This window comes from Eschscholzia californica, unplaced genomic scaffold (assembly GCF_041429995.1).
Source record: "Eschscholzia californica isolate CP2 unplaced genomic scaffold, dmEscCali1.0.p SCAF_1, whole genome shotgun sequence".
Classification (NCBI taxonomy): Eukaryota; Viridiplantae; Streptophyta; class Magnoliopsida; order Ranunculales; family Papaveraceae; genus Eschscholzia; species Eschscholzia californica.
In genome coordinates this window covers 5253315-5374150 of record NW_028238198.1, presented here as the reverse complement: position 1 = coordinate 5374150, position 120836 = coordinate 5253315, and the positions used below count along the sequence as shown (strand labels likewise).

Sequence of the window (120836 nt, the reverse complement as noted above, 5' to 3'; positions counted from 1 at the left end):
AATCTTCTGCAGTGTTAGTGATGTTGTCCTTTTTGATATTTTTGAATTTCACTGTTTTACACATTTTGTTAGATTTTTTTTTGCACTAGTTAGTGATATTATGCTTTTGTATTAGTGAAGTCCAAGTACATGCCATAACCCTTAATTGGAGTGGTAAGAGGTATAGTCTTCCACCTTAGAGGTCAAGGGTTTGAGGCACGCTGAACAATAAAAGTCCAAGTACATTATTATTTGGTGACACCAGTTATGATCACTCTAATTATTTTCATGACCTGTTTTACATAATATTTTGTTATATTATTCTGGCACATACCCAAACTCAATTGATCTGGCACAGTCTTAATTGACATTTTCTTCTAGTTATCTCGTATTTATAGCAGAGTTTCAACCAAGAACTTAGACTTTGATTTTAGCTTTAGACTTGAGTGGTAACATGTCTGTATCTCCAACGAAATATCAGAGTTCTAATCTTAGTATTAAAAAAAATATCTTTTGAACAAGCTTAGTTTGAGAAAATTATATGTTTTTTTTTATATATAATAAACTAATGTATGCACGTATTCAAGTCTATGTTTGTTAATAAATACGATCAAACATATAGTCAGCATTGATCAATAATTTGGTAGGGCATTAAATGCACGGGTGAAGAGACTCTCTTTGTAGTGTGGTGGTTAAGGTTGCTACATCATATATACTTGGCCAAAGAAATCATTAACTCATTTGATATTTAAATACTACTGTTTCCTGACATTATTATAGTCCAATATTGACATTAAGGGCACCAACTAAGTCCATGCAGTTCGCCGAATTATCATCTATAGAGATAAAGAGATTGAGATTTAGGGTTTAAGATTGCTATATAGATCTCTAGAGAGAGATAGACTGAACATGAACATGGCTTGGTTTGTGTGTTGATCTTTCACTCGATTTGGCCCTTGATTTCAGTTCTATTGTGCATGCATCGAATATGTGCATTAACTTTATTAAAAGTAATTGTTATTGACTTTGAATAGGTACGTGTTTCCAAATTAGCCAATCCTTAAATTCTTATGTTCCACTAGAAATATAGAATAAGTGGATATGAACTATCCGATCGATAAGTAAGTTACATGGAGCGGATGAATGATTCTTAAGTTACTTAAACTCTTTGTGTGAAACGATGATATTATTCGAAGAATTTCGCATATTGTTGATCGACACCTTAATTTGGTGTGATGATGTTATTAAACAAGAGGTGGAATGTGGATGGGACACTGATTAATTAGTAACAAGGATAAAATATTTGTCATGTTGTTAATCCTCGTAAAATTAGTCCTCGATCAATTCAGGTCGAACTCTTATCCACTCTCAAACCATATGATTATAGCCAATATGATCTGCATGACAACAAGAATAACCCCAATACAAGTTTGTGCTATTGGATTCATATAGGCCATCTAAAGTACGTAGTTGTAACTTCAGAGCAAGATAAATACTATAGCTAGGTCAAATGTTCATTCGATGTTGATTTTTTTTTCTTCCTTTTTCATGCATAAGTATGTGTATATGTATTCCTTAGGTGGAGATTATGTATGTAGAAAGGGATCCGTCTCTATCCATCCCGATACTCACATATATATGATATCTAATACTTAGTCAATTCCTATAATTTATAACTTACAACAACGCAGGCGAACATGTACAGTTGGTTAGCTGCATTTCTAATGTAAAAATGATATGATGAACATAAGACCTTAGTATTAAAAAGAAAATGAAAAATCAATATGAATCGTCGAGTACTCAAAGGACACGTGTCATTCTATATATGTATAAATATATGTCGACACATTGATATCAATTAATGAGATTATATTAATTCGGTTATGGGCTTGAATTCTTTCGTATCAAGTTGAGGAATATTTAATCAAACACTTGTCTTTACTTCAACACTTGATTTATGGTGGATCAAACTATATGTATGCCATTAATGAAGACCAAGAGAACAGTTCATGTCAATCAACAGAGAAGCTTTCATTAACCACCAACATTCAATGATCAAAGTCTAAAGCAAGTGTTTGATATAAATATATTGGCATTATTCAATTAAATAAATAATTTAATATATGAGTGGATTTTCTCTTGAAGAGTTATGGATGATTCCAATACCAAAAGATACTTGTGGAGAATCATTATGACGACCTTTATGTTTTTAGCATCTCCAACAGGAGACTCAGTGATCTCTAAAACTTAGTGTGACAGAGTATTTTTAGAGTTTTTGTCAAAATTTTATGAAAACTCTACCGACCTCTGTGATGACATGGATGTAGTTATGTTAAAGATCTTTAAGAGGACACACTAATTTAGAGTGTCCTCTTGAAGATATCTAATTGTAATATTCAGTAAACTTTAGATGTAAACCAATTAATACGAAACTCACTTCCATAAATAATCTTGTTTAATGTTGAAATAGCATAGGTGACGAATAAACTTTTTTAGATAAACTGACAAGCAGTAAATAGAAGATCTTTATTTTGCGACCCACAATAAAAATATCTCGATTGAGGTTTGACACACTGGAGATGCTATTAGTCGAGGACAAAAAAGAATTGTTACACAAGTCTTTGAGAGATCACATGCATGGGACCAATGCTGATTTGATTCGTGTATGAAAACATGGTAACACGTCTTTGTATTTTTAAGACAACATCTAAAGAATTCTCATTACTCATGCAAGGTAAAACATATCAAGACCACATATTTTGCATGATAATAGAAGTTCCAACACTTAGATTCAAAAAAAAAAAGTTCCAACACTTGCAATTCTACAAACTAATGGGTCTCTTGTACAATGGATTGCATCCCCCTTTTGAGCTTCTAAGGTCTTATAACTCTTGGTAGAATTTAAGGATATTTATGTGATCTTTAAAGATTCATTTGTCGTGTTTATTCAATTATGTTGTATCGTACTAATGTGTCTTCATGATATACGTATTATGTCATTCAATGAATATAATAATGTTGGGTGGTCTTGAACCTCTCTTACCCCCAAAAGCTAGTTCAAGAGGTAAGACTTCTCCAACACTTATTAACACACCTCCTTCCTGTCCCTTCCACAACCAATGTGGGATTAACCTAACAAATAACTCTTTAAGTCCTTTGTTTTGAAGAAAAAGAAATGAAATTGTAACTTCTCCCACAGAAATATAATGGATAAGTAGACCTAGCTAACTACTAGAAGAAGAAGAACAACAAGAAAAAGGAGAAAAGTAGAGTTGGACTTTGGCTTTGATAAACTAATGAAAGGAACTCAAAATGACCCTTCAATGCATATAGGGAGGGTATGACTTTGTAATCATAATTACGTTTACATTAATTGTTCATAAAGATGCATGAGATCAGCATATCCTTTCATTAACTTTGATTTTGTTTGCCTTTAATTCAATCTCTTTAATTTCTATGCGTATCTAATCTATTCCCTTATTATTGGCAGCTGCTTTAATTACTCCATTAATGCTAACAAGAATGATAATTGTTGACATGTGTACTTAATTACCTATTTAAGAAACAACCAGATGATATCGAAACTGAAATGTTAAGTCACTCACAACTTTTTACTTTTACCTAAGAATTATTGGAAAGAAATGTATATGACTTGACATATATTCAAGGGGGTGCCTGAAAATTTATTTTAAGCTGGTATTCAATTTCTTGCTAGATATACATATGCAAAGGGCATATCAATCGTAAAACTCAACATGCCGTGAGGAGTGCAATTTTTTTAAGTTGTTATTGAACATCTTTCATATTTAAGTTCTAGAAAGAAAGTTTACACTATTGATTAGTTTAGTTTGTAAAAGTGTATAACCCTAATTGTTTTAGTCTTTTAGCTAGTTTTTCACATTACTATTGTCAACATTAGTAAATTTGACACTAGCTAGTTCAGTAAGTATTGTTCTCCTATTAAAACAACTACATAACACTAAACTGTTGTAAGAGCAAGTCCGAGGGGAATGAGGCTCTTAATTCAAATTAAGGGCCCAACCCCCCCGGTCTGTACCCTTGGACGAACAGTCAGTCCTTATTAGGGGCCGGCTGAACCTCCCAATAGACCGTTGGGGGATGTGATCCCACCGTTAGATACATCCAACGGTGATCCAGCAGTGGAATTTTTTATTTTTTATTTTATTTTTGAAAGACAAAATAAAAATAACTCATTAACTTAAAAACTTAAAATTCATTAAGTTTTGAAGTTTTTAACTTAAAAATTCATTACATTTTTTTCAAAAACAAAAACAAAATAAATAAAATTAACTCATTAATTAAAAAACTTAAAAAACTTAAACTTAAAATAATCCAAAATTAAGGGCCGCGACCAACTAGTCTTGGAGTTGATTTTGAGGGGTTGAGCTAAAGCCCTTAAATTTGAATGAAAAAATGAAATTAAGGGTCCGGGACCGGCTAGCCTTGGACTTGCTCTAAGCTTAATTTAGTCATAGAAACAAAAATTGTTGGAATCTTGCCATTTCAGACCTGATAAGTTTTTAGAACCAATTAGTAAAGCGGCCAAGGTCAAATTAAGTTTACAAGGAATGCTTCTTTCTTCTGGAAAGGAAAGTAGATTTTTACTCATGAGTTCGTCTATCATCTCTAGAATTAACACATATTTCGATTAGCTGAGAAAATCTGAACCATCTATATAACTGATATCAACTCTCTCCTAAACTTTTAGTACAAGTAACAAGTACTTTTGAGTTTCCGTGTTTGTAGATCAAGGGCCAAACTCTAATAAACTTTAGAATCAATGTCATAATTGCCATAAATTTATTTTGGTCCTTTACTCTATCAAATATTTAAACAAATGAGAAATATGTAGGTAATATCTTTTGCCTCGAAAACCACGACAATATTAAGTGAAGCTAATCATTTAATTACCAATGGTTTATGGAGGATTGAGTAACTAAGCTATCATTAATTTGAAATAGCTTAATTAGGTTGACAAATTTCATTAAATTGAGGGCATATGGTTAGATGCAAAACAACATATTTGAATTTTTCCCGGAAGGAAGCATGCAGAGGGACCACTAGCTTATATTAATTCAACAAGATTAATATGTGTTTAATTACATTTTGAGTTGTTATCAAGTTCATAATGAAAATAAAAATAAAAATAAGAAATCAAACATTTTTAGTAATTAACATTAATACCAACTTATAAATGGGACCATCTCGATTATTTTGAAAATTTTCATGCAATTAAAGCAAGAATTTCTTCAAAAATTAGATCACGATCTACATATGTCAAAACTAAACACCTGGCCATGATAACAGAAAACAATGCAGGTTTCTTCGGTATGAATATTATTTGTCCACCAGATATCAACTTAACCGATTCTATAACATATTATCAGTACAATAATCTTTGTGGGAAGTATTAAAAGCCAATCCAACATCCAATGAGGGGAAGATTGATCTAGTAGCCCCTAATCCTTTTTATCAAGCAATGAGGCCTTAAAGTTTCTATTAGCAATAATGTTTTCTATACATAGCTAGGTTTATACTATTGAGTTGTTTTCAGTGAGATTTCATTTTCTATTGTAATAAATTGATGAGTTTACTATTGTGACTAGAAACTCAGAGAATTTATTGTTGATTTGAAATAAAGGGCACGAGGTAGTAAGACTTGAGAGGAACAAGGGCTATAAATGAGACACGCGTTTAAGTGATTAAACAATGAAGTAATTAATGTGTGCTTTAATTAAGTTGGATTTAGAGGCAAGATTAGGGGAGGGAATATATGGTAGTAGACCTAATTAAGAGGCAAGCTGTAGTAGGAGAAATGGATGTTGTAGCTAGCTAGTACCACATGAGATGATTAATGAATGAATTAATTACTCTTAATTAACAAATGATTTTTGTGTTTTTTTAATGTTTAGATTGTGAATTATAAGAAGACCCTATAAGAATGACAAGGTGGAGGAGAGAGAGAGAGAGAGAGAGAGAGAGAGAGAGAGAGAGAGAGAGAGAGAGAGAGAGAGAGAGAGAGAGAGTCTACTTCTCTAGCTTATGCGGCTTAAGTTATGTTTTAGTTAATTAAAATTCACACGAGTGACTAAAGTGACAGACACGTGAGAGAGTTGCAGACAAGTGAAGGGGTTAATTCCGAAATAGTCCCTAAATTGGACTAACTTACCACTTTGACCCCCCCAGATCGTTGAACATGCTCTTTTACCCCCTTTAGCAAAAAGGTCTCTAAAGTAGAAAATTACGCGTTACTATCCAATAAGCCCCTAACATGTGACCAATTCGCCCATTTAATCTCCAAAATTGTCCAGCATTCTCATTTAAAGCCCCATTCTCAAATTTTCCTTCCCGAGTTTGCCTTTTTTTTTAATACTTCATGTCTCTCTCTTCTCAATCTTCATCGTTTTTTCCTTATTTACTCCCTCTCAATCTTAATATTCTCCTTTAGTATGTTCTTATTCTCTTTAACTTCAACCAAAAAGGAGGAATCATTTCGAGTTTGAAATAAAGATGATCCATATCATTCCTCCTTTCCTTGATAGACTTAGACGTTTTAAGTTGGAAATTTTTGTCAAAACTCCCTATAAATTTTTTGAACTGGTGAAAAATGATCTGTCAATTTTTTTAGTCTTCAGCTCTCTGAGTACTTTTTAATTTGCAACGCCTTACGCCAACTTTGCAGCACTTTTTGCAACAACTTTGCAAAGAATATTAGATTTTTAACAAAACAAAATACAAATATTTAGATTTTCAACAAAAAAATTCAAATTTTGTGTTTTTAACAAAAAAAAATATTACTTATTTTTTTAACTAAAAATTTTTTAAAATGGAGTTTTTGGCCCAACTTTCTATTTTAATTTTTGGATTTTATAATTTCCTTCTTCTTACTTATTTAGAATTTGATATATACTCCAACGCACGACATAGATTTCTAACTTAACCTTTTGCTGTGAAATGACAAAAATTACCCTTGAGTTAAAGTTGGCTTCACAATTATTAATTGGTAGAAAGTTAAAAGGGATCATTCTATTTCAATCGTCATTCGTGCGATATGTTCTAATTAACGAATATTTTGACAAATATACAACAATTTAATGCTGGATATAATTTTTATTATATGGGATTTTGATATATAATAGATATGTATACAAATTCTTCAACACATAATTCACTTAAAAATCTTCACCTACATATATATATATATATATATATATATATATATAAATGACATAACATGCACCAACCAATTCTGTTCCATTCCTTCATATTGTACTTCCACACTTCAAAGTACATCCTCTTCGCCCCCCTCACTAACATAGGGTGAAGCTTCGTACAATATATAACTTAGAAAAGCAAATGAACTTCTAAATGAAAGAGTTTATGTAAAATAATATTCATGCATGCTAAACCATTAATACTTCATATTCTTAGATCAGAGACGTTCCAATTTTGTAGATCAGAAATGTTATATTCAAAAATTATAAGAATATATCTTAACGTATATAATATAATCCACCCATGTTATGTTTTTTGTTCAACTTGTGTCCAGTTATATAAAACCGTTGTAACATTCGCGTAAACAGTAACATTTCAAGAGGATAACTGCAAAAACTAGTGATAGTAATTTTTTTGAAAATTGTTATTAATAACATTGTTATTAATAACATTGTCAACTAATATTCCACAATAATTAAACGAATTGTCAGACACATTAATTTGGTCCTAACTGATAACTGATCTCATAATAGGCCCAAGTCAATCACATATAAACTCCCTTAGATGTAATTAACCACTAAACCTCATTATTAACGTTAAAGAGAGGACCACCAAACTTGATCAGTGAAGTATAAACTAAATGAGTATCTACCCAGTCATTAATTACTAACCGTATCTCCTTTAATAATTCTCCTCGTAATTAAGATCCATATTTACTTTCCATTTCTAATTTATTTATGGAGAATGATCTTAATAATTTTCGGATCCAGGTTCAAATTAATCGGATTGTTGTCTCAAACAATAAAATAAACATCAAATGTTATACTTAAGTCCTGGATGGATCAAAAATTTCTAACTTAGTGAGTGTACATTATATAGCAATTTTTTTTCAAACACAAAAATTAACAAACTTCTTATATTTCTTCTCTTAATCATTTTAGTATATCAAAGATTACAAACGCAATTGACCTCTAGCTCGCATAATTGACTCATTGTCAATTTCACTATAAGCTTTTTTTTCAATAAAGACTACTAAATTAGCATTGAACCACGAATCACTCATCTTGGTTCTGAAGTATGTCTTGACTAATTTCATAGTTGAAAAAGCTCTTTAGCGGAAGCAGTTGCAATCGAGAAAGTCGTATATGCAACATAGTTATTCTGATAAACTTAATGAAGTATGTCTTGACTAACTTCATAGCTAAAACCATTTGCTAAAGCCATTTGGTCAGGGACTGTTTGCCATAACTAAAACTCGTTTGCTACGGATTTTTATTTATTTGTGAGGAATCTGAGCCGTAACATAAGCTCTTCAATGTTGTAGTGGCTACTAATCTTTTTGGGACGATCTAGGGTCCGTCCTTGCCCAAGTCATGATTACATTTGAGGAAACGAAAATCCAGATTATATTTAAACGGAGATTTGGTCAAAACTCCTTACAATTTTTTTGTTTTCGTGAAAAATGATAAGCCAAAGTTTTTAGTTTTCAACTCCCTGTGTACTTTATTAATTTGTAACAACTTGCGACAACTTTGAAACACCTTGCGATAGCTTTGCAATACCTGACGATAACTTTTCAACATCTTCCAACGACTTTATAACAACGACAACTTTTCCACAACTTTGCAACATCGTTGTAAAAAGATATTGAGTTTTTAACCAAACAAAATATAAATTATAAATATTTAAGATTTTTAACCACAAAAATTTTGTATATATAACTTGAAAAGTGTAAGTTGTGTAACTTGTCTTTTGAACTTAAAAATAATGAAAACTAGATTTTTGACCCAATTTAAGTGAGTTCAAGTACCCTCAAATATTAATGTTTGAGCTAGTGTTTTTTTTTGTTGAGAGGAGCTAGTCATTGGATGACATACCATAAATTTTAAGTTTTTACCAATGCATAGTAAAGAACTCCAATGTTAGTCCCCATTCCCGACTAAAATATGGGTAGGTTGGCTAGGTGGAGCCGAGTTCATTAAATCGTTGTTATGATATTCAACCTTCAACTTACAATGACTTTTTCAACAAAAAAAAAAAGAACACTTAAAATGACTTTAAAAAATGTTTAACAAAAAAAAATAATAATTAAAATGACTTGAAAATAGAATTCATCTCAATTTTAAATTTAAGGTGCCAAAGAACATATGAAACTTTGGTAATCATGATTAATTTATTGCGGGTGAATATGGCCCAGAATTATAATTCTAAATTTCTTTGATCGGAAATGTTTGTACATTTTTTCTGCGATAATTCTAACATAAGTTTCTTGTTTTAATTATTGCATTGTATTTATAGATAATAACAAGTTTTCTTTTTCTGTGTTTTAGTTTATGTTATAATGTAATGTAACCGGTACAAAGAACAAAATCTTTGAGATCAAATTTTTTATGATATCATTTGAAAATTTATTTGATAATTCAATCAAGAAAATAAAAGAGAAAAAGGAAAAGAAAATGAAAAACAACAACAAGGAAGGAACAAAAGGAATCTGGACACATAAGAGCAGTAATACACACGTCGAGCCAAGATGTATCTGCAGCACGTGCTTGTATTTGTTTATGTATATTCTTTGGGAATGTTCCATAGAATATTCCATTCACAATACTCTAATAATCTTATTAAGCTATATTTTAAGGTTAATTCTAGTTTTGCCCGTAATTTATGATTAGTTTGAAATTTGCCCCTCAATCTAACAAATGCAACCAACACCTTATTTCTTTTAGTCAAGTATTACCGTTGATTTTTTTTTCATTTATCACCCTTTATTTCCAAAAATGAGTCTCTATCTTTTTCTTCACTCCTTCCACCACCACTATCTCTCGACCTCCCTATTGTTTTCCTTTACTCTCTATAATTCTCTCTGTATCTTTCTCTCAAAGAAAAACTGCTTGAGGTTTTAGGTAGAAGTGGCAAAGGGTTCCCTTGATAGACAGAAAAAGAGAGATGGTGGTGGTGCAGCTGGTGGTTGTGGTATTGGAAGGAGATGAAAAAAGAGAGATGAAAATAATATACTGTTTCAGGTGAAGATCACTTGTAGACTGTAGTAGGGGTGAAGCAGGTCCGGGTGGATCGTTTTTTTGACATATTTGAACGCGTATGTAATATAATGCTCCGATTTTTATATGTAACAAAATCTGACCAAAAATCCGTACAGAATATAATAGGCCAACAAACCACCCGTTTAGAAACCGGTCTATCAGTCTGGTTTTTCGATTTAAACTAATTTAAGTTTTATTGAACCAAATATTAACGATAAAAAGATTATTTTGAGGTTAATATTGGACGCAGACGATCAAATGAATACGATCCAACAATGGTAGTAACCTGTGTTAATTAATATTCTGCTTCACTCAATAATGCAGCGAAACAAGAATGAGAACAAGAGCAATGAATTTCAATAAAAAAAAATAATAACTATATCATTTGAACTAACATTATGTACAATAATCGTTTGAACTAGCATTACTTCCTGATTAATAGGTAATTCAATTATCTATATAATAAAACAGAAGGGAAAACGCTGATTAATAGGGCAATTCTTTTGAACTAGCATTACTTCCTGATTAATAGGCCAATTCGATTGTCTAGAAGCCCTTCCTAAAATTTGAAATATAGTCCTTAAAAATAAAATAATCTATTTAAAAAAACCGTGTCTTTAGAAAAAAAATAACCGTGTCCTTAGAAAAAACAACTAATTTAAGAAAAAAGGAAACAAAAAATGGAAAACGTTGACTGAGCCGTACTTCCTTTCTTAGTAAAGGATATTGTCTAGAGGCCCTTCCCAAAATTTGAAATATAGTCCTTCTTAGAAATAAAGTAACTTATTTAAAGAAAAAAATAACTGTGTCTTTAGAAAACAAATAACCGTGCCTTAGAAAAAAACTAATTTAAGAAAAAACGAAAAAAAAAAATATTTCAAAGGTTAAAAAAGAAATTAAAATCTCTCTCAACAAAATAATAACTAATTTAAGGAAAAGAAAACAAAAATAATGCCAAAAAATTAGAATATCCAGAATATACCAATAATAAACATGGAAAGTCGGGCCACATGTTTGGGAAGAGCTTAAAACGATACTATGGGGCGACTCTAAAAGCACTGGGTTAATATTTCGTCACAATTTGATTGATACAATTGTCCGTGTTCTGGGACACGGGATATACCCTAGTAAGATATAATACTTAATTATCCATTAATATTTTACCATTATATGTATGGATAATACATATAACATTTAATTTGGTCCGACTTGGGGCTCACTGGCTTGTCAGAAAAGTCACCGAATTGGCCCTAAAGACCAATTCAAACAAAAAGGATCTTTCGGTCTTCGCGGTCTTTAGTTTCACCCCTAGTTTGTAGACGGTCGACCGATCTTCGGTTGCCGACTGATTTTCGACCGCAAAAAGATACAAATGTGGAAGAAAAGTAATTTTGAGAAAATGTAAAAATAAAAAAGAAATCAACTCCTAAAGTTGGCTTACGAATTAATTTCCTGCAATCTATTTTAGAACATCGGACAAATATGGGAGCTAAACTTTCCATTTGTAGAGATTTGTTGTTTGGACTCCCTTTCCTATAATTGACACACTGTTTGGACTTCATTTTTCCAGTGTTAATTTTTGGAATCCCTAGGAATCATCCGGTAATATTCAGTATCTAAAATTATAGTTAAGAAATTCTCATTCACCCTTACATAATTAACATTGCAGTTTGGACCTCTTAGTTTATTTAACTCATGGATAAGATTGCTGCCACGTGTACGAAGATGGGGGTCAAACTTTTCGGTCCATATGACTGTTAGGTGACCGTTTGTAACATCTAGGGCCAACTTCTTGTTCTATTTGACTCGTCTTCTTCCTCCATTTGACAACACACACCACACGACCCTAGCTAATATCCAGATTCAAGAGGATGGCTAATCATCAAACTGAAGATTGTGTATCAAGTATGACTGATATGCTTGAGTTAGGATGCCAACAAATCATGTCGTAAATGTCAATTAGGGTTTAGATGTCACGACATGGGTAGCATTTCATGAACTTCTATTCAGGGAATAAGGGGTCCAAACAACAAATCAATTACAGAAAAGAAGTCCAAACAACAAGTCTCCTTATCACTGTAGTAGAGGGTAACATAGTATTTTTCCCTGTCATGTGTTTTTGAACCGTTATATTGAACATTTTTTTTGAAAAGAGAATCCAAAGTGCAATACTGAAAAGAAGAGGTTCAAACAACAAATCAATTATAGGAAAGGAGGTCCAAACAGAAGATATGCCTTTCATTTGTCACAAATTAGGGTCAATTTGGAATCAACCCTATATATTATGCCGAGAACATAGCTTGCTCTCCAATCTTTATCTCTTTTACTAGTACACCCATATTTACCGTACTAATGTGAATGCTATTCACCCATAGTTAAATTAAGGTAGTTAACTATATTCGTTGCAAGTTTAGGTGTAATTTGTTTTATTTTTCTTGTTAAATTCAAGTTTGCAGTTTAATTGGATATACAGATATTCTCGAGTCAGATATCCTCGAGTCAGATATCGGTTATATTTTTCATTTTGACATTTTTCACTGATATAACTAACATTCCAAATTGTTGGAAGGTCCACTCCACTCGGCTTAGCCGAGTGGATTAGGTCCATGTTAGGATATAGGATTCCAAGTACGATTAGGTTTCCTAGTACAATCAAGATTGTTGTATTTAGATAAACATGTTAGATAGACATCATAAGAGTTTCATATTCCATAAAATCCTCCATTGTAAACCTATATAAAGGGATCCATACATGATGTAAAAGACAAGTTGTAGTGTTAATAAACAAAGGTATTTACCTCTCTCTCTCTCTCTCTCTCTCTCTCTCTCTCTCTCTCTCTCTCTCTCTCTCTCTCTCTCTCACGATCAACGCCTCACCATCATCATCTCTCGGTTTTTCACCCGAGTTGCTCTCACGATTAACTCTCGGTCATACCCGAGAGCTCCATCTATCTGTCTCGGTTTCACCCGAGACCTTCACCCATCACTCTCGGTTATACCCGAGAGCTTCATCCTTCACTCTCGGTTATACCCGAGAGCTTCATCAACCACTCTCGGTTTCACCCGAGAGTTACTACTCTCCCTCTCGGCTTCATCGAGACTAATTTCCATTCATCTCCCTCGACTTCATTCGAGTAGGTTATTCCGAGGATTTTACCTCTTCACACAAATGATAAAACTCCATTTGAACCAGTGTCTGAAATGTTGTAAAATGACTATTGTGTTTGTCACCACAACCGGACTTGAAAGGCATTTTAGATAAGTATGAATGTAGTCAGAGATCCAAACAGTAACTAAAAATTAGACACACCACATTAGCCATTAGTAAAGGTCAAATAGAAGCTAAGTTAGTTCCCTATATAGTAATAAAAGCATGGTACGATTCATGAAAAAACTAATTGGGATGTCAAGTATAGCATTCATACGTGTCGCATTGTTACTAAAGACACTCCCTTTCTGCATGAACTCACCCACAAAATTAAGTTGTGGTGGAGCTTCTTTGAAAAGTTCTTGATCATGAAACCAAGGCTACGCCAACAACCTTTGACTGGAGCGGTAGGAGGTTTATTCATTCTTCCACTTATATAGATCAAGGACTCGAGGCACACCGACAATTCAAAAGAAAAAAGAAAGATAACTAGTCAAATAGGTGCCTTTAGAATTTCCTTGTTAATAATTAGTGTGAACTCAGATATAATGAGGTCACCAATAGACGGAGCTCGAATTAGTTATTAACCCAAATAGGCCCAAGAGAAGCTCTGTCCATGAGCCCAAACACAAGGACTAGGAAAATCTACCAACCCTATAACCCCTGGTCAATTAACTGAAGTTATCTTAACGTAGAATTCCTGAATGAACTTGGGGTGGCCTTAGAAAAATATTGAAAGGGAAAGAGTTCGAAGATGAATGTGTTCTCATGCAATAGTCAGATGTTCTTGATAGTATCGAGCTCCTTATGCGACTTCATAAAAAGCAATCAAAGACGAGATCCAAGAGAAGTGTTACTTGGTACGAAAAATCGGACCAATTACATGCCGAAAGATTATGTGACCGACATCCATTGGGCATGCCATTTATTTTCTACAAAGCCTGACGTATGGGAACTGGCCACATCACCTTCCTGTCTCTCGTCAGTCCAGTTCTTTTTGGCATAAATGCAATTAATTTCAGGTTAATTAGGGGTATTAACTGTGTAAGCATCCAACTCAAATCTAGTTGACAATGAGCATAGAAGATATATTAACAGAAGATGAATCCAATATGTTATAGGATAAAAACATAGAAAAAGATTCAACTGTAATCAAGTAAATGTCTAGAAATCAAGCAGTCAAACACAACAAGAAATTGAGCACACAAAATCATATCGAACCTCTAGGTAATATGACGAGTTCTAGTATCAACTAAATAGCATTTAATCCTTAATAATAATAATCGAAAACTATAGTAAGATCATAAGTCTTATATGTATTAATATATGATGATTAGAGCTGCAAGGAATTGCCAGGAAGAGTAGATTCTTGAAGGTTAGGCTGAGTGGGCTGAAGACGATAAGGATGAAGTTGAAGATGAGTATTTGAAGTAGGAGATAAGGCCTGAAGTAGATTACTATACTGCCTGCTACTACTGCTACTTCCGACTCCGAGGAATTGATGATCGAATTGATCACCACCACCACCTGGTACTTGGTGATGGGTGGCGGCTGATCCATAGATATCCATATCCAGTGCAACATCAAGGAGTGCATTTGGTGCTTGTTCTTCTACTCCTCCACCTCCTCCTCCTCCTAGTGGTAAGAAGCCCTTATTATCTAACAGTGCTTGTTGTTGGTGGTGGTGCTGTTGTTCCATTGCTTTTTGTTGCTCAGCAATCTAATCAATTTCAATTAAGTTAATTAATTATGCATTAATGTATTCACATATATCAAATTTTCACATGCATAAATGACCAAGTCTATTTAGTAGCTAATTCCTTATACAATCTAGAAATTCATCATTAGCCTCAAGACCCAATTTTTCGCTGGTCTGAGTTAAAAAGACAAGTTAATATTTTTTTGAGATTTGGGTTTCTTCTGCAAGCCGTCCATACTTTGTACATATTATGTACAGACTTTGTGTAGAACGTACAAGTTTCGATCGATGAAAAACCTAGGGAGCTTTTACCAATCATTCCTTTATTGATACTTGCATGAATTACTAGATTAAGATAAAATTTATAAGCCACATTATCTAATCCATAAGTACTTACACAGTGATTTAAGAAGTTGTTTTCTTGCTCTAGCATTTTCTCCTGCCAAGAACAAGTGCAACTATTAGTAGCTAGTTAGTGCTAACCTCAACTTGCATAAAAGATGTATAGAAACATATATATATATATATATATATATATATATAGAGAGAGAGAGAGAGAGAGAGAGAGAGAGAGAGAGAGTAGCAAGCAAGTACCTTTCGGCGTAGGTTGTCCAATTGTTGTTGCATGAGCTCATTCTGTAGAAAGTTGTAGTTTTAATCAAAATTTCTATTACAATCCTAATCTCCACAAATGTGTATTTAAATTATCTAAATTTCTATTACAATCCTAATCTCCAAGTTAGACCAATAATATGTTATTAGCCATTTTATGCATTGCTACACAATAGTCCAAACAGGAGGCCACAGGACTTCTATCACATATAGGCCTTTACTTCGAGTAGTTGCCAATTAGTTCATAATTATTATATACGTATTTAATTTTTGGTTGTACTGCGTTTTCAACTGCTAATCAGTTATTTAGTTTGGAGTTGGACGTTTACAAATTTAACAGAGTTTCGTCTTTAGGTAATAGGCCCAACTACCAAACAATACTCCATACCACATATAACAATGGGAAGTCTCCTAACTAACAATGTCATCTAGCTAGGGTTTTCTACTATCATTGCCAATTAGGTGATTTTATTAATAAATGTCAAATATGTATTGTCAATTTGAAGTTGTGGATGGATGCTAACTCCAATTTAAGTCGAAGTTAAGATTATGTACATATATAGACACACATTACCTTTCGAGCCCGAACCTTGCTAACAGAATGTTCAAGTTGTTCTTCAAGCTGATGCAAATCGCTATAAGGTATGCCATTTAAATCGCTGCCAGTGAAATGACGCATGCTCGCCTCTAACCTATCGGTCTCGTTCTTCATCCTTGACATCTCATTGAATATTTGCTGCACTCAAAACATTTTACAATATACATTTTCAATTAATTAACATATGAATTATATATATATATATATATATATATATATATATATATATATGTTGAATACTAATTTACATAAACCCATTAGATTCTCATGAAGTATGTCTTATAATGTTCTCAATATTATCTTTACTTAGTTACTTATACGTAATCCATCGTATAATTAGATTAATAATACCTGATTATTGAACTCTTGTATATGATTCCCTGAAACCCTCTCATATCGTTCAATGATTTGCCGCATACTGCAGCACAAATTTAGTTTCCGAAAAAATAAGTTAAAAGTTCTCTCATTATATATATATCTCATGTCATAAATAAGTTTAGATCTTTCGAAAATTTAAGTGAAATTTTATGAAGTGATAGAACAATTAAAGATCATCACGCTCTCAAATTCATTACATAAAACAAATCGATCAACATTGTACTATTTAGGGATTAGAGTTCAATGATGAAGAAAAAAATGGATAACTCATTTGTTAAAAATAATATTTAAGCAAAGATGAAGTAATTTATTATATATAATGAATAATTAAGAAATGTAACTAATGAAAAATAGGGTCAAAGTTCAGACTGGACCAATCAGAATAACATCATAAATCAGTAATGATTAAATTAAGAAGCAATTTTTGTTCTTTTAAAAAACAACATAATCAATTATCCCATACTCATGGAGAGATCTCTACATAATGTTTGACTTGTTTAGTACAAGAAATGTCAGCTAGGGTTTGAAGAATATATGAAAAAAAAAAACTAGCAAGATCATGGGATCTGGAGAAAGAAATAAAATAGTTAATATATGTAAAGTTTAAAAGAAAAAAAAGAAAAAATAAAAAAAGTAAAGGAAGTTGTTAGGGTTTGAAGGGAAGAACCTTGAAGAAGGGCTGACATATTCAAACTTCTTGCCAGTTTCAGAGAAGACAATAAGCCCAAGTTGGGCATCACAAAGAATAGCAAGCTCATTAGCCTTCTTAAGCAAACCGGATCGACGTTTTGAGAACGTAACTTGCCTGTTTGTCGAGTTTTCGATTTTTTTGATCTCTATCTTACCTCTACCCATGATGATATAATATACCAATCAAACAGTTACTTCAATTTTGGACTTCACTTTGTCTTTCTTCTTCTTTAGGGAAAACCCTAGCTATAATTACATAAAAAGAGAAGATAACAAGTAAGAAATTTTTCTTAATATATTTATTTATCCTTGTTGAATGATTTCATCATCTACCCAAAATAAAACTGATAGATCAAAATATATAAAAGTCTACTGAAACTGAAATAAGTAAAAAAATAAATTTATGAGTAAAATTAACTATAGGTATAGCTAGAACTAGTAGAGATAATTAAGCACAAACATGGAGGTTATTATTTGAGGAATGAAAGTTAATTTAGTTCAAGTAGTTAAACAAGGATAATATTTGTATTAATAGATAGAAAGAACTGTTATCAAAAATAGAAAAAAAAAAACAAACATATATATATATCATCATCAATGGTGGGTGATGAAATTTAGAAGGATAAAATGAGAGGAAAACATTGATGATGAATTTATCAAAGCTAGCTTGTGTATGGGTGTTTGCATTTAGGGTTTACTTACTAAGATAGATTAAAGCTTTCTTTCTTCCTTCTTTTTCTTGATTCTTTGGTTGCTTAGTGCTTTGGTTCCATCATGGTGATGGAGTAGTAAGATGATAGTGGTTTTCTGAAATGAGGAGTGTTTGCTGTGAACACTACTTCCTATTTAATTCAACAAAAACCCCATTTTTAATTGTTTATTTCCCAATTTACCCCTACCCTTTTAGTAAAACTAGCAAAACAGAATCAAAGTCATACATCATGGTTACCTTCATCACTTGACACTTTTTTTTTGTTGAGAGGCATCACTACTTGACACTTTAGTCCTTTACAAATATGTCAAACAATACATTACAAAATGACTTGTAATGCCTTTCGGATCATGATTATATCAAATGGTACTGATACAGACCGATGATATATTCAAAACACTTCTATGAGGCAATCTTAAATGAACAACGAGAAACAACCCAAGACAGGCAATGAAGACTAAACATCTTTTTATTACAAAATTAACCTTAGACTGGTCATCAACCGACTAACTAATACTTTTATACTTTATTTACAACTATAAATTACATGAGATAGTTTAGGAGGCGGTAAACTATAGGCCTCAAAATCGAACCCCTGCTTCTTGGTTTTAGAGAAAGCGCATAATTGTTGAGCTAAAGGGTAATGTGTGCCACTCATACATTAGTAATATAGTCCATAATCGATATATTTCATCACATATTGGGAGGAGATTGATAATCAAAAACTGCAGTGGCATGTTAGGTAAATCGAAAGGGAATCAAGGCTGATTTTAGAACAGGTCAAGTAGAGCCATGAAGCAAAGCTTTTCCTTGTTCTTACCAATTAGAGTAGGGCAGTAGGCACAGCAAATCAGAAGAAAACAGTGGGATTCCTTAAAATGGAGTGAGAAAATAGGAGGAAGGGAAGGGGAAGGTGGCCAAAACCCTATTTTTCAATTTCTATGAAAACGACCCAATTAATTAATTTGCTGTTTATGGTATTGGTTTAATGTTTTAGTCATAAGGAATTATACCACTGAAAGCAATGCAGAAACTACTGGATGCCAGAGATCAATTTTAAAGACTTATTCTCTCTCTGTCTCTCTCTAGAAATGTTAAGTGTCTTTGTGTCAACATCCTACTAGCAAGTAGCAAGAAAAACCTAATCTCATTTTGGTCTTTTGTGTAATAGGGTTTTAGTTGAAACCCTAAATTTATTAAAACATTAAGAAAGATTCATCATTAATTAGGTTAAACTACACAAATGATGTTAGACGTCGAGGTAATCTTTCTTAGATTTTCGCTAGCTCGATGTGTTACAATGCTCTCAAATCCAACTGATTTTATACAATAGTTAAGGAAGGACTTCCTCAAAGCTGCAAGCTACTTGTAGTTATTCTTTCGAGCCTTTGAATACTAGAAATTTATCAAATTCTATGTCGAGATAATGTTTCAAGTTACTTTTGGAAGTTTGACTGAATCTGAACCGTTCTTTTTATAGCCCGTTCATTTCTTAACGGCCAAGATCAGCTCAAACTTTCAAAGGGAATTTGCTACATCATTTAGGTATAAAATTCAAATTTCTTTGTAAACCTAGCAATAAAATAATCCTGTATGATCCAAAAGTGGGACAAAGGGAGAGAATGACAGTTTAGTGTCATATTACTTGTGTGTTTGTACGTAATTTGGTTGTTTGAGACGGCCCTGCTGTGTGAGGAGGCCTAGTGAGGTATCACTTGTTGCACCCCCTTAAACACTAATACACTACCATCAAATATATACATAGCAATACACAACTAGCACTTGTTTTCTTGCTTTTTGTCTATGTGTTTTCTTCTTCTCCTTTTTCCGGTTTTTTGTATTTGGGTGACACCTTGTCCCTCTTTTTGATGATCAATATATTTCCATTTCCGAAAAAAAAATATAAACGTAGCAATTAAGTATTGTATTGATTGGGGTAATGAGCCAATGGCTCTTAGTGGAGATGGTCATCCGATGTCGATTTGATTCTTTCGACTCTCTTTTTTGATATCTTCTACATAAAATTTATACTAAAATATTATCGGGTAAGTCATCTTTTTCCTAATGTTACATCATGACTCATTTCCACACTTTAATTTCAAACCTAATTGCATTCTATAGTATCTTGAAATAACAAGACACAAAGGTTGTTTTGCCCTAAATCCTTTATATACCTTGCAATTGCATTACTCACGTTTAGTAAATTTTATAAAACAGAAAAAAGAAAGGTTATCAGAGGATTGAGAAAAGAAGAAGGGATTTTAGTTAGGGTTAGAGTGGTCCCCTGGTTATTTGATGTCCAAATCCTCATTGCCTGATGGATCAAAACTTATTCAAAAATCATCATGATTAAAACCTGCAGGGACCAGTTTTAAGCAGTATATACATGTAATCTGCATTTGCATGTGCCCTGCTTGTTTAACCTGCCCCCTTCATCTCTTAGGTATAATACATACCACTAACTTAATTCGTGTCCGTCTTGGTTAAAAAATGTCCGTAGTCATTTTTAGATCTGGCATCTCTGCTAACCGATAAGCATATTTATATAGAATATGCGTCGATTTGTAAAATTTTACTTGGGCAATCCAGTGTCCTTGCCAAATTATAAATCATTTTTGGCAAATTAAATTGGCCTAGGTAGTTTTTGACAAATTTTCATATACAACAAGTGGTCACAATATTGCATAACACTTTGTGCATCGGCCCAACTGGGACGACCACAAATCCACCTCAGAACATCGTGATGAAAGCAAATTCTAAAATTGCCGTATAAGACAGAAACAACAAAAAGAAGGCGAGGAAGTTTTAAATCAATTAAGTAGAAGAAGGCATTCCTATTTGCATTTTAATTTTAAGGATTAAGTTTGTGGTGTCCAACTTGAGTTTTTTTTTTTTTTTTTTTTTTTTGTTGAACAACTTGAGTTTTTTTTTTTTTCCTTCATCAAAAAAAAAAAACTTGAGCTTTTTTTTTTTTGATGAAGGGTTGAACAACTTGAGTTGATTGTGAATAAAAGAAAGGGTTATTTCCCTAATGGCCCCCTACTTTGTGACCAGCTTCCCGCCTGGCCCCCTACTTTACGAAAAATACCCATATGGCCCTCTTCCGTTATAACACCGTCACTCTCTCTCCTCCATCATGTTTTCTCTCTCTGCCAAGTCATGCCACATCATCTGATACGCCACCTCATCACCTTTCCCGGCGAGAGTCGCCGGCCGGCTAATTTCCGGCCGGCGACTTCAAACATAAAAAAAAAAAAAAAAAAATTTCTCTTCCTCTCTCTCTCTCTCTAAAAAAAATTTTTTTTTTTTTTTTTTCTTTCTTCTCTCTCTCTAGAACTGAGTTCTAGAGAGAGAGAGGGGACCTTCAACAGATCTGTTGAAGGTCCGGTCGACCTTCAACAGATCTGTTGAAGGTCAGGTCGGCCTTCAACAGATCTGTTGAAGGTCGACCGGACCTTCAACAGAGTTGTTGAAGGTCCGGTCGGGACCTTCAACAGTCTGTTGAAGGTCCCTCCTCTCTCTCTCTAGAACTGAGTTCTAGAGAGAGAGAGAAGAAAGAAAAAAAAAAAAAAAAAAAAAAAATTTTTTAGAGAGAGAGAGGAAGAGATATTTTTTTTTTTTTTTTTTTGAAGTCGCCGGCCGGAAATTAGCCGGCCGGCGACTCTTGCCGGAGAAGGTGATGAGGTGGCGTATCAGATGATGTGGCATGACTTGGCAGAGAGAGAAAACATGATGGAGGAGAGAGAGTGACGGTGTTATAACGGAAGGGGGCCATATGGGTATTTTTCGTAAAGTAGGGGGCCAGGCGGGAAGCTGGTCACAAAGTAGGGGGCCATTAGGGAAATAACCCTAAAAGAAAATTTTGACTCTAAGTCGTGTTTCCTTGGTCAAGGGTCTTCTCTTTGTCTACGCGGGACTTTTCTGAAATTATCTTAAACTCATGAATAAAGAGATAATGGTTACTTCTCTTACAAGTATACATGCCCACTTTAGACTTGCTTATATACAAGTGTCTTATGGGAAGTGCTACAATTACAAAGGATTTGACAAAAGAAGTTACCTAGTTGATGTGGCAGTTGTGATATTTATCTCTCAACGGTCCCGATTTAGTCAAAGTTTGAAATCACAACCGCCACATCAGCTAGGTAACTTCTTTTGTCAAAATCCTTTGTGATTTTAGCATTTCCCATTTTTTTTATTCTCATACGACAACAACACAAACCCTAATTTTGTAGTAGATTGTAGGAAAAAAGAAGTGACACCACAACATTTCATCAGAGTTTTAATTGTTATTAGTATTTGTACTAATAGAGCTATGATCTTCAACTAAAATCAAATAATTCTATCATATAGCTAAGCACCAAAATAAGTTTATAGATGGAATTTGAAATATAAAATCATCCGAAACTTTATATACACTTTACTACCTATTGCACTCAAATTTTCACTTCATTTTTACTTGATAATGTCAAGTTTTATTCTCACACATATTTCTTACTGTATCACCCTATCTTCTCTGTTGTCCTCTATCTCCTTCTCTTTTCCACACTTTCTTCCCGCGTCACCGCTTCGGAACCTAATTATCCAACTAGACGTGGTGATAGGTGTGGTAGCGATAGCGCAGATCGAAGGGATTAGAAGTTACTAGCAAGTGCCTTTAAAATTTTACATACGGAAGTTGTCAAGGCCCACAATGTTTACTATAGGCTCTCCCCACTACCAAATTTTGTAAAGGGGCGTCTATAGCAACAACAAGTTTAGCACTTTCATTAACTTTGGGGTTCGGCCTATTATAAGAAACTCCGATTATGAAAAACAAGATTCCATAACAAAGTTTATTGACGTAATTCTCCTCGGAATATTAGACTATATTGAATAAAGGACATTCTTCGTTTTAATCACACTATGGAATTCGTTTTGCAACTATTTATCGACTCTCGTCCGTAGTGAGATTTTGCCCAAACGAGTTGGATATTCTGATACCCATTATTTAGCAATTTAAGGTGTTGTTTACTTGTTTATCAGTTTAATAACAGTAAAATAAGATTTTGGATTGCTTTTTTTTTGTCCTAAATTCGGGTGATAATTACATAACCCGAAACAAAAAGAAAAGCCAAAAACAACTTCTAGAAATAATTTGTGGAGTATTATTTGTGGTGAAGATTTCTAGTGGCCTTACTGACCCACTAAAAATCAGGTCGTTGGACTTCTTGGTTGGTTAGGTTAGTTAGGCGGTTATGGTTTGGCCGCCTTCATATTTCAAATTTGACTCTTACCAGTTTTTCAAATTCAAAATTCTACAACTAAATTTGAATTTGAACATTTTAGGTAAGAGAAGATAATTACCCTTATCCAATCTAGGGGTTGAAAAGCAAAAACAATATATCCAAGACTATTAGGCCATGTTTGGCGCGCGGGAATCACATTCCCGTAACGTGATCCCTGTGTATCAGATTATTGTAGTTTGATGTTTGGTTTGACCAGGAATGTGAATTTGATTCCTGACATGTTCCTAATTAGGTGTTTGGTTCGTATAGGAATCGTTATGTAAATATTTGTAAAAGTTCACTTTTACCCTTACTTAAACTACATAAAATACATATAAATTTTTTTTGCATAAAATATACACATCAACTTTTTATATATTAAAATCAACATTATTTTTTCAAATTCGTTGATATAAAATAATAACACGATACATTAAAGGGTTAGAATTTAAAGTAATAAATAAATAAATGTTTTAATAAAAATTTATCTAAAATAAAACTTTGTTCATAAACCTAAATAGAAATTTATCTAAAATTAAATTTTGTTCATAAACATAAATAGTACTTATTAATACCAGATCCTACAAAAAAATAAAATTGGCAATTCAATATTTTGTTAAGGATATATTTGTCAATAAATATTAATATATGTGATTCCGGGGAATGGGAATCACAAACCCACCTCCCCCTTGGGTTTGCTATTACCCTTTTTTGTGGGAATCACATTCCCGAGCCCACACCATTATGATCTGGAATGTGATTCCCGGAAATCACATTCCATTCCCACGCCATTCCCGCGTGTCAAACATGGCCTTAAAACATCTCCGATCTGGGGCGAATAGGGCTGGAATTCAAACCTCACGTCCAACCTCAGTCGGCCCTTAATTAAGGGTTGGTTAAACGCTCCAACATACCGTTGAGGAGGTCCCCAACGGTCATGTTGGGGCAATCCATAGCCGTTGGATTTTATCCAACTCTAGGATCTTATCCTTTTCTTTTACTATAATTTTTTTAAGAAAAATTAATTAGTTTAAATTTTTTTGTGAACTCTAACAAAAAATCATACATTAATAATTAAAATACATCCCACTAACGCGTCGGTCTACGATAATTTACCTTAAAAAAATGTTATTTCGAAAATTGTTCACACACCTTTTTCGCTGACGCAGCGGAAAAATTGATAAAAGAATTAGAACTTCGTCTAAAACTTATAGAACCTAAAAAAAGCCTTAGATCTTCGTCTACAGACTTATGGAACCGAAATTAATAAGATTTACTACTAAAATACCAAACTTTATTGATAAACTTGAGTTGAATTGAATGCATAAACAACTCCTGGATCCCCCTTTATATAGACTTAGGGTTTCCTTAACCTAATCAAACTCAAATAACAATTTCTAATAAATAAAATACTACTTTCCTAAACGTAATCAAATTCTAATAACAACTTCTAAATAAATAAAATACTAGAATCTAAAAGCTAAAAGGTTTCCTAAAAATATAAAACTGTTAAAAATAATAATTCTCTACGAACAAAAATATTATACTACTAAAATAACTAGATTTTAAGATATCTAATATACTTGGAATATCTCATGAAAATCTCCCTGCATCAGTCTCCTCCACTTCAAAGAAACTCGCCTCGAGTTTACTGATTGATTGGAAGGTTGTCTTGAATGGTACACCCATGAGAAAACTTTGTCGTGAATTGTGCATGGGAATCACCAAACTATCAGATTGGACGGGAGACTTTATTAAGTCACAAAAAAATTTCTGACTATAATTGTGATGTGATTCATACTCCCTTTTCACTCCAAATATAAACTTGTATAGATCATGAGTATAGTGATTGAAAATTACGAACTTCGATGAAGACTTTCTAATAAAATTACTTATCAATCCATGTGAAACAATTTGAGATTCGCAAAATTCTGAGAACGGATCTTCGTATAAAGGAACTTCAATTGGACTAATGTCTGACTTCTGAAGTTTTTCACCTTCCTTTGATTCAACTTCTTGAACAACATCCTTTGTCTCAATTTCCTGAACAACGCCCGTTGTCTCAATTTCCTGAACAACTTCCTTTGAATCAATTGGTTGAACCACTTCCTTTAACTCAATTTCCTGAATAATTTCTTCAGAAATAAATTCCTTACCGTGTAAATTGATATCAGGAGACTTATTTGTGAACACAATAATGTTAGATTTTGATTTGTGAGTAATATTACTTGAATTTTCTATGCTCACAATTTGTGGTGGTTCAACATTCTCTAAGGGAGTTGTTTTTACCTTTTTAATGTTTAAGTGAGGTTGTTCTTCCCTCCGAAATCCAAACTTCCTATATTCCCGTTCCTGAGCTTCAATTTTTAGGGCTAAGTTGTACGCCTCCTGAATTGTCCATATTGTAGCTATCCCCACTTTTTCTCGCAAACTAAATTTTAATCCGCTTAAAAATCGATTTGCTACAACATCTTCATATTCTATAATGTTCTCCATATTGTTTCTTTGAGCCAATTTTGAAAACTTCTCATAGTACTCACTCACTGAACGCAACCCTTGTCTACAGTTTTGGTATATCCTTAACAAGTGTTGTTGATAATCAGGAGGTAAGAACCACTCCTTCAAGTTCTCTTTCATAGACGGTCAACTCTGAATTGGAGCCCTTCCTTGTCTCTTCCTTAGAAGTTGTAATTGATCCCACCAATCTGCAGCACTCCCTCTAAGTCTATAAACAATGATTTTAACTATTTGCTCATTGAGAATAGTAGCACACTTATTAGTGACATGTCGTTCGACCTTATCTAGCCAATCGAAAAACTCTTCAATAGTTGAATACCCATCGAAAATTGGTATTACTTCGTTGATCTTATACTCATTATACTCTCTACGTGGGTACACTTGAACTGAAAAACTATTACCATGATAGTAATTCTCCATATTGAGTGATTGATAACAAAATAGAGAATACTAATAATAATCTGATTCTTCTTTCTTTTCTTTTCTTTTTTTTTTTTTTTTTTAAACCAACTTTAGATGCATCTTTGGCAAATCCATCGATGTGTTCTAAAGTGATCTTCGCGTAGATGATATCGAACCAGACAAATTCTCGCTCTTGATGCCAACTGACGTAGCGGAAAACTAATAAAAGAGTCTTAGATCTTCGTCTAAAGACTATGGAACCGAAATTAATAAGATTTACTACTAAAATACCAAACTTTATTGATAAACTTGAGTTGAATTGAATGCATAAACAACTCCTAGATCCCCCTTTATATAGACTTAGGGTTTCCTTAACCTAATCAAACTCAAATAACAATTTCTAATAAATAAAATACTACTTTCCTAAACGTAATCAAATTCTAATAACAACTTCTAAATAAATAAAATACTAGAATCTAAAAGCTAAAAGGTTTCCTAAAAATATAAAACTGTTAAAAATAATAATTCTCTACGAACAAAAATATTATACTACTAAAATAACTAGATTTTAAGATATCCAATATACTTGGAATATCTTATGAAAATCTCCCTGCATCATTCGCACACCCACATAAAACCACACACGCGTTTCCCACATGCACAAATTTTAGGCCTAAAGAGAGGCTGAGATTGGAGCTGAATTTTTAGGACTGAACTGAGGCTGAAAAATTTGGGTGAAAAGGTAATTTTTAGGGTCTAAGACAGGCTGAGGTTCGACTTGCTCTTAAATTGTCATAGGTTGTATAGGCTGAGTGTCTCAAGAAGTAGATGTGATTGTCTTGCATCGGTCAGAAGAAGAATGGGCGTCATGGCTTTTTAGTAGATGTGATTGTCTTACATGCAATTGTATAATAACCTGTCTAAAAATTTTATCCACATAAATAAATATACCGTGTGTCGCACTTTAAACTTTTAATTACCCTTCAATCTATGTGTTTAGAGTCTCTTATCTAGACGATAATGTATTTACAAAAATTCTAAGACTACATGTTAAGAGCATTTCCAATGCGAAATTCAAAAAAATCTTCATTTATCATATGTGTCGAGTTCTAATTGAGATTCTCCTTTTTTAGGTGGCAAAAATAGAAAGCAAAATAGAGTGTTGCATTGGAGAGAGCTTTTAAGAAAAAATTCTAAAAATCATATGTGGCACTTAGAGTTTCTAAGATTGAGTGCAACACTCAAATTGAAAAACTCAAAGTGCCACTTTAGATTTTTTGAGTTTTTTGTATAAAATTATCTCCAATGCAACACTTAGTTTGGATCTCAAAATGATTTGCATCATTTAATGTTGAGATATCTCAAGAAGATATTCAATATTGGAGGTTTCTTTTTAGGATCTCAATTGACCACTCAATATTAATAGTAAATCTACCCACCTAGGAAATGACACTTAAGTTACTTTTAAGTTTTTAGAGTGTTGCATTGCCAGATGTCTTTTGAATTGAGTATCTCAATATTGACATCTAGGAAAGAGAAAACTCAGTTTTGCATTGGAGATGCTCTAAGTCTTTGAAGTTGGAGTGGGCAACCAGGGGCGGAACTATAGCTAGCCAGAGGGGGCCATGGCCCCCTCAACCTAGCTTTAGTGGTCTTCACTCTCAATTATAATCTTGATTTCAAATATATGTTAATTAAAATAAAACATAAGAAATAATAAGTAAAGCCTTCTAGGCCTTTTGGTAGCAGTGCGGGTTTACCACGCAAGTGACAAGGGTTTGACCCATCTAGAAACATAAAATTTTGTGGTTTATTTAGCATTTTAACATGTATTTTTCTCTTACGAATTTAGAAAACACTCAATTTTTTAATTAAAAATCTCATTTAATATTAGATATTTTAATCTTCTTTCTGAGTTTGAGAAATATAGAATTCATTCAAATGGATTGGACAAAAAAAAAACTACGAGTATTTTAGCAAAAGTTTTGTCTCAAGAACCTCTATTTAGAAGACGATCTCAAGTGATGAAAATAAAATAAACCAAAACCGTAATTTTCAATCAATTGTACTATCTTATATCACATGATATACAAAAACCATTTCTTATAAGTAGAGTATAAGTATAAAGTGTAAATAAATTGTCAAACAAAGACAATAGATATCGTATTTGTGACGCCCCGTGTTCCGAATCACGGTTTGCCCGGCAGTTTATAAAAGAAACTCGGTCTAATACTAACTCAAACCAGTTTCAAATATAAACCCAAGCCAAAACTCTCATCACGGGTTACAAATCAAGAACAAACACAGCGAAAAATCAAATATAGTTTAAACCTTTTGAAAATATGCTCGGAAAATATGTAACCCAAAATAGTTTTCATAAAGAGAAAAACAACTTGAATTCATGTTTATGAATAGTTCACAGAAGAGACTGAATTTGGACAGAGTCTCCTCTATAAATTGAACATATCAAACCTGAAAAACCTGTCAAACATTCATACATATCTCACAAACTTCTAAATAACAATAGCATCAAATAAAAAGTGATAATGTGCATACTATTTACATGTGTACAATCGCAAACAAGTGAGAGAACTATCCTAACTATTCTAGATGATACATATATAATATTAACGTTGTGATTATGTTGAAAATATAATAGAAATTATAATCTTACATAATGTGAGCCGTCGAAGTAAACTATGTCACTCCGGGTCACCAATACCTGCAACTGAACAACAACAAATAGGAATGAGATAACCCGAAGGTCAGCTCAGTAGGATACCTAGACATCCTACCCGCACCACACACATCAAAATTTTAATACATTAATAGTTATAAGTGTTACATATATACAGATATATATACAGAGATATCAATACGCACACGAAGCAAAGCAATATAGCAAGATAATTCTTCTAACTTACCAAGATCACGACTGAATACGCCCTCAGTCGGGGTCACCTACTATTCGACTAGGAAGAACCGTTCGGCCTTTGTTAGTGCGTAGGCAGGCGGCGCCTTATCGAACGTTTGACTACTGCAGTGTACACATGGATCCACGTAATACCCCGGTAAGAGCTTCCGTAACTCTCCCTTCGTCATCATCGCCCATCTTGCTGGCTTGTGATCTCAATACGCATCGAATAGTAAATCTCACCCAAACAATGATACTCTTAGAATATGTCATGACTTACCCAGACGACTATAAGAGCATCGTCGTGTAGCAGAGCCATATACCCACGGCGATACAATTATCTCATCTTGAGGCGCGTCCTATCTCCGGCCAGATCTGACGCTTCCTCGCAAGGTAACTCATTGACCATTCGAAGAATACCCAAACATATGCATGAACCTATAATAGTATTAAATGATCTGATAGACTCCCAAAGCTACAAGAACAGAGCCCTCCTAAAGGTCCCATCAACCAAAAGGAGAAGAGCGTTCTCATGTCTCAAGGTAGGTAAACCCTGTTTAAAGCCAAGCTTTTACAAGTGTCCAGTTTCAGGGAATTAGTATTTTCTTATTAAGAAAACTCGGGTAAACACCCTCTTTCATTTCGGTGAAAACATTGTAAGTATCATTCACAACAGAATTCAAACCACACACACCAGTGGTTTAGCAGAATAAATAAACAAGCATGGCATTGGGTCAGTCCCCTAATCACTCCAAGGGTCGGAATACCCCAACTCCCATCCTCTCCGGACCCCAATCCGGGTAAACTAGAATGGTCGTTACCAAACGGCTGGCCACGCACCGAGTGTAACCCTTGACATAATTCATGGCTAATCCATAACATAAAGTAAACAAGGGGACCAACCAATGCCCGTGGTAAAACAACCATTACACGTAACACAGATCAAGCGATTCCGCCTCCATGTTATACACGCAGCTCAAGCGATTCCGCCACCACGTGTTTACATTTCACACAAAACGATCACACAGATCAAGCGATTCCGCCTCCATGTGATTATTTTTCAGAAAAACCAATTTGTTTTGAAAAGAGAAACATCCATAACATAGAGTACACCACATACATACATATCATACCATATCATATCATAAATTGAACTAGAGAACTATAAAAAGAAGAAAATGACTATATATATAATTGTGAAACGGGGAATACCCGTGCTCCAAGTAAGATTCATAGGATCCTACCTTTTTTTGCGCTTCCAATGATGCTCCTGACTAAGCTTCACTTCTCCTCGAGCTCCCTATTGCAGTTCATTAGTCCTACTGAAATATGAAAAGACAAAACGGTCATTTGACAGTTACATAACTGTCAAGAGTCCTCTTGCAGAGCAAGAATGCATAAAATGAATGAAACTATGCTAGGAATGTCCTATTGGCGCTACACAATTCACTGAGACGTCTCATCAAATAACTGAAATGAATATAAACCAACCAACTTCCCACAAACTCTATTTTAAATTTCCGAGTCTTTATAAGCTGACAATATATATAATGAACCCAATACTATGAATCTAGAACTGTCAAATCATAAAATGAACCCAATATTACGAATCCATAACTCAAATTTCATTTATGTGAAATACGAAAAAGTTCGGGTGTCCATCTCTATTCCAATTCATTCCCAAAACTAGCCCAAATACGAAATTCGAACCGTAAAATAATTCGGCAGCAACCCGTCTATATATAGACACCCCAAAATAGTCCATAATATTCTAAACATGTTTCTGAACACAAACCATTCGAAGAAATATAACTATAACTATCCCAAATAGCTCTAAATTACGAACCCAAGAGATATTAGACCCAACTATACAGTTATCGAAATAACTATCGTAAACCCACCAAAAACGGACGAAATTGAAAATTCTAAACCGCTAAATATGTAGAACAAGTCGAATAGGATTACCTAAAACAAATTTCATTGAATTCCGACCACCAGACACGAAGAAATTGACGGAAGAAAATCAAACATCAAACCCTGAAGCACCTCACGGCCAAAATCCATTGTCCCTCCGTCTCTATTAATCTCCCAAATGAAATCCCAACAGAGACTAGTATGTGTTAAGTGTGTATGGTGAGTGGGGTCCATATCCAAAATAATTTAAAATTCCATTAGCTAGCCGTGGGACACGTTGTAATGGCATGCAGGATACACATGAGCTTGTTTAGTTTCATTTGGACAACAATGGTGCCACGTGTCAATATATAAGGAACCTTATGACATAATTTACGTTATAGTCCCTAGTCCTTATATAACACATTAACGAGTCCCGCCACATTTATATTGTTACTAATTCAACCCCCACGAGTTACTTTATGATCCCCAATTTAGCCTTTTCCTTTCTTTTTCATCCCACAAGCAACCATGAAGAAACTATATGGTCCCGCTAAGTTCGATACCAAAGAAAATTGTCGAATACGACTCGATAGTCAAACCATGTCCGATGATTTCGTGTGACCAGTCAAAATTCATAATTTTTCGAGAACTATTGGATGAGCTGCCCGAATAAACTAAAATAAGTATCCAAAACAAAATCCAAGATAAACCACTACCCTGCTTGACGCTCTAACTCGTCCGATTCTCCCGACTCGAAGGTCAGGGCACTACAGTATTACTTTGGCCCCCCATAGTCATTAATCCTGGATCCGTCCCTATGGGCAAAGGTTAGTTACCGATCATTTTGGGTCAGTCCGAAAAACGAAACCAATCCACGGTGGTTTAGATAAATCATTAACCACATCCAAACCGATCAAACCGTCAATTAATGTCGTTCGGCCTGGTCCAATTTGACTCGATTGATTTTGCTCGGTAGATCTATCAAACTCAGTTAACCAAATAAAACATGAGAAAAAGTAAAATCCAATTAAACAAGAAGAATATAGTTCAGTCGATTCAGTTTGTGCGGTTTTCTAAATCCAAATCTAAACCAAAGCAAATTAGAATCAGTTGATCGATTATCAATCAAACTAAATCAATTATTATTCGATTCCGTCTAAAAAAACATTTGGTTTGATTGGACTTTATCAGTTTTGTCTAAGGTTGCTATACCTTACTTGGAATATTATACTTTCATTAGGACTGTGCAACTGTGTGTTTGAGGAATTCAGACATTGATAGAGGTAGGAGCGTTGATCACATAGGCTGAGGCGCTGAGCATTATCCTTTCCTTGAAGGTTAAACACGGAAGCACGTGGCTCATGTGATGAAAGGTGTACAATACAAAAGGACCTACCAAGAATTGATATTTGGTCATGTCTAAAGATTTCTTGCCCTGAAATCAACGTAATCTATCTTAATATAGGTGGGCCCAACTTGAACACTTTTCTTTGCCATGACACGTGTTATTTCTAAGGTAGTTGATCGTTATTTTATTCGTTGTGAAAACCTTTTCTTTGATTAGATATCACTCTTTCTCTTTCTCTTTTCCATTGGTTTCAAAATGCCTTTAGACCTAGGATTCCTCAACAAAATATAGGTGGTTCAAATAGTTTAGCTAAACCATATTGGCTCTTAAGAAAACCACATGGTTTTTTTTAGATCTCATCTTAAATTTAAGAATTTATGATCTTTAGAAAATCATAACAATTTCAATTTTGATAGCAAAATATATGTTTATCACGTTCTTTTGATGTATTTGTGATAATTGATGTAAAGTAATGAGTTTTGACAAAGTTACGTAATAAATAAAAATTCTTCGGTGCTAATTAGTTTTTGATCTTATATATTTTTCTTGATAATGTTACTCTGTTTTGTTCTAGTACCGGATTCTTCTTTATCTCTCTACCAAAAGATAAAAGAGAACCGAATTTTACATTTACCACTATCTGAACCTGTTCTCTTGAAAAGATAGTCGGAAGTACATAAAATGCAACTAAGTAAAGAAATCATTAAAAAAAATTATAAATCTAAAAAGGTGTTTAAAGTTAGGTAAACGGGTAAAAGAAATCTCCTTCCCAATCTCATTATCCAACATCAAAACTAAATTTTTTTACTAGAGTGTAATCATATCTAAGAGCATCTCCAATGGGACACTTTAACAAACACTCTAAAAGTCCAATGGGACACTTTAAATGTCAATATAGAGACACTCTAATTTTTGTTGGTCTCCAATGGAGATCTCTGAAGTGTCTATACTTAATACACATGTCCTTCTTCAATTCAATAGATTAAAAGTAGTTGAAAAACAAGATTTTCTATTGGTTGAAATTTAAAAGTAACACTTAGAGAGTCTCAAGTAGACACTCTCATATTAGAGTTTCTCTCTCTAGACACTTTATAATAAATGTGTCCACCTCATATTAGAGTGTCTAATAAAGTGTTCCATTGGAGATGATTTTTTAACAAAAACTCCAAAAAGTCTATGTGACACTCTAAGTGTTAGAGATTGAGTGTCCCATTCGAGATGCTCTAAGTCTTTCTAAATAGTGACACAAGATCTCCTCCCTCTTTAATTTTTTATTCTTAAAAATGATCTCCTCCCTCCAACTTTCACCACTTATGGAGTGAGAATGTGGGATGTTATTATCAACACCATACTCTGTGCCTTTCAACAACAAAAAAAACACCATACTCTGTGCATTTCTCTTTCTTCTAGTTAATTAAATTGGTAAAGTTTTTCATTACTAATTACTAAACATGTTTATTCTAGTGTTCACTATTGACATGTTATAGGCTGCAATTCTCAAATATTGCAAAGCTAGAATTTAACACATCCTAGCTCAGTTAGTTGGGTGTCCTCTAATAATCAAAAGGTCAGGAGTTTTTTTTTTGAGACAAAATAACATCTATTGATTAAGATTTAAACCATGTCCAGTGATGTTACAATGAGAGATAGTGCAGTTAGGAAGACAAAAGTTAGTACAAGATCCATCTTTCTTAGAATTTACAGCAGATTATGAGTTTTGTCGTTAAACTTTCTATTTACATAACAAAAAGACATACTATCAAAAGAAGCCTTCATCCTCCCGACTTCATTGAGGGTATGCTTTGATGTCCAATGACTAGAGTTTTTCCTATGATTCAAAAAGTTGCATACATTTGTCGAATCTCCTTCTAGAATGACTCGCCTAAAGCGATACTCTTCTGCCCATTTAACTCCATAGAGGCCTGCTTTCCCCTCTCCCTCATCTACTGATCTGCTGGTGGAGAGAAGATTTTGCGATGTAGTTACCTGTATAGTCATGCTCAAAAATCAAAAGGTCAAGAGTTGGATCTTCGTCGTCAATAGTTTGTTCCCTTTAATTATCCCATATAATTAAATAAGATAGTCTCATAGAGTCTTTCTATAGCATTTAAGGGGAAAAATGACAATATTAAGACAATGTTCATATCTATTTACATGTTGTATTCTCATGCTTCTTGTTCCTAGAGTCTTTGTGGAAAATGTAGAATCTAACGATAAGACTATTTGTGTCAGTTATGTGCCACTAATACTATGTTTTTTTTCAAATTGCATCTAGCCTGGAAGTAAATTTGGACAATTTTGTTTGAAACTTCAAAAGCGCTGCCAATTTGTGTTATTTGCGCCTCATTCGTTCATCTGACTGCGGTAAATTTACTTCAACCACCTCATTTGCTAGGGCCAAATTCGATAGACTCAAGTGAAATTTGGTAACTATAATCAATTCACGTCCACCGATTTCAATTCTCTTTGAGCTGAAGAAGAAGAAACTAAAAAAAAAAACTATTTCTTTGAAATCAATAGACTCGAGCTGAAAAAGAAACTAAAAAAAAATTTCTTTGGAATCAGTAGACTCGAGCTAATTTTGTGAACTAAATCGATTCAAGTCCAGTGATTTAAAGTAAAAAATGAGAGTGCTTGCATTTAGGAAAATGTGATTTAATATTTTTCTTGAAAATTGAAGGGCGATATTTGTTACTTATTTTTCAACCACGATGCTCTACCCAATCCTTATTTTGTCCGAAAGAGAAAAAGAGAGTTTCCATTCATCCCTCCATTTTGGTCTCTCCCCCAGCCCTTGTTGATGTGGTAACATATCACTTGAGTGTGGAGCAATTAGAGAGAGAATTGTGAGAACATATACTCTAGTGATATGTTGCCACATCGGCGAAGGGCTGTGGGAGGGACCAAATGAAGGGATAAATAGAATTTTTCAAGAGAAAAATAAAGGCTGGTGTCACAGGGAAATAAAAAAAAAATTGGGGGTGTAAAGTCTGGGTTGAAACAAAAGTAATTTTTAACTTTTTGTTTCCTCCAAACACCCAAACACGTGTATTTTTCAGCTTCTTCCCTCTTCTTCCTTTCAACTACCACCATCAGCTCCGATGACCTCCACCACAATTCCAGCAACACCTCCACCATATCTGGCGACACATATTCTTCTCTCGTTTTCCCTCTTTTTTCTTTTTTCTTTCTTACTTTCTTTCTTTCTCTCTCTCTATCACCGACGAAGTGGCTCTTTCGTCGGAGCTGAGATCTGGTTACCTCTAATTACAGACGAATCTGGTTTCAAAACCAGACGAGCTCCGACGAAGTGACTTCTCCCCTTCGTCGGAGCTAGAGAAGAGATTCGTCGGAGCTGAGATCTGGTTACCTCTAATTACAGACGAATCTGGTTTCAAAACCAGACGAGCTCCGACGAAGTAACTTCTCCCCTTCGTCGGAGCTAGAGAAGAGAGAGAAAAACAAGAGGGAGAAGAGAGAGAGAAAAACAAGAGGGAGAAGAGAGAGAGAGAAAAATGAGAAGATGAGATTACGGCGAGTTTCGCCCGCCGACATCTATACCGGTGACAATAGAGGGTGTGTTTGGGGGGAGATTTTTAGTTTTACACCCTTTGACATTTTATTCCGTGGAAATTCATTTTCCCTTATACTTTTCTTTATTGGTTGTGGTTTCACTTTGAGATAAAACCGGTCCTGATCGAGGGAGGGATAAATCTCAGTTTGTTTCTCTAGTTTATTTTTTTTATCGAACCAAAACTAACTCCTTCCTTGTTTTAGCCGTTGAGATGAGAAGACCAGTTACGGCTGTTGCTTAACGCCACGTCCTCTCTCTCTCTCTCTCTCTCTCTAGATTTAAAACACACGCAAAATTTATCTCTTCTGGTAACACTTATACTTATATCTCTTTCTCTCTCTAATCTCTCTCTCTCACTATCTGTCGGTCCTAGCTAGTACTACTTCTTAAGAAGAAGAAAAAAAGACGATGTCGTCAGAGAGTCAGATTTCCGTCATGGATTCCGGCATAAACTCCGTTAGAACTCCAGCTATTGTTCAACAAATAATGGAACTTATCAAATCTCATGACCCTAATTCTAAATTACAAGCAGCTAAGGAAATCAGACGGCTCTCAAAAACTTCACAGAAATTTCGTCGGCAGTTTTCCGGTGCTATTGAATCTCTTGTCTCTATGCTCAGATCTAACTCTCTTGAATTTGTTGAATCTTCATTACTTGCTCTTCTCAATCTCGCTGTCAAAGATGAGAAGTAAGATTTTCTTATCTTTTTGTTTTATCAATTCTTCATTTCTAGGGTTTAATCTGATTTTGATTAAGTTTTTTTTTTGGGTGATTTGATTTGTTAGGTCATCATTTTAAGAAAAGATTAGAACTTTATGTTTCATTGGATGCTTTTATTAGTCTTGAAAATATGAGATTGTTCTTTAGTTTAGATATTTTACTTACTCTTCTTTTTTTCTTTCTTTCTTTTCCAACTTTTGCTTTTCTCACTTTATTTAATTTTTGTTCTTCCTTTTCTTTTTCTTTGATTTGTTCTGTCAAATACTTAGTAGTTTGGTGTAACTTGGAAATTGATCCCCTTTTCTCTTAATTTTTTCAGTTGAGATATTTTTGGATTATAGTAGAAGAAACAACACATTAACTAAATTAAACAAAAGGGAAAAACAGGGGATTCAGTTTTAGATTTCAATTTTTACCTAATTTGGTAGAAAACTCCATATTCTGATTTAAATGATCAAATCCCCTTTTCTTTAGAGTTCATTAATTATTGATATTTCCCATTTATATTGGGAGAGGTTACAACTAATTATCCTTTGTCTGATTGTTAGATTGTGCTCCTAGTGATCTAATTTTGGGTTTTATACTAACAATAGATTAGTGAGATTGTAATCTGATTGTGCTACCCTAAATTTCAAATTGTAGTCTGATTTGCTTTTTCTGTTTTTTGTGATGGTTTCTTTTCTCCAACTTTATTTATTGTTTACGACTTATACTCGTCTAGTTTTAGCCTTTCTGATATACTACTAATTATGGGGGATATCAGAGTCCTGGTTGAATTTGTTCATAAGATTTTGCAGTGTCTGTATTAACTATCTCATTGCAAGTTCGAGTAATATACGTTTCGTACAGATAAACAAAGTTTAGAATTTTAGTTCTGATAACGACTAATATAATCGTAATTCTGCAGTCTAGTTACTTCGTCTTGGGTAAGATTCTAGTTGAGTTAATATCATTGAAGCTTGGTCGGTAGGGCGATTTTCTATGCTATTCCTATTTTTTATGTTTCCAAGATGTTTATTGCCATTTACTTACAATCTTACATAGTATATTAGTGAAACTTCGTGAAAATTCCGTTTGTTAAATCCTATGCTTGATTGATGACTAGAACGAATTCTTCAAGATTAGTCTCTATCTAATCGGTTCTTTTCTTTGTTCTACAGGAATAAGGTCAAGATTGTAGATGCAGGTGCCCTTGAACCACTCATCAATTTTCTCTGGTCTGACAATTCTAATCTTCGAGAATATGCAACCGCAGCTTTACTCACTTTGTCTGCTTCGGCCATTAACAAGCCGACGATCAGTTCATCTGGTGCCATCCCACTCCTTGTAGAAATTCTTAGAGACGGAACACCACAAGCCAAAGTCGATGCAGTTATGACTCTATACAATCTATCTACACGAATTGAAAATCTCTCTATCATTCTCTCAGCAAAAGCCATCCCCCCACTGGTTAATTTGCTCAAAAGTTGCAAAAAATCATCAAAAACAGCTGAGAAGTGCAGTGCTTTAATAGAATCTTTATTGGACTTTGAAGAAGGAAGAATTGCATTGACAACAGAAGAGGGCGGAATACTTGCAGTAGTTGAAATCTTAGAGAGTGGATCTCTTCAAAGTCGTGAACACGCAGTTTCCGCTCTTTTGAAAATGTGTGAGAGTGACCGAGATCGATATAGGGAACCAATACTTCAAGAAGGAGTAATTCCTGGTCTACTTGAGTTGACTGTTCAAGGAACACCGAAATCTCAAGCGAAAGCACGTACCCTTTTGCAACTACTAAGAGATTCTCCTTACCCAAGATCGGAACTTGAACCAGACACTCTTGAGAATATAGTCTGTAATATAGTGTCTCAGATAGACGGTGAAGATAGAGGAGAAAAGGCGAGAAAGATGCTAGCAGAGATGGTTCAAGTAAGCATGGAACAAAGCTTGAGACATTTACAGCAAAGGGCTTTGGTATGTACACCAACTGAAGTTATATCTCTCACTAAATGAATATCGGAACTTTCGTCGAAGTGAAATGATTGGTTGTTTGTTTGTCAGAAAGCCGAGGATCAATTTTCAAGTGAAGAAATAAGGTTAGCCAAGAAGGAATGCTAGTCCAGGCCGTGACCGGTGTCTAGTGACTGGTGAGTTGTTTATATTTAGATGCTCTTTCTTAATGTTGTGAAAACAATGGTTTCTTAGTTCTTTTTATGTTGTGTAAAATAAACAAGATGTATGTATCAACTAATATTTTACATAAAAAAAAGTGTCGTCCTTATTACTTTCTCTCTCAAAATCTCAGTCTCAAACTCATGGAAATAACATTACTATCTTTGTATAGCTTAGGTCGACGCTTGGAAACAACAGTTCTTCTGATGTAACACCAACCACATATTTAGATACCGTCTAGGCCTTCTCTATCTAGTTCCACATGGTACAAGGATTTCTATTGCCATAGACATTAGGCTTGCCCTAAACCAACTTAGGCTTGTACAACTGACTAGCCCAAGCAGTAAGCTTACCCGAAACCCCCCTAGCTAATTTGTAAGTGCGATGCCTAATTATGAAAGTCCTTTCTAAGCAAGATCAGAGTAAGGCATAGATTTATTGTATGTCCTATATAAAGATTTCCTTCGACCGACGTGTCTAATGAGTTTACTTGGTTTTCCATTTGGCTTTAAGGAAAGCAATAAAAATTTGGTAAAACAGGTGGTTGGATATGAGACTTGTTCATCTACTTTTAAGTTAAATTGACAAAACTAATTGTTATTTAAATCAATTAAAACATGAATGACTTTTATATATTGAAGGAGATCACTTTTGGAACCTTATGAAAGAATGATATTTTCCATAAACAACTCAAAGAATAGGAGAGATTGGCCCTACTTTGTTTGTTTAGGTGGGTGATACATCAAACAAGACTATGAGTCATGTTTTAAGTGATCGAAGCACTCTCATGACGAATAGATAGTCTAACGAAGAAGTCTTCAAGTAGCAGACTAAGAGGGCCGTGTTCCGAGATTTTCTTTTTGAGAACTCGAACAAATAAATATCCATAACTGCAGCATTATCAAAATTTCACCAAATATTTCATAACTACAAAGTTTTCAAAATTTCCCACACAGAAAGGATTTATATGTATAATCTAAAATACTTAAAGATATAATCTATCATATCAATTGGTTAGTACTTAGTAGCTCAAGAGAAGAAGAGAAAAGAAAAACATATCCACATTTTAATTAGTTTGGTGAAGCTTTATGCCTAGACTTGCAAAAATTGTTGAAGCAAACTTTCGACTCACATAAGGCGAAGAGAGCACTTCTCATTTGATCGATAAGTATTCTACCGATTATTATTATTGCGAACAGAGATACTTTTTAAGACAGAAGCACTTCTCGAAAGACTCTTCACAAAGGAGCTACTCTTCGTTATCTCCCGGAGAGGTTTATCAGTAAATCGAATTAAGTTATAAACTGCAGCTCCACATATGGCACCGGCAATAGGTCCGACTACATATACCCAAAGTCCTTTATAATTATTCATTACTATTGCAGGACCGATACTTCTTGCAGGATTCATTGATGCTCCTGAAATTGGCCTGTGATTGAAAAACATTTCATTATTATAAAGTTGCTGGATTTTATGTGCATTCTCTAAAATTAGGTTTGACGTTGTTGGTGCAATTTACCCGGCAACAAGGACATTTAGTAGTATAGTTGATCCGATAGCGAGTCCTGCTAACTCTCCTATCTGTGAAAGAAAATATACAAATTAACCAGATGTTGGTAAAATGATAGCGATAGTACTATGACAAGATAGAAAATGGGTTTTTTACCGCTCTATTGTCAGTAGCAACACCAGAAACAACGAACATGAGAAGAAAGGTGATAATGAACTCGATTACTAGAGATCGAAGATTTGGCCCAACTGGAGTCGTTCCGAAGAAATCATCTGCCTCTACGCCCATTACTAAGCATATAGTCCCACTCGCAAGAATTGATCCTAATAATTGTGCAATTATATAAGGAACTACCTGCATCCGTTCTTTATCGATGAAAACATCTTCAAAGTTGAATCGAAATTACGAAGAAAGTAAAATTATGTACCTCTAACCACGGAAAACGTCTGAAAATAGCGAAAGTAATAGTAACGGCTGGATTAAAATGCGCACCGGAAATATGACCAACTGAGTAAACCATAACCATAACAATCAAACCCCATGTAATACAGACTCCAGGAAACGAAACCAATCCATATATCTTATTTACAGCAACCGATCCACACCCAGCAAATATCACAAAATATGTACCAACCACCTCTGCTATTATCTACATGATTTAAATTTATCAACATTAAAAAAACGTGACTAAATTCAACATTAATATTATACCGCACGTGGTTAAATTAGAAAGTTATCATTACCTTTTGAGTGATCTTGACAAATTCAGGGGAGGTACAACAACGAACAGCACGAGGACTTCCAGTCATGCCATCACCTCTTCCCTCTTCCATTTTCTGTTCCATATTAATTCAAATATCTCTCTCTCTCTCTCTCTCTCTCTCTCTCTCTCTCTCTCTCTCTCTCTCTCTCTCTCTCTCTCTCTCTCTCTCTCTCTCTCTCTCTCTCTCTCTCTCTCTCTCTCTATCGATAAATTAGTTATGAGACTTTTGTTTCTCTCTATAATATTAATGGGAAGAAGACTTGATAATGGTTTAGGATAATTATAAATGATTAGTGATTTAATTGTGGTTATCTAGAATTTTATCTGTTTAGAGAATCTAATAATAATAAAATTTTGTTTATTTTGAATGGTGGTTATTGTTTGTCACCTTAATTTTTGCCAAGTGTCACCCGCTATATGGTTTTACAGTTTTCTCTAACTCGAGCTTAATATGGGTTAACGAAACCTATGCTAATATTGTGGTGGGGGGTGTAGAATACCCACGACAAAAGGGGTCAGTGGATTCGGATTCAGTTACTAACAATTTTGGCCGGCTAAAACGTCCAACTTGGTTGGGCCAGGTACAGGCGTGGTTAAATGCTAGACCATACCCGGTTAATCCAATCCAGTCCAAACATGTGGCATTAATGCCCTTGTACTGTTTCCTCTGTCCCCAGAGAAAATTGTAGTTGTAAATTGGATGGAAATTGTAAACCACAATGCCCCAACATTGATCCCACAATCTCATGAGTTAATAATAATCGTTAGTGCAAATACGTACCTTTATGTATGTAGTAATGCATCTATGGTAGTATAAATAATAGTAACTGGTAAAGTAGTTCTTATGACACTCAAATTATATGATTAAAATAGTTAACTATAATTATGAACATATTCCATCTTTTGATATATCGAAAAGTTCTGTGAATGTAGTCATTTTGTTATTCAAAAAAGAAGTAAATGAATGAAATGTAGAAATGTTATTTGTGTAGGGTACATAAATGTTAAATGTTGTTATTAAAAAAAGAAATAGATGAACTAAATGTACAAATGTTATTTGCATATGGTAAAAAAGGATTTGATTTATGAGTAAGAAGTTAGATTTTGAAGTTCTTTTGCATTGGTTGCTTATAAAGTTATAATCTCTTAGAAAATTCAAATTATTCTCTCAAAATAGTCTATGTTATGGCTCAATCTACCGCCGAATTTTGCTATGGGCCCACAAAAGGAAGAAGACCATAAGAGAATAGTCTCATAAGAGAAATGATAACTTCTTAACCAAGAAAATAAGGTAAAAGTCTTCTCTACCAATCGCCAATTGTTTTCTAATTAGATGACCGCAAATTACATGGTATCAGTGTTAGGGGCACACGTGATAGATTTCAAAGCCACATGCACGTGCTTCATGTACTCGAAAAAATATGCTACACTCGACAAACGTCACATATAAAACGGGAGTGCTACATGTATAAAGTCCTTGACAAAATTCTTGACTTAATGACTTAATGTCCGTTTTATTGGTTGGGGACATTTGAAATGTCCCCGAATGTTCGTGTTATTGGTTGGGACATTTGAAATGTCTCCCAATGTCCGTGTTATTAGTTGGAGATATTTCAAATGTCCCAAAATGTCTGTATTATTGGTTGAGGACATTTTTTGGAGACATTTGGAGACAATTTAGTGTAAATTTGTAGAGCTTTTGGAGGAAATATGTTTCCCAAAATATGGAAGACTTGAGGACACTTGAGGACATTTCAATAAGGAAAATAATTAAAATAATAAAAATTATTAAATTAGATTAAATATTATATAATAAATAATATTTAAAAATATTAAGTATTATACTACTCTATTATAGTATAATGATATTATCATCATATTATTATATTGTACTGTTATTATATTATTGTAATATTATCTTATTTATTACGTATATCACTATATTATATTACTATTAGATTATTATAATATTATCTTATTATTATATTACTATATTATTATATTATTATATTATATTATTATAATATTTTCTTATCATTATATTATATTATATTATTATATTAATATATTATTCTACTATATAAAATAAATGTTTATCAATTATCCATCAATGTCCTCAGATATCCATAGATGTCCACAAATGTCGAAAAAAATATATTTTTAAAATATGAGTACAAATATATTATTTCATATGGTTAGACAATAATGATAATATTAAAATAATAAATGTCCACCAATTATCCATCAATGTCCTCAGATTTCCATAAATGTCCACAAAAGTCGAAAAATATATTTTTGAAATATGTGTACAAATATATTATTTTATATGGTTAGACAATAAAGATAATATTAAAATAATAAATATCTATCAATTGTCCTTCAATAATAAGATAATAATAATAATAATAATATGCACTACACAAATCTGTCCATTGATTCAATATATTGAAATTTTCCCAAATCACTTTGTCCATAAACCAAATGTCTTGAAATGTCTCCTAGACATTATGTCTATGAATCAAATGTCTTGAAATGTCCATAGAGACATTTTGTCTATGACTCAAATGTTTTGAAGTGTCCATAAAGACATTTTGTCTACAGACGAATGTCTTGAAATATCTTAAAATGTCTACGGAACATTTGTCCCTGAGTGTCCCCCAATGTCATGAGAACATACCTTCTCTCTCTCTAGATCTGTTCTAGAGATCTAGAGAGAGAAAAGGAAAAAAAAATTTAGAGAGAGAGAGAGAGGAGAGAGAAAATTTTAAAAAAAAGTTTTTTTTTTTTAATGTTTGAAGGTCGTCGGTCGGAAAATTGGCCGGCCACCGACTTTCGCCGGAGAAGATGATGATGTGTCGAGAAGATGAAGTGGCAGAGAGAACAAATGAGATGGAGGAGAACTTTAAAAAAAATGTATTCCGTATTCCCCATAAAAATTTATTCCCGGAGAATTTTCAACAAAATCTGGATTCCCTCGAGAAATTATTCCCCGGAAAATTTTATTTACTCCCCAAAGCCGCGGCCATAACCTTTCTTTTCACACTTGCCAATTTGACCTCATACCAAAGAAGAGAGCCAACTGATGAAGAGATAGATAACTATATATTTGTTTAAATTATTTCTTTTGTCTCAAGTTCTCACCAGATCCCCCCTTCGAATCAACTCCTTTTCCATTTGGATAGAAAAACCCTAGAGAAACCTTGAATCGCCAAGTCAAAATTTTGGAGAATATTCACTAAAATCCTAGTCAAAGAGTTAACATCTGCAACTTAATCATTCATCAATCTCTCTCAAATTCTCAATTAAGTGATTGAACTCTTTCGTTTGGGATTTCGGTTGAATCTAGGGTTTCTTTTGGAGAAATTTCGTTCTAAGATGGGTGATCCATTGGAAAGACTTGGTTCTGGAGCTGTAGAAGGAATGGAATCATCAATGAAAGAGGAATTATCTATGGAAATTGATCCTCCGTTTAAAGAAAACGCAGCAACTGCTGAAGATTGGAGAAACGCATTGAGTAGAGTCGTTCCTGCTGTAGTTGTACTAAGAACAACTGCTTGTAAATCATTTGATACTGAATCGGCCGGAGCGAGTTATGCTACTGGATTTGTTGTCGACAAGAAACGGGGAATTATACTTACTAATCGTCATGTCGTGAAACCTGGTAATTTAATTTATTATTTCTTCATAAAGATTCGATTTTTAGTACTACTTTTTTTCCCTGTTAATTTTGATATTTCTTCTTTTTTTTTTTTTCGTTTTTAGGGCCTGTTGTTGCTGAAGCTATGTTTGTGAATCGAGAAGAAATTCCAATTTTTCCTATATACAGAGATCCAGTAAGCTTCTTCTTTACTTGGTTTTCTGAATTTTGTCTATAGATGAGTATCAAACTATTCTTACTAGTTTTTATAGCAAAAAGAAACTTGATTGAAGTTACTTTACAATTAGAAAATTCTCTTATTTGATAGTTAACTATTAAGTTGAAAATTCTCTTATTTGATAGTTAACTATTAAGTTGAAAATTCTCTTATTTGGTAGTTTGATTTCTAGTCTTGCATATTTCTAGCAGCGAAAATGCAGTGCGGTGAGGCTAACACAAATAACTTTCTTTTAGGTCCATGATTTTGGTTTCTTCCGTTACGATCCTAGTGCAGTGCAGTTTCTAAGCTATGAGGAGATTCCTCTGGCCCCTGAAGCAGCTTGTGTTGGACTAGAAATCAGGGTTGTGGGTAATGATAGTGGTGAAAAGGTATTTACGCAAGAAACTATTTTTTATTTGTTTTTCTCTTGAGGTTTCTATGTTATGCTGCCCTCTTAACAATTTAACATAAAAAAAAGAAAAATCAAATGATGATGTCTCACATCTGTAGAACACTATAATCAAATGATGAGTAAAATGTAAATTTTTGTTGCACGATTTTCATTGATTAACATGGCTAATACAGGTTTCGATTTTAGCTGGGACTCTAGCTCGCTTGGATAGAGATGCGCCTCACTATAAAAAGTACGTGTCCTCGCCTCTTTTTTTTTTAAATAACAAAAATATTTAAGATTGTGGCTTAGTTGCTAGGTTGCCTTCTGATTATTCATTTTAGTTGTAAAAAACTTGTCCACAAATTCCAACAAAATGTCCTATTATGTTTTATTATACAGATGTTGGTATTGGATCAACTTGGTAGTGAATGAATTCGTAATGCATGACCTATATATTGTATAAAATAGCTTTCATATTTTTGCATGCACGATTCTTTGTAGATGGTTGAGGTTTGTACATGTAGCCTATGTTAGATCATAAGGCCGCGTTGCGAATATTTAGGCCGAGTTTGACACTCGTAGGGCGTAGGATTTCAAGATCTATCAGTTCATTGTATGTCTTCTTGTTCTTTTTTCATGCAATATAGGGGCCTGTACTCTGGGTATGATACTTCATTACTAAATAGAGTATGTAAGTAAAAGCAGGCTTCATCTCTTCCTTTCTTCTCATTCTTGTGATCACTGTTAACTCTTTTCTTCTCGTGTACCTAAGTTGGTCGGTATAGCTGTTCTCAAAGATAAATATTTGTGGGCCTGTGGCACACAGTCACAGCTATAATACTTGTCGATACATATTAGTTTGCGGAGTGAGTTTTTCTTACCTCTATTTGGTTGCGTACTTTAAGATGGTATTACATCATCTGTTAATGATTCACATAAGCATATCGCATATCTTTGGGGTTTCGTACCTGTGGCAACTTTGATTTAATATTTTAATATTATCATGTTTTTGATTATTGTCCTGTTTTGTGCAGGGATGGTTACAATGATTTCAATACATTTTACATGCAAGTAAGTGGTTTTATATTAAGAATTTAGGACCTCCTCTGATGAATCAATGTACATTTGCGGAGTTAATTGTTAGTGGTTTTCTTGCCGAGTAATTGAACATTAGTGCTGCATTATCTATTATGAATCAGAGCACTTGATCTCGATTCTCGAATCCATCCTTTCAATTTGTTAGCCCAGAAATTCTAGACTGTACTAGGCTCATTTACCAACTTCAATGCAACTTGTAGAGATGGATATATTTGAATTCTTCCTACATTCTCGTATGAAAGTTCATGCAGTTATTACTAAAATTTGTTCAAAGTTTTACTCTGCAAGAAATTAGTTTATAGTTTTATACAATTCCGGTAAAAGTGGACCTTCAGTAGCAGTTACTTTCATGTTCCAAAGGAATTTTCTGGTTCTGTTTGAACTTAAAACTGCACTAGTTATGTTGTATTGTGATTAAATTTAAATGACCGAAACTAATTTTGTTGCTAATTGACAACCCCTTCTTTGTTGTCTTTTCCCTTTGTAGGCTGCATCTGGGACTAAAGGGGGCTCAAGTGGTTCCCCAGTAATAGATTGGCAAGGAAGAGCGGTGGCCTTGAATGCAGGGAGCAAATCCTCAAGTGCTTCAGCATTTTTTCTTCCTCTGGAAAGAGTGGGTGGTCGCTCTCTTGTTTGCACTATATTTCGTTTGATAATAGATGGAATGTAGATGTCTATAATTGTACAGAGTTGTTAGGATCACATGTGGATAATCTTGCTTAAGCTTAATTAGATTTCTATTGGATGGTTGGGGTGAAAGGAAACGAGGTCGTATATAATTTATGTTATCACAATGGTACTCCAATATATCTGTGTAGTCAAACTCAAACTCCGCCGAGTTACTCGGTGATCGGCTCGGCTCATGGGCTGGGCGAGTAATGCGGCTAAGATCGGCCTGACTCGGCCGAGCTTAGCCGAGTCCCGAGTCACCCACTGACTCGGCAAGTCAGCGGGTGACTTGGTTTTTGTTTATTTTTTCTGGACAGCTTCTATTTTCTTGTTTCAAGAACATGGTGTTTCGAAAATTTGAAATATTATGTCCTAATGTTATGCAAACAAGACTCAAAATAAGAATGGAAATCTTCTTATAAATTATAATACAAGATCAAAACAAGTTAATTTGTGTAATAACTTAAATAAAAAAGCGTAGGCATTCAATTGTTCAGGTTACTTAGTTTAGCTTATTTCTTGTTAGTTGACTTGATTTTTTGGCACATTATTTTTTGATAATTAATACTTAATCAATTTATTTACTTTAGAATCATTTCTTGATAGTTATTTTTTTGCAATTTTAGGATTTAATTTGAGGCATAATAGTAATTATATATTGTATATACATGAAAATATGATATATATATATATCATTATATATATGTAAGATGCAGAAGTATTTATACGCGGCCCGACTCCTTCATACACTTGACTTGGCCGAATTACTTGGCCTGGCTCTTTCCGTGGGCCGTGGCTGATCCCCGAACTAAAACTGCGTAGCGATATATCACTCGTTAAGCCTCTAGTTTGCAGTTTCTTTTGAGAGTGCTCATTTTCTCTGGGTTTGTGATTGGAAGATGGAAAGAGTAAGTTAAACAAGCATTTGTTCGAGTAATCGAGCAACTAATAGGTAGTCAACAAAGAGGAGGTATCATATAGGGAGGCATTAATGCATTATAGAGGACACATTAAGATGCCAAATATTCTCTCATGACAAACAAATAACACTAACCTACACTTGTATTATGGTATTAGCCTCTTAGCATTGACTCCGTCTACACCAAAAATTTCACAATATTATGTGGAAGTGCCAAGTATGGACTGAATTATTTGACTGTCTGAGACTGACAAAGAAAAATACTAATCCTGATCTTCTACTGTTGACAGGTTGTGAGGGCGTTAAGTTTTCTTCAGAGAAGTAAAGACTTATCTGGAAATAAGTGGGTGGCTGTAGAAATTCCTCGTGGTACGCTTCAGGTTTGTTGGTTTTTGTTCTCAGAGCTGTTATGAAATACCACATTCTTCAATCTGGTTTAATATAATTGAAAGAGTGAAACGATGTTATACATTCTTGCTAGTTGCTGCATAAGTTTAATCATTTCATTATTCCTGAAGACAGCTTGATTGATTATTTAGGCATAACAACACTTAGAACAGGTTAACTACTTCTGGTTTATCTTATAACAACACTTCTGTAACAACATTACGTTAGGAGGAGACAAGATATCATTTAAAGAATGAACCTAGAAAGCAGAAGCGTATCTCTTTTGAGAATTATTAGCTCAACCATGGATAGGCAAAATGAAAGGGTAATCTTGGCATGCGATAGTATTTAAAATTTAGAATGTTCTATTGTATAAAGGAGTGAGTGTAAAAGACATTGAGAAGAAGATTATTCTGTCTTTATCTCATTCATGGAGAACAGATCAAATCTTGAATCATTTTAAATCTCTATTTCTAGGGTCACAGCCAATCCTAAAGATCACTTAAAACTTGCAAAGGTAAACATAATTCTAATCAAGTGGATATCAACACAGTCATAGAAGAGAGAATGTGAATTATTTCTTTTCCGCAAAATATGGAACTGTACCTACTCTTCTTCTATTGAAGCCCATGTTCTTTATGGAGTTACGTCTCTGCTTCTCTTTGTCTATACACTGAACCTTTATAGAGAACATGTACATAAGCTTATCTTCAGCTGATATTCACAAGAAAAGGAAATGGGTAAGGGCAACAGAACAACAGATACTAAGTAGCGATGGCTTAAATATGCGCGTGCCACATGCCTCATTTATGCAATTTTCAGACAATCTGCACTCTGCTCCCCCGAAAGCAATATATTTTGAGATATTTATGGTGCATTGTATGTTCCTGTATGTCTCTTATGTAATTCAGCATTCATTTTTGTCATTGGCCTTATCTACATTGTAGGCTACATTTGTTCACAAGGGATTTGATGAGACACGTAGACTTGGACTCAAAAGTGAAACTGAGGAGGTAGCTGTTTTCTTTCCTATCTTTATCGATCAACTAATTTTGTCTTCTGTGATTTTGTCTAATTGTACAATACTAGAAAAAGATACAGATAATAAAACCCGCGTAGATGCGTTTTTTCCCTTCTTTTGGGATCATCTTGGGGTAGTTTGATTTCTGTAGGTAATTACATGTAAAAGAGATATAAATAATAACCTTACTTCTTTATGCTTGGTTCGTCAGATGGTAAGGCATGCATCAGATGTTGGTGAGACTGGAATGCTTGTACTTGATTCTGTGGTAAGTACTCCGCAATCTACTTTTATTTCTAATATTTAAAATAAAATTTGGTTTTACTTGTATAATTTTATTATTGCAGGTCCCAAGTGGCCCGGCTCATAAACAGTTGGAGCCTGGTGATGTTCTAGTCCGAGTGAATGGAGAGGTAGGAATTAGATTTCATATATAATCAAATTTTCATTCATATATAATGAAGTTTGTCACTTGTTAGTCATTTGTTTTCAGAACTTTCATGAGCCAAAACTAGTAAATTATATTGTAGAAGGTTCGGTTTACAAAAACTGAAATGACACCTGGACAAGAAGGGTCACCTTCATGTTGCTACTTGATCCAGTATACGAGACATTATTCTGACTTTGATAAACTAAAGTACTTTGATCTTCAAAGGATTGTTAGATAAGCATATACCATGATATTTATGACACTAAAAGTGCAGATTTTGTTTGTTCTCGAAGATCAACGACTATATTCTGACATTTCATGACATTTATTCTATGACTAATCTTGTAAGTTCAGATGCGCATGTTATGTTCCATTTAAAAAATGTGCAGTTTCTGTCAGAATTAGAACCTCTTGTGATTTATTAGCAACATCGACCATCTTAGCAAGATCTATTAATTTGCTAAATATTAGTTGGTCTCAGAATTATTAGTTATTTAATTTAGTGACATTTCAGTGCAGGTCATTACCCAATTTTTGAAACTGGAGACTTTACTCGATGATAGCGTGGACCAGAAAGTGGAATTGCAGATCGAAAGAGGGGGCACTTCTCTGACTGTGAAGCTAATGGTAATATTATGTAAAAGATTTCTGATTGTTTAGTTAAGCTGGACAAATGATTTGTTTGCAATTGGAAATACCTACGTCATTGAAGGCATGAATTCCAGCACAGATGCTGATCCTGTAAAGTTTTCCAGTAATATATTCTTGAGAAACTTGTAAATCTATCGGACTATCAGTTCATTTAACATTTGAACTCTAACACTTCATGTATTTCTTTGCAACGTTCTGCTTAACGTCGAATTGAATATTTATCCATCTTAAAATTTATCCACCATAATTTGAATTCAATTAATGTTGCAAAGTTCAGTTCGAAATTATTTATCTTATTTGCTTCAATTTATTGAAATTTATTTACTTAGATTACTTTAAGCACACACTTTGACTAGCCCATCAGGCACTAAGAGAGTAAGAAGGTCATGCCTCTTTAAGTTTTATAATCCGGAATGTACCTGGAAATGTTTCCGCGCCATATGCTTGCGGTACTCCAGATTTCTAAACCTGTAAGCTGATTTCCAGTCCGGCGTAGCTAATAGAGTCCACTATCTTGCTCTTTTGCTTAGTGTGATAGTCAATTTGATAAATTTCTAACGTGGATGATCTATAGGTTCAAGATTTGCATTCTATAACACCAAGTTTCTTCTTGGAAGTAAGTGGAGCAGTTATCCAGCCTCTTTCATATCAACAGGCGAGTTCATTTTTATTCTTTTTTTTGTTGAAAAGAGTTCATTTTTATTCTATACATCAGTTCATTTTTCTGCTTATTTATGTTGTACTTGAAATATAAGGTTGCATAATCTCAATATCTCAACCATCATTTATTTTCTAGTCGATTAACCCAATTGTGAAGATCTTAAGTTGCACTACATCCATAATTCTTTTGGGAGATGGCAGATCTTCGGGTAACTAAACTAAGAAACTATACAGCCGACTAGCTTAAGCTTTATTTTTGGTCATTTATTATGGTACAACTTTAATAAGTAGTCTGGCTTTTATCTGCGTGTCTGACACCTTTATAATGAGTGTATCAATTCATATATTGGAACTATAAAATTAAGTGCAATAAGTAGTAACTGAAGATAGATTTGGATAACCTCGTGTAATCTATTTTTACTTTACTCTTCTAATAATTTCTTCCCAAAGAGAGGTGTGTAAAGTCAGAAATTCAGATGTCCTAATATGTTGTCCGATACGAAAGTTTTGTAATTTTTACGCGTGTAAAGCCTAGAGTTTCATGCATACTGCGTGAGTGTGGAAATTGAAAATTTTTAAATAGGAAGGGACAAATTATATATGTCTCCGCTAGTGGTTAAAGGATGTATGCAGGTTGGATGGTGAACAGCAAAGCTCACCCGCATGTGTTTCTAGACTAGAATGGTGATCTTATCGTTCTTTCAAAAGATTCCAGTCCACATTAAGTCTTGCGTGTACACCGTTTCCTTGATAGATGAAATTAAACATTTAAACAAAAGCATCCATTTTTCTGTTCTGCAAATTTATGTAATTAATATTGTCCCAAGTTGTTTCTCGAAAAGACCGGCACATACATATTCCCAGCTTTCTAGTATTACAATCTAGCTTCTCATTGTTATATTATAATCTAGTTTACTTTAGCTGTATACATTGCACTACAAGTTTAGTAGTTACTGGTGTCATTGACCAGTTTGAAACTACAGTTAGCTACAAGTCACAGATATGTTCTTTTCTGCCTTACTGAATGTAGCAAATATGTCTTTTTTTAAAAATACCTAATTACTCCATTTTCTTGTTCATACAGGCTAGAAATTTCCGATTCAAATGTGGTCTAGTATATGTAACTGATCCTGGGTAAGCACATTCTGCTTTATTTGTTGCAGTTATAAAATGTTTTGTGTCCTTCCCTTCAACTATACTAGTAACTAGTAAGTTGCTGGATTTAACGACTAATAAATTACCAACAAATGTTCTTATTGCTTCTAGTTCTACCACTTCCAATGGCTGAATTTTTGAAATATAAATTGCAGATACATGCTTTCTAGAGCGGCTGTTCCTCGCCATGCCATAATAAAGAAGTTTGCTGGGAAAGAGATAACAAAGCTGGATGACCTGATACTGGTGCTATCTGAGCTATCTAGGGGTGCTCGAGTGCCTTTAGAATATATAAGCTACTTGGATCGCCATCGAAGCAAGGTACGTATTGGTATATTTGATAAATGATTGGATATTTATCACGACATTTCAGTTCATGCAGGCTCAATTAAAATTTGATTGAGACTTCATACATTGTCAGGCAACATTTGTCCTTCGTATAAAGATATATCGCAGTTTTCCTATGTGCACCTTTAGCTTTATGTGTTTATATGATTACATGGAAAACGGAAGGTTCATTTTCCACGGCGAGATAGTTATAATGAACATGACTGTTTTCTATATTATTGAAAATTAATTTTCCTTGCACAAGTTTTACTTTTTGGACTTCGTCCGACATTTGGATTCCGTGTTTCTGTTCTCGTTCACATGTAAACATTAGCTACTTACCTCTACAAGTATGAAACTGTAAGTTAAATAATTTTATCTTATTTCATGAGATACCTATTCTTTCCATTAGAAGTAGACCTCTGCAAATATAGAGACTAACTTGGTAATCTTTGATGTTAGCGAACATTAACAATCCAATTTGTGGTGTTCCCTTGGCAAATATGTAGACTAACTTCTAGTGAGTCAAAGTGATTTTGAAAAAATGGTGCAGTTATTGTAGACATGTATAAAAATACAAATATTCAAACCCCAGTTAGTCAAATTCATGTGGGCTATCAACTGGTTTATTAACAACACTTAGATAAACACCAACCAGATCCGAATGTCTGCAAATTCAGAAGTTACTGAGTGGAGCCCATCTGCCCATGTATGCTTTATTTTGTGCTAAGTGACTAATCATCTAACTATATCTTCCTTGATTGTTGTGATAGACTACTCTTCTCTTTGCTTGTGATGAGCAGAATTTTCCATGTTTCTTAATCTGACATTTTCCCATTTTTTCAGTCTGTCTTGGTTACTGTCGACCGGCATGAGTGGTATGCCCCTCCTCAGATTTATACCCGCGATGATAGTAGTGGTTTGTGGACATCAAGACCTGCATTTGCGCCTGGATCAAAATTCTTATCTTCGAGCTTACATTCTGGCGGAAATGACCCATCGTCTGATGCTAATATGTTAACTATAAGTGAAGTTGGTGAGCCTGATCCTATGGTTCAGGATGAAAACAAAGATGGCTTTTCCAGAATGCAGTCAAGTGGTGAACATGTTTCAGATGAATTTCAGTTTCTGGAAGAATCTAATGTTGGCAGCAAGAAGCGGCGATTGGAGGATGATGTATCTAGTGATGACTTAGTCTTATCTGATCGCAGCATAAATGAACCTGTGGAAGAAACGCGGACAGACATAAGAGCCATAGAAGATACTGGGCATGCAGATGATCGAGGAGCTGCAACAGCTAATGCTTCAGTTGCTGAACGAGTAATAGAGCCTACTCTTGTCATGTTTGAAGTAAGACTCATTTCATTATCTTAAATGCTGGCTTGTTGTTTTTGAATCTTCCATGCTTTTGTCGAAAACTGCTTCAAAGTGCTATTGCTAGCATAGGATAATTATTTTTTGCTAGCAATTTTTAATCTATATGTTACGAAATTGTCATTTGTTTTTTATGCTTTCTTTTCTCTTTTGATTGGGAAGGCGGTTTATAACATAACTCGGTGACGAGCAAAGCTTCCTCTGTGTAAGATATAGGTGTTTCAAGCCTGACACTTTATGTAGAGATTTTTCTCGGTAGTTAAGACAAGAATTCTGTGGTAAATGCAAGTCTTAAACTAAAAGTCACGGCGTTCTCCACAACGGAACATCATTAATATGTCATCAAGTTTGGCTCGTGACAATTCCACCACCAAAAAATTGTCTGTGTAAATGAAAGAACTTGAGAAGTATTCCCGCAATTTGTGGAAGTCTCTAATTATTTCCACACTAGCCTAATTTCCAAAAAACTATGTTTCTTCAAACGAGACTACAATTTATACCGAAATCAAAATTCAATACCTTGTTTCTATCTTATATCTTCTAGAACCCTTTGTAAAGTTTACAATATATTACAACTACGCAATTAATATTTTGAATATAGTATGTCTTTGGTTCAGCTTATAAAATTGCACATATGTAGATTGATGATTGAACTTGCAGGTCCATGTTCCTCCATCGTGTATGGTTGATGGTGTGCACTCGCAACACTTTTTTGGGACTGGTGTTATTGTGTATCATTCTCGAAGCATGGGTCTGGTTGCTGTTGACAAAAATACCGTTGCGGTATCTGTTTCTGATATCATGTTGTCTTTTGCTGCATTCCCCATGGAAATACCCGGCGAGGTAAATTAACACAAAAAATTTGGAATACTGGTTTGTGAATCTAAAAACACCACATAGACTTAAGAATCAGTTTTCTTGGCATTTGCAGGTTGTATTTCTCCACCCAGTTCATAACTATGCTCTGATTGCATATGATCCTGCCGCTTTAGGAGCCGCAGGCGCTTCAGTTGTTCGTGCGGCTGAACTTCTACCTGGTAATGTAGACTCCCGACGCTACATATGTTGTTTCGAATTATATAGCGATCTATTCGCTTAAAACATACCTCTATCTGAGTTATGTGCTTTTTCCCCATTGTGGAGACAGAACCTGCTCTGCATCGAGGTGATTCCGTCTATCTTGTGGGTTTGAGTAGAAGTCTTCAGGCAACATCAAGGAAATCAACAGTTACCAATCCTTGTGCTGCTGTGAACATCGGCTCAGCTGACTGCCCACGATATAGAGCAATCAATATGGAAGTCATTGAGCTCGATACTGGTACTTAAACTTCTTCCTCTCTCCATTGATCCTAGATGTAGATTTCATGCATCTGAGTAATTCAAATTCCTTCTTTAGATTTTGGTAGTTCATTCTCGGGGGTGTTAACCGATGAACGTGGAAGGGTTCAAGCAATTTGGGGAAGCTTTTCTACTCAGGTATATCCTATTTGATTTATTTTTATACCTAACGTTCTTATCGTTTAAACCTCATTTCTTAATGGAAACATGCTAAGTGCAGATACGATACGGCGGTAGCTCATCCGAAGATCACCAATTTGTTCGAGGAATCCCTATTTATGCAATTAGCGAAGTCCTTGACAAGATCATCGCTGGTGACAAGGGACCACTTTTACAAATAAATGGCATCAAAAGGCCGATGCCTTTTATTAGGATTTTGGAGGCTGAACTTTATCCGACCTTACTTTCCAAAGCAAGGAGTTTCGGATTGAGTGACAATTGGGTCCATGTAAGGTTCTCTATCTTTTTTTCCTTTCGCCCAGTCCTCCATTACACAAGCCAAATAGACATCATCCTTGCATGCCGAATTATTGTTGAGACGTACCCTTCCTACTTCTCTTTTCTCCTTTTTTACCATCCAGTCCTTTTTTTACTTGTATTTTAAATCATCTGAAACTATTTAATACCCATACTTTCTCCCACTTGCGAGTTTGTCTAGCCAAAACTAGAGGACAACTATTTGGCTTAACACGAAGTATTCTTTCACACCACAAGTTATTTATCCTAACCTTCCTGGTTCAACTTTGCTGTTTTATTATTGACTTCACACAGTCCTGTAAAATGGTTGGTTCGACTTTGTTAAATGGATGGTGTTTGTCAAAACATCAACCTGTACTCTTAGTTAAATTGATTTCCTCTGTTAACTTGATAATACTAAATCGTGAAGCATATGCTACTTTTTTAACCAGGTGATTCAATGACATTACCGTCTTATTAGTTCCAGAGCTGGGCAATCCTGATTTAAATTGCTTTTAAATAATTATTAGTTTACTTGTTATTGTTGTGTCTCTTCCCGTCTTTAATCCTGTCTGGTGACCACTTAATAGGCACTTGTGAAGAAAGATCCAGTAAGACGTCAAGTTTTACGTGTAAAAGGTTGTTTGGCTGGATCAAAAGTTGAGCATCAATTAGAACAAGCTGACATGGTTCTTGCAATAAATAAAGAACCCATTACATGTTTCCGAGACGTAGAAAAGGCTTGCCAAGCATTGGATAAATCTGAAGATGGTGATGGTACACTCAGTATGACCATTTTTCGACAGGTGAGCTGCAACAGGTTTTTTTGTTCTTTTCTTACCTTTGTTGCATAAAAGCTTCTTTCCTTCTGATTTTGTTAGTACTGGTACACAGAGAATGAGGCAAACACATCTAAAAGAATTATTCATGAATTTGTGTTTATAATCTGGCAGGGACAAGAAATGGAAGTTGTTGTTGGAACAGATGTTAGAGACGGGAATGGCACTGCAAGAATGGTGAATTGGTGTGGATGTATTATTCAGGATCCGCACCCAGCTGTGCGAGCACTTGGTTTCCTTCCTGAAGAAGGGCATGGGGTGTATGTAGCAAGGTGAGAATTATCCTGCCTTCTTGCTGTTAGATTACTAAATCAACATATAATTCTTGTCAATTAAAATATTGCTTCTGGAATCCGGTGCTTTGGAATCTTTGATCTAAAATCTTTGGCGCATTGCAATTCGATGGAACTGCCACCCACAGGTCCCTCTTGGTTAGTTCAAATTTTAGATCACCAATTGGGAGGATGATAAATATTTTTCACTTCAAAAATTTATCTCAGATACAAAGTTCTCTTACCAAAAGTTAATAATCGTTTGTTTGTTTGTCCGTTCTTTGATAACTATTACCAGGGCCAATAGGCCATCCTACTCATCCCTCCCAACTCGATCCGTCTTAATATGATTATAATAGTTTGTGATGTGAAAAAGAGACTCGAATATTTTCTCCCATCATAATCTTGACATATATAATTTTGTCTATCCATTTTTCAGATGGTGTCATGGGAGTCCAGCCCATAGATATGGTCTCTACGCTCTCCAGTGGATAGTCGAAGTCAATGGGAAACTCACCCCTGATCTGGAGACCTTTGTCGAAGTAGCAAAGGTATTATTTAGTTTACATTCCAATTTTGATATCACATATCATACCGAATCAAACATAGTTATGTTCTTAATTTTAAAAACTATAGTAGTCATTAAGTATCATCTACTTGTACTAGTGCTTAACAATTATAGGTGTTCAATTTATCTTAAACTCTTAACATCATAAGTTCAGTAGAATCCTTTAAAATAATACCCTGTTAGGAATTTCGTTTGTATTGAGAATCTGATAATGTTCTTGACGAATCAATAGGGGTTGGAGCACGGGGAGTTTGTTCGTGTAAGAATAGTACACTTGAATGGGAAGCCGAAAGTGCTAACTCTCAAGCAGGATCTACACTACTGGCCCACATGGGAGCTGAAATTCAACCCCGAGACAGCAACTTGGCGCCGTGGAACTATCAAGGCTCTGAAAGGAACTACCATGAATTAACTATAGACTTGCAGATAAGTGACATAGAACTGTTTTCTCTGTGGCCATAGTTTCAGAAATAGCCTGGGCAGTAGCAGCAGTAATCCAAGTTTGAAGGTGAATTATTACGCTGAAAATTCATAAAACAAAGGTCAACAAGATCTAGAGAAAATCATAGTTCATTCTTTCTGTCTTAGAAAACTTTAGTACATGATATATGATAATTGAATAAGTTTTGTGCAACTTTATAAATATAAAATAGAGAAAAAGATAATGGTCTTATTTGAAAAAGGGGATAACTTTCAAGAAATCTAGTCAAGTATTTCTATTTGTTAATCAAGTTTCAAGTTTTTTTAGGAGTGGAAAAAAAACAAAGGCTAGAGCTTGGATCTAGACCTCTTAGTGGACAAGAAAAGGCACTTGAGAGATAATGTGTAAACATAACTTTTTTTTGTTGAAGGGTGTAAACATAACTTTACTACTTCACAAACTTATCTAGTATCTAAGAGCATCTCCAATTCTTTGCAAGTCATAGTTGTCAAATGTGAAATAAAATTGTATTTCCTAAGTGACAAAATAGAGATACTCTTAACTTTTATTTTTGTATCCTGTGGAGTTCTCTAAAAATATTACACTTTTTAATGCACATTTCACTTGTGAATTCAATAGGAAAAAAGTAGTTAAAAACGAAGTTTTCCATTGGCTACAATTTTAGAGACTAGGAGAGTTTCAAGAAGACACTCTAATTATAGTGTCTTTCTTAGTCAGTAATATTAAGGAAGCACTATTGTTTGTTCTGGTGACACGTAAAATGCGAAACAATTAAAGAAAGGGTTAATTTCGTTTTGGCCCTCAAGTGTTGACCAACTCACCGTTTTGGCCTACAATTGTGTCCGGCAGTTCTGGCAGTTCGTTTTAGCTCCAATTTTCTGTTTGGCTCTCAAATATTTTTTTTAAATCTCCTACTTCTACCCTCATGGCAATTCTGTAATTTAATTCATTTGTTTTTCTCTTTGTCCATCTGACCGCTTTCTCTCTCCACCTCACCTTCTTCCACATCATAGTTCGTCGGAGAGGGTCACCAACCGATGGCTTTTTTCGACGAACTTTAATTTTTTTTCATCTTCTTCTCCAACTTCCTTTCTCTTACGATCTTCGTCTCCCTCTTCCTTCCATATCTCTTCTCTTCCATCTTTCTCTCACTCACTCCAACTCGGACATTTCAGATTTTTCTCCAACAAAGTGTGTATGTGACCGTTTTGATAGTCGAGCAAATCGGGTATCGGTCGGTCGGGTGCCAGTCACTAATGAACAAATAAAAAAATTCTTATTCGAAATAAAACTGTTTAATCGCTAAATACAACTTTCTAAACTCTCACTTTACAATTTTAAAAAGTAAATGAATACAAAATATCATTGAGATTTCTCATGGATTACGATCGATTCTATTCTTCTCCTTATGAATTACGATCTTTGTATTGTGGATTCTAGGGTTACTGATGGGATATTGAGATTTTAGAGAAGAGATAGACTAGAGAAGTAAAGAGGCGATAACAAGGCTAAGAGAAGTAATTTTTAAAGTTATACTATATTTTTACTCTTGAAATCTAACGGTTGTAGCTAACCCTACATATCTAAAGGCTTAAAATCAAGAGTTAATTCCTATATGGCCCCCTACTTTGTGACCAGCTTCCTTTATGGCCCCCTTTTCTTCGTAAATTCAAATATGGCCCCCTATTTTCAAGTAAATGTCCTAATTGTCCTTCCTATTTATAATTTTTCAAAATAAAATTAAATACATTCCACCTCATTTCCACCTCACCTCTATCTTCACCTCACATGTCTCTCCACCTCACCTCTCTCTCTCTCCACCTTTCTTTCTCTCTCTCCACCTTTCTTTCTCTCTCTCTCTCCACTTCTCTTTCTCTCTCTCCACCTTTCTTTCTCTGTCTCTCTCTTTCAAGCTCTCCCACTTCGTCTTCCCCGGCAAGGTCGCCGGCCGGAAAATTTTCCGGCCGGCGACCTTAAAAAAAAAAAAAACTCTCATCTCTCTCTCTCTCTCAAAAGATTCCGGCGAAGGGGTTACCCTTCGCCGGAATCTGTTGAACCAGACCGGTCTGGTTCAACAGATCTGAAGGTCTGTTCCGAGCAGAACCTTTGAAGGTCTACTCGGAACAGACCTTCAAGGGTCTGTTCGAGCAGACCCTTCGAAGGTCTGTTCGAGCAGACATTCAGATTTGTTCTGTTGAACCAGACCGGTCTGGTTCAACAGATTCCGGCGAAGGGTAACCCCTTCGCCGGAATCTTTTGAGAGAGAGAGAGATGATTTTTTTTTTTTTTTTTTTTTAAGGTCGCCGGCGGAAAATTTTCCGGCCGACGACCTTGCCGGGGAAGACGAAGTGGGAGAGGTTGAAAGAGAGAGACAAAGAAAGAAAGGTGGAGAGAGAGAGAAAGAAAAGTGGAGAGAGAGAGAAAGAAAGTTGGAGAGAGAGAAAGAAAGGTGGAGAGAGAGAAAAAGAAAGGAGGAGAGAGAGAGGTGAGGTGGAGAGACATGTGAGGTGGAGATAGAGGTGAGGTGGAAATGAAGTGGAATGTATTTAATTTTATTTTGAAAAATTATAAATAGGAAGGACAATTAGGACATTTACTTGAAAATAGGGGGCCATATTTGAATTTACGAAAAAAAGGGGGCCATAAAGGAAGCTGGTCACAAAGTAGGGGGCCATATAGGAATTAACTCTAAAATCAATCATATATAAGGCGGGTATAACGGGTAGTTTAAACGGATGGGTTCGATCGGGTGGACTATAGCGAGCGGACTCGGTCGGATCGCCGGGTAAGGAGGACCTATGCTCGCTTTCGTCCGCTTAAGCTCTTTCTGTCGGGCAGGTACAGACCGATTCAGACATCAGATGGTCACGAACCCTTCAGATCCGGACGGGTTTCAGGCCAAAATCCCACCCGTACTTGTGAGTAGGGCTGGGAAAACGGCCCGGAAACCCGCGATCCGGCCCGTTCGGCCCGATCCGTGAGAGACCGATGACCGAAGCAGCCCCGAGCCGGGCTAGCCCGGCCCGATATAGCGGGCTAATAGGGCCGGGCTCGGACAGGTTCTCAATTCCGAGTCCCGGCCCGTTAAGCCCGTCCGAGTCCCGGCCCGTTAAGCCCGTCCGAGTCCCGGCCCGATGCATAGCCCGACGACCAAGCCCGACGACCGAGCCCGACGACCGAAGCCCGAAATATAGCCCGACAGTGTACCCGTGTAATCCGCGTGTCATTTTCAATCCAACGGCTGAGATAGGGCGCCCCTTCAAATCACATCTCAGCCGTTGGATTAAAACGACCACCCTATAAAAGCACCACAGCCGAACCCTAAGTCTCCTCTCTCCCTCTCCGCCTCTCTCTCCCTCTCCGCCTCTCTCTCTCTCCTACCACCAGTAGAAACCTTTGACCTGTAACCCTAAAACCGAAAATGGATCTCTTCTCTCCGCCTCTCTCTCTCTACCAGTAACCCCAAAGCCAAAGAAAACCTAAAGCTTCTATACCGAAAACCTAAAGCTTCATCTAAACCGGGTTAGTATCTACAAAGCTTCAACGAAAACCAGTAACCCTAAAGCCAACGAAACATTAAAGTTTTACCTTCATCATCCAACCGATAGGATCGACAAAAATGGTTAGTATCTTCTCTATACCTTTAGTCTTCTACTGTTTCTAATGATGCATGCGATGTGGGTTTCGAGTTGGACTTTGGAGAAACCGAGAAATGGATCTACTTCTGAGTTCGGACTTGTGATGATGTTCGGTTAAGGTATACGCTGATGATCATTAAGATCAGATGAAGCGGTTAAGCCTTGAACTCATCTTAGATAGGTTTTTTGTTTTTATTTTCTGTTATGATCTTGTAATCTTGTTATTTGTTTTTGATTTGTGAAAATTTATAGTATATTGTTATTAGATCTTAGATAGTTAGTTTAATCTTATAATGTTAACAGATCTGTTTGATCAGACAGATCAGAGTTCTAAACCTTTGATCTGTCTGATCAAATAGATCGATTAGGGTCTGTTGTTAATGTAATTTTTTTTTTTTTTTTTTGTGATTGATGAAAGACGATGTAAGATGTACCATGTACAGACACAAAAAATAGTGGATTTTTTTTTTTTTTTTGTTCTGAAACAGAACACTCATTTGATTAAATATATCAAACTCAAATGAGTGTTCTGTTTCAGAACCGTTAGATCTCTTTGATACAAGATGATAGATCATAGTTCATAGATAATTATCTTAATTTTAGTTCTGAAACAGAACACAAACAATGAGTTTGATCTGTTTAATCAGACAGATCTGAGTCGTCTGACTATCGATCTGTCTGATTAAACAGATCCGAGTGTTCTGTTTTAGAACCATTAAGTAATTAATAATATTTGTAGATTTCTTCTTTTAGAACCATTAGATCTCTTTTTTTATACAACTTAGTAAGACTAGAATCTAGATCATAGATTAAAGTAGTTTTTTTTCAAACAACTTAGTCAGACATCACAGATCTGAGCCAACATGATGATCTTGCCTTCATTTCTTCTTTTTTTAAAACTATTCTCCTTTTCTTCTTTTCTTCTTTTTTCTAAAACTATTCTCTTTTTTTTTTTTTTTTTTATTTTTGTTAAACTACTACTCTTCTCTGTTTTTTAAAAACAATTGTTCTCTCTGTTTTTAAAAAACAAATCTTCTCTCTATTTTTAAAAAACAAATCTTCTCTATGTTTTTCTTATAAAAGAGTAGTTACAAAAAACAATTCTTTTCTATAAAACAATTCTTCTCTCTGTTTTTAAAAAACAATTCTTCTCTCTGTTTTTAAAAAACAAATCTTCTCTCTGTTTTTTTATAAAACAATTCTTCTCTCTGTTTTTTTATAAAAGAGTTGTTACAAAAAACAATCTTTTTACAAAACAACTCTTTTTTATAAAACAATTCCTCTCTCAGTTTTTACAAAACAATTCTTTTTTATGACAACTCTTTCATGTTAAAGTACTATTCTCTTCTCTTCTCTCTTTTTCTTTCTTCTAAGTTCTTAAACTTGTCTATTTCTGACTTCTATATTTCTTACCTTCTCTGTAGGACTCAAGATTTCAGACTGGATCACTTGTCATTCCAGTTTTGGATACGTTGTTCAAACACTTAGAAGGACCGAATTGATGAAGAACTTATATGGTTCTCCCAATTGTGGACACTTCTTTGTTGTTAGAACACCGTAACCAAAATGGGTGGTTCAAGGAAGCTGGTTAGAAATTGAATGTCCGAACGAATATTGATGTTCCTACAAACCGATGATGAATTTCGTTATCTTAGATCTCTCATGAACTCAGCTTAGTAGAATGACTTTCTATGTTGGCTGTGGTTCTACTTAGGTTGATTTGACGGAGAGTCAGAGTGGTGCTCATGGAGAAATATCTCCTGCTGGTACTGCTGATCCTCCTGTTCCTGGTGTGTCTGCTCCTGCTGGTTCTGCCGCAGGCGAAGTAGATGTGCTGACTGGAACGTCAACCTGTTCGAGAGGCAGATCTTCTAAGGTTTGGGACTTTTATTCCTTTCATGATACTCCTGATCCTAAAAATGGAGGCAAGATCATTAAAATGGCCAAATGTAACTTTTGTGGCATTTCTCGTAACTCGAAATCTTCTAACGGGACAACACATTTCAAGAGGCACACATTTAAGTGTGCTAAAGCACTAAAAATCGACTTGACTCAATCAAAGTTGGTACAGGATCCAAACAGTGGAAATATGGGTTCATTTCAGTTTAGTCAAGCGAGAGCTCGCAAAAACACGATCAAGCTTTTAATCCTTCGCGAGTTGCCGATGCAATTTGTGGAGGATCCCTTCTTTCAATTTTATATTACTGATTCCTTCCATCCTGGGTTCAAGTCATTTTCTAGGAGCACTGTTAGAAATGATATCCTTAAATACTTTAAGGAAGAAAAAGATGCACTTAGAAATGTTTTACTTAGTGCTCCTGGTCGAATTGCTCTTACTTCTGATATCTGGTCTTCGAACCAGAGGCTTAGTTACATGTGCATAACAGCGCATTACATTGATGAAATTTGGTGTGTCCAAAAGAGAATCATCTCTTACATTCTGTTGGACAAGTCTCATACTGGGGAACACATTGCCAATGTTTTGTATGATAAGCTAACTAATGATTGGATGATATCTGGCAAAGTGTTTTCCTTGTCAATGGATAATGCTAGTGCAAATACTGTGTCTGTTTCTCGTTTAATTGAGTTAATGCCTCATTTACCATTGAGAGGCGAATTATTTCACGTTCGATGTTGCTGTCATATCTTGAACTTGGTTGTTCAGGATGGTTTTAAAGTTCCTCAGTTTAAAGAAATGCTTACACGGTTGAAAGGTTGTCTTGAATATATCTCTGCATCGGAGACTCGAAATGCACAATTTCGAGCACATTGTGAATCAAAGAACTATTCTCCTAAAAAATTGCAGTTGGATGTAAAACATCGTTGGAATTCAACCTATCTTATGTTGAGAAGTGCCCTTCCGTTTAAGGATTCGATTGACTCTTTCTTATCTGATCGATCTCCGCCTTTTGTCTTATCGAGTAGTGATTGGCAGCACGCCAATTTGTTGTACAAGTTTTTGAAGCCTTTTTATGAGGCAACCAACTTCTTTTCTGGTGTTGATTATGTGACTTCTAACTCCGTCTTGGAGTATTTGGTTGATATTGGGATGGTATTTTTAGATAATCGACATGATCCTATGTTTGCGGGCATTATTCATTTCATGGAAGCTAAATTTTGCAAGTATTGTGGTGAAACTCCCGTATTGTTTGGTGTTGCATGTATTTTAGATCCAAGGATCAAAATGAAAGTTCATATGCTCTTAACCGAACTTCAGAATTGTTTCGATACTTCGGCTCATGTTATCAAGTGTTCTACCGAGCAATCTGCCACCATGATCGGCAAGTTACGTGAATTATTTAAAGAGTATACGGCTGATTTGAGTGTGCCTACATCCGTTTCTTCGTCGTCTACTGTTGATCAACCTCAGAGTGAGCTCGATGGACCGTCTAGGCGTGGTGCTTTTTGGAGAAGTATTAAGAGAGTCCGAAAGGACCCAATAGCTACCGCTTCCGAAGAAATATCTAGATATGAGTCTGAGCCAGATCCTGCGGTCGATAATATTGAAAAGTTTGATGTTTTGGGTTGGTGGAGTGAGAACGAGAAGAGGTATCCGATTTTGTCCCGAATAGCACGTGATGTTCTTGCTGTCCCGGTTTCGACTGTTGCTTCCGAGTCGGCTTTCTCTTTAGGTAAAAGAATTTTGGGGGACTATCGGAGTAGCCTAACTCCGGAAATGTTGGAGTGTTGTGTTTGTCTTAAGGATTGGTGGAAGCATGAGCTTAATGTTACTTTGAAGGAGTTTGATCCGTTGAACGACGGGTTTCCCGAACCAACTCCTAGCATTTCTCAAGTTTGATTGCTAGATTAATGAACGAAGGAGAGAAATGTAACTTTTTGTTTATATTTTGGACTTTTTGTTATTAAAATGTTGGAGGGAGGGAAATGTACTTCTTTGTTATTAAAATGGGAGATTATGTAATTTTGTTTATGATATAATTTTATAATATATAATGGTTGGTATTTTAATTAATTATTGTTTTTTTATTAAATTATTATTTTATTATTAAATTATTGTTTATTTTATTTTTTTATTAATTCAATAAACCCGAGCCCGCCCGACCCGAGCCCGTTGAAACCCGTTCGGGTAGTCGGGCTCGGACGGGCCACGGACACTTCAAGTGTTTGATACGCCCGGCCCGATCCGCCCGGCTCACTACCTCGGGCTCGGCTTATCCGAGCCCGATCCGCCCGAGCCCGCCACTTGGTAGCCCGAGCCCGACCGAGCCCGCCCGATTCCCACCCCTACTTGTGAGCCAATAAATATTTCATTAAACCCTTAGAACACAAAACCATCAAATTGTAATATAACGTTAAATTAACGGAAGTACCGAAGTAGTAACACGCAGAAGGAGGATAAGATTAGTGATAGATTTAGGAGTAAAGTTAACAATGATGGATGTCTACTCTACTCTTCTCGAAAATGAAAAGAAAGACAAAAGGAAGGAGACAATAACAGATTTAGCCTTTTAAGCGACTCATTTGGTTTTATTATATTATTAGTACTTAGTAGTAAACTTTTTTCAACAAAAAAAACTTAGTAGTAAACTTTCAGCAGCTAACCAAAAAGATAAAATCTTCTCAAAAGCAGCAGCAGCAGCAGCAGCATTTCATCATATACTCCCTTCTTCTCTTATTAATCACTTTCTTTAACTCACACGCATCTTCTCTCTCTAAAATCCATTTGATCTGTGCTAGTATTACACAAACACAATTTCTCTCTCTCTCTCTCTAACTCTTGATCTGTTAGAGGGTTTCACATTTAACAGATCAAGACGAACTCGTTTTAGGTTTTAGATCAAGATACTAATTCTCTGGTGCTTGATCTTCTCGGGACTTCAATTAACTTCTTGGAGTTCGTCGTCTTATCCATGGAATATTGGAAATGGAGATTTTAGTACTACTAGTAGTATTAGCTGACTCGATTGGACCAATTTATGATGTGTGAGTCATTGAAATTCTTCTATCCAAGACATTTTACTGGTACTATACTTTTCTTCTCTCCCAAATCTTATCTTGTTCCGATTTGTCTTCTTTGACTTTGTTCTGGTTATGGACTCGACCTTGTTAATTTGCATAATTTAGGTTAACTTATCTCTCACTACTCATGAGTTAAATGAGAATTTTTTTTAACCTTATTTGTTTGATTTTGTTTTAGATCATAACTTTGAATTATTAATGGACCGTTTTTTGGATCTCTATTTTTGGTAAAAAAGATTAGTCAATGTCTGAATTAGCGGAAATTAGTGAATCCTAAGATTTCATACAAGGCTTTTGATAAGGGTTTAATTGGAGGAAGAATTCTGAATGGTCTTGATATAAAATTCACAATCTTTTTAAGTTTAGAATTATAGTATTCAAATAATTAAAAGATCTAGATCTCTAAGTTTAAATTTCTTAACTTTCATCTAAATGTAGTTGTTTTTTTGAATGAAGTTGTGTTTATATTGGATCAGTACCAAATTCGAAGTAGAAATCTTGATCTACTAAACTCTGTTTACAGGTACTACTGGATTGTGATGCTTAATTGACTATCATGGCTGGACAAATTGAAGAACCACCTTCGTTTGAGGTCCGCTTTTTTTTTTTTAGTGATGGTTTCATTAGCACTAACTTCATAATTCTGCGTTTGCTTCTTAGTTTTTCTATATGTTTGATGTCGGCATTGTTGTTGTGATTTATCAAATTCGTTATCTAGGCGTTCGATTCTAATACTTTTTGCTGTAATTGGCAGTCAAGTTCTTTACACTCAGGTTCAATATCTTTTGGAAGGTTTGAAACTGAATCATTGTCATGGGAAAAAAGGTCAGCTTTCTCACACAATAGGTATCTTGAAGAGGTTGAGAAATACTCGACACCAGGTTCAGTAACTCAGAAGAAAGCTTACTTTGAAGCTCATTTTAAGAAGAAGGCTCTTCTACGCCAGCCTAGTGAGTGCCAAAGTGGGGTAGAATATCAAACAAGTGATGAAATTTTAGACCATCTCAATTACATGGAAGAGTTTGAGCATTCTAATGAAGGGGCTCATTTTGGTCACTACGATGAAAGCCCAGATGATTCAGATGATCATGTAGAATACAATGTGGTGGGGTGGGAAAGAGAGAACGAGGAAATTTCAGCTGATCATGGACAATACAATGCGGTGGGATCTAAAAATGAAGGAGGAGAAATATCAACCGATCATGTAGAATACGATATGGTGGGGTGGGAAAGCCAGAATGGGGAAATTCCGGCTGATCATGGACAATACAATGCGGTGGGATCTAAAAGTGAAGGCGGAGAAATTTCACCCAATCATGGAGAATACGATGTCGTGGGGCATGAAAAAGAGGGCGACGAAATTTCACTAGATTATGGAGGACACGAGGTGGCGGGGCATGAAAATGAGGGCGAGGAAATTTCACCAGATCATGGAGAATACGAGGTGGTAGGGCATGAAAATGAGGGCGAGGATATTTTGCCTGAATTTCAGATGGCATCCACCATCGATGATGCTGGTGCAGTGAGTCATAGTGATTCTGAACACCTTGAGCCTTGTGAATTGGATCAAAATCAAGTTGTACATAAAACACAGTTCTCTGTTAAGGATGAACCTGAAGTAGAAGTAAAAGATCTGCTTGCTCATGAAACAATAAATATTGATGAATTGCCTCGAAGTAGTGATCAGACACCAGAGTCTCTCACAAGTGAAAAGGACAATGGACCTTCAATGAGAGAAGATGAAAATTGTTCTAAGGTGCGATTCTTTTTTACACAAAATTTCTTTTTTCTTGTTTCTTGTGTTTCCTCTTTGTCCAAGACAATAGAGCATACAGCAGGAGAGAGATGTATCGGCTTGTACCATTTTAGCAAATATCAGTCATTCAGTTGTAGTCTGGAACCTTCACTTAGTGGGGTTCTTTTCCATTGGGGCTATCTGGTTTACTAGTATTTTGATTTTCAATTTATCTGGATTATTGGTAAAGGCTAGAGAAGAAGAAATAAAAACCGCTCAACACGAGTTGAGGACTCAGCTAACAGTTGCTGATGGAGAGACAAGGACTGCAAATGAAACATCCAAGGATTCTTCAAATGTTACAAGGAGAATGGCAACAGAAAGTCCAGTAAGAACTAAACCAAAGAAACTATCACGACGTAAGGCTCCAGTAATTGCATCCCATCATCCAAAAACGATGAAACAAGAGGTAAAGAATTAACTATTATCATGCAGTTGTTGAATGAAACAACTAAATTCAGTGCTGTGGTTTTATTAAGAAATGGTGCTTTATGTAAGCGTTGGATGGAACTATAAATGTGGGGATATTGTTTCGAACTTTCAATAAAGTAAGCAGATAAAGTGCTATATAAGTGAATATAGAAATACCAAACTGTGATAAGATTCATCGTTGTATTTGCAAGTTAGATAAGCTACTGATTCCTAAATGATTGTTTCATTAGAGTTTTCTGACTTTTAGGCTAAATGAAAAGTTAGATGTCATTGATTGAAGTGTATTTCTTACCTGATTTTTGATTGGTCAATTGATTAGGATTGCGAAAATTTGAGGGCAAAACAGAGTCAAGAGAACAAAAGGTGAAAATTTCTTCTTTCCAATTGAATTTTATATAATATCAAATGTCCCCTGGTTAGTAAGTTAACAGTGTTCTTATTGATTGTAACAGCAGGAAAGATCAAAGCACAGACAATGCAGGGAATATACCTCAATCCTCTGTTCCTGATAAGAGTGAAACGAGATCACGCCGAATTACTAATAGGTTTATAAGAAACATATTTTTGAGTTACGTTATTTATATCCCCAAATATGTTCTTACATAATATGAAAAATGCAGGCCTAAACAGAACTTGAATTCAACTAAGCAAGACATCAAGCTTAACGTTCCAATTTTCAGAAGCGATGAGAGAGCAGAAAGGAGAAGACAGGTAAACTTTCATCTCTGATTATTTGTATCCAAAAGTGCCTTTGCGGGGCATTTGTAGAAAGGTCTTATACATTACTCCAATTATTTGATTCAGTTCTATATGAAGCTGGAAGAAAAAATGCATGCCAAAGAAGCTGAGATGAATCAGCTCCAAGCAAAAATGCAGGTATTTGTGGATCACACAGAAATCTTATCTGATTTCTGGTTCTAGTTTTTCCTTATTCTGTAGTCTACATATGCAATGATTTAGTGCTTAAACGAACACAAAAGGCCTTGCTCTTCTGTTCAAATCCATTGCAGTCATATTTTAGCTTTTAATCAACTAAAATCCTTTCAATCTTCTTTTATCCTGAATCATTGCCTTTTTTTTCCTGGTTGGTATTTTTCGTCAGTCTTTCGGAGATTATGTTTTCGGTGTGAAACACTGAAATGTGTGGGGAAGTGGGTTTCAAGATCAGGGTTGAAATTGTTGTCATCATAAATACTCTTTTTTAGCTTTTCCTGGTTCGAATTGTGCCATCCCAAAGCCTGATTGTGGTTTCCAATTCCATTTTTGGTCTAGTACATTTGTGGAGACAATAATCACATAGTTTTATATATCTGCAGGAAGAGACAGAAGCGGAAATGAAACAACTTAGGAGAAGCCTCAACTTTAAAGCAACACCAATGCCTTCTTTCTACCACCCACGAGGTTCAGATGACAAAAAGGTACATAAACATACCCAACTATTTAGTGACCATGAAAGTTAAAATGAAAATAAAAAAATACGATCCTTTCGACTACCGTGACACTTGGGTTAAGTTAATGAAACATTGAATATGATAAAAACAAAGTTGAAACCCGTCGAAGCAACAATTTTCCTACAAGGAATTTGGATCTGTTAACTCCCCAAGAGAGGACTAATTCTTACCTTCTTATCTCTAATAACGTCTTCTAGTAATTCCACGGCACGTCATACTTCAAAAGCTAATGACACATTATGGTAAGCTAAAAATAACTAATAATTTGGGTTTTCTGTTTCTTATATCCTCAGGCTTTATCGACTCATGCAAAGTCAACTAAATCAAGAAGCAAGTCTACAAGTCCAGGAAGCCGAGCAGCAACCAGATCATCAACAGCTACAAAATCAGGACAAAAACAAGACATCCATGTCACTGAATCCATGAGATCACTTCCTCATTTGCAGAAAGTAGAACAGGTAAAGTGTAGTTCAGAAACTGATATCAGCTCTCAGAATCTACCCGCCCACAAAACCCGAACTACACCAGCTGCAAAAAGAACAGAGTCAACAACAGGGAAGAAAGGGAAAGAAAAGATGAAGGATTGTAATGTACAGAAACAACGAGGATCTGAGAGTAGTAGTAAATTAAAGAAAGGAGAGAGAATCGATGGAAAACAACTATCAACAGCAGCGAGAAACAGTAGCAGCGAGATTATGAGGAAAATGAAGGGCATATCTATTAGCGGGAATTCAAGAATCGATCGTCTCTCAGTCGATGTTGCCTCGTAAGTAAATCCTCCAACCTCCACATTTCATTTTCTTTAGCAAATTAGCATCGTATTCCATTTCCATGTATCATAGAAGTAGTTGGAATATAAAATAAACAATGGTTAGTCAAGGGTATACCTAAACTAAGTCTCCCTTCACCATTCCTTTACTCCTCTTAGATGGTCTTTGTAGATCCGTAGTTAGTCATTAATATTATGTAGGTTAAGGAGGCAATGTACGATATTGTAACAGCAATAATCCTCGTTTATTTGTCTGTTTGTCAGACAATTGAGTTCTAATTCTACATTTTCAATTGTTCTTTTCACTCTGTCATTTCCGGAAACCATCTTATGATCTTTTTCCCAACTTTTGTAATAAGTCAAGTGTTACTCAGAGATCAACCTTTTTCGCATATTAAGAAAATCCGAAGAAATTTCACATAGTAAACCCCATTATTTCGAATAAGGAAAGAAGTAATACAATTTACTCTTTCCAGCCAACCCATTTCAAAATTCTAACTTACCCCTGGTTAGAGCTTGACCTAAAAAGGTCTCTGTTTGAACCGGACCAAGCTTGGCCTGATTAAGCTTTTCTTTTTTTGTTGCAAGGCCTGATTAAGCTTTACACTAGCAAGCCCTAATTTGGAATGAGATTATTGGATTATTAGAGGAATTTTAAGGAAACAAAATAAAAGTCCATTTATAGATTGACCCTTTATTCAATTCAAGAGAAATACTAACAAAAAATATTACTCCACTAGTTTATTTGGCCAATAGGCAATAAGTGAAGAAAAATCTCAAAATCAAAACCTAATAATGCTTTCTTGTTCCTATACTTCCGGACCAAGTTTTGCCCTAGAGAGAGAGTCACATTTGTTGTGTATCAACAGCTGATAAGATCTTCACAATTACAAGTTCTTCTTAGTTATTGAAATCTGAGACCTCTAGACATAGCCATTAATATAAGTGCAGCTTGAGCTTCTTCTTCCCCTCCTTCAATTTTACTCTGTAATTCCATCATAACTTTCTCATTATCTTCTTCTTCTCCTTTCTCATTTTCTCTCTCTAGATCTTCTTCTGTTTCTCTCTCATCTTTCAATGGTGGTACTGCATTGTTATTATTACCATTGTTTGTACTTCTTTTTAGTAAATCATATTCTCTTTTCCTCTTCTTTCTGTATCTGATCCCACATGCATTACAAAGTGTCTGGAAAAAAAAGGGGAAATTTTTAATAAGAAGTCAGGAATTGACTTAATGAAATAAAAGAAGAACAAGAAACTTAAAGTGAACAAGAAGAATAAAAAAAAGGAAAACAAAAAGTTCAGACCTTTGGACCAGAAGGGCCACTTCTCCATAAAGGGGTTTTGGAAGCTTTGCATTCAATGCAACTCCTTGAAGCCACCACCATTGTTTGATCTTCATCTTCATCATCATCATCATCAGTATCATGATCACGATCAGAATCATGATCAAGATCAAGATCATCTTGATTAGTATTCTCTGTTGCTTTTGTGGGTGTGGGTGGTCTCTTGATTCTGACAATTTGTTCTGTTTTTTCTTCTTCTTCTTGTTGTACTGTTGTTTGGAGTTGAATTGTTCTAGGTCTTTTTCCATCCATCTTTATCCTTAGTTTCAATGGGTAATGATGATCATGATCATGCATGTATTCCTGTGGTTGTTGTTGATGATCTTGATCGTGTATTTGATGATGAATCCGACGATGATAATGATGAGGTACCCAACCTGGGGCATTAGTTGTCATCTTTGATGTTGAAAGCATCGATGATCTTTACTGTTTTCAAGCAATCAATAAGTTTTTTTCTATAGACAAAAGAGAGAGAGAGAGAGAATGACTACCGAAACAGCAATAGATACTCAAGAGAGAGAGAGAAATAAGTGATTAAAAAGTGAATAGTGAAAATCTTTCTCTCTCTCTTGAGAGAATATAGGGTTAGCTTCGACCCCTTCATATACGTTTCTTGAGGAACAAGCTGTTCCTATTTTGTTTAATTGGGGCGCGTTTGGTGTACTCGAAAATTAGGGGAGAAAATAAGATTATCCCACAAAAACTTTTTTCTACTCGTGTAACAAAACATATTATACCTTATTATAAATTAGTAACTAATACTTATTAGGGATTTAAAACTAGGATATTTAGGGATTTAAAACTACTGAATAGATAATTTTTGCAGGAATTCAAATCTACCATAGTTCAAAAATTGAATTTTTCACTCCTTGATTTGGTTATTTGAGTTTGGTCGGACCGACCAACCGAACTCACTCACTCAGTCGAGTCAATTGAACCGGATCAAGCAAAGTCGGTTGACGGTTTGATCGATGCAGCTTTGGTTGATGAAATAGCTGAATCTTCATTGATTGGTTTGGCTTCGACCTTACTTTAAATGGTGGACAATTGACCACTGCTCATCACTAAAAGGAGCGAGATAGTGTAGCGCGAGGAGAAAAATAAAATAAATAGATGGATAAATAAAGAACTACAATTATAAAAATGCCACGGAAAAATTTGGTACATTCGACAAAAATTGGAGGCTAAGAATAATTGTCAAGCACAGTTAAACACGAAAACGAACAATTGGTCACATATAGGGGGCCAAAATCAGACTAAACTTCAAAATTTATCGTTTTTCAATCCAATTGATTTGCCAACTTTAAATTAACAAAATGTACTTTATTTATCGACTATAAGAATTTTATACTTTTAAACATACAATATAACTACGCTATATGACATTATTACATAAAGAAGATGAAATAAGCCCATAAAGGACCACTTAAGAACATAAAAAAGACCACGATAACTATGAAAACATACCTTACAAGATATCTTTTTTCATCAAAAAATAGATATAAAGAATGGCTTTTGAATCGGGAAGTTTTGCATCTATCTTTTTCACACAAATCAGTGCAAATTATGTGCAAGTCTAGTGTAAGTTTTGCATAGATCATCTTTTTTCACACAAATCAGTGCAAATTATGTGCAAATCTAGTGTAATATGCGTGAACTTGTATAAAATTTTATTTATACAAAATTTATCCTTGCAAATCAAAATGTTATCTTGCTCTCCAGTTACACCTCCTATTATATTCTCTATGGGTTAACTTTGAAATTATAAAAAAGTTTCAAGACCGAAGTGAACACATATATTTATAAGAAATGGTTAATGATCGGTCAGATGGTCAAATAAATTGTAACTCGAGGATGGAGATGTTAGCATGACTTTGTAAACACGTGAAACCATATGTAAGAAGTTGAAGTCTGCAAGTACTGTTCGAGAAAAAGATTTTGACTAGTATTTTACCAAAGTTCATAGAAATTTGGAGGAGAGAGAAAGAGAAGCATGGGAGAGAAATGTGGCAGACAGAGACCCCGGAATTTAAAGCCGCCGGTCAATCTCGTCGTTTTCTACTTTTTACGGACAAAAAGGTCTTCTGATTATCAACTAAAACTCATTATTTATATGAACTAAAAAAAATGTTTAGTTCAGCCAGTAAATAATTAAGGATTAAAGTAAGATGCTTAAGTTACTAATTAAGAAGTATTAAGAAAAATGTGGGAATTTTTCAGTAATCTTGTCTGCCTCAAATCTCAGACAGACTCCCCCCCCCCATCCCTAAAAGTTTTCAATTATTGAATTAAATTGTCTTTTTGTTTTACCCACTTCAATTTGATGGATTATTTCTTTTTAACTTCTTGATTAGGTTCTTGGATTAATCGAACAAAGACGATGTATTTAGCCTCACTAGTAAAGCATTTTAGTGTTTGGATTTTAAAACTAAAATCAGAGTTCTTTCAATTAAAGAAATAAAACTTATTTTGTATGGCATTGGATTCTTTTTCAACAATCAACAGTCAGGGTCTTCCTCTTCCTTTTCTCCACTTCGATAAAGAAGAAGAACAAAAGAGCAATTGAGGTACTAGAAAGAAAATGAAGGAGTGAACTAACCGCGAAAAACAGTCAGGCCCATCTATTCTTACATCTATTTTAGTTATTGTCTAATATACATTGAACAAACCTCGATGATAAACTACTTATATACGTTTCAACAACAAAAAGCAAATACTTATACACAGATTCAATCCCACGACTTCATGGGCTTAAGAGGGAGTGCCCGACCACTGCATCAAAGGGTGGTGAACCAAGAGAAGGTTGTCTCCACCAATTTAGCAAGAGAAAATGTCATATACACTTACCATTTTTACCTGCCACACTCACATCTCTTATGACTTCAAGAAAAGTACCTTAGACGTAAGTGTATATAACAAAAATGGGGAGTGCATTTAAAATTTCCCATTTAGCAAAATGGTGTCTAATTAAAATGAACTTGCCTATAAAGTATATATACTAAATGGGTCAGGCTCAGACGTGCAGCCAATAAGACGAAGGCCCAGAAGTATGAGAGCCCAAGAATAGGGCAACCACACAGCAATTAAGCACAAAAAAAGATGAATTGGCTTCGCCCGGGTTCGAACCGGAGACCTTCAGTGTGTTAGACTGACGTGATAACCAACTACACCACGAAACCTCTTCGTTACATTTTGCCAACTATATATTATTTATAACTACCCATCTACCATTAATTCTCTTAATTAGGTTTATTCGAAAATTGAAGCCTTGACCATGATAGGTTCACAAATATTTGTAATAACTCCTAATCTCATAAGAAGCGTTTCAACAAAAAAAAAGAAAAAAATCTCATAAGAAGCAGAGAATTTGATGAAGGTAACATGATATTTCAAATAGTAATAAGAAAAGTTATTTTTATCTAATTTTATATATTTATTATCATTATTATTAACCCATAAACACATTATTATCATTGTTAATTTATTGGATTAGTTTCTTACATACCACTAAAAACAAAAAAAAGATGAACACATTACATAATTGGTAGTAATACATATGATTAATTAAGTAGTGGAGATGGAAATGGACGGCTGAGATTGATTGATGAATAATTAATCAGATGGGGATGGCATTAGAGACTTTGGGATAAACAACAGATGAAGGGTGAGACATAATCCGACGCCCCTTCATGTGCCGGAAACAATACACCACTGCCCCTACCGGCCATTCCACCACCGCTGCCGCCGCAAAAGCCAAGAACCCCAGGGTCGGTCCCACCACCCTGCACCTACATGGGTTCTTCCCAGTCCCACATTCCACACATATTGGTATTCCAACTCCTGCTGTCATTGTTGCTCTTACAAATCTGGGTCTTAGAGAGAGTGAGAGAAACTGGTAGTATATTGAGATGAGTAGAGGGTATGCTGAAATTGATACTGATGACTGAATTGGTTCATATATCACTGTTGGAAGTAGTTGCTTCTATTTATAAGAAGTTGTTTCTGTTATTTTATGTTATCACGACAAATATTAGAGGGACACGTGGAACCAGAAGGGATGCGTGGTATACACATGTCGAGCTAGCAGTAGCTAATAGTGACACGTAACTTTGTCAATATTATTTTAAGTGTATACTATGCAGCTTAGGCTCAGTTCAAGGATACTCTTAAATAAAAAAAATGATGGGCCGGTAAGTTTCTCGGAGAGATGATGTGGCTGGACTAGATTTAGAGAGAGAAAGTTATCTCTCTAATAAATCTGGACCGACTACATCATCTAATCGGAATTCAACCGGAAGACTGACCGGACATACAAATATACAATCACCCCTTGATTAAAGTAGACTATGTTCTAATGTTAATGTTGGTTTTCATGGCGAGGAAGTTAAACTTAATAGTCATCATCCACTAATGAGGAATGTTATGGGAAATTGGAGGCAAAAGACTGAGAGTGAGCAGTATGCACGGTTTGAGAAGATACATTATAAGAACGAAATATGCTTATAATTGTCATGATTTACATATGCAAACCGATATTTTTAAATTCCTGCTTATGACATAATTGACATTACAATGATCTGACTTATTATAAAGATAACAACCGATTGAATTGGATGACCTATGTGAGCAAACACGACGAGGGTGAATTTTTGTGTTAGTTTACAAGTATAGGCATTAGGATTGATACAAGTGAGCAATAACAATGACCTGATGGTCCATGAACGGCTTAAATTTAAAGCCAAAGATTAAGACTTGTTCATGAAGTAGGTGGGTATTTCCTTATCTACCCATTATTCCATGCTAAGTGGTGCCTAAAGTTTAATGATAAATAGTAAAACTTTAAATTAAGAAAAACACTTTTCTTCATAACACATATAAATATGAATATTAGTGTTTGGAGGTTGAATTACAACTTAAAGAAAATAAAGCATGTACATATATGTGTGAAATATGAAATTAGCATGGTTATAAGAACTGATGTAACTCGCTAACTACCAACCTTGAAAATGAGATACCCTTTAACTCCACTCATGCATGACTAAAAAAATCTCTATTCATTTTTACAGCTATTACTCGGTTCTACTTTTATCTGAAGTTAGATCGATCAGCAAACCTAACCCTATAAAAAAAAAAGGAAGAAAGAGTCATTACAGTGACGCTTTGCTAGTACGTGAGAACTATAACAATTTCTAATATGATGTGTAGGTAGTAGTTGATTTAGTCAAATGATGTAAGAAAATAGTAGTGTTCCATTTCCATAATTGCACATGTAAATTAACATAGAAGGATGGTATAGTGGGTCTTCCTTAGTCCATACCGTACCCATTTAGGCAATATGATTAGGTGAAGAAATTAAATAACCCACTAACACTCTATGCCTCATTTGGACACTACAATAGTTTAAGAAATGCAATTACTTCCTAGTCTCTTTCTTCTATGCAATAATTCTACTTTGTTTGTGACATAAAATGAGATAATAAATAGGACCCTCTCTTATCAATGTTCTCCAATATGAACATTTCATGCTTAATCACCCCCCATATTGATTGGATTATTTGCTTCTCTCTCTCTCTTTCATACACACAATGGTCATAAAATTGAAGCATACAATTTATGTCCTTTTGATCATTGCAGCTATGGAATTCTCACTAAGGGTTCAAGCAAAGACGACAATAAAGGACCAAACAACTTATAGTTGGCCGCCGCCCATGCCCGAAGGTGGCGTATGCCCGTATCCTTGTCTTCCACCGCCGACAACCACGGTTGATTGCCCACCACCTCCACCACCACCACCACCATCCAGTCCAGGATATTACCCACCACCAGACGGTTATTACAACCCACCTGGTTATTTCCCTTATTACCCACCTCCACCTTATAGATATTACTATGGTGCTCCTCCTCCTCCTAACCCAATTTTACCTTATTTTCCCTTTTATTTCAAATCTCCTCCTCCCCCACCAGGTTTTTCTTCTTCAACACCTCTCAAGGTTTCACTTTTTTCTTTTATTTTCTTGGTTTTTAATATCATTGTGTAAATTTTGGTGAATTTAGTAATAATTTGATTAGTTAAGTTTTTATATGTTCAATTCCCTAAAGAGATTATTCCACTTTCTAATGTGGAGTATTTTTGTATAATTACCACGTATAAATATGGGAGAACATGTGTGGAAAATAGGAGAGAATTGTTTATGGATAATTTAGAGTAGAGTGATATCCTCGTTAAAATTGAGTTGCTAGTCTCGTAAATGATAGTTTTTTTTTTTGTTGAGTATCGTAAATGATAGTTAAAACTAGAGAAACTGTTAATTGAAGTCTTTAGAGAACAAATATTAATAGTGTGACTTGAGTTAGTTAAAACAAACTTGGTGAACTCCTCGAATTCCCTAAAATTACATTTCTTCAAAAAAAAAAAAAATGTGTACCAAATTAAATAAATATTTTTGGAGTCATTTTCAAGTAATTAGTTTGATTATCTTTGTCAACTACTCTAGACCTCCGCCAGTTGGAAGTCTTCGTCTAAATGCTCCATAATCGCCATGGAACGACAAGCACCTAAAAGCACGATAAAGTACTTTTTACCCGGAAAAGAGTTATTGCAATTTTTTTGTGTGAGCAACTAGAAATTAATTTTCTATGAGAATAGAAAATCCTAGATCAGCCACTGCTTTAACTGATACTAAGAACCATCAGTTCATTTCAATATTGTTATCATTATAGTAATGTTCAGCTTAGTTATGACTACGATAATTTCCACAAGCAGGACGACCATGAGTTTGGTGAAGGTCATACCCATAACGGGCATAACCTAACAACAACCTTCAATGGGTCATGTTTTTGGAGTAGGACCTGTAGGAGAATCCGAGAAGGACAAGACTCATAATCATATCCTACTGGGTCTAATCCAAAATTAAAAGCAGAGCTGTAATGTTTCGGATAATCAGGAGGGTAATAAGGGTTAACGTTGTTGGGTTTTCCTCCTAGTGGGGAAACCTAGTTGGGTTTGGATTAGGAAACCAAACCCGGACCCGAGTCGAGTTTCTTTGGGTCGGTTACTTATGACGGTGGAATTAGGATTAAGGGGGAGTCTATAAATACTACCTTAACCTAATTTAGATGTGTGTGTGAAGCACCAAAGGGGAGAACACAATTAGAAACGCACAAGAGAAGAAGGGAGAGAAGGAGGTTGCCGAGAAGAGCGGGGCAGAACTTTTTCAGCACGCGCAGTCTTCGTTGTTCGGAAAATCCGACGGTGAGTTCTTATCCGATTGAGTTGAAATTTGGCAGAACTGTTCTTGACATAGTCATCTAGTATTTGTACGGAGGGATCGTTGATTGGTCGCCGGAATCCTAGTGAATTTAGGGTCGTTTTGGGCTGCAGATTTCTGGACTGTTTTGTTCTTTCTTGTGAGGGTTTCTCCGTGTTTCTTCGTGTTTGAGATTGATTCTTTTGGGAAGGGTCTGAGTCTCGGGTGGACGTAGTCTGTAACTACTTTGCTTATCATAGTTGATTTGGTTGGACTACGAGTCCCGTGGTTTTTACTTCTCACGTTGAGGAGGTTTTCCACGTTAAAAATCGTTGTCTTATTTACTTTCAGTTCTTTGTTTATTGCTCCCACATATTCTTCTATATTATCCTCGTAACTAACACAAAGGGAAAAACTCTTGTTTCCGCTGCGCCTAAGTGCCCGTTTTTCCCAACAAGTGGCATCAGAGCTCCAGGTTAGAGAGTTCTTTGGATTTTGATAACTTTGGTTATTGGTTTGGTTGTGTTAGTGATGGAAAATATGGGTAGAATGATAAGTTTGAATGGTGCTAATTATCATCTATGGAAGGGTAAGATGGAAGACTTGCTCTTTGTGAAGGAACTTCACGTTCCGGTGTTTCAGGAGAAGAAACCCGATGAGAAAACTGATGATCAGTGGAAATTGTTACATCGACAAGTTTGTGGTTTGATGAGGCAATGGGTGGATGATAATGTGTTGCATCATATTGAGAATGAGACTAATGCTCGTTCGTTGTGGTTGAAGCTGGAGCAGTTATTTGCTCGAAAGACAGGAAACAATAAGATGTATATGATAAAAAAATTGCTTGAGTTGAGATATCAGGAGGGAACTCCGATGGCGGATCACTTGAATACATTCCAGGGGTTACTCAATAAACTATCTGATATGGGAATAAACTTTGATGAGGAAATTCATAGTTTATGGCTTCTTGGTACATTACCAGATTCTTGGGAGGTGTTCAGGATGTCTCTTTGTAACTCTACTTCCGAAGGAGTTATATCAATAGACTTAGTGAAGAACAGTGTTTTGAATGAGGAAACTAGAAGGCAGACAAATCCTAATTTTTCGCATTCAGATTTGTTGGTTACTGAGTCGAGGGGGAGAAGTTCAAATAGAGAGTCCACGAAGAACAAGAGCAGGAGCAAATCTAACAAATTTGCGAATGTGGAGTGTCATTATTGTCATAAGAAAGGGCACTTAAAGAAGAATTGCTGGTTGTTGCAGAAAGAGAGTAAGCAAGGAAAGGAGCAAGAAGATAGTAAAGAGAGAGTGACTGTTACTGAAGATGAGTTTCTTATTCTTTGTGAGAGTGATGTCATTAATGTTGCTTCCAAGGAAGGGATAGCAGGGCTGGTTGTTCAGGAAGAAACAACAGGGCTGGCTGATTACAGGATTGGTAGGGATAGCAAGGCTGGATGTTTCCAGGGCTGTCAAGATGAAGCAGGGCTAGTTGTTCAGGACTGTCGAGGAAAAGCGGAGCTGGCTGTTTCCAGGGCTGTCAAGGGGACAACAGGGCTGGCTGTTTCTCCCACCTAGTCGGAGGGGGAGTTTGTTGGGTTTTCCTCCTAGTGGGGAAACCTAGTTGGGTTTGGATTAGGAAACCAAACCCGGACCCGAGTCGAGTTTCTTTTGGTCGGTTACTTATGACGGTGGAATTAGGATTAAGGGGGAGTCTATAAATACTACCTTAACCTAATTTAGATGTGTGTGTGAAGCACCAAAGGGGAGAACACAATTAGAAACGCACAAGAGAAGAAGGGAGAGAAGGAGGTTGCCGAGAAGAGCGGGGCAGAACTTTTTCAGCACGCGCAGTCTTCGTTGTTCGGAAAATCCGACGGTGAGTTCTTCTCCGATTGAGTTGAAATTTGGCAGAACTGTTCTTGACATAGTCATCTAGTATTTGTACGGAGGGATCGTTGATTGGTCGCCGGAATCCTAGTGAATTTAGGGTCGTTTTGGGCTGCAGATTTCTGGACTGTTTTGTTCTTTCTTGTGAGGGTTTCTCCGTGTTTCTTCGTGTTTGAGATTGATTCTTTTGGGAAGGGTCTGAGTCTCGGGTGGACGTAGTCTGTAACTACTTTGCTTATCATAGTTGATTTGGTTGGACTACGAGTCCCGTGGTTTTTACTTCTCACGTTGAGGAGGTTTTCCACGTTAAAAATCGTTGTCTTATTTACTTTCAGTTCTTTGTTTATTGCTCCCACATATTCTTCTATATTATCCTCGTAACTAACACAAAGGGAAAAACTCTTGTTTCCGCTGCGCCTAAGTGCCCGTTTTTCCCAACAAGTGGCATCAGAGCTCCAGGTTAGAGAGTTCTTTGGATTTTGATAACTTTGGTTATTGGTTTGGTTGTGTTAGTGATGGAAAATATGGGTAGAATGATAAGTTTGAATGGTGCTAATTATCATCTATGGAAGGGTAAGATGGAAGACTTGCTCTTTGTGAAGGAACTTCACGTTCCGGTGTTTCAGGAGAAGAAACCCGATGAGAAAACTGATGATCAGTGGAAATTGTTACATCGACAAGTTTGTGGTTTGATGAGGCAATGGGTGGATGATAATGTGTTGCATCATATTGAGAATGAGACTAATGCTCGTTCGTTGTGGTTGAAGCTGGAGCAGTTATTTGCTCGAAAGACAGGAAACAATAAGATGTATATGATAAAAAAATTGCTTGAGTTGAGATATCAGGAGGGAACTCCGATGGCGGATCACTTGAATACATTCCAGGGGTTACTCAATAAACTATCTGATATGGGAATAAACTTTGATGAGGAAATTCATAGTTTATGGCTTCTTGGTACATTACCAGATTCTTGGGAGGTGTTCAGGATGTCTCTTTGTAACTCTACTTCCGAAGGAGTTATATCAATAGACTTAGTGAAGAACAGTGTTTTGAATGAGGAAACTAGAAGGCAGACAAATCCTAATTTTTCGCATTCAGATTTGTTGGTTACTGAGTCGAGGGGGAGAAGTTCAAATAGAGAGTCCACGAAGAACAAGAGCAGGAGCAAATCTAACAAATTTGCGAATGTGGAGTGTCATTATTGTCATAAGAAAGGGCACTTAAAGAAGAATTGCTGGTTGTTGCAGAAAGAGAGTAAGCAAGGAAAGGAGCAAGAAGATAGTAAAGAGAGAGTGACTGTTACTGAAGATGAGTTTCTTATTCTTTGTGAGAGTGATGTCATTAATGTTGCTTCCAAGGAAGGGATAGCAGGGCTGGTTGTTCAGGAAGAAACAACAGGGCTGGCTGATTACAGGATTGGTAGGGATAGCAAGGCTGGATGTTTCCAGGGCTGTCAAGATGAAGCAGGGCTAGTTGTTCAGGACTGTCGAGGAAAAGCGGAGCTGGCTGTTTCCAGGGCTGTCAAGGGGACAACAGGGCTGGCTGTTTCTCCCACCTAGTCGGAGGGGGAGTTTGTTGGGTTTTCCTCCTAGTGGGGAAACCTAGTTGGGTTTGGATTAGGAAACCAAACCCGGACCCGAGTCGAGTTTCTTTTGGTCGGTTACTTATGACGGTGGAATTAGGATTAAGGGGGAGTCTATAAATACTACCTTAACCTAATTTAGATGTGTGTGTGAAGCACCAAAGGGGAGAACACAATTAGAAACGCACAAGAGAAGAAGGGAGAGAAGGAGGTTGCCGAGAAGAGCGGGGCAGAACTTTTTCAGCACGCGCAGTCTTCGTTGTTCGGAAAATCCGACGGTGAGTTCTTCTCCGATTGAGTTGAAATTTGGCAGAACTGTTCTTGACATAGTCATCTAGTATTTGTACGGAGGGATCGTTGATTGGTCGCCGGAATCCTAGTGAATTTAGGGTCGTTTTGGGCTGCAGATTTCTGGACTGTTTTGTTCTTTCTTGTGAGGGTTTCTCCGTGTTTCTTCGTGTTTGAGATTGATTCTTTTGGGAAGGGTCTGAGTCTCGGGTGGACGTAGTCTGTAACTACTTTGCTTATCATAGTTGATTTGGTTGGACTACGAGTCCCGTGGTTTTTACTTCTCACGTTGAGGAGGTTTTCCACGTTAAAAATCGTTGTCTTATTTACTTTCAGTTCTTTGTTTATTGCTCCCACATATTCTTCTATATTATCCTCGTAACTAACACAAAGGGAAAAACTCTTGTTTCCGCTGCGCCTAAGTGCCCGTTTTTCCCAACAAACGTATGGCCTCTTATATTGGTTTCTTGTTTGTGGTGGTTGTTTATGTTGTTGTAACATTTATTTATCTACCCTGTCCTAATACAATCTTGGAACAAAAATGATTGGAAATTTTTGTGTACACTTCCTCGGATACCTCATTGCAGAGGTGACTAATAAGAGAACGGGTATTTTAATCTTTTTTATAGTCCCAAAGATACTATGAAATATCCTTTGTCTATTAGAGGGAGTACACTAGAGAGTGGTTATAGCGGACTTATATAATAAACTCAATAATCATTATCAACCCGTGTGCTGATTTTGTTTTGGCCGTGATGATGGTTTAAGACTTCTCTGAAAACTTGTCAATCTAGTTCGACGTAAACTCTTCTACATTAATGTTAGGCTGGAGTGGTAACGAAGCTATTTATATTGCGAACACGATAAAGAATGTAAAAATGAAATGTTTATGTTAGCTATGAAAAGTTGAGATATTGAAACATTGTTGGGCAAAGAACGATTATGGTCCAAAAACAAGGTATTGTATAATACCTCTTTTAGTTTTGTTTTTCTCCCTGTTGTGCTCATACCAAACTCGAGGCCATGGCATGTTGGGAGCACTGGAAAGCATCTCAACCAACTGGGCTACAAGAGACAAGGTGACCTCAACTAATATTCCCCACAATATATGTTGGAATCGGATCAGATTTTGGATCGGTTAAAGTCGTCAAACTCAGAAACAAAGCACGCCATTGCGTTCGTCTCGTCGAGCTCTTAAGTTTAGACTCAAGAATCACTCAAATCCGATTCCGGATGAATGAGATATTCAAGTTTAAAGTTTGATCGATTTTTGGTTGATTTAGGGACTAAATCGCAATAATGAAAAGTTGGTTTGGGGGCTATTTACGCAAAGAGGACACGTCCAGATCAGACGGCCCAAATCCCAGCCGACACGTCTGTTGCTAAAGAAGTGACCCGTCACTTTACTTTCCAGCAGATGCGTCCCTAAAACCCAACAGAAGTGTCCCTTATGAATGCATCTATTCGAAACCTATTTATAGGACCCAAATCAACTCCAAATTCCAATCCGTTTTTTCCAGAGTGTCAAGCATTGTTAGAAGATCATATTAGAGTATCTAAGAGAAATATTTAGCAGACTTTTCAAGGAGTTTCATTAGCAAGAAGTTTGGTCCATTTGCATAAGTCAGAGGTTAGTATACTTTCAAGTTCGACTGCTTTCTGATTCGAAGTACCATTGAATCGAAAGGTTAATCGTTGTATCCTGGGAGACAAACGCGGGTAACTGTTTGGTACTATACAGGGTGTCAATTGTCTTAAGGAAAGAGGAATACCTCGCCTCGATTAAAAAATTATTCTTCTTCTAATCCTCCGATGTTCTTTTTCTTTTTAGTCTATCTGATTTCTTAATCAAAGACACTCTGATTTTCCAAATCATAAGTGTGTTGATTTTTTAAAGTAATAAATCAGTAAACACAGAAGGATACAATTCCTCTTTCCGATCTTAAATCGATAGTGAGATTCGACTACGAATCATCTGTTCTGGATAACAGACATTATCGGTTAGAAATACGAAAGATATTGAGTTGTTTTATTCCTTAGTTTTTCTCCATTAATTTGGAAAGAAAGTGTTTTTGATTAATTTACAAATAAAATCAAAGTAGTAACCAGTTTCACCAGTGATTCGGTTATAGACTCGCTGAGTCAACTCGTTGAATCGGTACACCGAAACCAACAATATATATATTGATTGTGATTTTCCTATGGTAATGTGTATTTTCATGAAAAACATTACATCCCTTTTGGCTAAATTTGACTCTCATTTAGGAATTATAATTGAGTTTTTTTTCAATATGGTTTTATAAGAGATAAATAAATGTTAAAATTAAGAGTGAGCATCCATTGATAGACGAACAATTTTGGCTCATAAGGAGCTGACTCGATCAAGGTTTCATATGTTAAAGTTCGATCCAATCTGGTTTGGCTCGGTTCAGTGATGAAACTTTAAATCATTCGCAAGGTAAGAAGAATGTTAACTAATAAACATTTCATTTTTTGAAGTAAGGTTTAAGCAGTTTCAAAATGATCAAGCAAGAGAAAAACCAAATTGATGGACTCATTGCGATGAGAAAGCATTTGGTATTAGTTAGTTACGTTTGGTTCGACTATTCAGCCCCTTTTGCTCGCCCATATAAAAAATCATTAATACATAAGTTATATATAAATAAAATAGTTATGCAAATCTATTTTAAAAAGGAAAATGTCTCTATATCAAATACTTATCTCCCTTCGAATCCGACTAGAGTACCTGTTTGGACAGAATTTAGAGATAGAAAGTGTGTTTTTTTTCCTAAATCTTGACAGCCCACGTACTCTGCCTGAAATAGATGTCGGGAATAGCATCAGCCATCATGGCGAAATCAACCTTACATTATGTGGAAATGAAAGAGAGAAAATCCATGATAGGTTGCTAATGGATTTGAAACTTCTACTTTGAGGGAATGAGAAGAAGTTTGCCTGTTCTTCGTGAACGGATCAATCTCCATCTTTGTTTGACAAGAAACCAACTTTCAGTCTCCTCTCAAAATTTGAAAAATAAACATGTTAACTAAATCTTGGCTTAAATAAGATTGAGAACCTTTGGGGAAGGACAAAAGTTGTACTAAATAATTGCCTAAGAATGCATTCTATAGTACATAGGCTGTTTCAAGGAGAGATGGGAAAGAGTTAAAGTTGAGAACAATTTTGTTTGAGAAATAGAACTATGAAAACTTGGGATTATCTCATCAAAAAAAAAAAAAAAAAAACTTGTGATGTTTATTCTTAGTCAAGCTCATGCTAAATCATAAATAATGTTGGTTTGCCTTGGTCCTTAACTTGTCTTGTTTTGTTTCAAGATTATTATTCAATTTATAACCTGAATGCGAAATTGACACATCTTTTCTATAAAAAAAAAAGTAGAGGTACTTTATATTAACTTTTTAGTTGTTTCTTGTCCTTCCTCATTCACACCAAACCCTAAACCCGTGGCACGTTGACAACACTTAAAGTTCTCAACCAACTGAGCTGCAAGAGGCATGTGAAACGTACGTGTTTTGTTAACGTATTTTAAGTTATTCTGATTGTCCTATCATAGTGTACACTTTCATGAATTAATTTGTTTTTAACCAAAACTAAATTACAATTTGGAAAAGCAATGTCTTAAAACCTGGTTTGCTGAAGAAACAAATGAATACAAAAATCTTTTATATAATCAAAATATGCGGTAATAAATTTAGACTCCAAATCTTTTTAAAAGGTGTTTTTATTTTTCTCATTGTCTATATCTATTTCGTATTCTTTGTGTGAATTTGAGTTGCTTGGTTGATTCAAATGCAAACCTAATATCGTCCAAATCAACAATTTAGATAAGTTATATACCACGAGTCTATAAAAAACAAACATGATGAATTTAACGAGATACTGGCTTTCAAATAGCTACTAGTTTCAAGTCTAATTTAGAAAAAAAAAAGTAAAGACCAGTTTCTTTTTTTTCGTAAAAGAACAAATAAACACTACCCAAAACACAATATCAACCTTACAGTAACATTGAATACATAGTAGCTAGACTATACCTAAAGAATACATGTGCAAAATTAAAGATAGAAAATACTTAATTTTGCTAAAAAAAAATTGTTGTGTAAATAATAATATACCAAACTAATCTATGAGAATATTAAAAGTAAACTGTCTATTGCAATAATAATATAGATTTTAGCTTCACCTGAATAAAAATCTTAGATCCTTCCGCTGTTTAATTGATAGCGAGAATCATCAGCTCATCCAGTATTGTAATCATTGAAGTAATATGCAAGTCCGATTAGGCTAGGATAATTTCCATCAGTAGGACGATCATGAGTTTCGGGAAGGTAGTACCCATAACCGGCATCATAATAACCACCTTCAATAGGCCTTGTTTTTGGAGTTTTAAGATCAGCAGGAGAAGGACAAGACTCGTAACTGTAATGTTTAGGATTATCAGGAGGGTAATAAGGGTTAACATATGGACTCTGATATTGGTTTCTTGTTTGTGGTGCTTCTTGTTGTTGTTGTTGTTGTGTTAGAGAGTCTACTCCACTCGGCTAAACCGAGTGGATTAGTCCATAGTTAGGAAAAGGATTCCTAGTATTATTAGGAATCCTAATGCTATTAGGATTGTTGTATTAGATAAAGTTTAGTGAGTTTTATATTTCTAAAACTTCTTCAATGTAAACCTATATAAAGAGATCCATGCATAATGTAATAAACAAGTTGTAGTGTAATAAAGCAATGTATTTACCTATCTCTCTATCTCTCTCACACAACAACAACAACAAGCTCACCATCATCATCTTCTTCTTCTTCTTCTCGGTACAACCGAGTATCTCAATCACTACCACTCGGTTATAACCGAGTAGTGTCATCATCATCCCTCGGTCATAACCGAGAGTCTCAAGCTGCTAACCTCGGTTACAACCGAGAGCCACTCATCATCTCCCTCGGGTTCAACCGAGAGGTATCCAAGCTGCTCATCCCTCTCGGCTTTCACCCGATCATCTCCTCTATAACTCAACTCAATTCGAGTTATATACATAAAAGGTATTTATCGTTTCACATGGTATAAGAGCCTTCAATTTTTTTTTCTCTTGAATCATGACTACTCCCGAAGTCTCCGAAACTTCTCAAATTCATGCAACCACTAATAGTGGACCGTTTGAGGTTCATCACTCGGATTCTCCCACTACTATCATCATCACACCGCTTTTAACCGGTGATAACTATTCCTCATGGTCACGAGGAATGTCAAAAGCCTTACGAGCTAAAGGCAAACTCGGTTTTGTTGATGGAAGTATCGATAAACCTACCGATCCTAACGAACTAGAACAATGGGGACGATGTAACGACCTTGTTTCTAGTTGGCTTATTAATTCGGTTGATCCACCTCTTCGATCATCAATATTATATGATGAGACGGCTTATGATATATGGCATAATCTCTATGACCGTTTTCATCAACGGAATGCTCCAAAGATTTTCCAACTCAAGAGAGCAATTTCTTGTCTTAAACAAGACAATTTCGATGTTTCCACATACTTTACCAAACTCAAGGCTCTTCAAGATGAACTCAACTCTTTGCTAATTACCGAGCCTTGTACATGTGGTCATGGTAGATCCTTGGTTGAACGAACAAATCAAGATAGAGCTATGGAGTTTCTCCAAGGTCTTAATGACCGATTCTCCTCAATTCGGAGTCAAATTTTGTTGATTGAACCATTCCCTTCTATTCTTCGAATTCATTCTCTTATTAAACAAGAAGAGGTTCAACAAAACATTGTTTCTCCTATGAATATAGATAACAATGCTGCTGCCCTAGCCGTTGGTTCCAATGAATATAATCAAAATCGGTCCTATGGTTCCGATAAACAAAGACCAAAACGACAACGACCGTTTTGTGATCATTGTAAACTCCATGGCCATGATATTTCCACATGCTACAAACTCCATGGTTACCCACCAAACTACGGTCAACGTGGAAGACCACGTTCTCGGCAAGATCCGGCCACCAACTCGGTCACACATCAAACCGATGTGGGGGTGCCTACAGCAACATCCCTTACTCCGGAGCAATATCAATCGGTTTTGGCTTTGTTAGATCAACACAAACAGCCCACAACCTCTATCCGTCTCAACAAGGATCCACTTGTTAACCTCACCGGTAAGTATACTCCTTCTTCTCACCCTCCTTGGGTTATTGATTCCGGTGCCGCTAAACATATATGTTCGGTTTTATCCCGTTTTTCTTCCTATTCTCTTGCTCCTCCGGATTTATTTGTTAGATTACCCGATGGATCAAGAGTTAAAGTCCACCATATTGGTTCGGTTTATTTTTCCAATAATTTTTATTTAAAAGATGTGCTTCATATTCCATCTTTTCAATTTAATCTCATATCTATATCTCAAATTTCTAAATCTCTTCGTTGTACCGTCTTATTTGACAATGACTTATGTCTTTTTCAGGACCGAACAACGAAGATGGAGATTGGGCATGGTAGTCTTCATGACGACCTTTATTTTCTTCGCACGGAGCGTCAAATTTTTTCCGTTTCCAATTTAGTCCAAGATAAATCTAGTCATGAGTCTTTTTCTTTATGGCATTGCCGTTTAGGCCATCCATCTTTTTCTCGTTTTCAATTTTTTAATTCAAGACTTCCATGTATGAATTTTAAATTCTTATCTAATAAAGTGCCGTGCGATGTTTGTCCACTTTCTAAGCAATGTCGATTGCCTTTTCCTACTAGCACTACTTCTTCCACTCATATATTTGAGTTAGTTCATGCCGATATATGGGGTCCTTTTCCGGTTCCCTCCACCTCCGGGTGTCGTTATTTTTTGACCCTTGTTGACGATTTTTCTCGTTGTACTTGGATATTTCTCCTAAATTCTAAATCGGATTCTACCGTACAAATTAGGAATTTCTCAAATTATGTTCACACACAATTTGAGTGTGGAATAAAAACAATTAGATCGGACAATGGTTCCGAGTTCATAAATCATTCTCTACAAAGTTGGTTTCTTGAAAAGGGGATTATCCATCAACGAAGTTGTACTTATACCCCCCAACAAAACGGTGTTGTAGAACGAAAACATCGCCATATTCTTGAGGTCGCTAGATCTTTACGACTTCAAGCTCATCTTCCTCTTTCTTTTTGGGGAGAATGCGTTCTAACCGCCGTCTATCTCATTAATAAACTACCCACACCAATCCTTGATGGGAAATCCCCTCATGAAATTCTCATGGGTACTCCTCCGAATCTTTCACACTTACGTGTATTCGGATGCCTTTGCTATGCCCGTATCCCTTTGGTCAAGACCAAGATGGATGCCCGGTCTTCCGCCGGCATCTTTCTCGGCTATCCAAGTGGACAAAAGGGTTACCGTATCTACGACATATCTACTCAACGTATTTTCATCTCAAGAGACGTTACGTTCTTCGAGAACCATTTTCCGATGGCTTCTCCATCTCCGGCACAAGCTCCTCACGTCGACCCGTCTCCATCCCTCTCTATAGATGATGACGGCACTTTTGATTTTCCGGTTACTGCCGAGCCTTCCACCGATTCACCGGTAGACAGCAGCAGGTTCACTGAAGAACCCACTGTCCCTGTCGTCCCGGTTGTGGATACAGCTTCGGGGGTGCCTGCAGACACCCCTGCTGCTATACCTTCGGGGGTGCCGACAGAAGTTCCTGCTTCCCCTACGGGGGTGCCGACAGATCTTTCTGACGAGCTCCCTGGTTCAGGGGTGCCGACAGAACATTCTGACGGACAACCCACTTCAGGGGTGCCGACAGAAACCCCTATTCACAATCCCGGCCCGGTCACCTCTCTTTCACCGACCGTGACCGGTGATCTCACTTCCGGCGCTCCCGCCGTTGACACCGGCAGACCGGTTCGGTCTCGTCAACCACCTAGTCACCTCAAAGACTATGTTTGCTCCAACACCACTACCGTCAAGTACCCACTTGAAAACTATTTTTCTATCAATTCTTTTTCGACATCTCATCAACAATTTCTTTCCTCGGTCCTATCCTCGACCGAACCCACTTCCTTCACCCAAGCAATGAAATCTTCTCATTGGAAAGAAGCCATGGCTAAGGAAATTTCGGCCTTGGAAGAAAACAAAACATGGACACTCACCAACTTACCACCCGGCAAGAAGCCTATTGGTTGTAAGTGGGTGTATAAAATAAAGTTCAAGCCCGATGGCTCCATAGAACGCTATAAAGCTCGCTTAGTGGCTAAAGGCTATACTCAAATAGAGGGCTTGGACTACAATGATACCTTTGCCCCGGTTGCTAAACTAGTAACCGTTCGAGTACTTCTCTCTCTCGCCGCCATTAAAGGCTGGTCTCTCCATCAATTGGACGTTAATAATGCTTTTCTCCAAGGCGATCTCCATGAGGAGGTTTACATGAAACTTCCCCCCGGATTTTCATCTAAGGGGGAGTCTAAAGTATGCCGCCTCCATAAATCTCTTTATGGTCTCAAACAGGCTTCCCGTCAGTGGTTTTCAAAATTTTCCTCCGTTCTAATTGAACGTGGCTTCTCTCAATCTAAGAGTGATTATTCACTTTTCACTTTTCGTTCCCCCTCCACTCAGATTTATGTTCTAGTCTATGTGGATGATATCATTATCACAGGAAATAATGATCATGCTATTTCCAAGTTAAAATCATTCTTAAATAATGCCTTCTCCCTAAAAGATTTAGGACGTCTCCAGTACTTCCTTGGTATTGAAGTTTCTCGTTCGTCACAAGGCATTTTTCTATGTCAAAGAAAATATGCACTTGATATTTTAAAAGATTCTGGACTAACCGCTGCACGTCCCTCTGAGTTCCCTATGGAACAGAAACTTCGCCTTAGTCCCACTGACGGTACACCATTGTCGGATCCGTCAGTTTACCGTCGCCTAATTGGCCGGCTTCTCTACTTAACAGTTACACGGCCAGATATCGCTTTTGCTGTGAATAACCTTAGTCAGTTCATGCAAACACCTAGTCAGGTACACCTAGACGCCGCCCATCGCGTACTACGATACTTGAAAGGTACCCTTGATAAAGGAGTATTTTTATCCGCAAACAGCTCTCTACATATCACAGGTTACTGTGACTCAGATTGGGCTGGTTGTCCTTCGACCCGTAGATCGACTACAGGATATTTTACAATGTTGGGATCTAGCCCACTTTCATGGAAATCAAAGAAGCAACCCACCGTTGCCAAGTCTTCGGCAGAAGCAGAATATCGAGCTTTAGCCATCCTCACATGCGAATTACAATGGCTCAAGTATTTATTACTTGACTTTGGAATTGATCACTCGGATCCGATGACAGTTTATTGCGACAACAAAGCCGCTCTCCACATTGCTGATAATCCAGTATTTCACGAACGTACCAAACACATTGAGATAGATTGCCACATCGTTCGTGAGAAGATCAAAGATAACGTCATTGCCACGCGCTTTACAAGTTCAGATTCTCAGCTTGCAGATATATTCACCAAACCACTCGGGGCAGAACCGTTCAAGAACATTATTGGCAAGTTAGGCGTTACTTCCATTTCCGCTCTAACTTGAGGGGGAGTGTTAGAGAGTCTACTCCACTCGGCTAAACCGAGTGGATTAGTCCATAGTTAGGAAAAGGATTCCTAGTATTATTAGGAATCCTAATGCTATTAGGATTGTTGTATTAGATAAAGTTTAGTGAGTTTTATATTTCTAAAACTTCTTCAATGTAAACCTATATAAAGAGATCCATGCATAATGTAATAAACAAGTTGTAGTGTAATAAAGCAAGGTATTTACCTATCTCTCTATCTCTCTCACACAACAACAACAACAAGCTCACCATCATCATCTTCTTCTTCTTCTTCTCGGTACAACCGAGTATCTCAATCACTACCACTCGGTTATAACCGAGTAGTGTCATCATCATCCCTCGGTCATAACCGAGAGTCTCAAGCTGCTAACCTCGGTTACAACCGAGAGCCACTCATCATCTCCCTCGGGTTCAACCGAGAGGTATCCAAGCTGCTCATCCCTCTCGGCTTTCACCCGATCATCTCCTCTATAACTCAACTCAATTCGAGTTATATACATAAAAGGTATTTATCGTTTCACATGTTGTTCTTCTTCTTCTTGTGGTTGTTCTCGATTAGGACTATTACTTCCTTCGCTTATATATCTTATGATCTCTCTCTTGTATTCTTCTTGTGGTTGTTCTCGATTAGGACTATTACTTCCTTCGCTTATATATCTTATGATCTCTCTCTTGTATTCTTCTTGTGGTTGTTCAATTTGGTCGCTATTTACTTCTTTTATGTTTTCTTCCATAAATACTTCTTTTGTGTTCTTTCCTGTCAAACAACAAACTAAAGAAAAGTTGAAATAAATGTGATTTTCTAATTAAGTTGTACAAAAAAGAAACTCTAGAAATAAGAAATCTTACACATGTCTTCCTTCACCCAGTGGCCCTTTATTTCTCTTAGGAATTCGACAATGTAAATATAAGAAGTTGGGTTAGGTTTAAGTTATATATAACTACATAATAACTATATTAAGAGAAAGTAAATTTTATTTTGGAAATAGAGGTATACTTTGTTGGCAGGAAATCTTACAACACAAAGTTGAGAAGGAACTATTAAATTCAGTTTGGTAACAATATTATGTAATTTTGCTAAATTTGAGAAACCTAAATCCAAAACATTCCTATCTATAACCATGGTATTGCTGGAAAGGTTATGGTCCAAAAAGAAGGTATTTTATAATACCTATTCTTGTTTTCTTCTTCTTTTTCTTCTCGTGTGTACCTAGCCTCGAACCCAAGATGTTGGGAGCACTAATGAAGCATCTCAACCAACCGGGCTACAAGAGGCTAGGTGGCTTACCCTACCATTTTCCAGTATATATCTATATATTTGGGACTTTGGGACACCTATAATAGTGTATATTTTCATGAATTAGTTCCTTTTTAACTAAACTTAAGTCTGATTTAGGAATTATATATGACTTTTTTTTTTCTTCTTAAATATGGTGTTTTAAACGGATAAATAAAGGTTAAAACTGAGGATGATTGCTCGCTGAACATTTTTGGTTCATAAGGAGCCGACCAGTTTAAGGTTTCATATGGTAAATTCTAATACAGTTTGGTTTCGTTCAATTAAGTTGAAATCGACGTGATGCACACAATGATTTCAACAAATCGCTTTTTTCACGTTTATTTCAAGAGAGATCTACATTACATAACATATAATTCTAAATTACGTAAAAGATTTCATTTTGTGATGAAACTTTAAATCAATCACATAAGAAGATTGTAAAGTAATAAACATTTCATTTCTTAAGGTGCAGTTTGATCAGTTTCAAAATGCTCAAGCTGAAATAAGACCGGTGATGGATTCGATTTCATTAGGATGAGAAAGCATTTTGTTTTGAGCAGTAATGCTTGGTTCGACTATTTCAAAAACCCTTTTTGGCTCACCCATATCGAAAAAGTCATTAGCAGATAAGTTACATATAAATAAAACATATAATCAAATACAAATCTATTTAAAAAAAAACGTCTTTATGTCAGACACGTTTTCCGATCCAATCTCGCGTGGAATACGTGTCCCGACAGAATTTAGAAAGAAAAAATATTTCAATTTCTCTCTAAATCTTGACAGAACACGTCCTCTTGCTGAAATAAATGTCAGGCATAACATCATGGCGAAAACAACCTTACATTAATACGTGCCCGCTGCTAAATATAATGAAAGGAAAAAGAACATGTGAAAAGTGAAAGAGATAAAAACCTTGATGGTTGCCCATTAATGAATGTGCTTCTTCTACTTTAGGGAATGAGAAGAAGTCTATATTATTCTTCTTCAACCGATCAATTTCCATCTTTGTTTGACAAGAAACCAACTCTTGGTCTTCTCAAAAGATCAAAAAAATATTAATAATTGATGAAGGGTCTCCTTGTTACGTAGGAAATGATAAGATGTGAATATAAATTTTTTCTGATAGAAAAAAATCAATTTTTTTCTGATAGAGTAATAATAAATATTTTCTCATATCAAATTAAGCTTTAAAATGTTTGATATGGTTGTAGAAAGTTCAAAAATACCTTTAGAAAGTAATATAAATTCCTTCAACAAAAAAAAGGTAATACAATTGGACCTTTTTGAGTGTGTACTTTTGGGTTTTTTGGGTCATCCAACCCCAAAAATGGGTGTCCACCATCTTCTATCCCTAAACTATGAAAACCAGATCTTCTCTGAACCAATCAGAGATTTGATGCTCTTAGAGCATAAATTGAGAAAGCATAGGTCTCTAGGGGAGAAAGAATGTGATACAACGTAAATTACATCATCTGGTGAAGAGAGAAATAACCTAGAACCACAACATTCAGACAACATAACAGCAAAAAAGTCGACTTGTGGTTGATGAATCTGATACAAAAAGAAGAAGAAAACCCACCAAAATTGAATTAAAAATATTTGTATAGATTTTGGATATGATCACTTTATCAACCGGTATGTGTTCGTTATCTTTATTAGGGGTTCTATTCAGATCAATTACTACTGTGATTTCTGTAATTTAATCTGTTAACTTATATTATGCTTCCACAGTGATTCTAAGGTTTATTCAATCGAACAACCATGTCTTTCCGACCGAACACCAGAACTAAGAAGAAGAAGACATGGTTGAGATCTAAATGAATAATAGAGAAAAAAATCGATTCGTTTTATGGAATAGTAAGTAAGAAATCAATTTCCCCATCTAAAAGGTGGTATACATTTTTGGACTATTTTCACACATTTTTACTACGAAATTGGTTTTCACAACCAAAGTGGCCAACAAATAGTGGAAAATCAATTTTCTTACGACAACAGATTTTTATCATTTAGTCTGAACCACCCGTAATCTTGTCTTATTCATTGTTGAGATCATACTAAGTCATGGTTGTTGGCTTTCTCACTCACTTGTCTGGTTTTATTTCAAGATTAAAACTGAATTTATAATCTGAACGTGTAATTAACGTATTGTTTTATATAAAAAGTAGGTATTTTATAATACCTTCAAGTTATTTTTTATCGTTCCCCTTGTACCAAGCCTTGAACTTGTGACATATTGGTGCACTTAAAGATCTCACGCAACTCAACTACAAGAGGCATGTGAATTTCACGTATAAGTTTCTTAACGTATTCTAAGTTAAGAAACAACCAGCAACCCTTGGTTGGAGTGTTAAAAGGTATAGTCTTCCACTTCAGAGGTCAAGAGTTCAAGTCACTAAACATTAAAAAAATATATTCTAAGTTGTTTTGGTTGTTTTATCATAACGTACATTTTCATTTACTATTAATTTGCATTTAACTAAACAAAATTATAATTCGGGAAACAGATATGTGTTAAAATATAATTTGCTACAAAGATAAATGTATGCAAAAATCTTTATACAATTAAAATGTTTTTAGATAAATTTGGGGAATTTGGCCAAAACTCCCTAAGAAATTATGTTTTTGGTTAAAAAGGATTTATCAAAGTTTTTTAGGCTTCACCTCCCTGATGGCAATTATGTAATTTTCAATTTCAGTAAAAAGACCAACCTAACCCTAGTCTAAGAAAATACCTTGCAAACACCTTGCACTTGCAAACACTTTGCACTGCCTTGCAAACACCTTGCAAAGCCTTGCAAACACCTTGCAGAGCCTTGCAAACACCTTGCATGGTTTTTGCAAACACCTTGGATAGCCTTGCAAACAAATTGCAGAGCCTTGCGAACACCTTGCAGAGCCTTGCAAAAACTTTGCAGAGCCTTGCGAACACCTTGCAGGACTTTTGCAAATACCTTGCACAACCTTGCAGAGCCTTGCAAAGCTTTGCAAATACCTTGCAGAGCCTTGCAAACACCTTGCAGAGCCTTGCAAAGCCTTGCAAACACCTTGCAGAGCCTTGCAAACACCTTGCAATGCCATGCAAATGGTTGCAAATTAGTTTTGAATTGATTTAACATGAAATTTGTTACAAATTATTATATTTTGTCTAATAGAATGTTGTATCGAAAAACTAGCTAAAACCCCTACAAATTCATTATAGTCATTTTATAAGCTCTAGCACCATCATTTTACTTTTCTTCGAAAAACTTCCAAAGCTTTCATGAAATTCTCAATTTGAACATAAATACCAATCATGATTGTCCAAGAAAAAAATATTTCTCACAAGAATTTCATCTAACAACTTTATAGCTATTTCAACCAACCTACGTCTTGTATAACCAACTAACGTTGCATTCCAAGCAACAACATCTCTTTCAAGCATTTTATCAAACACATTGCTTGCATCAACTATACTTTCACAACTTTCATATAAATCCAACAAATAAGTTTGAACATAAACATCAAAACTAACAAATTGTTATCCATCATTCATAACTCAATGAAAATAAAGCAATGAAGAAGTTGGATTATACCTTGAAACACTATCAAATTCTCCTTTCATTGAAAGTATATAAAACTTTCTCTCTCTAGAATTTAGAACCAAAAACTAAATCAAACCCCTTAAAAGCCTCTTCAAACAACAAGCAAATAGATTAAATCACCAAAACCTAAAAACATTAACCTATCTTATAGCCAAAATCAATTCAAACCCCAGAAATTTTAATCGGCGTCGACAATCCAACTCAGTTCGTTCATGAGAAAAACTCAAGTTCTTGATTTATTAGTTAGATTATTACTAGGTATTTCTAATTGAATGAAGGGTATTTTTGACTCTTAAAAAGTTGGTGCCTTTAAAAATGTCCTTGAAGCCTATTTTTATAACTTACTTGGGGCCTAGCTAGTTAAAAAGATGGGTTGTCTTTTTAACAAAAAAATACAAGAAATTGGGCCTCCTGCCCAATTTCCTGTTGTATGAATCTGGGTTACCTGGTCGATTCAACTTGGTCCAATATCAACTCAAATTAGCAATGTAGGTGAGTTAGATATCGCGAGTCTTTCTACCATGGTAAGAAAGAATTATTAGGTTAAGTTTGGAAACAATATATAAAGCTTGGGATGTTTCTAATTTTCCATGATTCTTCCCTCAAGGAAGACTTTCTAGTTGATGATCCGCCCTACAAGCTCCTCATTGCTTTTCGTTCTGGATATATGGTTCTGAGTTATTCTATTGTATCTGTTATCTATATCTTGTAGCATATAATAGTAATTGATTCTAATGTTTTGAATCTGATTTCAGGGCTATGAGGTGTAGCCATTAATGAGCATGGACATGTTTGAGTTTGATTCTCTGTTTGAGACTTTGAGGTTATGGATCACCTCTCTGAATTCTGATCCTGGTGAAGTGACAAACTTATTAATGAGCCTTTCTGTATGCATGTGTTTTTAATATCGTAGATTACCAACAGAAATTCGGATTCCTATTGCAGTTGTTCGACTAATAAAAAACGTTTATTTCACATTGGAAATGTTTCTTGGGTTTTTTAGTTGTTTGTAAGTAATCCTACTAATGGAAGGAATAAAAAATCCCAAGCCTCCTTTGATATCGAAATCTTCAATTGATGTATGCACATAGGAAATATATAGTCCTTAAAACAAAACGTGGACGGCAGGATTCGAACCTGCGCGGGCAAAGCCCACATGATTTCTAGTCATGCCCGATAACCACTCCGGCACGTCCACTTGGATATAATTTTTGTATATTCTGTAATAATAAAGAATCCTCGTTTTGCCTGTCGAAAGAGAGCCAAGAAGGGAGAGTGACGGGGAGGGAAATAAGCACGGGCGTATTCAAGATTAATATTTTAATTTAGCTAAGAAACAAATATTTATAATAGTTATTTTTTATTTAGTAGAACAAACTTTTGCACTTTATAATTTGTTCTCTATTTGAACAATCAGTTTACTAAGTGAGACATTCATGATTCATAATTTTACATAAAATATTAGATAAAACTATGAGTTTTTTTAAGTGATGGGGGAAAAAGGTCGCGATAACAACTGAAAATTTGGTGATGATACGAATCAAATCATTAGTTCAATTCACACCCCTCTATATAATACCGCCGGAAAGAAAAACTCTTTGAACCCAAAACATCGACAAAACATAGGCCCTTTCAAGGAGAGATAGGAAAGAGTTAAAAATTTTAACAATTTTGTTTGAAATGTACAAATATAGATACTTCGTTATTCCTATTCCTTGTTGATCTCATGCTAACTCATAATTATTGGTTTGGACCTCACTCACCAGTTTGGTTTTATTTCAAGAGTATGATTGCCTTTATTATCTTAATGTTAAATTCACACTTTTTTTTTCTATAAAAAGGAGGTATTTTAGAATACCTCTTAGTTTGATTTTGTCGGCCGGAGAAATACCAAGTCTCGAATCCGTGACATATTGGGAGCACTTAAATATGTCACCCAACTGAGCTACAAGAGGCTGGTGAATTTCACGTTCGTATTTCTTGACGTGTTTTAAATTGTTCAGATTGTCCTGTCATAGTGAAGATTTTCATTTACTAAAACAGAATTATGCTGGGAAATAGAAATGTGTTTAAATTTGATTTGCTAAAAAGATAAATGAATGCAAAAATCTTTTATACAATTAAATTTTGTGTAAATAAATTTGGACTCAAAATCTATTTAAAGTGGTGTTTTTTATTTTTCTCATTGCCTATGTCTATTTTGTCTGATTATTCTGAATTTGAGTTGCCTGGTTAATTCAAATAGACCTAATATCAAACCCAAATCAACAATTTAGATGAGTTATATACAGGGTTGGGATTTTTGTCCCTTGCCCAGATCTGCCAACAGACGTCTGTCCGCGAAGGTTCGTGGGCACTCGGTAACCGGTTCGAACCCCACCGTTGGAGAAGGGGGAAGTGGACGGACGCGGGTCTGGTGTCCACCTGACCGAAAGACTGTCCATGAGTTCGGAAGTTAACCCGTCTGGTTGTTCACTAAGATTAAATTGGTAAGCCCGTTCATATAACTACCGGTCTGACCGAATACATTTTGTACCTCAGATTAACTAGTGTTTAATATGAACCATTAGATTAACTAGGGTCAGCATATTAATCAGGTCTTGGAATTTCTAACTCTAAACTTTTTATTTCTTCTCCTATAATAAACTGGAGCTCTCTCCGTCTTTCGTATCCTCCTTAGTTCTCCGGTTATTAAATCCTAATCAATAATCCCTAATGACCTAACTTGAATCAAATCGAAGACTGATTATGTAGTTCTTTTGTTCTCGTCAATTGATTTTCTGAAGATCTCTTCTTCGAAGATCTTCGCGGACTCCTCTCTTCGAGATCTTGACTCTTTCATCTTTGACGAGATCAATTTCAAGATTTGGCTTCCAAAATTGAAAGAATTCGAACCCATCCCACCCTATTTAGTAACAAGTTTAGCTTACGACTTCTCCAGAAAAAATACGAAAAAAAACTAAAATTAGAAAAGTACGTACCTCGATGATCAATTTCTCTTCAATGCTTCCAAGATTTGGCTTCCAAGATTGAAAAAAAAGACACCCCACTATTTCCTGGTGAAAGTTTCTCATACCCATAATCATCTGTATCATTTCCTTTCTTTCCAATACAAAGATCCATAATCTTCTAAGTTGCCTCAACTGTTGGGTGGTAAGGAAGATTATAGATTTATATAACTTGAAAGTTATTTGCTTGCTAGGTAATTTGATTTTTTTTAGATTTTTCTGACTTGTTTTTTACTTGATTAAACACATTACAAAACACCTCTTTTTATAGTAGAGGATTTAGCCATCTAGCAAACCCTAGAGACTTCCACATTGGAACTTACAAGACAATCAATACATAGTCTAAGCTTATCTTATAGTCTAATCTTATCTCTAGTTAAACTTTGCTAGACTCGTCTACCTTAAAGACTACCACAACCTATTAACTTTCATCTAGAATTTTCTAATACATATGACAATTACAAATTACATCTTTTTTAATACGCCTTCTTAATTTGTAATTTGCATGTAGTTCTTGAATTTGAAATTTTTTTCCGTTGTAATAGCTTTTGTGAAGATGTCGGCCCATTGCTCATTGGTATTGACAAATTGAAGTTGAATTTCTTCTTGTTGTACCAAATTGCGAATGAAATGATGACGAAGTTCAATATGCATCGTGCGGTTGTGAAAAACCAGGTTTTTTGTCATTGCTATTGCGGACATATTATCACAAGAGATAGTTATCGGACCTTGTTCCTTTTGAAATAAATCTTCTAAAATTCTCCTAATCCATACGACTTCACATGATGCATAGGTAGCGGCAATATACTCCGCCTCCGCTGATGATAAAGCAATAGTCTTTTGCTTTTTTGATGCCAAGCAATAACTTTAGATCCCAACTTAAAAACACATCCGGACGTACTTTTCCTATCATCAAGAGAACCAACCCAATCACTGTCAGTAAAACCAACTAATTTATTTTCATCTTCAGTCACATATTTAATTTCATGATTTTTTATTCCTTAACAGCATAAAATACGCTTGGCAGCGGCATAGTGAATTTTACTTGGCTCACTCATAAATCTAGAGATGAGACTGACGAGATAAACAATATCTGGCCTTGTATTTGTTAGATAAATAAGAGACCCAACCAGACTTCGTTAAATTTTTGGATCGACCTTAGGTGCTCCATCATTTAATTGTAAATTTTCATTTACACCAATAGGTGTAGCAACAGGCTTGCAATTTGACCTTTGAAATCTTTTCAATAAGTCTTCAACATATTTCTCTTAGGAAATAAAGATTTCTCCTTTTGATTGACGAACTTGAATTCCGAGAAAATATTTCATGAGACCCAAATCTGTCATCTCATATTCCTTCATCATGGATTTCTTGAATTCTTCAACCATCCTTAGATTTGTGTTTGTAAAATTATTTCCTTCTTTCTTCACATATAAAGATGGTTCACATTTGCGTTTCTGAAAAATACTTTGTTGAAAGTATCCGTCAATTTTACTATTCCATGCTCGGGGGGCTTGTTTTAAGCCATATAAGGCTTTTCTAAGCTTGTGTACTTTATTTTCTTCTCCTTTTACTGTGTATCCTTCAGGTTGCTCGACATAAACTTCTTCTTCCAATTCTCCATTTAAAAAAGCTGATTTGACATCAAGTTGAAAAACTTGTAAATTTTTTTGAGCAGCTGATGCAAGAACAATTCTGATCGTCTCCATTCTTTAATTGTACCGGAGCAAAAGTTTCATTAAAGTCGATACCGGGTTGTTGAGAATAACCCTTTGCAACTAGGCGAGCCTTATGCTTTTTAATTGATCCATCTTCATCTAATTTGGTCTTGTAGATCCAGTTTAATCCAACATCTTTTTTCTTTTGGAGGTTCTATAAGTTCCCAAGTTTGATTTTTTTTCAATCGTTGCGAATTCTTCATTCATGGCATCCTACTTCATCTTTTTCAGCTTCTTTAAAATTTTGTGGTTCATAAGTGAAGAAAGAAAATCCACATGATTCGTAGATATCATTTAGAGACGTGTCTTTCTTGGAGGTGATTCGGAATCTGAAGAATCTTCATCAAAATTTGGAGAATTTTCAAATCCTCCACTTTCAGAAATTTGTGGCATCTCAGATAAATTTGATGAAGGAGAACTTTGATCTTCTTGTCAATCACTAATTTGGAAAAATTCAGATTTATTTTCAATTTGAGAAGAACTTTCTTCCCATTCCCATGATTTCATTTCATCAAAAATAACATCTCGGGAAATTACCTATTTATTAGAGATGGGATCAAGAAGACGTTAACCTGTGGATTCATTACTATAACCAATGAAGATGAATTTCTCACCCTTCTCATCAAATTTTTCGTTTCTCAATGGAATATGAGAATATGCAAAACACCCAATTTTTTTTTAAAGAATATACTTGAGGCATTTTCCTATGCCAAGCTTCAAATGGAGTAATATTTTGAACTGCCTTTGTTGGAGACCGATTTACTAAGAATACCGATGATTTACTGCCTCAGCCCACAGATTGTTTGGAAGCCCTTTTCCCTTCAACATGCTCCTCGCCATTTCTGCAATTGCCCAATTCTTTCTTTCCGCCACACTATTTTGTTGTGGGCTATAACGAACTGTGATCTCTCTTTTAACTCCTTTTTCTTTGCAATAATTCATGAAGAGTTTATAAATAAATTCCCCGCCTCGATCAGTTCTGAGAGTCTTTAATTTTTTACCACTTTGTCTTTTTACAAGGGCCAAAAATTCTAGAAAAAAACCAAATACTTTTGATTTTTGCTCAAGAAAATAAATCCACATCTTCCGAGTATAATCATTAACAAATAAGAGAAAATATCTCTTACTACTAAGTGAAGGTGTTTTAGTCAGTCCAAAATTATCGGCATGTACCAATTCAAGTGGTGCACGTGCTCTTAAAGAGACTTTTAGAAAAGGAAGCCTATGCATTTTTCCGTAAATACACCCTTCACAAATTTCACCATTTTTTGAGATGTAAGGAGGACGAACAACCATATGTTTATCTTTTAATAATTTCAACCCTCTATGATTCCGATGACCATATCTCAAATGCCAAATATAAGCCATATCAACTTCACTTTTGAATGAAACATTCTCACATTTTGACATGATAAGATAGAAAACATTATTTGAGGTCATTTGGACAGTAGCTACAATAAGATTAGTTCTTTAATCAACAATGTCACATTCTCCGTTGTCAAAATAGAGAGAGTAATTTTTCCTCATGAATTGCCCAACACTTAAGAGATTTTGTGTTATACCGGGAACATAAAGAACATCATGAATAAATTTATCAACTTTATTTGTAGCTACTGCAATCATACCTTTTCCTCGGGCAGGTTTTAATTTTTCATCACCAAGCTTTACTTGAGTAGAAACATTTTTCTCAAGTTCTACAAATAATTCTCTATTTCCTGTCATATGATGGCTGCATCCGCTATCCAAATACCAAATATCCAATGGGGGTGTTTCAACATTCATGCAAGAAAATAATTGTGCTTCTTGTTTTTCTTTAGTAAAACTAGCTTCACTTTTTCTTTTTTGAAACCAACAATCTATTTGAGAATGACTGAGAATTTTGCATTTGGTGCATTTAGACCGGCATTCCTTAGTTTCATGACCAACTTTTTTGCAACAGAAACAATAAGGAGCGGAATTGCCTTGAGAATTTTTTGTGTTGACGAACTTCCCTCGATTGTTATTTTCCTTGAGATTGGAAAGAACCTTGTCCTTCTTGATGTTTTTCAAAAGAATTTCTTTTTTGAAAAAATTTACTTCATTTTCTTTGTTGTTTGAACACTTTGTTTTCTGAAATATTAATTTTTGACTGAAATGCTTGCTCCGCCGGACTACTTTGATATCTATTGATTCTACTTTCATGAGATTCAAGAGAACTAATTAGTTCATAAAAAGAGAGAGAAGACAAATCTTTGGATTCTTCAATTGTGGCTACAACATGATCGAATTTTTGAAGTAGACTTCGAAGAATTTTTTGGACGATTTTTTTGTCGTCGATAGTATCTCCAAGACTTCTAATTTTGTTAATAAGTTCAGTAACACTAGATGAAAAAAGTTGAATATTTTCACTCTCCATTCCTAAATTGTCAAATTCTTTCCACAATGATTGAAGCTTAATAACAATAACTTTTTCGGAACCTTAAAATTCCTTTTTCAAAATATCCCATGCAATTTTAGCTTTAGTTGCATCCATAATCTATGAAAGATCAATTTACTAACCCCTTGTTAGATGTATTGCAATGCTTTCAGTTGAGCTATTGTTTTGCTATTATTTTGCCTTCTTCTTCATAAACTTCATCAACTAATTCCCATAACTTTTGTGATATGTAAATTGTCCTCATTTGAATGCTCCAATAATCATAGTGTTCTCTATAAAAAATTGGTATGGAATTAAGTGAAAGATTGAAGGTGGAATTTGAAGTAGATGTTGACATTTCATTATGAGATTGAACTAGATAAAGGGGATAATTGGCTCTAGATACCAAATTTGTTGGGTGCTAAGGAAGATTATAGATTTATATAACTTGAGAAAGTTATTTGATTGCTAGATAACTTGATTTTTTTTCTGATTTTTCTAACTTCTTTTTTGCTTGATTAAAACATTACGAAACACCTCTAGTTATAGTAGATGATTTAGCCCATCTAGCAAAGCCCAGAGACTTCCACATTGTAACTTACAAGACAATCAATACATAGTCTAAGCTTATCTCATAGTCTAACCTTATTTCTAGTCAAACTTCTCTAGACTCATCTACCTTGAAGACTACCACAATCTATTAACTTTCATCTAGAATTTTCTAATACATTTAACAATTACAAATTACATCTCTTTTAACATCAACCCCGTCTAATTTACTCTCTTCAACTAATATTTCTAATTGAGCTTTTGGTAACCTAACCCTAATTCTCATACTTGATGACTTGTTTTCTTCTTGTTCATCGTGAATGAAATTTAATGTCGATTTAGTAGAGGATGCTGACAATCTCTCTCTGTAGACAATTTCTGACACTATTTATTCTTCTTTGAAGTTGAAATAATGGAAATGTGTTAGTTGTATAAATAGCTCGTCTATAGGAATATTAAAAGTGATTGTCTATTGCACACTAAAATTAATGTGAAAAATACTTTGATTAGAAACAAAATTTCCCTAAACAATTGTTCTAGATTTTAGCCTCACATGAATAAAACTCATAGATCTGCCACGACTCATAATTGATAGTGAAAAATTATCAGTTCATTTCCGTATTGTAATCACTATAGTAATGTTCAGGCCGATTACGGCTAGGATAATTTCCATTGGCACGCCAACCATGAGTTTCGCGAAGGTAGCACCCATAATCGGCATCATAATAACCACCTTCAATGGGCCATTTTTTTGGAGTAGGTCTAGCAGGAGAAGGACAAGACTTAGAACCATATTCTACTGGACCTAATCCAAAGTTAACCCCAGAGCTGTAATGTTTAGGATGATCAGGAGGGTAATAAGGGTTAACATGTGGAATCTGATTTGGGTTCCTTGTTTGTGGTGCTTGTTGTTGTTGTTTTTTATTTGAATTTGTCAACGGGTTTAAAGGGCCCGACCCCGAACAAAAAAACAACTAAGAATAAGAAGGTAACAAAAGAATCGTAAGGAAAAACATCACCAACAAAAAACCTTAAGTATACCGCATTCTAATTACACCCCTTTTATCATCTCTCACTATTTTCTGCAGCTCGGGAGGAAGATCATGCGCCGTATATTCTGACATTCCCTCATGTGTCCTCAGTTTCGACAGATAGTCCGCCGCCTGGTTTATTTCTCGAAACACATGCTTGATTGAACAAGTCTCAAACTGATTCCATATACTCCTAATCTCATTTACCAAGCGTGTAACTTGCCAAGGCGGCTGCTTAGTATTGTTAGTAAGAATGTCCACTGTAATTTGGGAATCCGTGGCAATTCCCACTCTTCTTAGTCCATACTTGATTGCTAATTGGAGACCCAAACACACTCCCTGTAACTCATGCTTCAGTACTGAGACTCGGTGTGTCCTAGTTGCTGCCGCCACAAGTACCTCTCCTTCCGAATTCCGAATAATTGCTCCATAACCCCCAGCTGAATCGTCGAAAGCACCATCGGTGTTTATAAGCACCTCGTCAGTTGCCGGTCCTTGCCATCGACAGAATTTGGGTGCTCGTATATTCGGTGTAATGGCCAGATTCCAGTTCGCAAGGATCTGCTGACCTCCCTCTACCATGATGGGCTTTGTCTTCCATGCAGTCGCCTTTATTTTAACTTCACTAACCACCACCATGCATAATGTTTGTGCTGACTTTGATTCTCCTCTGAATACTCGGTTGTTCCTCTCTGTCCAAATGTGGTAGAAATACGCATTGAAAATCAAGCTTCCTAATCGACCAAGTAATGAATTTCCATGAAAACTGGACACGCACCAATTTACTTCATCGGTCCAAAGCCCAGAATGGGTTCTACTAATACCGATCATCTCTAATAATTTAGTCCACACCGATAGTGAAAAGGCACACTGGAAAAAAAGGTGTTCATCACTCTCTATACTGGTTTGACAAAACGTACACTTATCATCGATATTAAGGCCCCAACCCCTCAATTTTGCTTTAGTTTTAAGTCCTCTTTTAAGTGCTATCCAAGTTATGAATGAGTGTTTGGGAACTCCTTCGTGACACCATACCAGATTTGTCCACGGTACTTTCGGTCCCTTTCGTCGTATAGAGTTGTACGTATCCTTCACCGTGTATTCCCCTGATGTGGTAATCTTCCATACAACCGTATCCGCTATCAAACCCCCGACTTCTACCTCCTGCATAGAGTCAAAAACCGACCCAAGAGCATAACGAAGCTGATCCGAACATACCCACTGTCCATTGACCAAAAAATCTGATACTAAAGCTTCCTCTCTAAGACTTGAGTCTACCTGATGAAAGACGGAAAATCGGTCAGCTAGGGATCCGCTAGGATGCCAAATATCCCTCCAAAAGAAAGTATTTCTGCCATCATGAATGACATATTGAACCAGATTTCGAGCTAAATCCCTGCTGCCTAGGATACGCCTCCAGCACCATGAACAACTAGACGGAGTTTTCATAGTCCAGAAGTTTTTTCCTCTTATTAGGTTGCGCTTAAATCCCTGCTTGTTTTTGTTGTTCTCCATTAGTACTATTACTTTCTTCGGTTATATATTTTATTATCTCTCTTGGTTCAGGTTCACTTTGCTCCTTATTTTCTTCGCCAACGACAGAAGACGGTTTATCTTTTTTCTTCTTCCCTGACAAACAAGAAACTAAAGAAAAAGTTGAAACTTGAGGAAAATTTCGTATATATCATATAACCAAATCACATATACAAGAGTATTTTAGAAGGATAAATAGTGTTTTAGCATGTGTAACTTTTTATAAGAACCAGGGTAGATATAAAAAAAGTGGTGATGTGCCTGAAAAAAGTGATTATTTGGCTGAAATCCTATTACATAGGAATTATGTTTATAATTAAACTAATCATAATAATGCCACCCATAAATCCAAATGATTTAATTTGAAAAGAAAAAAAATTGAAATCTTACACATGTCTTTCTTCTTCTTCTACTTCACTTGGGCCCTTTCTTCCTCTTGCGTCTCTAGTAATATTAAATTCGACTACCCTAGTTTAAAAAGTTGGGTTGGATTTAATTTATAACTACAAAACTTCTAATTTTAGAGAAGGATTGTTTAATTTCTCTATTTTAATTTTGGAAATAGAGAAGGAAATCTTATAGCATAAAGTTGAGATGGAATTTTTTTTTTTTTTAATGAAAGAGTTGAGATGGAATTATTAAATTAAGTTGGGTAACAATATTATGTGATTTTTATTAAGTTGGGAAATATTCTGGCCGCGGGGATTCACCGTGCATAAGTTTAGAATAATTAAGTTTGGAAATATTCTGGCGGCCGGGATTTTTATTAAGTTGGTTGACAATGTTATAAAAATATTACCAAGCCAAACCACCCATATTGTCCCGGGCAGAAACTCGATAGGAACTTTTTTGTGGGGGAGGTAAAGGTGGTCAGCATAATTGGTGTAGGCGTCCAAATTACACACAATTCCTCTCCAAACTTGGGTTGTTAATAGGCGCCCACAGAATGTGTCCTATCCAGTTCTTAAATACGGGTAATATACAAAGCTTTGGATGTTCTAAACTAACACGACCCTTCTCAAGAGGAAAATTTTCTACCCTGCCCTAATTCAATCCTAGAATTGGATTGTAGTAGCTACCTAAAGGAACTTCAAACACCATAGGTTGTACTATTGGTTATAACTGAATTTTACTAGAGGAACCCTGATGTTTTGGTTGTGATGGTATAAGACACTTTTCTAAGAGCTTGTCAATCTAGTTGGACATGAATTTTACTGAATTAATGTTAAGATGAAACGATAACGACGCTAAAAGTTCAATTGTTGGTGGTAGCTATCACACGCTTTAATATTGACACTTTGATGGCCAAGCTAAAATCACGGTGGTGATAACACGGTTCCAGAAGAAGGTTCTTTTTTTTCTTCTTCTCATACCTAGCCTCGAACCTATGACATGTTGGGTGCACTTAGTAGTGATAGCATGGTTTCGGGGTGCAAAGACTTTGTCAAAATATGGTCAACATTAGTTGACTATTTTTTTTAATTGCTAGAGGGAAACAACTGAGAGAAATATTTTTGCTTTGGGTTATTTAGATGATGGGTCATGAAAATGTCCCATCGGAGTCGTTTAAATTAGCCGAGTTAGTCTGTTTTGAGTCTTTATTGTAATAAAATGGTTGATTTTCTTGATTAGATGTCTTTTGCAGAGTTAGGTGTGAAAAACGGTTAAAAACGAGGAAAAGATGCATGAAGGGTATTTTGGTCATTTGTAGTCAAGGACATTCTGGAAATTTGGCCAAGGTCAGTGCGTGGTTGAAAAGTAGAGGTCGAGACGAGTCCGTAGGAGAAAACGGAAGTCAATTCGGAGTCCGGATGAGTGAAAAATGCAAAGTCAAAGTCAAGTCAACATTTGGTCAGCATTCGGTACAATGTCGGGCAAGTTTCTGGCCCGCGGTATGCTTACGGACACGTGTCGATGGGCGGAGGCCGGTATATGCGATTCCCGTATTAGCGCTGAGTATCGAAACGAAGCTCATGAGGGTGATTCCGTGTTTCAGACGCAACTTAGTTCCGTACTCCCAGATCTAACGTTTTAATCTCAGCCGGTCGTTCCCGCGTTTTCACGATCGTGTGGCTGCTGTCCCGTCCTTTATTGCGTATTCCGTGCACCCGAAGCAGTTTAAGCTCCGTGCTCCCGAACACGAGGGTTTTGTCCTTTAAACCCCCATAATTCCAAATATAACCCCCTCTTTTATTCTTTTTTATCATTTAACCCAACCAAAACCCTAACCCTATATAACACACCTTTCTCCTCCATTAAAACCTAGACTTGCAAACCCTCTCAATCTCCTTCTTCTCTTTCAAACTACTAAATCCATATTTTCCATTTTTTTTTGCATCTTTCTCTACTACTACTTCTTCTCTACCACTATTCTTTCTTGCATTAATAGTCTTCTCCTTCTTTCTTCCATATTCTTCTATCATCTTTATCCCATTTCATCTCTTCTTTCTAACTTCTTTCTACATTTAATTTCTTCCTTCTTTTTCTTTTTCTTATTTGGGTGCAATAAAATAGCTATTACTTGGAATTCTTGGAGTAAGACTCTTGAGCACAAATGGAGTAAATCTTAGGCAAATTGGAGATACATGGGGATATGGAATTTGATTGGTGATTTCTTTCCATTAATTTCTTAGTATTTTCATTTATTTTACAATGTCAATGAATGTTATTCTAGATTCCATGTATAGTTAATTTAGTCATCTAAGGTTGTAAATGAAACCCATTTTGGATCTTTATAATACTTGTTCTTGATTAATTAAATCCTTTGATGTGCTTTAATGTCTATTGATTGTTTATCTATATGGATTGGATTTTCTTTCCATTACTCATGCCTCATAATTAGATATTTCATACTTTCGTTAAGTTGTTAGATGGAGTATGCTTTTTAGATGATGAATAATAGTTAAGTGATCCGAATCTTTATAAGGAAGACAATTAGAATTAGTGATTATAAAATTGTTTTATCTAGAACATCATCCTGAATTCAAATAGTTTATTATATTGGATCTCGTTAATTAAGTGCTTGCTTTATAAAGTGAAATTATGCGGTGGATTTTATAACCTTAGATATCTTCTTACCTCTCTCTGAGTTAGTTTATTTAGTTTTATTCGTTTTCTTATTTCTTACATATCAATCATCAAATCTATGAAGTGGGGTGTGTGTGTGTGTTAGTCTAAGTTAGCTATTGACATTTTGATTATTGGGCTAAACTCGCCGTCAATATCTGAAGTTACCTACCTATTCCTTGGGACGATTTCCCGATTTACAAATTATACTATAACTTGACCCCGTATACTTGCGGGAATAGACCTATTTTAGGCCTATCAAGTTTTTGGCGCCGCTGCCGGGGACAAGTTTAATTTTATTTTCAATCTTGAATTGGTTTTTATTTCTATTTTTGTCTATTTTGATTACTTTGACTTGTTTTCTCTTTCCTTGTGTAGATTCACAAGGAGCTAAAGGGAGGGAGCATCAAGAAGGAGGACATCAAAGAAGACCTTTTTAGCTATTTTAGTACTTTATTTTTATTTTGGTGAGAGAGTGTTATAATTTTTTTTGTATTTCTTTTATTTGTTTGTTTTGTAATAAGGCCTTTATTGTTTTGACCCTAAATTGGAGGGCATCTAATTTTGTAACCGAAATTAAGAAGCTTCGGGTTCGCACACTTGCGGGAAGAGTGGCCCGGGTCGTCTACAAAGGTCGTCGCCCGTCTTGAACGGGAGGTAATTTCTAGATCACCCACGAATCTCCTGTAAGTGGGTACTTGTGATGTTTTTGCTTGCCTAATTGATTGTCGAACTGTTAGTTTAATTATCATATTAGTAAGGGCATTAACCCATTACAAGATAGGAGTCGGATTTCATCACCGGTCTCTTGCCCATTTAGGTAACAACATTGCCCATCCCAAGCCTCACTTAAAATTAAAATTTGATTTAGACATTGGTCAAAGGGTAACGAGCTTGTAGGACATTCTTGACAAAATCTCGAACTTGATTAGTATTTGGATTTTCCCAGGAAGAGGGAACGATCCAAGAACACAATTCTTGATCGTTGTACTGTGACGGAGTAACTCCTCATAAGATTCATAGTTCAAGTTTTGGTAAGAAGTAGAAGCTGTCTAGATCAATTTTTAGGTGAAAAAGACTACCCAGTCGTCTAGATTGTGTCTAGGTTGCTTGGTGGAGTCAGCTTGCTTGCTTCGTTGTTTTCCTTAGGATCTTCGTAGTTTCCTTACTCCTTTTATTTTCAAAAACAAGTTTTCAAAAGAGTCCCTTGTCTTGTCTTTTGGTTTATGCCCCCTAGGTTACGCGATAAGAGAGGTCGTTTTGTTAAAGAGCCTGATTTGAGTATTTTACTTGAAAACCTTTCTTTAAACGAGTCTATGGAGGATCACGTTGATCAAGCTAGGGTCGAGGATCAACCCATGACTCTCAAAAACTACATGCATCCGGCTAGAGTTAGCCAACCATCATGCATTAGGCTACCCCGACTAACACTTATTTCGAGTTAAAGTCGGGAATCATCAATATGCTTCCGGTGTTTCGTGGTTTAGAGAACGAGAACGCGTATTATCATGTTAGGGAATTTGAGGACGTTTGCAAGAAGACCATGAACGTCCCTAACTCGATTGATACCGTTAGATTAAGGTTGTTCCCTTTTTCTCTAAAGGATAAAGCAAAGTCGTGGTTGTATATCTTACAACCTGAGTCTATTTCTACTTGGGTAGAACTTAGTGGTGTCTTTCTAGAAAAATTCTTTCCCGAGCATAAAACTAGAGCTTTAAGGCAGAGTTTGCTTAATTTCGAGCAACTCCAAGGAGAATCTCTATACTCCTATATTGAGAGATTCAAAGATATTCTTCTAGAGTGTCCACATCATGGGTTCGAAAAAATGAAACTAGTCCAATTGTTGTATGAAGGACTAGATTATCCGACCACCTCCATGATCGAGTCATTCTGTAATGGCGGGGTCTCCAACAAATCCGCCGATGAGGCCATGGATTTTCTTGAGGAACTAGCCGCACAATCCCAAGAATGGGAAACTTCTAGAGAACCTATCACTAGGGCAAAGCCTAATCCAACTAAGGGCGGGATTTATAGGATCGATGATTCTGAGTCTAAACTTGACGCCATTACCAGAAGGTTGGAAGCCTTAGTGATGAATCAACCTAAAACCTTCACGGAGGATCCCACTCATGTCATGAGTGTTGGAAATGAACCCATCTCTTACCCATGTTCTGTCTGTGGAGACCCTACTCACACGGGGAGCAAATGTGCCTTATTCTTTGAGTTTGCTAACAAAGAACAAGCTCATGCTCTCTATCAAAACTCTAGGCAAGACAATCGTCAGAAGTATGATCCTTTCTCTAACACGTATAATCCAGGCTGGAGAAATCATCCCAATCTCTCTTGGTCTAAAGGTCAATACCGGAGTCAGCCTAGTAGTTCTATGAACCCTCATGGGTTTAATGCACCTAGCAACCCTTATGCTCAGCCCAGTGTCCAACATCCACCTGAAAAGAAGACATCATTAGAGGACACCATGCAAATGCTAGCTCAGAACCAGGTCAGGTTAACTAAGAACCATGAGGAATTTCAGGAATCTACCCGTCAATCATTGACTAAGCTAGAAACCCAAATAGGTTTACTTCACGAAGCCTTTAGTCAGAGAGAAAAAGGTAAGTTTCCGAGTCAAGTTGAGCAGAACCCAAAAGGTCTACTAGGTAAACCACCACCAGATGAAGCTAATGCGATAACAACCCTTAGAAGTGGTAAAATTGTGGACAACAAGGTAAGAGTTCCTGAAGAAGAAGAGTTTGAGAATGAGCCATCTTCGTTGCCAACCAGAGTCTCTAGGGATGAGCCTGAAAAGGCTCCTGAGTCAGAAGAGTCCCTAGAGCTCCATACCCTCAACGTTTGGTCGAGTCAAAGAAGAAATCTCAGTTTCAGGAGATAATGGAGTTGTTCAAACAAGTTAGTATCAACATTCCACTTTTAGATGCGATCAAGCAGATCCCAGCTTACGCCAAGTTTCTTAAGGATTTATGTACTAGTAAGCGTAAGATGAATGTGCATAAGAAAGTTTTCCTTACTCAGAATGTTAGTTCGATCATCCAACAAAATATTTCACCTAAGTACAAAGATCCAGGAAGTCCTACACTACCATGTACCATAGGAGATTATAAAATAGAGCGTGCTCTATTGAATCTTGGTGCTAGTGTTAACCTTCTTCCTTATTCTGTGTACTTACAGTTGGGATTAGGAGAGATCAAACCAACCTCTGTGGTCCTTCAGTTAGCGGATCGGTCTGGTAGGCACCCACGTGGCATAGTCGAAGATGTTTTGATCAAAGTTGGTGAATTCTTATTTCCTGTTGATTTCATCATTTTAGATACTGAGCCAGTCCATAATTCCAAAAGTCAAATACCTGTCATATTAGGGCGACCATTCTTAGCTACATCCAATGCTATCATCTATTGTCGTAGCGGCCTTTTGAAATTGTCTTTTGGAAATATGATTGTAGAGATGAACATCTTCCATGCTGGACTTCACCCCGATGATGTTGATGATTTTAACGAGTTAAATTTGATAGATATGTTGGTTCAGGATTCTTTACCAACAACTATATCAGATGACCCGTTGGAAACATTGTTGGCCTACTTTGGTTTAGATTTTGATGAGGAAAGTAGTATCAATGAGGTGAATGCTTTATTAGATTCCACCCCATTACTGGATATAGAGAAATGGAAAGCAAAGATTGAATCCCTCACAATCTCTGAACCAAGTATGGCATCAACTTTAGAGACAACTCAACCATCGGCAAGTGATGAGTCCAAATCACCCTCTGTCTCAGAGTCGTCTCATCCTATTGAGAAACCACCATCCTTAGAGTTGAAACCTTTACCTGCGAACATGAAGTATTCGTTTTTAGGACCTTCAGAAACCCTACCTGTTATTATTGCATCCGAGCTAGAGAAAGAACAAGAGGGTCGATTGTTAGATGTCCTAAGAGAACACAGGGCCGTGCCTGACAATTTAGGGGCCCGGTGCCAAACTTGAAACGAGGCCCCTTTCTATGAAAAACACGAGAGTTGAAAATTTTCTTTTACTTCAAATTTTTGTTTTGAAATGATTTAACTATAATAAAAACATTGAATCATTGACGAATCCAAACTCAATGTATGATGTTAATATATGATTGACGTAACACTATTCATGTAAAACTTGTCTGTTTCGACGGGTCTTATTTTTCTCATAAACTATTATTTTGAAGTTTAAGACATGAAAACTAAACTTCGAGAATAAGGACATAACACTATTCATGAAAACTTCTTTTTGAAATAATCAAATGTTATTGTCTGGTAAGATACGAGAAAGATTGAAATATCATCCTCTCAATGTACGATTGTCCATTATATTTTGACCTACGACAAACTTGAAAAAGAGGTGAGGTCGATGAACAAGAGAAAAAAATTTTTTGGAAGGAGATACACACTAGAGAGTGATGAAGCGTGATTTGTTTGTGACCATTAATACTTATTTGATTTGCAAGAACTTACTAACTAAAGAGATGTTAAAATCAAACTAAAATTGAATATGGCATAACCAACTAACAACCACACAAGCATTGTGATCTCAAAAAAGAAAAAGAAAAAGAAGACAGAAAGCACCAAGTGTTGTGCTCTTAGAGAAAAAGAGCATAAGTATTGTGTTGATAAAATAATGCAAATGTCCCTAATTGTTCTCGAACTCATGACCTCCGGGTATACAACCACGCATCAAACCAATCGAGCTGGTTCAGCTATATGTTAACTTCTTGAATTTTCTATCTCTAATTAATCTCCTATACCCTTAAAAGAGCAACAAATGGGCCCCGTGTGGTGGGGGGCCCTGTGCGGGCGCACGGCCCGCACCCCCCACCACACGGCCCTGAGAGAACACAAAGAGGCACTAGGATGGTCTATAGCCGATCTCAAGGGTATAAGTCCGTTAGTTTGCATGCACCACATCTACTTAGAAGAAGATGCTAAACCATCGAGAGAGATGCAACGTCGACTTAACCCTAATATGAAGGAAGTTGTGAGATCTGAAGTCCTAAAATTATTAGATGCGGGTATTATCTACCCTATTTCAGATAGCACTTGGGTCAGTCCTGTTCAAACTGTTCCCAAGAAGTCAGGCATTACTGTAGTTAGGAATGAGTGCAATGAGTTAATACCCCACCAGGATGACCACTGCGTGGCGTGTTTGTGTAGACTACAGGAATTTGAACACGGTCACGAGGAAAGATCATTTTCCTCTTCCATTCATTGATCAGATGCTCGAGAGACTGGCAGGACATAGTTACTATTGTTTCTTAGATGGCTATTCCGGGTATAATCAAATTGCCATTGCTCCTGAAGATCAAGAGAAAACAACCTTCACTTGCCCATTTGGAACTTATGCTTATCGTCGTATGCCGTTTGGGTTGTGTAATGCACCCGCTACTTTTCAACGTTGTATGATGAGCATATTTTCGGATATGGTAGAAAGGTTTCTCGAAGTTTTCATGGATGATTTTTCAGTCTTCGGGTCATCATTTGATGAATGTCTACATCACCTCACACTCGTGTTGGTTAGATGTAAAGAGAAGAATTTAGTGCTTAATTGCGAGAAGTGTCATTTCATGGTTCGTTCAGGAATTGTCTTAGGGCATGTCATTTCAGCTAAGGGTATAGAAGTAGATAAAGCCAAAGTAGAATTGATAAAAAGTCTTCCTGTACCAAAAACCTTTAAAGACATCCGATCATTCTTAGGGCATGCTGGCTTTTATCGGCGATTTATCAAAGACTTTATTAAGATATCAAGACCTCTTTGTAATCTTTTGGCAAAAGAGAACAAGTTTGTCTGTGATAATGCTTGTTTAGAGGCCTTTGATAAACTCAAACTTTTGCTTACTACTGCTCCTATTGTTCAACCGCCTAACTGGAAAGCTCCTTTTGAGATCATGTGCGATGCATCTGATTATGCAATAGGAGTCGTTTTAGGTCAGCGTGAAAAAAAATTACTTCATGTAATCTATTATGCTAGTAAGACGTTGAATGATGCACAACTCAACTACTCGACCACTGAAAAAGAGTTGTTAGCTGTTGTTTATGCCTTAGAGAAGTTTCGATCATACCTAGTAGGTTCTAACGTCATAGTATTTTCTGATCATGCCGCATTAAAGTACCTCCTCTCTAAAAAAGAGGCCAAACCTAGGTTGATTAGATGGATACTTTTGCTACAAGAGTTTGATATAGAGATACGGGATAAGAAAGGTTCCGAAAATGTTGTAGCAGACCACTTGTCTAGGCTTGTTGTGGAGTTCGTAAATGATGAGTTACCTATTAGAGAGAATTTTCCTGATGAATACCTTCTTGTAGTCTCCCAATTACCTTGGTTCGCAGACACAGTGAACTATCTTGTTATGGGACAAATGCCCAAACATTGGACTAAGCAAGATCGTGATAAATTCTTGTCCGAGGTAAAGTGGTTCTTCTGGGACGATCCATACTTGTTTAAGTATTGTCCCGATCAGATTATTAGGAGATGTGTCCCTGATAGTGAACAAACCAACATCATCTCCTTTTGTCATGACCATGCATGTGGGGGTCACTTTAGTAGCAAAAAGACGGCCGCCAAAATTCTACAATGTGGTTTCTATTGGCCGTCTTTATTCAAAGATACCCATGCATATTGTGTAGCTTGTGAGCGATGCCAGAAATTGGGGAGTATTTCACGTAGAAATATGATGCCCCTAAATCCCATTTTAGTTATTGAGGTCTTCGATGTATGGGGCATCGATTTCATGGGTCCGTTTCCGAACTCCTTCGGCAATCTATATATTCTAGTCGCGGTCGATTATGTGTCTAAGTGGATAGAGGCGGTTGCTTGCAAAACGAATGATCACAAGGTTGTGATCAAGTTTCTAAAAGAAAACATCCTTTCTCGTTTTGGTACACCGCGAGCGATTATTAGTGATGGGGGAACACACTTTTGTAATAGGCAGTTTGAAATTCTAATGAAAAAGTATGGTATTACTCATCGAGTGTCCACCCCATATCATCCACAGACAAGCGGTCAAGTTGAGGTTTCCAATAGGGAAATTAAACGCATTCTTGAGAAAACGGTTAATCCAAATAGAAAGGACTGGTCATTACGACTAACTGATGCATTATGGGCCTATCGTACAACGTTTAAGACTCCCATTGGAATGTCTCCATATAGATTGGTGTATGGCAAGGCTTGCCACCTCCCTGTAGAGTTAGAGCATAGAGCATATTGGGCTATCAAGCAAATGAACTTTTCGCTTGACAACGAAGGTAGAGAGAGAAAACTCCAACTTAGTGAGTTAGAAGAATTGAGGAATGATGCATATGAGAGTTCTAGAGTGTATAAGCATAAAATGAAGGTGTTTCATGATAAAAACATTTTCACCAGGTCAAAAAGTTTTTTTATACAACACTCGTTTGCATTTATTTCCTGGAAAACTTCGTTCTAGATGGTCGGGACCTTTTGTTGTCAAATTTGTGTATCCTCATGGTGCGGTTGATATTGAGGATAAAAATGGTGTTTGTTTTAAAGTCAATGGTCAACGTTTAAAACCATTTTTAGAAATATCGCCCGAAACCGAGGATGTTTTTATTGAAAATTCAGTCTATCAGAAGTGATTCCTGATGATCAGCTTAGTCTGGCTGAAGACTTAAACTTAGCGCTTCTTGAGAGGCAACCCATGCTTCTGATATAGGACGGTAGCGTCTGGTAATATCTTTCCTCTCATCTTTTTATTTTGGCATGGTCTTCAGAACATTGGGGACAATGTTCGGTTTAAGTTTGGGGATATGGAAGAACTTTTTGCTAAGTCCTTCATTTCGAAAATTCGAGAGGGTTCAAAATTTTTCAATTTTGACCGAAAATGTGAGTCTAATGGTTGTTTTTAGCTTGTTAATAGTTATAGAGTCGAGTTGATCGTACTATCCGGTTGTTAAAGTTTTTTTCATGAATTTCGAGTCTTGAGGTCGTCTGTGTGCTAGCCATGTGAGTATTATGAAAGTGAAGGGTAGACGGTTCTGAGTGAACTAGATTAATCATTAGTGGAGACTTAACCCTTGTGAGATTTCTGAGCCTTTCTATTACCTTTGAGTGTACTCTTCTGCGCTGATTTCGAGTAGAGTGAAGAGCTACTCAACCTCGTAACTTTATAAAAAGAGTTCATTTGATCTCGTGTGCTCAACTTCCATAGCCACTAGGAGTGACATCAGGATAGCGAATAAACCTTACTCTTGTAGTCCATGAAACCCGATTATAGTGTCAACTTTAGGAAGACGGATACTCCACCATCCATTCATCATATGACTCCCGAGAATGAAGGCATGAAAAGTAAAGGAAGAAGAATGTGAAAGCAAAGTGCGAAAAATGAAAAAGTTGATTGTTGAGAATACTGGTGTTGGTATTTGCATTGTTTGTAGTTGTGTCTCAAAAAAAAAAAAAATCTCTGAAAAAGAAATTGTGTATAGTGTGTATGAAAGTTCATGTGAACTTTAGTTTGTTATGTAAAATAAGTGTTCCAAGCAAAAAAGCTAAGTATGGAAGTTGCTTGAAGTTCTCTAGCATTGAAGGCGTCGACATTCTCAGGATCTCATCACCATTCATCTCATCACTTGTATCCGTTGACCTTTAGGAAGCATTATTATAGGGTATAGTGGGTGAGAAGGGTAAGTGAGCTTCCCCATTCCATTTAGTGGTTATATTCCTTTTCGTAGATCATTCGTTCTAAAATATTGTCCTCACTCCTTTTTATGTGTTGAGTCTATAGTCGTGATCACACTCACACATACGAGCGAACCATTTTTGAGTGATTCATCTTTTAGAGCGTATGTCTGTGAGGCCAAAGTCGAGGCGAAATGTATTAAGATAGGGATCAAGGGTCTGTCTGCTTGGAACTGAAGTGATTCTCATTGTGGCTAGTCACGCGCACTTCGAGTCTAGATTATTAGTGAAGAGACCTTTAACGTCTGTATAGTGTTGTTAACTTTGACTGATTCCTATTAGCTTGCCAAAATTTTCTAGGAGATAAACATTTTTGGTTCGTTTTAGTTGACTTTGAGTGCTTTTGGACCCTATTGTATTTTAGAAATGTTTTTCAATTTTGTGGGTACATTCTCTGGAAACCCTCACGAGACAACACTCGTCCACTAGGGCAACCTAGGGGTTTAACGGCTTGTTGCATATGCTAAATGCAACCGGGATTCCTCCGAAAGTGAGTTAGGTTTTTCTTTTATTTTGTTTTGCTCGGGGACTAGCAAAATCTAAGTTTGGAGATGTTTGATGGGTCATGAAAATGTCCCATCGGAGTCGTTTAAATTAGCCGAGTTTGTCTATTTTGAGTCTTTATTGTAATAAAATGGTTGATTTTCTTGATTAGGTGTCTTTTGCAGAGTTAGGTGTGAGAAACAGTTAAACGAGGAAAAAATGCATGAAGGGTATTTTGGTCATTTGGAGTCAAGGACATTCTAGAAATTTGGCCAAGGTCAGTGCGTGGTTGAAAAGTAGAGGTCGAGACGAGTCCGTAGGAGAAAACGGAAGTCAATTCGGAGTCCGGATGAGTGAAAAATGCAAAGTCAAAGTCAGGTCAACATTTGGTCAGCATTCGGTACAATGTCAGGCAAGTTTCTGGCCCG

The 120836-nt window shown here is 35.8% G+C and overlaps 9 protein-coding genes, 1 long non-coding RNA gene and 2 other non-coding genes across 14 annotated transcripts; 4 read left to right on the top strand and 8 right to left on the bottom strand.

Annotated features, from left to right (window-relative positions):
- Positions 1-14501: 14501 nt before the first annotated feature.
- LOC147563529 (MADS-box protein GGM13-like) lies at positions 14502-18161 on the bottom strand. The gene is made up of 7 exons (XM_086664722.1): positions 18084-18161; positions 17359-17627; positions 16665-16731; positions 16290-16451; positions 15698-15739; positions 15501-15542; positions 14502-15124 (listed from the first exon to the last, which is right to left on the bottom strand). The coding sequence occupies exons 2-7, from the start codon at positions 17544-17546 to the stop codon at positions 14738-14740; spliced, it is 888 nt and encodes a 295-aa protein (XP_086520848.1). The 5' UTR covers positions 17547-17627; positions 18084-18161; the 3' UTR covers positions 14502-14737.
- Positions 18162-28637: 10476 nt separating this feature from the next.
- LOC147563528 (uncharacterized) lies at positions 28638-31295 on the bottom strand. Its single transcript, XR_015236532.1, has 3 exons — positions 31159-31295; positions 30438-30515; positions 28638-29007 (listed from the first exon to the last, which is right to left on the bottom strand). It is a non-coding gene; the product is annotated as an uncharacterized LOC147563528 (long non-coding RNA).
- A 4921-nt stretch (positions 31296-36216) lies between these two features.
- LOC147563527 (ARM repeat superfamily protein) lies at positions 36217-38995 on the top strand. Its single transcript, XM_086638611.1, has 3 exons — positions 36217-36700; positions 37893-38685; positions 38773-38995. The coding sequence occupies exons 1-3, from the start codon at positions 36420-36422 to the stop codon at positions 38827-38829; spliced, it is 1131 nt and encodes a 376-aa protein (XP_086494737.1). The 5' UTR covers positions 36217-36419; the 3' UTR covers positions 38830-38995.
- An 872-nt stretch (positions 38996-39867) lies between these two features.
- LOC147563526 (putative aquaporin NIP-type) lies at positions 39868-41285 on the bottom strand. The gene is made up of 5 exons (XM_086638622.1): positions 41137-41285; positions 40821-41042; positions 40550-40747; positions 40403-40464; positions 39868-40312 (listed from the first exon to the last, which is right to left on the bottom strand). The coding sequence occupies exons 1-5, from the start codon at positions 41236-41238 to the stop codon at positions 40057-40059; spliced, it is 840 nt and encodes a 279-aa protein (XP_086494748.1). The 5' UTR covers positions 41239-41285; the 3' UTR covers positions 39868-40056.
- A 2523-nt stretch (positions 41286-43808) lies between these two features.
- On the top strand, positions 43809-58272 carry DEG7 (DegP protease 7). Its single transcript, XM_086638633.1, has 24 exons — positions 43809-44817; positions 44919-44989; positions 45268-45402; positions 45599-45657; positions 46442-46478; positions 46993-47118; positions 48384-48473; positions 49428-49493; positions 49713-49769; positions 49849-49914; positions 50451-50558; positions 51157-51237; positions 52327-52376; positions 52553-52718; positions 53571-54074; positions 54759-54941; positions 55030-55135; positions 55246-55416; positions 55495-55574; positions 55657-55884; positions 56483-56698; positions 56846-57003; positions 57443-57554; positions 57804-58272. Exons 1-24 carry the CDS (start codon positions 44532-44534, stop codon positions 57981-57983), a joined length of 3336 nt encoding a protein of 1111 aa, XP_086494759.1. The 5' UTR covers positions 43809-44531; the 3' UTR covers positions 57984-58272.
- A 7673-nt stretch (positions 58273-65945) lies between these two features.
- On the top strand, positions 65946-71383 carry LOC147563524 (TPX2 (targeting protein for Xklp2) protein family). 3 transcript variants are annotated; one of them, XM_086638656.1, is made up of 11 exons: positions 65946-66153; positions 66193-66634; positions 67155-67223; positions 67386-68387; positions 68617-68835; positions 69178-69221; positions 69314-69403; positions 69479-69569; positions 69663-69734; positions 70175-70276; positions 70603-71383. In XM_086638656.1, the coding sequence occupies exons 3-11, from the start codon at positions 67188-67190 to the stop codon at positions 71077-71079; spliced, it is 2133 nt and encodes a 710-aa protein (XP_086494782.1). In that variant the 5' UTR covers positions 65946-66153; positions 66193-66634; positions 67155-67187; the 3' UTR covers positions 71080-71383. The 3 variants fall into 3 exon arrangements, with proteins under 3 accessions (XP_086494782.1, XP_086494767.1, XP_086494775.1); XM_086638641.1 differs by having other exon boundaries at positions 65981-66153; positions 69311-69403; XM_086638649.1 differs by lacking the exon at positions 65946-66153 and having other exon boundaries at positions 66177-66634; positions 69311-69403.
- Positions 71384-71730: 347 nt separating this feature from the next.
- On the bottom strand, positions 71731-73025 carry LOC147563523 (uncharacterized). Its single transcript, XM_086638660.1, has 2 exons — positions 72386-73025; positions 71731-72264 (listed from the first exon to the last, which is right to left on the bottom strand). Exons 1-2 carry the CDS (start codon positions 72836-72838, stop codon positions 71983-71985), a joined length of 735 nt encoding a protein of 244 aa, XP_086494786.1. The 5' UTR covers positions 72839-73025; the 3' UTR covers positions 71731-71982.
- A 2504-nt stretch (positions 73026-75529) lies between these two features.
- Positions 75530-75603, bottom strand: TRNAV-AAC (transfer RNA valine (anticodon AAC)). The gene has a single exon. It is a non-coding gene; the product is annotated as a tRNA-Val (tRNA).
- A 353-nt stretch (positions 75604-75956) lies between these two features.
- On the bottom strand, positions 75957-76345 carry LOC147563521 (uncharacterized). The gene has a single exon (XM_086664721.1). It carries the CDS (start codon positions 76272-76274, stop codon positions 76041-76043), a length of 234 nt encoding a protein of 77 aa, XP_086520847.1. The 5' UTR covers positions 76275-76345; the 3' UTR covers positions 75957-76040.
- A 22672-nt stretch (positions 76346-99017) lies between these two features.
- On the bottom strand, positions 99018-99099 carry TRNAS-AGA (transfer RNA serine (anticodon AGA)). The gene has a single exon. It is a non-coding gene; the product is annotated as a tRNA-Ser (tRNA).
- Positions 99100-106176: 7077 nt separating this feature from the next.
- Positions 106177-108117, bottom strand: LOC147563519 (uncharacterized). Its single transcript, XM_086638938.1, has 2 exons — positions 106613-108117; positions 106177-106399 (listed from the first exon to the last, which is right to left on the bottom strand). Exons 1-2 carry the CDS (start codon positions 108115-108117, stop codon positions 106177-106179), a joined length of 1728 nt encoding a protein of 575 aa, XP_086495064.1.
- A 4546-nt stretch (positions 108118-112663) lies between these two features.
- Positions 112664-114896, top strand: LOC147563518 (uncharacterized). Its single transcript, XM_086638264.1, has 3 exons — positions 112664-113970; positions 114021-114785; positions 114875-114896. The coding sequence occupies exons 1-3, from the start codon at positions 112664-112666 to the stop codon at positions 114894-114896; spliced, it is 2094 nt and encodes a 697-aa protein (XP_086494390.1).
- The last annotated feature ends 5940 nt before the right edge of the window (positions 114897-120836 follow it).

Excerpts from the sequence above, each read along its gene's own strand:
- LOC147563529 (XM_086664722.1), bottom strand. The coding sequence starts at position 17,546 with ATGGGTAGAGGTAAGATAGAGATCAAAAAAATCGAAAACTCGACAAAC. Across the intron at positions 16,732-17,358 it reads TATGTCAGCCCTTCTTCAAG|TATGCGGCAAATCATTGAAC; the intron begins GTTCTTCCCTTC and ends TTTGTGCTGCAG. Across the intron at positions 15,740-16,289 it reads GCAAGGTTCGGGCTCGAAAG|AATGAGCTCATGCAACAACA; the intron begins GTAATGTGTGTC and ends AACTTTCTACAG.
- LOC147563527 (XM_086638611.1), top strand. The coding sequence starts at position 36,420 with ATGTCGTCAGAGAGTCAGATTTCCGTCATGGATTCCGGCATAAACTCC. Across the intron at positions 36,701-37,892 it reads CTCGCTGTCAAAGATGAGAA|GAATAAGGTCAAGATTGTAG; the intron begins GTAAGATTTTCT and ends TTTGTTCTACAG. Across the intron at positions 38,686-38,772 it reads ATTTACAGCAAAGGGCTTTG|AAAGCCGAGGATCAATTTTC; the intron begins GTATGTACACCA and ends TTTGTTTGTCAG.
- LOC147563526 (XM_086638622.1), bottom strand. The coding sequence starts at position 41,238 with ATGGAACAGAAAATGGAAGAGGGAAGAGGTGATGGCATGACTGGAAGT. Across the intron at positions 40,465-40,549 it reads TTGCTACTGACAATAGAGCG|ATAGGAGAGTTAGCAGGACT; the intron begins GTAAAAAACCCA and ends TTTCTTTCACAG. Across the intron at positions 40,313-40,402 it reads CTAAATGTCCTTGTTGCCGG|GCCAATTTCAGGAGCATCAA; the intron begins GTAAATTGCACC and ends TTTCAATCACAG.
- DEG7 (XM_086638633.1), top strand. The coding sequence starts at position 44,532 with ATGGGTGATCCATTGGAAAGACTTGGTTCTGGAGCTGTAGAAGGAATG. Across the intron at positions 49,770-49,848 it reads TGCTTGTACTTGATTCTGTG|GTCCCAAGTGGCCCGGCTCA; the intron begins GTAAGTACTCCG and ends TTATTATTGCAG. Across the intron at positions 51,238-52,326 it reads AGCCTCTTTCATATCAACAG|GCTAGAAATTTCCGATTCAA; the intron begins GCGAGTTCATTT and ends TTGTTCATACAG.
- LOC147563524 (XM_086638641.1), top strand. The coding sequence starts at position 67,188 with ATGGCTGGACAAATTGAAGAACCACCTTCGTTTGAG. Across the intron at positions 69,404-69,478 it reads TCACGCCGAATTACTAATAG|GCCTAAACAGAACTTGAATT; the intron begins GTTTATAAGAAA and ends TGAAAAATGCAG. Across the intron at positions 69,735-70,174 it reads AGCTCCAAGCAAAAATGCAG|GAAGAGACAGAAGCGGAAAT; the intron begins GTATTTGTGGAT and ends ATATATCTGCAG.
- LOC147563523 (XM_086638660.1), bottom strand. The coding sequence starts at position 72,838 with ATGCTTTCAACATCAAAGATGACAACTAATGCCCCAGGTTGGGTACCT. Across the intron at positions 72,265-72,385 it reads GTGGCCCTTCTGGTCCAAAG|ACACTTTGTAATGCATGTGG; the intron begins GTCTGAACTTTT and ends TTTTTTTTCCAG.
- LOC147563521 (XM_086664721.1), bottom strand. The coding sequence starts at position 76,274 with ATGACAGCAGGAGTTGGAATACCAATATGTGTGGAATGTGGGACTGGG.
- LOC147563519 (XM_086638938.1), bottom strand. The coding sequence starts at position 108,117 with ATGGAGAACAACAAAAACAAGCAGGGATTTAAGCGCAACCTAATAAGA. Across the intron at positions 106,400-106,612 it reads AGGGGTGTAATTAGAATGCG|CTCTGGGGTTAACTTTGGAT; the intron begins GTATACTTAAGG and ends TAAACATTACAG.
- LOC147563518 (XM_086638264.1), top strand. The coding sequence starts at position 112,664 with ATGCTTCCGGTGTTTCGTGGTTTAGAGAACGAGAACGCGTATTATCAT. Across the intron at positions 113,971-114,020 it reads TTTGAGAATGAGCCATCTTC|AAGAGTCCCTAGAGCTCCAT; the intron begins GTTGCCAACCAG and ends CTCCTGAGTCAG. Across the intron at positions 114,786-114,874 it reads GATGACCCGTTGGAAACATT|AGAAATGGAAAGCAAAGATT; the intron begins GTTGGCCTACTT and ends TACTGGATATAG.